Here is a 131,289-nt window from a genome sequence, read left to right as displayed (position 1 = left end):
TCTAAATCCATGTTCTTTACTGCTCTGCTGCTGCCCAAATGAACACTTGCTGTATATACTAATTAACTCACCTGACATCCAGCAACCACAGCCCAAGTATCACAGTGCCCAGTGGCAATTTTCTAGAGCTCCTCTGCATGCAATAATGGTGCCATGTAAATACAATAACTTGCATGCTATTTTATTCATTTCAGAGCCAAAGCCTGAATTAACAGGTAGAGAAACTATGGTGCTCTGAAGGCAGGGGCTGGGGCCCTAACATAAGGTTGGCGCATCCTCTTCTGCCCACAGTTGCTCCTCTCCTCAGCACAGGCCCTTTAGCTCCAGCAGGTGGCACTGCCCCTGGGATTGAAGCAGATGCTCTCTGCCATCCCAAGAGCTCAATTGGCCAGTAGATTCATTTCTTTCCATTTCATCTACCTGCTGTTTGGTGTTGCAGGCAGAGGAAAGAGGTAGCTTTGATGGGATAGAAAGACCATTTGATCATCCATTGGCTGGACCATTTTCTAGGAGGGGAATTTTGAGCAAATCACTTAGCAGCAATGTCCTAAGTTTCCTCATCTGTAAAATAGGATTGAGGCTGATACCTACCCCATGTGTAGGATTAAGTGTGAATGTGTATGAGATGCACAGAACAGGATGGACTGACACGGAGAACAGAATGGGAAGAAGAAAATTCACATTTAATTAACATCTATATCCTGTGTATATAAATATGCATGACACTTTGTACACATTGCTTCATTTATTTCTCACAACAGTTTGTCCAGATGGATATTGTCACCCCCTTTTCAGATGAGGAAACAGAACACAGCAAGATTAACTGACCCAGCCAAGGTTCATAGCCAATTCGCCACAGATGTGGATTTGAATTAAGGAGAGTTTCATTTGATTGGCACAGTCCCACACTGCCACTCCATAGAAGAGGAGGAGGTGCTGCTTTGTAAACTTGTGAGGAGGAACAGAAAGGAAGCTAGTGCAGCCAGAAGATGTGGAGCACAGGGGAGGAGGAGGCATATGAGGAGCTGGGAGAGGCAGGCAGTAACTGGACCACATGGGGCCTGCAGGCCTTGGTAAGAAGTCTGAATTTTGGCTGGATGTGGTGGCTCACACCTGTAATCCCAGCACTTTGGGAGGCTGAAGTGGGTAGATCAGGAGTTCAGGAGCAGCCTGGCCAACATGGTGAAACCCCATGTCTACTAAAAATACAAAAATCAGCCAGGTATGGTGGCATACACCTGTAATTCCAGCTACTCAAGAGGCTGAAGCAGGAGAATTGCTTGAACTCGGAGGCAAAGTTTGCAGTGAGCCAAGATTGCGCCACTGCACTCCAGTCTGGGTGACAGAGTGAGACTCCGTCTCAAAAAAAAAGGTCTGAATTTTATTGTAGTTTTCATGGGAATGTCTCAAAAGAATCTAAATGGAGACTCTTGCCTGTGCTATCCACACCAGATGATTCACACAAGCTCCCTGCATGTTGACATTTGCATTTTTTCAGTAGAATTAAGGAATTGCAGCACTACGAATTACCTAGGTCTTCATGGATAGTGACTCTATTTGCCATACTGTGTGTCTACCCATTTCCATTTGAGCAAGAATGTGAATTCTCCCTGGCAGGCACTAGCCATCATCACTGAGAAACCACTGGGCCAAAGTCCAGAAGGTTCCTTGTTTATCACAGGCTCAGATGGTTTTGCACAGAAGGCCCCTGACCCCAGGCTGTCCCCTCCACTCGGCAGAGGTTGGCACCCACAAGTACCCAAGCCCATGACAACACCCTGTGAGTTCTGATTTATACACAAGCATTTCCTCACCTCCTCCAAACCTTTCGCCCTCAGCAATGGGGAAGAGTGGGCTTCAGAAGCTTGCAGTTGTGACATAAACTGGATTTGGACTTAGATGGATGGATAATTTAGAATCCCACACTTTGCATCAAGGGAGTAAACCTGTTTGAGCTCAGTTTCCTTATCTACTGATGGTGGTAGAGAAAACAAATCTCACGGGATTGTTGTAGAATAAAAATGTGATGTCATATATGAAAGCGCTTTGTACGGCGCTTATCATGTATTAAGTGCTCAAAAATGTATATTTAAAAAAATTGGAATAGCTAAACCTTGCCACGTAAACCTAGGGTCAAATAAGAAACTCCACCTGGGAATTTCGTAAGCCATCTGCATCCTATAGATCTCTGGAACAAGAGAAGAAAAGAACAAGAAGATGTCCAAATCCAGAAGATTTCTTTGAAATACAAACATCTTCAGTATCTAAAAAATATAAAATTTAAATATTAGAATCAGCTAAACTTGGGAGATAGAAAAATGAATAATAAATGCAGGTGGAAATTTAGAGTTTTGTTTAATGCATAAAAGGGGAATAATTAACAAATCTCAAAACATGTAAATGAGGGTATAGGAGCATTTTCAAAACACTGCATCCAATTTCAGTTACATATGTGGAATTTGCTGCATTATAGTAATTAGGGTTTTTTTTTACAAAAGATTTATTTATTTTGAATAGAAGTATTAAATATTATACTAATTACTGGTTATTTTACTTTGTACCCAGGGAAAAGAAATGAATATTCATTAGCTTCTTAAGCTACTGATCCTCCACTGACTAGACAGATCCCAACATCACTACGAAGCTGCGGGTGGGTAGAAAATGCTCTCTGCAAAACTAGCCCCATGCTACAAATCACAGCCCAATCTATTCTGCTAATGTGCACATGCTATAACCCCCAAGTGAGTTCTGTTAACATTGTACCGACCAGAGCCTCTGGCTGAGCAGCCAGTAAGTGAGAATAACTGTTAAATTGATCACAATAGTATTTTTCTGTCTACACAATCCAATAATCTTGAACAAGACGACTCTTAAAATTTTAAACATAGTTTTATAAGATAAAACTAACATCTCCATCCATCTAAAACATGGCCTGTTCATTACAAAAGAATATTTCAACATATTTCCATCATTTTCTGACTTGGCTTTTGATCCTCCTTTAAGGGAAATATCCAGAACCAGGCTTACTATCTTTAATTTACGAGGTATTTTCACTATAGCTCAAAAGGCAAACACTGTGTTTTGTTTTTGTTTTTTTTTTCTCCAGTGAAAGGGAAAATGAATTAGGCAATGCATTTTCAAGACGCGAGTTCAGTTAACTTTTAATCCTTGTTCAGTTTAGGACACTTCTATGTTGGAATGCAAGAGCTGCTTGAATTTTTTTTTTGTTGTCGTTAAATTTTGTGAACCAATTTAGTGCTCAAGCAAGTCACTAACCCAGAGTGGGAAAGGAGCTGATGGCTCTGAGGAGAATGTGGTCTTGCAGGAGAGGCCACCATTTCCCCCCATGGCTTGGCCTGTGGTGCTGGTTTGCAGCCCCAGTGGGACATCTCTGTGAGCAGAAGCTGTTAAATCTGCCAGACTGTGCTGGGAAAGAGTAAGCAGAGCAGGGTGCACAGACTGATGTTTTCTACATGGAAAAACAGCCATGAGTTCTGCCTCCATGTGGCAGAATATCAGGAGGGGTGGAAATATGCAAAATACAATCGCTTGCTAGAGTTTGCTTTTCAGAAAGCTAGAAAGTTGTTTTTTTTTGTGTGTGTGTGGTTTTTGTTTTGTTTTTTAATTTCCAAGAAAGTAAAAGTTCCTGACAGTCTCACCTAGAGAAGAACAAAGAGGAAGGATGTGACTTCACAGGAGTTTTCCAATTTCTGGGGGTTAGGACAGAAGAGGACTCATTCAACAGATATTTATTAAGTACAAAGCATGTGCTGTACGCTCTTGCCACTTGGTGTGATTCCTGACCCAGCCACATCCACATAACCTGGGAGCTTCTTAGAAATGCAACTTCAAGGGTCTACCCCTGACCTACTGAATAGCATCTGGAGGTGACACTTCCATTGAAGTTTGAGAAGAGCTGCTAAACACTGTTAGGTGCTCACCATGTGTTACAAAAATAAAAATCCAGGACACATATTTACCAAAACATATTTATGATTTAACTTAAGATATAACTCTAACTCATTGCAAGGGACATGGCCTAGGCATGCACAGTGACATGAGGTCATCAGGAGCCATTTCCATAGAGACCTTGTACACCAAGCCAAGGAAGAGCCTGGCTTCAAGGCAGACAAGCATGCTTGATCTACCTGATGCAATTAAACCAACAGCTACTCTATTTCTTTTTTTTTTTTTTTTTTTTGAGACAGAGTCTTGCTCTGTCGCCCAGGCTGGAGTGCAGTGGCGCAATCTCGGCTCACTGCAAGCTCCGCCCTGCCGGGTTCACGCCATTCTCCTGCCTCAGCCTCTCCGAGTAGCTGGGACTACAGGCGCCCGCTACCACGCCCGGCTAATTTTTTTTGTATTTTTAGTAGAGACGGGGTTTCACCGGGTTAGCCAGGATGGTCTCGATCTCCTGACCTCGTGATCCGCCCGCCTCGGCCTCCCAAAGTGCTGGGATTACAAGCGTGAGCCACCGCGCCCGGCCTCAGCTACTCTATTTCTAAATTCAGGTCGGAAGGGCTTCCTATGCAACAACTCTAGACGCTAGAGAAACATAGGAAATACAGGCTGGTCTCTTCTGGTATCCAGCTGGCAATGAGAGAAGGATAGAAGGAAAATTATCCGATTCATTTAGCTAGCTAATTTATTTAGGTCCTTCACTAGTCCATGGCCCTTGCATAGCAGAAGTCATGAGAGATAGATAAACACTGGGGATGTGTCCACTGATTTCATTGGACAGTTGTGTTACATTTTATCTTCATTTTCTGCTCTAATAGATGCTGGTAATATTCCTTGACAGATTGTGTGGAGCCACAGATTTTCCAAAGCCAAATGGAAGTGACTTTAAAGATATTGTAGAAATTAGTGACCTGGGAGGATTTTCTAGGGACATATACCTACTCTCTCTGGAGCTTCCTCCAGGTCAATCTTTATCAACTTGTCTATTTCCCAGCACCTTATTTCTATGTTAAGAGAATTAAATTACAAAAGCAATGAATAAATTTGTGTCTTAGAAAAAATTCGCCAAATAATACAAAAACATATAGAGTTTAAAAAGTGAAAAATTGACTGGGCAGGGTGGCTCATGCCTGTAATCTCAGCAATTTGGGAGACTGAGGTGGGAGGATCACTTGAGACCAGGAGTTCAATATAGGGAGATCCTGTCTCTACAAAATAAAGAAATAAATCAGCTGGGTGTGGTGTCACATGCTCCTAGTCCTAGCTACTCAAGAGGCTGAGGTAGGAAGATCACTTGAGCCCAGGGGTTCAAGGCTGCAGTGAGCTGTGATCGCCACTGTATTCCAACAGCCTGGGTGACAGGGCAAAACCATGTCTCAAAAAAAAGAAGTGAAACTTCCCCTTTACTCTCGTATCCAAAGGTAATCACTGTTAACATTGGATTGCATTTCTTCAGGTTTTATCCTTTGAATTTACATTGTATATGCGCACATCAACCTGTAGTAGTTTTGTATACTTGAATTATACTATATTATTCTGCAACTTATTTTTTTAATTTTACTTCCATTTTCCCACTTAATCTATGTAATTTTAAAATAGCTGCATAATGTTCTATATAATAGATTTACCCTGATTGACTTAATCATTCTCTGTTGATGGCTATTTAGATTATGTCCAGTCTATTTTTAAGGAATTATAGTTAGAGTTCCAAGATGGCCAGATATGAGAGTGATATATGAAAACCAAGAGGTTCCCCATACATCATCAATAATTAATTTATATAGAAGATGTCATTTTCAAAAAGCTCATTCACAGTAACAAAAGAAGAAATGTGAAAGAAGAGTATGGGGAAAAAAATCTAACTTTATTGATTGACATGAAAGAAAACCAAATTATTTAGATATATCCCTTGTTCCTAGATGAGACTATTTAATATTGTAAACATATTAGTTATCTCAATTATCTTTATAAAAATCAAACCAATTCCAGAGAATTGCCAGTGGGATAGTTTATGCAACTTGAAAATCAGTATAGAATTCTTCTAGAGTAGTGTGAGGAATAGCCAAGTAAATTTGAGGAGGAGAAAGAAAACACGGCCAAGATACCATCAGTTTTGGTGAGTGGATTTGATTTATCTCCAATATCAACACAAATTAGGAGGCCAGGGTCACCAGTATAAGCCATGTTTTTGGAATGGACACCTGGGATTGGCAGGGGGCAGTGGGGGAGGACACAGGGAGAGAGAGATCAAAATTCAATTTAAGATAAATTTGCAAATCAAAAAACATTACCACTAAGAAAATCAATCAGTCAAGTCAACATATTCTTTGTGACCAATCGTCAGTTATGTAATAGTAAACTTTTAAGGGCTATCTGAAAGAAATGTGGATTCCCTCTTTGTTGGCTAATAAATGAGACCTATATATCTATAACCAGGCTTGTTGAGTTCACACATACACCAAAAAAATTCACTTTTTTTGCTTGGTTTACTTGAAGTGTTGACTCCTGAGGGATGTGAGCACTTGAGCTTTTCTTCAGTTTAGGAAAAATTTTCTTTTACTATAGCTTTGATTATTTCCTTGTCTCTCTCTCTCCTTTTCTCCCTCTACCTTGTCCTATTTTGTCCTTCTACTCCTTCTCTTTCTCTCCCTCTTTCTTTTTCATCTATTGTCCTGTGAAAGATCCAATATTGGGGATATGTCTGTTTACTTTCTTGTAGTGTCAATTGCCTGTTCATTCATCCCTCATATTTCCTCCACATAGAAGTTAGTTTTAAGGTTTAGATTCTGGTTTAACTATTTGACAATAATACTTTATAGATTTTAGCCAGTACTTTGTATCATGTCAGGAGGCACACAGTCTGATTCTAAGACTGGTCAGTGGCTTGAGAGATAATAGTCTGATGCCTCCTTTGTAAAGTTTCCCATTGAAATTTCATCTAATGGTATTATCCATTAATGATTACCTAATCTTATTAGAGGTTGAAAATGGTGACTTTCTAATTGCATTATTCCTTACACACTTATTATATGAAATTTTTACATAATGAAAAACTTTCATGCATCACCTAAGCTATTTGATAACCCCAATGTATACTTCATACAGGAAATACAAGTAAATCGTTAATCTTTCCTTATAATCGACAGCTGTTAAAGAGCTATGTCCTACTTCATTCCAATGGTGTCTAATGACGTGTTTTTGTTTGTTGGCTTTTGAGGGTTTTTTCATTTTTTGCGTATCACAGAATCATGGGTTTTTATATATTTAATGTACTTCAATAAACAGAATTCACTGGTATTTTTGGTGCTAAAACTTTCCCATCTCTAGCCAAGGAGTTTCCTTCATGTTGGCTCTTGTGTCCCTTTGATCGTGACTCATTAGTTTTTCATAGCTCCCTTGTTTTCAGGCACAAAACAGCCCAGAATTGTAGATTTCTTGTCCCCGACCTGGAATACGTTATTTCTCCAAGGAGTCTTGATTTCTTTTGATATTTAGAAAGCACAACTGTGGTGCTAGATAGGCTTGTTGTCATTGGACTTCCTGGACTTTTCATACTTTCAGTGGACAAAACTAGGAAAACGTGTAGTTTTTAAAAAGAAAAATAATGAGTTTATGCTGATATTTCTAATTCAAATCTAACATCACAAGATTTTAATGTAATTTTTGAGGCTCTATAATGATTTCTTATCTCCTACACTCAAAATCTTGGTTCTTAACAATGTTGATATACTTAAGTACATTATTCTATTCCCTATATATGTGCATATATGTATTGAAATAAAAATACACATATTACCACTAGCAATCTAACAGTAAAATTTACAATTTTACAGCACTTTTTGTCTTCAGACTATATTCCACTAAGAATGTACAGTCAAAACACTGTAACACTTGAAATAACTATGTTCTCCATGTGATCATATCACCAAATTGATGCGTTAGTTTCATTAATGTCCATTGGTTTTTTAGTTTCTTAAGCATTGATTTTTTCTTTTGTATTTGATTTTTTAATATTTAAAACATTATATGAAGCTATAATTGAAAGTTATTTATAATAAGGCATATTCAGAGAAATTTTCTTGCTTCTATTCCTATTTCCTTTACCTGTTAATGTCCCTTCCCCATAGATTAGTCAAAAACTAATAAAAATGGTTATTTTTCAGTGTTTTTTTGCAAATATATGTATGTTTTGTATTTTCTACATACACAATCACGTCATTTACAAATAATGACTTTTTTATTTCTTCTTTTCCAGCTCTATATTTATTTTTCTTTGTTTTATTGCCCTGGCTGCAACACCCAGTATAATGTTGAATAGAAGTGGTGACAGAGGTATTCTGTGGCTTATTTCTGCTGAGTGAAAGCTTTTAATATTTTGTGGTAATGTTTGCTGCAGGTGTTTCATAAATAATCTTTATCAAATTAAGGACATCTCCTTCCATTTCTACTTTGCTAAGGGTTTTTAATAAATGAATGAATGTTTAATTTTATCAAGCGTTTTTGCTGCATCTGTTAAGATGATCATGAGATTTTTCTCCTTAAGGGAATATAATGAATTATATTAATTTTTGAATGCTAAACCAATCTTACATTCTTGGAATAACCAAAGTTGGTGTGTAAGGATGGGGTTAAGTTGCAAATAGTCAATGGTAGCTAGTAAGTTCTAGGTTCTAGTCTTAGCCCTAGGGAAGACAAGAAATCTGGCACAACCCTTAACCAAGAAGTCGATGAAATGCACTAGCTTGTAATGTGTTGCTTAAAGTCCAAAATTTCCCAGAGGCACCCTCTACCAGCTTGTCTATATTGTTTATTGAAAATGTACATATTGATGCTTTACAACTGGTTTACCTCGTTACTCAGGCTGATTTTAACTATGTGACTTGTAGGATATAAAAGTCCCTCAAGTTAATTTGCATCTTGGAATTCCTGAGACCAAAGCATCCCACATGTATTGGTTGTTGATAAATCAAAGAGGTTCCGGATTCTGTAAGACTGAAAAAGGATATTGGAAGCTATGTCTAGAAATCTGAGACTTCTCTCATGTTTTGCCCATGCATTCTTTTTCCTGTTGTATCGTATCCTTCACCTTCATTAAAGCTTTACGTGTCGTGTATATACCTTTGGAATCTCATGTTTTTCAATTAGCCAACACTTTGTAATTGCTGCACTTGGTCATATTATACTTGTTATTTATCTTTGGATTTGGCTTGCTAATATTTTCATGAGGATTTTAAAATCTTTACTTATGGGAAAGATTTGTCTGTCATTTTCCTTTCTTATGTTTTTATCATGCCAGGTTTTGGTATCGGATCATTCTGACTTTATAAAAATATTTGGAATGTTCCTTTTTCTTATTCTTTGAAATATTTTGTGTAAGATTGGTTTTACTTCTTCCCTAAATATTAAGTAGACCCCACTATCGAAGACAGCTGGGCCTGGAGTTTTGTAGGTAGAAAGTTTTTCATTATAAATTTATTTAAATGTTTGGTATTATACAGGTTTTTCTATTTCTTCTTGTATACATTTTGGAAAGTTGTGTTTTTCTAGGAATTTTTCTACTTCATCTAAATTTTCTAACTTCTTAGCATAAAGTTGGTGGTAATATTCCACTATAATCTTTTTAATGGTCAAAGGATTTTTTGTAACTTATTTATTTGTATTCTTCATATTGTTTATTTAAGCAATCTTTATTTTTTCCTTGACCAGACTCACCATGGATTTATCCATTTTCATAGGTTTTCTAAAAGAAACTTCGGGCTGTGTTGATTTCCTCATGCATTTTGTTCTTATTAATTTTTGCTCTTATGAATAACTTCCTTCCTTTTATGCTATCTAGTTTTAGTTTCTGACTCTTTCTTACTTCTGGAGATAGGTGCTTAGATTATTGGCTTTCATCCTTCCTTCCTTTTTAACATCTGTTTTTAGGACTATACTTTCCCTCTAAGAAGGCTGTAGCTGCCTCTCACAAGTTTTGATATGTAGTGTTTTCATTATCATTCAGTTCAGAATATTCTCTAATTTCCTGTGTGATTTCTTCTTTAATTCCTATCATATTTGGATATGTATTGCTTAATTTCCAAACATATGATGATTAGCTCATTTTCTTTGTGGTTATTTCTTCCTAGCTTAGTACCACTAGGGTCAGAGAACATACTTTATATCATTTTAATACATTGAAATGTATTCATCTTTGCTTTATGGCCAAAAGTCGTCAATTTTGGGAAATTCTCACTTGCAATTAAAAAGAATGTCTAGTCTTCAGCATTGAGTTTTGTATAATATCTCTCAATTCAGTCAAGTTTGTTAATCATGTTACTCTAAACATCTACATTCTTAATGATTTTTGGTCTGCTTGTTCTTTCCGTTATGGAGAGAGGTGCGTTGAGGTCAGCCACCATGATGGTGGATTTATTGGTTTCTTAGACCTGCCAATGTTCTGACAGAGTTCATATTGTTATGTTTTCCAGGCGAGTTGAAGCTTTTATCATCATAAAATGCTCCTCTTCAGTTCAGGTTGGCATGCTATATTTTTTTCTCAGACTTTTCACTTTTAACTTTTCCATATCCTTATATTTGAGATATGCCTTGTTTCAGCAGCATGCAGTTGGGTTTGGTCTTTGTATTGAGTCTGAAAATTTTTGTATTTTAATTGGGATATTTGTTTCATTTTTCTATAATGCAATTTCTGATATATTTGGGATTAAATACACCACCTTTCTATTTTTTTTCTATTTGAACCTATTCATCTCTCTTTTTCCCTTTCTTCTTGCCTTCTATTGGATTGACTTGGTTATTATTATTCCATTTTCTCCTCCTTTAGCTTGGGAAAGTTATACATTCTATTACTATTCTTTGTAGTTATAAATTATTTTTATAAATTCTTTTACTGTTCTCTCAGTGGTTCCCCTGAGATTATAAAATGTATTCTTAATTTATCAAAGTCTAATATAAATCAGTATTTTTACCACTTCCTTGACTAGGCAAGGCTTTATAACTTGTATGGTATGGCTATTATGTATTTTACTTCTCTCTATACATAAATTTCATCCAATAGTACTATTGTTATAATTGTTTTATACTATCAATATCTATTTAGATTTAGTTACATGTTTACCATTTCTGTTCTTCATTCTTTGTCCATTTGCAGTCTCCTATTTGGTGTCATTGCTTCCTGCATGAAGAAGATCTTCTATTATTTCCTTTAGTATAGGCCTAAATTACCAGTTTATTTCCCGGCTGAAAATATTTTTGTTTCGCCTTCTTTTAGGAGGGTCTTTTTCCTGGGTATAAATGTCTAGGCACTTTCATAAGAATATTCATTTATCTTCCAGGTTCCAATTTTTTTTTCTTTTTTTGAGACAGAGTCTTGCTCTATTGCCCAGGCTGCAATGCAGTGGTACAATTTTGGCTCACTGCAACTCCGCCTTGTGGGTTCCAGTGATTCTCATGCTTCAGCCTCCGTGTAGCTGGGACTACAGGTGCATGACACCATGCCCTGCTAATTTTTACATTTTTCGTAGAGACAGGGTTTTGCCATGTTGGCCAGGCTGGTTTCAAACTCCTCACCTCAGGTGATCTGCCCACCTCGGCCTCCTAAAATGTTGGGATTACAGGCATAAGCCACCGCACCTGGCCTGATTTTGTTCTGTTGAGAGTCTGTCAGTGTTTTTGAAGATTATCTTTTCTTTTGCTCTTAAGTCTTTGTCTTTGATTTTATTTATTTATTTATTTTTATTTTTATTTTATTTTATTTTTTTTTGAGATGGAGTCTCGCTCTGTCACCCAGGCACCCAGGCTGGAGTGCAGTGGCGTGATCTCTGCTCACTGCCAGCTCTGCCTCCCGGGTTCACGCCATTCTCCTGCCTCAGCCTCTCCGAGCAGCTGGGACTACAGGCGCCCGCCACCACGCCTGGCTAATTTTTTGTATTTTTAGTAGAGACGGGGTTTCACCGTGGTCTCGATCTCCTGACCTCGTGATCCGCCCGCCTCGGCCTCCCAAAGTGCTGGGATTACAAGCGTGAGCCACCGCGCCCGGCGTATTTATTTATTTATTTTATGGAGTCTCACTCTGTCACCCAGGCTGGAGTGCAATGGCGCAATCTCGACTCACTGCAACCTCTACCTCCCAGGTTTAAGCGATTCTCCTGCCTCAGCCTCTCTAGTAGCTGGGACTACAGGTGCTCATCACAGTGCCTGGCTAATTTTTGTATTTTTAGTAGAGATGGGGTTTCACCATGTTGGCCAGGCTGTTCTTGAACTCCTGACCTCAAGTGATCCACCGACCTCGGCCTCCCAAAGTGCTGGGATTACAGGTGTGCACCAAGCCCTAATTTTTGTCTTTTTAGTAGAGGCAGGGTTTTGCCATGTTGGCCAGACTGGTCTCAAATTCCTGACCCTCAGGTGATCCACCTGCCTTGACCTCCCAAAATGGTGGGATTACAGGCATGACCCACCATCCCTGGCCCTTTCCAAATTTTTTAATCTTGCTTTTTAATTTCCTTGAATATTCTGAGCACAGTTATTTTAAAGTCCTTGTTTTATATTCTGTTGTCTAGAGCTTCTGTTTCTATTTTCTGTTATTTCTCTTGGTTTCAGTCTTGTTATCTTGCCTCCTTATGTGTCTGGTTACTTTTTAATCAAGTGTCAGATATTGGATGTTAAAAATTATAACGGTAACTTGAGATATGTGGAGACATTATCTTCCTCCAGAGAGAATTTTCATTTGCTTCTTGCAGGCATTTAGGCTAAGGGCACTTGCATTTGTAGATCACGTTAGTTGGGGATTGAGATGCTTCAAAGCAGGGCTTCCATTCTTGTCTGGTCTATTTTTACGTTATAGTCCATTATGATCCTAACTACATGCTTGGAAGTTTTAAAAGTCTGGTCTCTCTTTCTCAAATCCTAAAATCTAGTTCTTGTCCTGTGGACCCTTAAACCTCTCAAGACTTTGTTCAGTTTCCCCCTTGTCACTTGTCTCTTCTAGGCAGGACCAAAGCCTTTTAAAGGAAAGCAGGCCCCAAATTACAGGCCCCATGATTCTTCAGTGCCTTTGTGGCTTCTGGATTTTTATTTTGTCATTTTTATATGACTTAAGGATGCAAAAGAATTTGGCTTCCTGTAATATATTTAGTTGACTCTGCAGAATCAGAAGCCAGTTCTAATTTGTTCCTACCTAAAACAATATTATTTCAGAAATGTAAACAAATTTATGACTGTGGACAAATGATTCTTTTCCATTAAACATATATATGTCTATCTGTGTATATACACATTTTCTTTTTACAAGCATGTGTAAAGAGAGAGGGACTGGGATGTGTGAACTAAGTTTTATAAGTTAGTATTTCTCTAAAAGTTTCCTGGTGGTCCTCTGTAGCTATTGTGGGACTGATTCCTTATTTAAAAGTAGTAAGAGAAGAAAATTGAGTAAAGAGAATCAAGAGATCTCTCCATTCCTGCTGAGACTAGCTGTGCTGCAGGTGAGCTGCTACTCCGTTTTAAGTTCAGGTGAAAGTAGAGGCTAGAGACTTAGTGCCAAGAACTGACATTATGCTTCAAGACCAAGACTTTAGTTCAGGTCTTGAATGCTTCCTTGACCTTCCAGTGACCGTGGTTGAAATAGCAAACAGCTTTGTTTAGAATTTGAAAGACGTTTCCAGCCTTGGTGTTCCAGACACATTCTAATATTTTACAGCTTTTTCTTTTTCCTTCACTGACTCTCTTCCTATAACTTTGTGTAAAGAGCAGAATACCAACTGTCTAAGAGAGTATCTATTCCAGATTCTCAAATTGGGTATTATTTTGTGTGAAATGGGACAATTCCAAAAGAATGAGATAAACTCAAATCATAGTTGACAAAATCTACATGTGAATTTGCCATACTTAAAATGCAATACTTCCTCAAATCTGAAAAAGGACAATCCAAATCGTTTAGTGTTTATTCATTCAACAAACGTTTTATTGAGCTCCTACTCTGTGCTAAGTACTCAGCATACAATGTTAAATAAGACATACTTTTGTCCCCAAGGAGTTCTATCTAGTAAAGTAGAAGGATATGAGAACACTAACTATAACAAAATGTAATAAATACATGATGAAGATGAGTATATATTATTCTAGGGAAAGAGATGAAGGAAGATTAACTCCACCCTGCGGGAGTTAGGAAATACTTACTTAAGCTAGCCTTATTCAAATGTAACTTCCTGTTTCTTACTTTCCTTGATGCTTTCAGAATGGATTAATTACTATTTTATCCGTGTTTTCACTTTATATGTTCATCAAAATTCATCAACCGTATCAGTTATCACACTTTGCTATAGTTATTTAGCATTCTGTCCATCAAGTTGTAACTTTCTTGAGAACATGATACAGCTCTTATTCATCTTTGTATTTCCAGTACCCAAGAATACAATATAAACTCACTGAATATTTTTTGATACATAAATGTATACATATATGAATGAAAGAGGTAAGGCATACATTAAGATTAGAGAATAAAGCTATATTATTAACATAATAATTTGTATGGATATTAGTTATAAGTATGAAAAAAGTCTTAATTGAACACATAAATGAACATCAATAAGGTATTAAGATTAACCTTTAAATAACACATTTTAGATACTCACTTTTCTGCACATCTTATAGACACATTTGCCCCTATTCAATCAACTATTTTCATTATTTCCAATAACATTTGAAAATGTTGTTTTATACTAAAATTCGTACATAATTCCTTTTGTCTCCTGCCTGAAGTTGGAGGATTGCTTGGTTATCTTTGAGGTAACACAGTCAGTCAAGGTGGCCATTATATCCCAGGAAGATGAGTTCAGGTATGTTTAGAATGACTGCTTTTAGGAATTGTCCCGAGGTGTGCTTAACTGTAAATTGGAGGGAAACTGAGCAAAGGCTCAAGGGTAAAACACCAAACTCAGACATTTTAGTATTATACTACATAAAATGTGTCTCTAAGTATCTTAGTTGTAGCTGTAAGACCTTATTCATAAAACACATCATTTCTATGCTTCTCTTTGGATCTGAAATTAACATTCTTATACTAGTGGAAATGGTAAACGATAAGTTCTTAAATTGTTAATAGCTTCCCCAGGTTTCTGCTCTCTTGCCATGCAATTGCTTTGGCTCCAAAATATAAAAATATTGTGATATGTGCTCATCAGCCTGCAATCCTAGGCTCTTCCTATCCTTGTAAACAACTTTTAGACTGGGGAGTAAATGACAGGGGTCCACTTCTGGGAAGGAAGTATTTTAACATGGGAATCCATAGCACATTTTGTATCCATTTTCTTGGATATTGACAGATAATGCATCCAGATTTTGGCTGTATAAAACTTATTTTGCTAAACACAACGTCATACTTAACATACAGTAAATTCTGCCAATTGTCCTGCATTCAACGCTTGTGGGGGTGGGGATGGGGAGGGAGGGGAAAAAGGCTGTGGCAGGTGGCACCTGCTGGTAACTAGTAAACATCTGGAAGAGGCATTGAATGGGGGAGATAAAGATGGAGCTCAAAAAAATAGCAAAAAAGGATCTTATTACAAGAATGTAAAGGTAACAAGCTTCAAGAAATTAAATGATGAAATGCATGCAAAGTGAAAATAAGCTAACAGACTATTCTAATGAAATAAAATAAAAAGTCCTTGCAAGGTTCTACAATTAATGAAGGTAGGTGACAAATTGGAGTCCACATTCCCAACCACCACTGCACAGAGAAGTACACCATTTGTATGTTCCATAGTGTCCATGAGAAAAATGAATTAGATGCTCAATATAAGATCCAATAAAAGTTTCTCATATCTTCATAAAGAGCCCACTGTGTGTGAAAGGAGATGCACTGTGTGATTCTCATGTAAACCTTTGACAACCTTCAAAGCAATATTACATGTTGTTTGTAAACACTTGGGCATGCACTAATATTATACAAAATGCGGACAGGAAAGATAACATATCAACTCTAGAATAGTGGTTGCCTCTAGGGAGTGGGAATTGATTGGGGAGGGGCATTAAACTACATAACATCTTCTTTCCTTTTCAAAATAAGGCAGATACAGCAAAAAGTAAACTTTTCACAACTACTTGGGATCTGTTATTTTTTCTTTTTTTTTTTTCGATGGATTCTCACTCTGTCGCCCAGGCTAGAACGTAGTGGTGCAATCTCAGCTCACTGCAATGTCTACCTAGTGGGTTCAAGCAATTCTCGTGCCTCAGCCTCCCCAGTAGCTACGACTACAGGCACGTGCCACGACACCCAGCTAATTTTTGTATTTTTTGTAGAGATGGAGTTTCAACATATTGCCCAGGGTGGTCTTGAACTCCTGAGCTCAAATGATCTGCCTGCCTCAGCCTTCCAAAGTGCTGGGATTATAAGGTGTGAGCCACTGCACCCAGTCATGGTTTATTATTTTCTGTAAGTTTGAAATTTTTCATAGAGAAAAATATTTAAACATTTACATATTGAATGTAATGAGCAATGGATTTCAACATCCTTAAAGTAAATACGAGGTCTTTCAGCCCTCTTTCATTTAAGCACTGCTCAATGAAAGCCATTGGTGAATTCTGGCTGAAAGAAACGTAATTCACTGTAAGCAATTCAGCAAGACAGGGAGGTTGTCAAAATGACACCAAAGGGGTAGCTGGCTCTCCTGTGGTCTGTCCAGCTCCTGGGGTGGATTGGACCATGTTGAATGAGGGGATGAAGATCCTTTGCTTCAGGAAACCCTCCACAGATACGTGTCTCTCCAGTTGGCATTTGATAAGCAGAAGCCCTGGGTTCAAAGTTCTATTCCCTGACAGGTACTTACGTCTTCTGTTAAGTTCAGTAGCTTGAATATTCAACCAAGCAGACTTAGAACAGATGCCCTCAAGGGATGTGGAACTTGACAAATACAAGTGCCTGAATATAAGGCACCCCCAGCAAGCAACGCTGAGGGTCCCAGTGGGCAGATCTTGCCTGAACTCCAGGCAGGTATGTGGCAAAGCACCAGATTTCAATGCAGAGTCAGATCGCTACTCTTTCATTTTTATTTCAAATGAACAATTCATTCAATCATAATTGTTTGATTAGTATTTTGTGTATGAAGTTTAATAAATGCATAAAAGAAGGGAGCAGTTTGGGCAACTATATTAAATATTAAACACCAGAGCGTAATAGAGCAAAGTCCTACTGTATTCTTTATTGCTGGGTTTTTTCATCACAGCCCATCAGCAAGTGAGTAAACGAGTTCACCACAGTCTGGGTTTTGGGGTTTTTTTCCTTTTTTTTGGAGACAGAGTCTCTGTTGCCCAAGCTGGAGTATAGTGGCATGATCATGACTCACTGCAGCCTGGACCTCCCCAGGCTCAGGTGATTCTCCCACCTCAGCCTCCCGAGTAGCTGGGACTACAGGCGTAAGCCATTACACTCGGCTAGTTTTTATATTTTTTTGTAGAGACAAAGTTTCACCATGTTGCCCAGGCTGGTCTCAAACTCCTGGCCTCAAGTGAGCTGCCCACGTCTGCCTCCGAAAGTGCTGGGATTACAGGCGTGAGCCACTGCGCTCGGCAGTCTGGGCATTTTTAAGCAGATATGACCAAACTGCTGCCTTGGTCATTAAAATATACTAATGTTGCTAAAAATTCCAGGAAAGCAGCTATACTTCTGGAGATCTGAACGCATACAATGCTCCCAGAGGCCATACTCCCATCTCACAAGAAGGCAAAGGGTTGATACTTCCCCCCAACCATCTTCTCCTCCCAATTCATTTCCAGATATAATCACTTTAGCTGGTTGCACACGTATATTAACGGAGCGGGGAATACTGTCCATGGGGATTTTCCTGTCTCCTTATTCTCACCCACAATCCCCGAGAATGGCCTTCACTGAATAAACTGGTTTTTCTAGAGAAGTCTTTTATAAGCATTCAAACAAGTGGCTTCACTTGGGCACATTGTGGATCCTAGAGGAGTCTTGAGGAAGGAGCCTACTCAGGAGCCCTAGGGTTTCTTTGTTTACCAAGTCAGATAACTACGAACCCTCTTTCATAGGGGAAGAATCCTGAGGTGAACGGTGTGTCTGCACCATCAAAATCATGTGCCTCTGGTCTAGACCATCAGTTTTCAAACTGTGGCCTCCAGGTTATCAGCATCAGCCTGAGAACCTGTTAGGAGTGCAAATTCTCAGCTTCACTCCAGGCCTACTAAATCGAAAGCTCTGCGGCTATGTCCAGCTATCTGTGGTCTATCTAGCTTACCAGGTGATTGTGATGCTTGCTAAGGTTTGAAAAGTATAGATTATTCTCAATTCTGGTCCTTCCAGAAGTGGTAGAGAACCACGTAGAGTGTGGATCCTGCAGACAGGCTTTCTAACTTCTCACCCTAGGTTTCCCACTAACTGGGTGATGTTCCACAAGTTACTTCACCCTTCTGTGCCTCAGTTTACTTATCTGTAAATGAAGTTAATGGTAGTGTACCTACCCATTGGATGGTTGTGAGGATTAAATGGATTGTTTTAATTTTTGTTAGCTATTTTTATTGGGTTAAACTACTCGTTGAGGTGACTTCTCCTAAGGGAAGGAAGACCTGATCCGAGTTCTGCCTTGTGCAAACACCTTTACCCCTCTGAGCCTCAACAACTCCATCTGTAAAATGGGAGGATTACATCTGAGCTACTTGCATCACTGAGCTGGCATGAAGACAAAGTGAGAAAATGCGGCAGTGCCTTGTAAACCGAAAGAGCTATTCGAGGCAAAGTAAATATATGCCACACCCACCAACTTGGCTACATGACCTTCCCCCTCAACAGCTACAGTGTGAATCCAGTGACCTATCTTTCTCAGTTTCTTTCCACCAGCTGATCCCCCTACTCTCTTTTTAGGGCAATTCATATTGAGAACAGCTGCCACAGTCTGCAAGTTCTTTTTCTACTGTCTTGTGTTGTGTTTCTTTAGATATCAGACATTCTGCCCCCTTTTCAGTGACATTATTAACTCCATCTGAGTTGAAAATATGCCATAGGTAGGCCGGGCACGGTGGCTCACACCTGTAATCTCAGCACTTTGGGAGACCGAGGCGGGTGGATCACGATGTCAAGAGATCGAGACCATCTTGGCCAACACGGTGAAACCCCATCTCTACTAAAAATACAAAATTTAGCTGGGTGTGGTGGCACACACCTGTAGTCCCAGCTACTCAGGAGCCTGAGGCAGAAGAATTGCTTGAATCCAGGAGGCGGAGGTTGCAGTGAGCTGAGATCATGCCACTGCACTCCAGCCTACAAATAGAGTAAGACTCCATCTCAAAAAAAAAAAAAAAAGAAAGAAAGAAAATATGCCATAGGTAGCAGAATGACTTATTTGTTGATATCACTACAGAACAACTATGGTGACGATGCATTACTAATATATCCTAATGATTGAATAACTATTAGGAACAAGGTACTGTACCAAGGCTCCACATACCTCATTTCACTTAGTTATCAGAACAACCAAGAAAGCAAGAACTCCAAATATTTCTGTTTTACAAATAAGAAAACCAAGGCTGAGAGGTTAAGTAACTTGACCAATGTTTTCCAGCTAGGAAGATCTCTTCGATTCCAAGAGTTCTTTCAACGGATACACCCTGTAGAATAAAATCATCTTTTTCTGGAATGCTTTTGGCACTTTGAAAATTCAGCATGCACTATTCACAATAGCAAAGACTTGGAAACAACCCAAATGTCCAACAACGATAGACTGGATTAAGAAAATGTGGCACATATACACCATGGAATACTATGCAGCCATAAAAAATGATGAGTTCATGTCCTTTGTAGGGACATGGATGAAACTGGAAACCATCATTCTCAGTAAACTATTGCAAGGACAAAAAAACCAAACACCACATGTTCTCACTCATAGGTGGGAATTGAACAATGAGAACACATGGACACAGGAAGGGGAACATCACACTCTGGGGACTGTTGTGGGATGGGGGGAGGGGGGAGGGACAGCATTAGAAGATATACCTAATGCTAAATGATGAGTTAATGGGTGCAGCACACCAACATGGCACATGTATACATATGTAACAAACCTGCACACTGTGCACATGTACTCTAAAACTTAAAGTATAATAATAATAATAAAATAAAATAAAATAAAATTTTATGCCTGTTATGTACCTATAATTAAAAATAAAATTTTTTAAAGCTTAAAAAAAAAAAAAGAAAATTCAGCATGCTAAGGTGGGAACAAAGACAAATGAACCAGCTCTTATCACAGGCCTCTCAATAAGAAAACCTGCATTTGGGTAGAGTTCAGGTGGCATTTCAGAAATGAATGCTCAATAAGCATTTCATCCTTCTCCAGGCACTACCTTTTGTCACCACGAAGATTAAGGCTGTGCTTTGGACGGGCACCTAACATTCCCTAAGTAAGCCAAAATCAAATTACTGCTCGAATCACATTTTACAATTATTAAACTTACCCTGTAAGGTTTACCTGTTTGCCTCCTCCTAGGGTACATCGTTTTTTAGCCAATAATCAAAATGACACGTGACAATATCTTTTATTGACTTTATGTTTTATATACTTTTCATCAAAGAGGCCAATATGTAGAGAGTCGCTTGGAAAAGCCCAAATATCTATAAAATCTAAAGTTTATTTAAAAATGTGAGCTACATAACAGGATTCTGTTTACCCATATTATATTAGGATTTGAGATAAAAATGTTCAAAGATCACCAAATAGGTATATAAAAACCTAGGACTGCAGAAATTTAAATAGAGCCAGACCTTTCAATCAACCTCTTTACTTGAGATGTGATGTCTGACAGCTTCAGTAGACTCACCCATGCTTCTGCAACTAGTGGAAGCAGGGCTCAAAACTTAGGTTTTTAAGTGGAGTTTTAAGCCTAGCATTGTTACAATGCCTTGAAAAAAAAATCTATGTAGTCTCCCAAGCATACAGACCTGAGAATTGCCCTCCAGATATATTTGAATAAATTAATTTGCTAACTCAATTGCAAATGAAATGTAATTCAGTGGATCTTTTCATCTCATGCATGAGTTCTGCTGAGGTTCAGAGTGCATTTGCTTCAACTTTTGAAGTAGATTTTGTAAAGTTCCTTAGCTGTCACCCATGGATGGTGTGAATTTATAGAGTGCTAGTCTGGATGAAAACAGCATTATAACATAAAATGCATCATTAATACTTTAAAACCCAGTATGATTTATATTTATATAAATAACATAAAGGAAGCCAATTAAACCAAAGTCACTGGAGTGTAAGTAACATAAAAACGTATTGTTCTGTAAGCTACAGAAAATAAACTAATAATGAAAGTATTTATCATATGTCTAAAAACTATGCAGGTACTAGTGGGTTAAGCTGACTGCAAGGGGAAAACGTTTTTATTTTCCCAACATCTTCTAATGCAGGCCCAACACTTTATCCAATTCAGATCCATTTAAAACTTGACATTATATCTGCAAGTTACCTTTTGTCCATTCAAGTAATTAATAATTTAAGTTAACAAGGATGTCTTGATTCAAACACTGTAATCTGACTAGGAGGATATTTAAAATTCATTACAGTACATTAAACTTGCAGTGAACAGTTAGCTTCATTGCAAAATAAATAAATAGCCAATTTGCTTTGATCAGCAGAAATTCTGATAAAATCAGCAAAACACCAATTAAAATGTGAAAAATGTCACCTACCATAGTTAGTCTAATGGAACATGGACTTAGAGGAAGGAACTGATTCAATGTTTATTTTCATACCAGCTGTGGCTTCCAAATGTAAATCATTTCACTTCTTGCTAGTGTATGTCGGTCCTCCATGGCCCCTGCATTGATCCTACGGTTGAATAATTTGTATGCAGTATTACATAACAAGGCAGCTCTACTGGGGCTGAAGTTGGATTCCCTTAATTGTCTGGCAAATCATTGCTTTCTTTATGTGTTTTAGTAGTATTCTTATTTCGGGGATTACTATTAACTGATGGAGGGCAAAAGCTGTCACCAAATAGCCACAGTTCTTCCTAACACATGTGACAACTGTCCTAGGTTGAGACAATCTCTTTTCAAAGAATCTGACACTTTGCTATTTCTTGTCACATGAGTCACTTTAGTCTGTTAGTACAACGCTATGTATCCACATAATTCAGACTTCTGTCGCAGCACAAGTTCAAGTTCAGTATGGGTTTGCTCATTTCTAGGATTTAACCCAGTACCAGGAGCCTGGCAATGCTAGTAAATGAGTTCTGGATGGACTGAGGAGTCTCTCTTGAATCTCAGAATCCAGCAATCAGTTTTCAGGTCCTCAGTGCCTTTGAAGTGAAAGAATAATTAAGGTAAAAGCAGAAAAGGCTACTTAACACTTCTCTGCATGCCCCATTTATGGAATTTTTGTTAAAGAACAAAAATAGAATTGCTTCAAACTGCAAGATGGATTTTCTTTCCTCATCTGCCTTTTCTTCTATGTAGGCAGTTTCTTCTTGACAGAAACCATGAATTCATTTCTAACAAGCACTGTGGAATCTCTGTCAGTTCAGCCACTTCAGAAATCAGTAACAGGAAAGGAATGTGCAAAAATGAAAACAGTTGTGCTGTGTCGTGGGCGCTGTTTTCTTCTTTTGAATTTTCTCAAAATGTTGCTTCATCATCTTTTCAATAATTAGATGCAATAGATATCAAGTAAGAAATGTTTATCATGAGACCCTCATTGTGGCCCATTTGCAGATACACTTGCTCATTATCTAGGAAGGAGATGGAGCCTGAGTTTAAGCAAATCCATCATTCAAAAACTCCAAAGTTAGATTTTAAAACCTTAGGGCAATCCATAATGAGTTTACAATGAAATGAAATAGCAGTTTTATGAAGTTTAAAACAACTAATTGTTCGGGAGCTGCTTTCATTCATTTGAAGTTTTGTCCAATTATTGCCATTGCATTTCATTCCTTGAATTTATATTTTTCCCAGAGTTAGGGGGTTCTTTTGAATAGTAAGAGGATGCGCCAGCTCATTTGCCAATAAGATGAGTCCTACATGTTTGCCTTAATCTATACTATAGCTGCAAAACTCAACCTTGAACCTACCCGTATGAATTTAAGACTGTATTGTATCCTTTAAAAAAAGTAGAGAGACCCATGATCCTACCCGCAACTGGTCATTTCCATGTAATTAGAAAAGCATAATGGTGATACCTAATGTAAATGACGAGTTAACAGGTGCAGCACACCAACACGGCACATGTATACATATGTAACAAACCTGCACATTGTGCACATGTACCCTAGAACTTAAAGTATAATAATAAAAATAAATAAAAAAGAAAAGCATAATAGTGTAGGGGTGAAATCAGAATGGTATTTGTACAGACCCCAGCCACCACCACGTTTGTGTGATCTTAGGCAAACACCATAACCTCTCCAAGCCTCATTTTCCAGTATTTCTACAGTGGGATAACAATATGCTTAATTGACTGGATTGTTGTGAAGACTGGATGATCACAAATGTAAAGTATGTAGGATAATTCAACAAGGCATTCTATACCTTATCTGGCAACTCTGTGCTTAAGTTCTGGTATTTACAGACCTTAAAATTTCATGCTTTTCTTCAATTATTTGGGAATCAAGCAAAGAGAAGGTTAGAAGTAAAATATTTAGATGATTGCCCTAATTCTTCACTTTACGCACAGAGGCAGAAAGTTTCCACTGTCACTCTGGATGTCCTTGGGACACCGTGACATGCAATCAACATCAGCTGTGTTGGCTGATAATTCAGAGGCTATGATACCCTTGTTTATGGCACCTTCAGTTCCACAGACATTTTTACTTGACTGATTCACTGTTTCATACCAAGTAGGGGATGAAGAAGAAATCATTCAAACTAAATGCTACTATGAAGTTCAGTTACTTGGCTGGAAAACAGCAGATAAATTGATAATTGCAAATGGTCTGAAATTTGAATAATTTCTTTTCCACTTCAACTAAATCTGTTGAGCACACCCAAATAATTTAAAAGTGCTGAAAATAAGCAGTATTGGGGATTAATGAAGGCAATACATTCACTGTTGCATTTATTATTTCTAAATTATAGCACTACCCACTTGAAGGAATGCAATGAAGTTGAAATGAAGCAATTTTATTGTTAAATATTGTCATTTAGAATAAAACGCATGTGACTGTAGAACAGAAATCACACAGGCTGTTGCTGTTTACTTTTTATACTTAGTTATTTTCAAGTGAATTTTTAGAAAAAGTAATAACAAGAAAGTCCTGTGGTTCAATGACACCACAATTAACCAGACTTTGCTTAGAATGGGAGGCCCGGCCAGGCGCAGTGGTTCACACCTGTAATCCCAGCACTTTGGGAGGCCGAGGTGGGCAGATCACAAGGTCAGAAGATCGAGACCATCCTGGCCAACATGGTGAAACCCTGTCTCTACTAAAATACAAAAAATTAGCCAGGCATGGTGGTGTGCACTTGTAGTTGCAGCTACTCAGGAGACTGAGGCAGGGAATCGTTTGAACCCGGGAGGCAGAGATTACAGTGAGCTAAGATCGCACCACTGCACTCCAGCCTGGCAACAGAGCAAGACTCCATCTCAAAAACAAAAGAAAACAACAACAACAACAAAAAAAAAAAACAATGGGAGGCCAAAGGAGGTAGAGATGGGTACTCAGACCCTGGCAGCTCATTTGGGGGTTCAGGTAGAAGTGGCTCTTTTAGATTGGCTCTAACATTGTACCTGAAAGAACATAGTGGGGTCATGGGAAACTTTGGTTTTGAAGTCAGAGGGACCCAGGCATCAGGAGGTTATTTAGGGGCACAGACCTACCCTCATAGAGCTTATTTTCTATTGGGGGAGATTAAGAATTAAAATATTTTACGTCAGACGATGACGGGTGTTATGGGAGGAAAATGGGCTTTTGGCTGTGTGGCTTTGGGCAAATTAATTATCCTCTCTGAGCTTCAAGGCTCTTGTAAGTACAGATAACTTATGCAAGGGCACACAGTTCCTGAGGAGCAGACGTGGTAACTGCAATTGTTTTTATTACTCGTATTTTCAATATTATTTTTCCTCCATTTTGTTAGAAATGAAAACCAACAAAATTAGGGGTGCCAGATAAAACACAGGATGCCCAGTTAAATTTAAATTGCAGAAAAACAATGAATAATTTCTTAGCATACATATGTCCCATACAATATGTGGAACATACTTAAACTAAAAAAAAAAAAAATTTGTTATTTATCTGAAATTCAAATTTAACCAGGCATTCTGTATCCTCTCCCCTCCCCGAAATATGGCAACCCTAAGGGGAAAAGTCCCCTCCAGGAAATCTGTTGAAATTATGATCCTTCTGAGTCAAGTTCTCCTTCCCTGCTAATTTCTCCACAACTTTGATGTTTTATCTTTTAAAACAAATTATGCATGGCCAGGTGCGGTGGCTCACGCCTGTAATCCCAGCACTTTGGGAGGCCGAGGTAGGTGGATCACTTGAGGCCAATAGTTTGAGACCAGCCTGGCCAACATGGTGAAATACTCTCTCTACTACAAAAAAATAAATAAATAAATACAAAAATTAGCCAGGTGTGGTGGTGTGCACCTGTAATCCCAGCTACTGGGGAAGCTGAGACATGAGAACCGCTTGAACGCAGGAAGCGGAGGTTGCGGTGCACCAGGATCACATCACTGCACTGCAGCCTAGGTGATGGAGTGAGACTCTGTCTCAAAGGAAAAAAAAAAGAAAAGAAAAAAGAAAAAAAACAAATTGTGTGTGATAAATTCTTTATTAAGGAGAAACGTGCATAGTGCTAATATCTTCAGGGCAGCCTGTATGCCTTAGAGCAGAGTTCTGTGCATGTGGGGCCACCAGGAATACAACTTTATCTGTGAAACAGGATGCAAAGTAACAACAGTGATCTACCTGTAGGGCATCATGGATGGCATGTGCTCAAGTGCGTGGAAACTCAGTGTGGAGCTTGGCTCAAGGCAAGTGCACAAAATAGCAAAATAATTGTTATTATTCACTCATCCATTCCACAAACATTGACTGAGTTCCTTCTATATCATGGATACTATTCGAGGCACAGTGAACAACTTCCATTGTCATGAGGTTCCACATGGCACAGACCCTACTGTCATAGAACTTACTTTCTAATGGCAGAGACAAATAAAAACGTTTTATATCAGATGATGTTAATGCTATGGAAGGAAAAAAGGGAAGGTGGGGACAGAGAGTGACAGGGAGTTATTCTCAGTAGGGTGGTTGGAGAAGAAAGGCAGCACCGATGAATGACATTTCAGCAGAATCCTCAATGAAGGTAGACAGCAAACCACACAGATATCTGGGAGAGGAACATTCAAGGAGGCAACAGCAAGGGCAAAGGCCCTAATACAGGTAAGTGTTGATATGCTGGAGGGAAATCATTATTGATGAGACGGATTAGGAAATCCATCTCAACAAGCCAGTTTACCTGGAAAGACTAGTCTTATATAGACCTCAGGCTCTCATCTTCAGCCCATTTGCAACCCCTGCTTGCAAAGCTTGATGAATCCTTGGTATGTGTCTGAAAAAGTGCCACACTTTTGAAGCCTATGCTTAGGGGGAGCAAACACTGTCCCAGCTGCTGCCACTATCTATACAGTAGGCAATGTTCCCACAGCCACCTGGAAGTGGTACTATACGTAGAACCTTGCAATGGGAAGACAGCTTCCAGCTCATCACACCCACTTCCATTTTTGCTTTCTATTCAGCTATTTTTCTTTTCTTAGCTTTCTAAGCCTTGTTATATTGAATAATCACCACAAAATGCTGTCCCTTCAAGTGGCTAGTATAGAAGCCGACCTCCGGCACCTCTTTTGTCCTAGTCATCATGCAGGGCATGTAAGTTGGTGAGATCACCTTCAGGAGAAGACTAGATTATTTAAAATCTTTGAAAAATGCAGCTTGACTAGTTTTTTAGTACCTTCAAACTGTCCTATCTTTAGAGCTCTTGAAAGTGCTTTCAAGAATAGGCCAGAATTATTTAAAATAATCAAATTCCTTTTAACATGCCAGTCCTATATTAAAGAGGTTCTTGGATTTAGTAATTGTCTCTCACTCTTAAGTAGAATAAACATTTCTTTAATTTACATTTCTTTCTTCTACTTTCCTTCTATATAAAATATAAAGATACCCAGTAAATTAATGTGTTAGGATCTATACATTCAACATTGTATAGAACATCTTATTTGTAAAGCTCTTTTTATTCCTCTCAGTAAATACGTTATCGCTGTGGTGGTGGGTAGAACCACCTAGTACCTAGTACCTAGGTACTAGGACACTGTTCCTGCTGCTGCTCCTACCAGAATGAACTCTGCTAGGTCGAGGATACTGAGGCATAAAAAATTGCCTCTGATAGAGCTTCTGAAAATTTGGTAGGTGCAGTTGAAGACCTCGGAACAATGGTTCCTTGAACTTTCTGCACAGGACAAGTGTATCCCTTTTCAACTTTTTTTTTTTGGAGACAAAATCTCACTTGATGCCCAGGCTGGGTGTAGTGCAGTGGAGTAATCACAGCTCACTGCAGCCTCAACCTCCCAGGCTCAGGTGATCCTCCCACCTCAGCCTCCTGAGTAACTGGGACTACAGGCGCACACCAGCATGACCGGCTAATTTTTCGTATTTTTTGTAGGGATGAGGTTTCGCCATATTGTCCAGCCCAGCCTTTTTGACGTTTATCAAAATGTGTGAGCAATTTCCAGTGCTACTGACAACACAGGAGCCTATGAAGGGGAAAAAGCCATTCAGGCTAGAAGTTCACTACACTGAATCCTTTAACCTATTAAGAAGTATGTATTATAAGACAAAGAATGTACTGTAAGTTATGGTAACTAGCTAAGTCATCCTTTAGGAAGGTGAAACCATTTGCTAAGATCCCTACCCCACGTGCTGACCAAGGATTTCCATTTCCATGACAAATGGCCACCCTCTCTTATCTCCTTGGATGAAGATCCCTGGCTACAGCTTCTATCACCCTTGGATCTGGTTATAACCCTCAAAACGAAAGTCTTTTAAAAAAGGAAAAGATTCTCGGCCTGATCACGCTGGTTTTGTCTGAGAGATTTGGCTTACAAAAATAGTGCTATATACTGCATGCCCACTTTATAGAAGTGACTATTGTTAATTAAGCACCAACTTCTCATTGTAATCATCTACCTTAAAAAGAATTCTGCCTAAAGGCAGAAGTGCTCCTGAACATTTTACTTTGTGACATTGAAGATAAATCCCAACCTCCCAGAAGTTCTTTCCTTCCCACAACAAAAAATAGGATGTGGAGCATCAAAATGACAACAATAACAATCCCCTTCCACTCCCCAAAATAACCTGGAGAGGAAAACAGTAGCTTCCTATAAACAAACACCATGAAAACTTAATGTATTTATTAGTAAAGAAAAATAAACTTTCCTCTCCATGCTGTTCAGTTATCCTGTTCATTTCTTAATAGTCCTATATTCATAAAAGGCCAAAGGACTCTGCCCTTGACAAGCTAACTGAGCAGGAAAAGGCAATCGTGTGTACAAGGCTGTCACCCACCCCACAAATTATGATAAAATATACCTCAGGATTGCAAAAAAGAGTTGCATATCTCCAGTGACATGCACAGTAGTACGTTTCAGGATTTGAATAGAACAGCAATTTATTTTTCACTAACATGTTTTATGGTTATCATCAAGCATTATGTCTTCAGAGAGTGAAAGGTGATGTTTTTATGGACTCTGGCTCCTTGTTGCATTATCTTCACAGCTCAGAAATGATCTCTTGCTCTTTTTTTAATTCCTCCTTCTCACCCACTACCTCTGCCCCTCATTTAACAAAGCAGCTGTTTTTGCAAAGAAAAGGGGAAAAACAAAATGAATCCGCATTAGACAAAGGGCACAAATGAACAGATTTCCAACCCTGAATAGTTTCAGAATGAATGATTATCTGGCTAATTAGTGAAATAAATAATAATAATTGCCTGTCCCTCCTCATTAGAGCCCTTAATAGCAAATGGAACCCCAGTGCAGAGTGCCAGCAAGCTGGTTTCACAGCTCAGTTCTGAGCTGAGAAAAATAGCCTGTATTGCAGATGTTCACATGCCAACCCTAAAACCAGAAAAGCCAGAAAAACTGGGGACTTCAGGATCTGTAAGGGAGATGGCTTGGGGCATAGAGGGAATATTTCTGGCTTCCTTCCATGCTTAAGAATTATGCCACGTTCTGGGCATCTAAGAAGTGAGAGCTAAGATCTATGAACATAGACCATGGATGCCAGAACACAGAAGAAATGATTCTTATTGTTCAAAGCTTATTCAGTAGCAGCTAGGTTCTTAAAGTCTGATCCAATCCATCTGCAGCATTATTTATCTTGCTGCTTTTTAAACCTATGGGTTCTGGGCTCTCTCTCAGACAAACGACTCAGAAGCTCTGGGATTGGGCCCAGGGTCTACATGCTCATCAGGATTACTGGGTGCTTCTTATGCACCTGAAATTAGAGAACCTTTACAAGTCAATGGCTGGTGAAACTGGACAATGCTGTGAAATAAAGCATGTTTCGCCTGATAGAGAAGATGCTGTAGCAGGAAATCTCATGAGATCTGACCATCTTCTTGAAGAGATTTTTACCCTGGGGTTGACCCACAACATCCTTATTGCCAGGGCAACTCTCAGTACCAGCATTGCCACAACATCTGAAATTAACATAAGACCTCCTTGCTGTTTTGCTCCCTGCAGCCAGCCCAGCCAAACATATTACTCAACACTGAAGGCATTTGATTGGCTTCTAATGAGGCAGCAGATCAGCTTTTAGGGGTCTGTTCTCACTGTGATGTATGAGTTAAGCTCCCGGTAATGTTAATCAGTTGGGAGTTCTCAGTGCTCAGGCAACTGTCTTGTAAAGCTCTTACTACTTGACCCTCAACTCACCTTAGTCTATTCTTTCTGTTTTGAAGTCCACCAGTGTTCAGATACCAGCAAGAATGTGAATAAAAAGACTGCCTTTAAAATTCTCTCACATTCTGAATAAACCTTCTTTCAAGATGTCCTGAGGCCCCATCCACACTGCTCCCCGCACCATGATACTAGTTACTCACTTTGGCTAGACAAATGTAATTGATTCAACTATAATGCACTTAGCACTGAGGAGACATGGGGAGTTTCTTGAGCTTGAAGAACTCAGAGTCCAGCCTGGGAAACAGTAAATAGGCAATTATAATACCCCCAGACCCAGAGAACAGATTGGGTAGAGTCTCAAAGAAGAGGAGGCACTCAAGAGTCAGAGGAATGATGCTGAGCCAAGATGCTTGGGAGAAGAGCATTTCATCAAGGGAAGTACAGGCTTACACCTGGGGCCAACTTACCCAACAGGCTCCAACTTGCCTGAGCCTCCACCAATAAGTGCCATGCCCAGGGGCCATGATTCTCTTAGGAGACCACAGAAATACTGTAGTTCTGATTTAAAGTCAGAAAAAAAAAAGAATATATAATAATGAATCTAGACTCATCTTTAAACCAACACAGTCATAAAATAAAATGTATGGGATAGTCCTTTTTTAATAGATGACGAGATCCATGAAGGCAAAAGTGCCTAGGGCCCTCAACGATCCTAATGCATCTGCATTCCCATGCTTACTGCAGCACTATTCACAACAGCCAAGATTTGGAGAGCGACCTAAGTGTCCATCAACAGGTGACTGAATAAAGAAAATCTGGTACACATGCATAATGGAGTACTATTCAGCCATAAAAAAGAATGAGATCCTGTCATTTGCAACAACATGGATAGAACTGGAGGACATTATGTTAAGTGAAATAAGCCAGACACAGAAAGATAAACTTTACATGTTCTCACCCATTTGTGGGAACTAAAAATTAAAGCAATTAAACTCATGGAAACAGTAGAATGATGACTACCAGAGGCTGGGAAGGATAGTTGGGGGAAGGGAGAAGGTGAGGATGGTTAATGGATATAAAAACATAGTTAGATAGAAGGAATAAGATCTAGCATTTGATAGCACAACAGGGTGATTGCAGTCAACAATAATTTATCATACATGTTAAAATAACCAAAAGTATAATTAGAATGTTTATAACACAATAAATGATAAATGCTTGAGGTGACGGATACCCCACTTACCCTGATGTTGATTATGCATTGTATGCCTGTAACAAAATATCTCACATACCCCATAAATACATACGCCTACTATGTACACATAAAAATAAAAAACAAAAATAAAGTAAAACATGTAATTCCCAATATAAGTTGAAAAAACATATCTTAGATGTCTTTTGCTGCCATGAATAAAAGTCCATTTTCCTCCTACAATTAAATATTTATATTTTAAAAAATCATAGTGCAGCCCCAGTGTATGCAAAGATACAAGTGAGTGTCTGGAAGTGCAAGTGACAATACTGAAAACATATGGAGCCTCACTCCATAAGAGGTACTTTTCTATAAGTCCTGCAGGTATAACCTCTTGACTCCTCACAACCCAGTGCAGTAGGTACAATTACCACCACCCCAACTTTACAGATAAATGAAGGCAGAAGAGGATAAAGCTCCCCAAAGCCATTCAGTTCTAAAGATAACCAGGCCACATATCTGAGTACTGTGGCTCTAAAATCTGCACACTTATACTCCATGTGTGTGTTCCCCAAATTGTCTAATTATTTGTGATGAGAGCCCATTTTCTTTATTTCCTATCAAGCACAGACCAATATCTTTGTAAAACAAATAATAATAAATTCCCAGAAAAATGAAATGCAAAAAAAGTACAAAAAAGGCAAGCCCAATTTTAAAAAATCAATTCAACAGACATAAAATTACATTCCAATAACTGCACTTGACAGTTGCAGCCATGTCAATTTTTTATAAAATGTTCTCAGGGCTTATTCTCGACATCTATTTTTACCTCATATCAGACAGGTAACAGCCCGCAGACCAGCCGGGGTCCTGGCCCACATGCTAGCACACTGCCCTGGCCAAAGGGGCTGCAGTTGGCTTTTGCAGTAGCGGAAGCAAGGAAGGGGGAACTGGAAGAAAAATGCCACTTTGCCAAAATGTCAGTGAGAAGAACAAAGAAGGTGAGGATGGGAACTGAGTAAATTAGGATGTGTGCCTTTTGAACCAACTTGAGGTTGTGCTTTTGTGCCAAGCATCTGCCTATCACAGGCAGAGCTGGGGGTCGTGGTGTCAGAGCCTCTATCCATGAAAGCCTCAAATTTTAGACTTTTGAGATGATACATAGGAGCACTGAGGCAGACTCACAGGATCAAAAGTAGATGTTCAACAACGAATGTAAAACAGTGACCCATGAACTGTCCACACTCCCTATTGTACTCTATAAACTAATATTTTTTAATTGAATCCTTCATTTGTCTTATAATTCATATAATGGCTACATTACAAAATTTTGTATAAAAAATTATGTATTGAATGTAAAAATAACGTATACCACAATTTTGCATTTTCTTTCTGTACCTTTCTTTATATCATAAGTATATTCCTGAACATGTAGGGAAAAGTAGGATTTTGGTAAGCACAATCATATTTTAGACATCCCAGGAGACACACTGTATTAGATTGAAAAAAAAAAAAAAAACAGACTTCATGGTGAATTCTATTTCCTTGTCTGTAAAAGGAGAGTAATAACCTATAATAACCTGTAAAAGACTCTGAAAACCTTACAGTGATTTTTTTAAACCAGCGGTTGTTAGTAGTATTCTCTTTTGTTAATCCAAGCTTTCACACCAAGGTTTGTGAAAGATGCACCTCTATTTCTTGGTATAGCGTTATAGTAACCATCTTAGGCCATGCACTGTCTTCCATGTACATCTCAGTCGGGAGATTGTAGGCTGGTAATTGTCCTAATATGAAAAGTGATCACTTCAAGGGCCTAAGGAAAAGAGTTTTGGGGTATTATTTAATTCAATCCCCTGCCTAGAAAATCTTAATATCTGGCTGGGTGCAGTGGCTCAAGCCTGTAATCCCAGCACTTTGGGAGGCTGAGGCGGGCGGATCATGAGGTCAGGAGATCGAGACCATCCTGGCTAATATGGTGAAACCCTGACTCTACTAAAAATACAAAAAATTAGCCGGGCGTGGTGGCAGGCACCTGTAGTCCCAGCTACTCGGGAGGCTGAGGCAGGAGAATGGCGTGAACCTGGGAGGCAGAGCTTCCAGTGAGCCAAGATGGCGCCACTGCACTCTAGCCTGGGTGACAGAGTGAGACTCTGTCTCAAAAAACAAAAAAAAAACAAAAACAAAAACAAAAACAAAAACACAGAAAATCTTAATATCTGATCTTAATTCTACCACGTTTTCATTCGTTCACTTACTTTCCATCAGAAATTTCCCCATTTGGTAATGGGGAAAGGAAATGAATCTTGCTCTTTTCCCACTGAAGGAGACATGACCCCTGAGATATAGAGGTTTAGAATTTCTTGTTAATGGCAAAATCTTGAACAGTGTTGTAACTCAGGCAGCTAGTCCACGATATTCACTGTCCTGAGAGAAGAACAGCCTGCTCATAAAGAAGACAGAGCACATGAGCATCCTCCCAGAAATGGACCAACACAACCATTTTGATAATGCCAATGTGGCGCCCTTAAGAAAGGAATGGACCCTGCCCCTGGGAAGAACAGTGGCACCTCCTAAGAAGACAGAAACACGTGTGTTCTCATCCTATCACCATGGAACCTGTGGAGCTTCCCAGGAGGCTTGGAGACCTGTTATGCTGAGATAATAACTTCACAGTGCTCTTCTAAGAGCTTTGCAGGTAACTACTACCTTACCTGATTCTCACAACAACCCTGAAATAGGTACTGTTGGTTGACAGAGAAACTGACGCGTTGTACTGGTAAGTAACTTTCTTGGAGTCACACAGCTAGTTATTGGTGCTGCTGTGGTTTCAATACGGCTGTACAAATAAGTGTTGAATATAATGTATTATATTGATTTGACCCATATTCTTCCATGTAGAGGCTTTATTCAGCCCATTGGAGGGCTCTCTTTTTCAAGACTATCATCAGAAGTTGAAATATAACAGACAGGCAAGCCAGTATTAGTAGTATTAAAAAAAATAGTTATAAAAAGCATGTACACAGTAAGAACATTTTGCTATTTTATTTACTTCTCTAACTGCAGTATTTTATTATACCTATATTAAAGATGAGCAAAGGATCGCTCTGAGAGATTATATAGTTCTTATAGCACACAATTGATTTGGACTTGATTGGAGATCTTAACCCACCACTTACAAAGCAATATTGGGTGCTATTTCTAAGTCTCTGTTTCCTAACCACCATTCTTGTGGGTTGTCAGGGCAATCTATTTCTACCTGGTGCACACACTCTCTATTCCACCCCCTCATGAATAAATACAGTTTCTGTAGGTTTTCTTTACCCATCTCTTCTTTGTAACGCCTGAGGTCTAACATGCAAAATATTTAGATAGTTTAAAGCTTAGTTGCGGCACGGCACGGTGGTTCACGACTGTAATCCCAGCACTTTGGGAGGCTGAGGCGGGCGGATCACTTGAGGTCAGGAGACCAGCCTGGCCAGCATGGTGAAACCCCATCTCTACTAAAAACACAAAAAAATTAGCTGGGCATGGTGCTGGGCACCTGTAATCCCAGCTACTTGGGGGGCTGAGGCAGGAGAATTGCTTGAACTCGGGAGGTGAAGGTTGCAGTGAGCCAAGATCACACTATTGTACTCTAGCCTGGGCAACAAGACCGAGACTCCTTCTCAAAAAAAGAAAAAAAAAAAGCTTAGTTGGACATTTTAGGGTTGGGAAATACCCCCCTATCCCATGCAGCTCATTTCTCTGTGAATCAGGTAGTGAGAGGAGCTTCCCAAAAGGCACAGATGATTTGTATACGTTAAGCTTAAACCGAGGAACCCAACTCCTAGCACTAATAATTATTGCAATTTGTTGAGAATAACAATAGCTTGGTAAAGCCCAGTGTTTCCCTAAAGGGCAAGCATAATAGGCCTATAACTTCAAACGTGTAAGAATAATTTGTTATTCATGTTAATCCCCTCGCCATTGCCAGCCACATCAATCTTTTTCAAAAGGGGAGCACTGGAAAAACCATTGAAGTTTGAAGGGAAAAAATAGACATGTAAGGTGAACAGCAGCAGACAGTAAAGCAACTCTGTGATTCTGCTGGTTGCTGCCAGGGACTCATAATGTTTCATCAATGTTCACCCACCACCCCATGCCCATTTGGCTCCAACTCTCAGTAAGGCAGGGATGTGAGCCAGGAGAAAAATACCACCATCAAGTCACTGCTGGCTATTCCTATGAGGATATTATTTTTCAAAATTTTTTGCCACCTGAGGCCCAGGCAAAATTACTGGCCCTTGTTTAAATCACTGCATTCTTTACTCATGTATAGGTCAGTTTCAACTCAGAGACAGTGCCTACTTTAAAAAATGTACACACACCCAAAGAGCCACACTTGCTTCCGAGACTTAGATTTCAAAGCTACAGAAGTATTTCAAGTAAAAAGGATGCTTAGGAATAAGCAGTAGCTGACAATAAAAGAAAAGAAGATGCAATATGGATGGAGGTGACTGAAAACCAGGAATTCAAATGAATTGAAGGTACAGCCTGTGGGCCAACATCCTCCTGGAATAGAAATAAACAGCATTGGTAGTTTCAATTGCATCCCCTCCCCACTTTCACTTAAATCATGAATCTAGATTTACAGACGATTTATCCACTTTCAACCACAAATGGGCCTCCACATACCTCCATTTTCTGGTGCTATGCACATGAAAGAGAAGGGAAAGAAAGATTTTTTTCCCCCTTTGGTTTGCCTTGACATGGCACGAGGAAACAGGAGCATCAGTGATGTCTAGCTTTCTCAGCTCTTGGCCATTGAGGGCAAACAAGGCTCCTTCCCAGGTAGACACTGACCAAAGGCCTTAAAGCATGAGTGTCTCAGTTTGTTTTGGCTGCTGTGACAAAATACCTTAAACCGGGTAATTTCCAAATAATAGAAATTAATTGTCAAGTTCTGGAGCCTGGAAAGTCCAAGATCAGCATGCTGGCAGATTCAATGTCTGATGAGTCCTTCTCCTTTGCTCCATAGATAGCACCATATCGCTGCATCCTCACATGGCAGAAAGCATGAACAGCTCCCTGGCACCTCTTTTATAAGGTCACTAATCCCATTTATGTGGGCTCTGACCTCATGACTTAATCACCCCCTAAAGGTCCACCTCTTAATACTATCACATTGGCAAGTAAATTTCAACATATGAATTTTGGGGTCACACTCAGAACACAGCAATGGGAAAATTAATATTTGTTTTCATAAAACAGGGCATTTGATTCTCCTCTCTGCCATTAGCACGCAACAAGCCATGTAACCTTCCAGGTTTACAGAAGGCAAACCTCAACCACTGACTCCTCCTGGGTGCTTTTTGATCCAGTAGTCTATATGGCCTACAGGTAGACCGCTTCCTTCAATCACTGCTTGAGAAATCACTGGAGGAGGAGTCTTGTTGGGATGAGAGACTGTCTGGGTCCCATGTTGTCAGGGGCAGGCCCAAGAGACAGAGAGTTGTATGATGGGCATATAGAAGTAGGGCAGGCGCCAATAATTGTCTTAATAAGTTACTCTGGATTTGCCAGGCCTGTACCTCAGCAGTTGCAAGCCACTTTTACTTCTGGGGTATATTTTTTCTTTTAAATTACTTTTATAGTTTCTTAAACTAAAAAATTATAAGCTCATTATAAAATAGCAACTGAAGCACACAAATTAAAAGAATTTTTTTGATTTTTGAGGCAGGGTCTCACTCTTTCACCCAAGATGGAGTGTGCAGTGGCACATTCACAGCTCACTGCAGCCTTGACCTCCCAGGCTCAAGCAACCCTCCCACCTCAGTCTCCTGCATAGCTGGGACTACAGGTATGTGCCATGCCTGGCTATTTTTATTTATCTTTTGGAGAGACAGGGTCTCCCTATGTTGTCCAGGCTGGTCTTGAACTGGGCTTAAGCAATCCTCTGGCCTCAGCCTTCCAAAGTGCTGGGATTATAGCATGAGCCACCATGCCCAGCCTAAAAGTAAGAATGTCTAAGTTTCTTTCCCCAATCATCCCATTCCTTCACAGTTAATACTTTTGCTCCCAGCATTCTTTACAAATTCTGCTTCTGAAACCTGTGTTACTCTGAATTTGTCCATCGTCTTTTACTGACCTGGCCTCTAACTTCGGATACACCCTTAACTTGATATCTGCCACAGGACCTTGAGTTAGGTTCCCATTCACAACAGCTTGGCCTTGACAGCTTCAGTTCAGCCACTTGCCATGTTTAAGCTACGTTTTCTCCAATTTAAACACTTTCATTTTTTAAAGAGCTACCTGGCCTTCCTCTCATCAGCTATAGAAGAGATTTGGTGGTGGTGTTTTTATAAGCTAAAATACAATCAAGAAGTTGTGAATAAGACATTCTAGCCTAGAAGGAATGAATGGAATTTCCTAAACTCTAAGAAAATATTGATTACAATATTTAATCATGGAAAGTATGGAAGAAAATAACAAAACACTATATTAAGCATATTTATGAACTGTAACATGATGTTATGAACTATTAAACATTAACATCATTTTCTTAATGTACACTTTTGAGTCAAGAAGATATGATACTTTCACTCATTCGCTTTTTACATTGTGAACTGAGATCCCTACATGCCTCTCCCCCTTCTTTTGACATCGTCTGCCCTAATATGTTATCTTAGATAACTGTGATGTTAAAAGATAAATAGCCTCAAATACTGGATGTCTAATGTGAACATGAGTTGGGACATAAATTAGTCTAAATCATCTTGACATTTTGCACTGGCACACCCACCTTTGCTAAGAAAAGGTTGTCTGGGATGATTTTGCCATTAGGAATCCTGCCCATGGCCCTTTAAAAATAAATCATACCTGTAGAGGATCCTTCTTTTCAAGGTTATGGCAGAAAGCATGGGTCTTAGTTGCAAGTTTAGAGTTTGATGACATGGATAGAATCTAGAAATACCAAGGTTGGGGAAAGAACATAAAACTGAGAGTGATCTCTTGTTTCAGGATGAGGTTCCCAAATGAGGTTATGTGATGAGATAACTGCTCATATAGCAACAGGCATCACACAGACCACTTCTTAATATCTCTTCACCAGTCAACAGACAATTCCTCCAACAGAGTTGGAAGGGCTGATCTATATGAGATGGTCAAACAACAAGGCAGGTCAGATGAATGAGTACAATTTGAGACCTTCCAGATATCATGAACCCACCCCCTCCATTATGACGTCTAAAATTCTCCCACTATAAATTAATTTATTTGCATTTACGAGTCTCCCTTGAGTCACTAGGAAAAGCAGTAACTTAAGCTATTGTCATTTAACTAAAGCATGCTTTGAAAGCTACCGGTACCCAAGGTTGAGGAATATAAAGGAAATACCAAGTAGGTGAAAATGGACATTTAAAGGGAAGTTAAGGAGTCAAAACCAAATTGCAGTCTCTTCTTTATTTTGCTTATGGTTTGCCCTCTTTTGGAAAATTTTCTTCCAAGCAGCGGAAAACCCTCAGAATGAAAAATGATGCACTCTAAGGAACCTGAAAGAGGATTAATTCTAAGCAGATACTTACATACTTTTGAACCAAAAGGAGAAGTATTTATGGATTCTAACCGTCCTGACCCTCTTTTCAACATAGCTGTGAATATCAATGGCAGTGGTTAATACAGATACATAAAGAAGGTCTATGTAGGGAAACGAGAGTTTGGATGGAATTCAACCAAAAGACACCCCCACACTTGGTTTCAGGACCATCCCTTCTAAGGAGCCAATTTCCAATAGAAAACAACCAAACTTTAAAAAAAAATCATGGAGTAACCCATTAAATATTTCACAGAACCTCATTAAAACATTTTACTATTTGCACTGATTATCATGTGGCTGCTTATACAGATGCCCATAAATCTGACTGCATTAGGTTCTCAGGCCTTTATTTCAGTTAATTTCTTCTCCCTATGTGGACTTGCCCAGGAAATGAGATTTAATGAGTCACCGTCCTCCCTGATAATCACAGGAGAGCTCATTAGCTTTTTGTCAGATTTGTACCAACTATCTGCCCCCAATATGCCTATGACTTCTTTTGAGTTAAATACGATATTACCAAAAGGGAGAACTCAAAAGAGCATTTCTGTACTGAATGCTGCAGACTTGAAACACTATATAAATATTTTTACATATGTTAAAAGGCATCTGAGAGCAAAAGGTAAGAAAATAACAAAAATACAACATTCCCTATTGATGGCATCACTATTTAGATGACACACATCATTAAAAAGAAATAAAGTTTGACATTTACATGTTTGCTAGTCTTTCTAAATCTGTTTAAATGCCTGATCTGAGTCAATGCAAATGCAAGTTAAAAGAATAGAAGAAAACAGTATAATGGTTCTTAAAATTCATGAAGTTTGAGGAGATCTCCATCATGTATGTTAGGATACTTCACCAAGTTCTCCCAATCTCCTGACCTTACGTTTTCACTGGAAATAACAAAAAGCTCTCATGTCACTTCATGGGAAAGGGGAAATTTTTAGACTTCCCCCAAAGAAAAGCTTGAAGTAAATCTTCCATACTTCCATGCACCACCTTAGTGATAAAGTTGACTTGGCTGGCACTAAAATTGCCCATAAAGGAAGATATGACAGGGATGGCAAAACCATCACAGTGATTTTCTGAATTCTCATTTGAGTCCCTCAAGAGGTTACCATTTCCCTTCTAGGTACAGAGTTACCTGGGCAAAGGTGTTGCTCCTGCATGGCTGAGTGACCACCACGGACCAGGGCCCAGCTCTCCATCAATATTTATTGAACTTTTGCAATATACTTATCTGACAAAGGGCTAATATCCAGAATCTACAATGAACTCAAACAAATTTACAAGAAAAAAACAACCCCATCAAAAAGTGGGCGAAGGATATGAACAGATACTTCTCAAAAGAAGACATTTATGCAGCCAACAGACACATGAAAAAATGCTCATCATCACTGGCCATCAGAGAAATGCAAATCAAAACCACAATGAGATACCACCTCACACCAGTTAGAATGGCGATCATTAAAAGGTCAGGAAACAACAGGTGCTGGAGAGGATGTGGAGAAATAGGAACACTTTTACACTGTTGGTGGGACTGTAAACTAGTTCAACCATTGTGGAAGACAGCGTGGCGATTCTTCAGGGATCTAGAACTAGAAATACCATTTGACCCAGCTATCCCATTACTGGGTATATACCCAAAGGATTATAAATCATGCTGCTATAAAGACACATGCACAAGTATGTTTATTGCGGCACTATTCACAATAGCAAAGACTTGGAGCCAACCCAAATGTCCACCAATGATAGACTGGATTAAGAAAATGTGGCACATATATACCATGGAATACTATGAAGCCATAAAAAATGATGAGTTCATGTCCTTTGTAGGGACATGGATGAAGCTGGAAACCATCATTCTCAGCAAACTATCGCAAGGACAAAAAAACCAAACACCACATGTTCTCACTCATAGGTGGGAATTGAACAACGAGAACACTTGGACACAGGAAGGGGAACATCACACACTGGGGCCTGTTGTGGAGTGGGGGGAAGGGGGAGGGATAGCAATAGGAGAAATACCTAATGTAAATGAGTTAATGGGTGCAGCACACCAACAGGGCACATGTATACATATGTAACAAACCTGCACATTGTGCACGTGTACCCTAGAACTTAAAGTATAATAAAAAATAAAAATAAAAATAAAAATATTTATTGAACTAACCAGGGGCCATAGAGCCTATTTGGAATGCATAAGATTATGCAGCTCTATAGTCCTTAGATTGAAACAAAGTCCTAGATTCAAACAACAGTGCTTCTGAACAATTTTGGGGTGGCATATCTTTTTCAGAATGTGATGATAAAAATGGACTTTTGCTCAAGAAAAATGCAACACTCCACTACAAATGCACATACACTCAAAATTTGGGGGACGGTTTCAGAGAGTTCTCAAACACTCCAATCTTATTTCTAGACTTGCTTGGGGTTCCTGGAGCTAAGATTAATCCTCTTATACAGATGATAATATCAAGGAATGTAATTAAAACTACTACTCATTGAGAACTTACTACATATCAGGCAATATTATCTCATTGCACTCCCACAACAACCCCAAGAGGTACATCTGTTATTATCCACATTTTACGTATGAGGAAACTAGGCAAAGATTTAAATTATAACAGCTTGTCAGAGGCAGAGCTGGAGCTTCAAACTCAGTGTGCCTCTGGAGTCTGTGCTCTGACTCTCTAGAGTCTGCTGCCTGTCCTATAAAACATGTTTTTATTCTAAAGCATGTTCACTTCTGCTTTCTCATTTAATCTTTGTAACTACCCTCTAGTTACAAAGATTAGATTATAATCTAATCTACCTAAGCTAACTCTAGGAGTTAGATTGAGTAGATATCTCCAGTTTAATAGGTGTTGAGGACGTTTCCAAAGTAGAGCGAGAGATTTGCTACCCACAGTCTTTTCAGACAACGAAGTCACAGTTGATGAAATTAAAAATTAAAAACTAAAATTCTGACTTGAGCCTTCTTTCTCCATTCACTACAGGTTGAAACACTCTAGGAACACCATCTAATTCCTTTATTCACAGCCATCCACTGCCTTGAGGACTAAGTCAGCACGGTAAGGTTTTGAAGCCATGTGGTGATTCCTACAAAAACCTGGCTTCCTGTGGTTCACAGAGCACAGTTTTGTTTCTACAAAGGCAAAGGCATAGAGAAGAACAGAAAAAGGAGAAAGTTGTCAATCTGCAGAATATAAAAATGTTTAATGTGCATATGATCATACTGGACATTAGATGCATAGCCTTGTCTTTATATAGAACCCCAAATCTAGTTGAAATGTAAAAATATTTTTAAAACATTTAACCCTTTCCTTACCTGAACTCTACCTAGTATTCTTCAGCGCTCAGCTGTTCCCATTCCTCAGTGAATTTCTCCCTCCTGAAAACCTCTATCAGCGTGTACTGCCCATTCTGCACAAACATTCAATGTCAGCCATTCGGTCCTGGCTTTCTGCTCCAGTGAAATGGCAGACTGCACAAACACAGCTTCAACCTACTTCTAAAAGTGCAGAGAAATACAGGGGGAAATGTAGGAAAAAGTTTTTGAAACAGAACCAAACCTGTAAGAAAAAATGAGAAAGAGAGAATAAAATAGAAATTCCCAGGTACAAGAAATGAAGAAGAACGATAGCCAGAGCTGCCGTGGTATCATTTGTGAACTCATGCTCTGGGGACTCAGCAAGGTGTGGGTCTAGATTTGGGCTATAAAGACCAGGGGCTGGGGTCGAAACACCCATTCAGCAACAGGAGAGGTGGAGAAGGCCTACGCAAGGTGGGGAGTTAGAGCTGACAACCGGCTATGAAATCAAGATCCTAGAAGGCACAGCAAAAAGGGAAGAGAAAGGAACTTTGTCTTTACCCAGATCCAAGCAGTAAACAAAGTCAGTTATGGGAAATCAAACCCTGTATAGTCTGTTTGACTATACAGGTGTAGGGTCTAAACTCACATTATCCACTTGTAAGGAAATCTCAGGGAAGAAATTAAAGTAAAAACTGGCTGCATACCAATAAGACCACTGATATGCCCATCATGAGAAATGTAAAACCACTCTGTAGAAACATCTTCACAACCCCAGGAGCATGGAACATCCCCAAGATGGAGAAAACTCCTGCTAACACTTAAAAGAAAAAAATTACAAATCACAAAAGAAAATAATTCTCTGTAAGAGAGAGTAAGCAGATATAACAAACAGGAAGGTAATACACTAATAAGATAATAGAACAATCTGAAACCAGCAATAAAAATAAGTATATTTAAAATAACTAGGCCAGGCATGGTGGCTCACACTCATAATCCCAGCATTCTGGGAGGCCAAGGTGTGAGGATCGCTTGAGTCTAGGAGTTTGAGACCAGCGTAGTCAACATAGTGAGACCCTGTCTCTAGAAAAAAATTTTAAAAATTAGTCTGGTGTGGTGACACATGCCTGCAGTCCCAGCTACTTGGGAGGATGAGATGGGAGGATCACTTGAGCCTGGGAGGTTGAGGCTGCAGTGGGCTGTGACTGAACCACTACACTCCAGCCCGGGTGAAAGACCAAGGTCCTATCTCCAAAAAATTAGAAATAAAGTAACTAAAGATATTAAAAAAACATTTGAAGCCACGATACAAGAACAAGACACCCTATAATAAAAAATATATTTGGAAACAAATCATGTCATACTTTTGGAAATTAATAAAACACAGTGAATTTAAAACTAAATAATGTATCAGTTTCTTAGGGCTGCCACGACAAAGTGCCACAAACTGGGTGACTTAGAACAAAAGAAATGTATTGCCAGAAATGTACTTTTAGATGCTTTTTGAAACCCAAAATCAAGCTGTTAGCAGGGCCATGCTCCCTCCCTCTGAAACCTGAAAGGGGAAGTTCCTTCCTTGTCTCTTGCAGCTTCTTCTAGCCCCAGGTGTTCCTTGGTTTGTTGCAGCAAAGCTCCAATCTTCACATGGCATTCTCCCTATGCCTCTTCACATAGTCCTCCCTCTGGGCATGCTTCTGTGTCCAAATTACCCCTTTTTATAAGGACACAAGTAGTAGTAGATTAGGGCCACCTTAACGACCTCATTTTAACTTGATTACCTCTGCAACAACCCTATTTCCAAATAAGGCCACATTCTGAGGTACTAACATTTGGACTTAAATGTAACTTTTTTGGAGGACACAATTCAATCCATAACATAACAGATACCACAGAAGAGAATCGATGAAAGGAAAGATAAATCAGGGAATTAACCAGAATGCAGCACAGAAAAATTGATAGGAAATATAAAAGCTAAAAGTTATGCAGGATAGAATAAAAAGATTCAATATACATTTCTTAGCAGTTCCAAAAGGAAGGAGTAAAAAGGATGAAAGAGAAGCAATATTCAGTGAGATCATGGGTGAGATTTTCCAGAATTTGTGAAAACAGATCCTTATATTTAGGAAACACAGAAAGTAAAGCAGGGCAAAGAAAAATCCACAGCTATATACATCCTAATGAAACTGCAGATCTCCACAAATAAAATCTTAAACAAAGATTAACTATAAAGATAAGGTTGGTGGCGGATTTTTCTTTTTTTCTTTTTTTTTTTTTTTTTTTGAGAGACAGAGTCTCACTTTGTTGCCCACGTTAGAGTGCAATGGCGCAATCTCGGCTCACTGCAACCTCTGCCTCCCAGGTTCAAGCGATTCTCCTGCCTCAGCCTCCCAAGTAGCTGGGATTACAGGTGCCTGCCACTACACCCAGCTAATTTTGTATTTTTAGTGGAGAGGGGGGTTTCACCGTGTTGGTCAGGCTGGTCTCGAACTCCTGACCTCAGGTAATCCGCCTGCCTTGGCCTCCCAAAGTGCTGGGATTACAGGTGCGAGCCACCGTGCCTGGCTGGCAGATTTTCATCACCAAAATTAGAAACTAAAACAAGAGTAATCGGTGCTGGTAGAAGTCTGGATAGTGTTTAACTGCTGGGGGACTAGCGGCTGGCAGGGGCCATGAGGGGGCTTCTAGGGTGCTGGCCATGTTTAATTTCTTGACCTAGTTCTGATTACATGTGCTTATTGATTACATGTGCTCATTACGTGTATCCATCATAGGTGTGCTTTTTCTATATGAATGCCATAATCCAATGAAGTTTTTTTAAAAAAGACCAGAAGACAAAGGAATAATGCCTTCAAAGTGCTGAAGAGAAAACAAGTCAGCAAAATTATCACTCAGGTAGAATGACAAGGTAAAGATATTACAATCAAATAGAGATTGTGAGACATTACTGTTCACCACCTTTGCTGAAAGAACCGCTAAAGGATGCATTGTAGGAGGAAGACAATTGAACCCAGAATGAATAGCATTACAAGGAGCAATAGTGAGGCAAGAAATTGTGAGGCAAATCTAAAAAAAATACTCACTGAAAAATAGTAAAGATGACAAAGTTTTAACCAAGGAAGAATAAAAATCCTAGTAGGGAAAAAGTATCCAAGATGGCGAGAGGGACCTTTGGGTACAAAGTTTCTTGTATTATTTGAGAGAATGGAAGAAGTATTGAATTTCAACTTTAAGTATATGTGTTAAAAATTGAACGGCCACTAAAAAGTAAGTAGATATATAACTTTCAAACCGGTATGAGAGGGGTGGGGCATAAAGAAAATTCAGTCTATCTAAGGGAAGCCAGTGAAGGAGGAAAAAAAAAAAAAAAAAGCCAAGACAAGTTGTTGAAAAAAAAGTCCAAAGAAATTATGGCTTAAATCATGAATGGACCAAGCTGGTCAATTAAGAACAGATATTCTTAACTTTTTCTTTTAGAGGCAGGGTCTTGCTCTGTCACCTGGGCTGCAGTGCAGTGGTACAATTATAGCTTGCTGCAGCCTTCAACTCTTGGGCTCAAGTGATGCTCCCACCTCAGCTTCACAAGTAGTTGGGACCACAGTCACAAGCGCCAGTGCCTGGTTAATTTTCTAAATAATTTTTTTTGGTAGAAATGAGATCTTACTATATTGCCCAGGCTGGCCATGCTAGCTTTCCTCCATCTGTCTCCCCACTCCTCAGGCCTTCCTATTTCCTGGCTTCAACCAATCCCCCTGCCTTGGACTCCCAAAATGCTAGGATTACAGGTGTGAGCCACATTTGGCCTCTTAAACTTATAATAATTTAGTTACATGCTGTTTGTAAGAGACAAGTATGAAATACAATGACACAAATAAGTTGAAAGGAAGTGACTGGAAAAAGATACATGAGTCAAATCTAATGCAAAGAAAGTTTTTAAAGACTAAGATTAGAAAAAAAAAGGGGGGGGGGAAATTCTTAGTAGAAGAAGGGTCATTAGTATATGAGAAAAAAAAAAGGACCAATTCACCAAGAAGATAAAACAATCATGAGATTGAATGAACCAAAGAACATTGCCTCAAACTATATGAAGCAAAAAATTTAGCTGAATTACAGGGAGAAATTGATCAATTCTCCACAGTGCTGGGAGATTTTAACATTGCTGCTTTAAATCTGATAGGTCTACATTTCATCCCCACAATCAAACTGTAAGGTTCTTGAGGTCAGAGTGGGTGTCTTATGCCATGTCCCACAATATATGAGATGCATTTCCCCTCCCTCCAAAAGTATCTGAACATATAAATGTACCTGCTCATATAAATGGATAAAAGACAGTGCTCTATAGGCAAGTGCAAAGCACAGAAAGTATGTACAAATAATTTATTACTGATAGTAGACACTTTTTGTAACAAGTAAAACCATTACAAGTAGAATAATTAATGAAGACATAAAATAATGGAGTCAAAAGAGAAAAAAGAAAATTGTCCCTATACTTCTTTTGAAGCATTTATGAGACACCAGGTTCATTTCTTAAATTATTCAAACTACTGTATAAACTAATTGGAAGATCATGTATATTCATTTTAAATGGGAAAAAAAATGGACCTAGAAAGAATTTTAAAACTGTAAACAGAATTTGCATTTGGTGGATACAAGACAGTAGCAATGATACTACCCCCTAGTGGCGGAGCACAGCAACCCCAACAGGACAGTGAAGGTGTGTGTTATATATCCCATGGATCATTTTCCTAACAAAAGTATTAAGCTGTAGAAAGTATTCTCCTGTAGATCATAAAGTTGATTGTAGTAAATGTTCAATCAATGTCTGCTGTTGTCACTGTCATCACTACAGTGTCATCAGCATTTTTGTTACGCTCAGCCTATAGCTAAGTGCCTTTGTGACAGGTATCAATATCCAGGACATCAGCTGTGGCCAGGGCTACAAGGTCCCACCACATAGAGAGGGCAATTTATATTAAGGGAACACTCTTCAGCCACTTTTTTTTTTTTTTTTTTTCAGAGAGGGGCAGTGTAACCATCAGACACTAGGAGGCTTCCTGGCCTTCTCAGTACATCATGCAATGGCAGCTTTTTGAAGATCAGTAATATGAAGTCTGTCCTAAAGAACATTGAAGGTATCCCTACTGGAAAACAATGCCATTTTCTTATGGTCCACAAGGAAAAGAAAGAAGGAATGTAAGTATTCCAGTTACAACTCACTAGGATCCATCCATGTGTAAATACGTCCCACAAGGTGGATTAGAAGTATATAAATTTGTGTTAAAAAGGTAAAATGGTTATTATATAAGATGTCGATATTAGGGGAAACAGTGAAGGATACATAAGAACTCTCTGTACTATCTCTGCAACTTTTCTGTAAGTCTAAAATTATTCCAAAATTAGAAGTTTCTATTTTAAAAAAATTGATGGTCAAAAAGAAAAGACAAAGGTAAAATTCTTATTGTATTTGTCAAGAGATTCACTGACAGTAAATGCCATAACCTATAGGTAGCAGACAGCAATTTTATTATTTTTTAGTTGGAAAAATGTGGGTCCAGAATGGAATTTCTTGAGAACGTACAGAATTTCTTGAGATGTCCATTAGGCATTCATCTAAACCAGTGCCGCAGTGCAGGCTTTGAGCAATCTACTTCTTCAACAGAAAGGCAGTTTTAGAATCCCTGCATAGCTTGTCCTACGCACAAAATAATACTCTTTATAATTTGAGTCATTTCCCATAAGGTTTGTGTTATTTTTGTTATGTGGCTTTTAGACCAGTCAGGTGGAACATTTAACTATGTTAAATCATTTTTTTCAAGAGTTACGACTAAACAGTGGGCAAAGGAGGTGCAGTTAGAGGTAAACACTGAAGGAATGTGGTCAAAGGCAATTTGAAGATGACCTGGTAGTCTCAAGTGCAATGAGCAAACTATGCAGCTCTCAATGATTGATGTGTGGACTTCACACAAAAGCGAATGTGGAAATTGTGATTCCAATCTAAACACAAATCCAGTCAGTTGCCAGTCTAACCTGTTTGGTTATTTTTAAGTTTTAAAACATTGCTGATAATTAAAACCACAATGGGCTGCCAGGTTAAACCCATGAGAATGGCCAAGATAAAAGAACTGTACAATACTAAGTGTTGGCAAGGGCATGAAATATCTGGAACGCTCACACACTGCTGGTGGGAGTATAAAACGGAGTAACACGCTGAAGAACCATTTGGCAGCTTCTTATACATCTACCACATGACCCAGTAATCCCACTTCTAGGTACTTACATAAAATAAATGAAAACACAGGTCCACAAAAGCACTTGTACACAAAGGGCAGACTTAATTTTTTTGAAGTACAATTTAAAAATTGTTTATTACAGTTCACGCTTTTGGTGTCTTATCTAAGAAATTTTGTTCATCCCTGGAGTTATGAAGACTTTTCTTCTAGAACTTTTGTAGTTTTAGCATTTATATCTAGTCTATAATCCATTCTGAGTTAATAAAAACAGACTGGTACCCAAAAGTTCATGGGAGCTTTATTCATAATGGCCTCAAACTGGAGACAACAAAATGTGCATCAACAAGAGAATATGGATAAATACAAAGTGGTATATCCAGACAGCAACAACAAGGAATGATACACATTGAAACAACAGCTGATACACACAATGACATGAATCTCAAAAATATTATGTTCAGCAAAAAAATGTAGACACACAAGAGTATTCTGTATGTTTCCATTTATTTGAAGTTCAACAACAAGCAAATCTAATCCATGGTGATAGCAGTCAGAAGAGTGGTTGCTGGGGCTGGAGAAGAAGGTGATAATAACAGGAATGAAGCACCAGGAGACTTTCTAGGGAGATGGCAATGTTCCAAAATTTGTGGGGTTTGTTTGTTTGTGACAGAGTCTCGCTCTGTCATCCAGGCTGGAGTGCAGTGGTGTGATCTTGGCTCACTGCAACCTCTGCCTCCGGGGTTCAAGCGATTCTCCCGCCTCAGCCTCCCAAGTAGTAGGGATTACAGCTGCCTGTCACCACACCCAGCTAATTTTTGTATTTTTAGTAGAGACAGGGTTTCAGCATGTTGGCCAGGCTGGTCTTGAACTCCTGACCTCAGATGATCCACCTGCCTCGGCCTCCCAAAGTGCTGGGATTACAAGCGTGAGCCACCATGCCCAGCCCCAAAACTTGTTTTGAGTGGTTCCACAGACATTTTGACAGTTACACAGAAATTCACTGGTCAAAAAATTTCCTACTATCTATACTTAGGAATTGCACATTTCATTGTATGCAAATTATACCTCAATAAAAAACAAGAAAACTGCTGACTTCAATGCTGATATTTGCTCTGCTAAATTTAATCCACTAGAAAACACCTTTCAAGGCACAGGGCCACTTTCCTAGTAAAAGTATTTTCAGCTTTTGGGGCCTTGTCCTTGTGCAGTATTGTTGCAGAGAGAAGCTACAAGGCAGAAAGGTAAAAATCAAAGTGGTACGGAGTTACATCCTGAGAAAGCAGCTAACTTTTCTGGTTCCTCTATTCACAAAATGACTAACAACAAGTTCTCGAATCTCTGCCACTTGCCCTCTCTAGGAATAGTTGAGTGACAATGAATGGAATTCATTTTTTATTAACTTACTACCAAATAGTTTTATTTTCGAAACAGGAACATCCAGCAGAGTCTCAGCTTTCATTTTGAATTCAGTGTTCCCGCTTCATCCATTATTCATCCACACTGCACTTTCCTGGTTTATGATTTTACTAAATTTCTTCATTTGAATTATGGCCTTGTGGTCAACAGCGGGCAATATATTATCCTTATATAATTTTTAAATACAAAGGCAAATGGCACGGAACAATTAGAATCGATGGCTTGGGAGTCTGGCACTCAGATGTCATAGGCAAATGCCGTGCTCTTGACTTTAACCTATGGGTTCTACTTCATGTGGGTTGTATTTTTCACACATCAGGAGTTTTTATAAATTTACTATTCAATCCAGCAGCCCTACTTCGTTCGCAAAATATAAGCAAAACAAATATGTCAGGGTAATGATGCCAGGACTCTCCCTTATTGAAAAAAGCAGTTTATTAATACCTTATTGCTACAAGCTAGATCTTATTATCATCTTGGGTCATTTAGAATCTTATTAGGTATTCTGCTGGTGGATGAATAATCCTGTGATAAATTCTTTGCCATGTCCTTCACAGTTGTCATAGCAGGATCATAAACAGCATTTATAACAATCTAGCCTAGAGGAAGCGGCTGACAATGGTCTGCTTAGCATGCAGGAAATATTCAGATCGGCAGTGTCTGCTTAGACACAAGCCCACAGGAGAGCTCCCAAAGTTCAATGTAGCATGGGTTTCTCTGAAGATTCCCCTTCAAAAAAGGCAGGAGGTCAGGGACATGGGGACCAAAAACATTTTGGAAGCCACAGATAGTTTCTTTCCGTCAGATCTGCCAGGCGGCAGAGGAAGGCCAAAGCACAAGCCATTTCATTCCTGATGGACTGTTCAGGTCTTGATTCCCAAACTCCAGATCAAGGTACAAAGTATTTTATGTCAACTGTTCTTTTAATCTCATTTTATTCTCACAGATGAAATTGTGATTTGCCTGTATTACTACTGTGTGTCTAATTAGTACATTTGATGAGAAGATGAATCTGAAGGTGAATGAGATTATGGGTGTAATTCCCAGCACAAACTAGGTGTTTTCACTCTATTCCAAAACTGTAGATCTCATCACTTATAAAAACCCATGATATATATATATACATACATATATATATATATTCCTATTCACATAACAAGAACCATGGCTGGAAATCCGCCATGACTCTTCCTAGAAAAACCCATTCAAGAGGCAAATGAGCCAGTCCAATATTTCTCCAGCTTCATCTCCTATCATTTCCTGCCACTCACAATTAGTTCACAATTAATCTCTTATTACTTGCTAAACAAGTCTGGGCTTTTTATAAAAGCTGTTGTCTTTGTACAGAATGCCCTTGCTGTTTGTCAGACATCCTAAGTTGGTTTCTCCCAAAAGAACCTGAAACAAGGATTTCAGGGAAAATAATTTATTTTGGAGGTGATCTCAGAAGCAGAGGTAGGGGGAGGGGATATGAGACAGGGAAGATAAGGAAACCAGTAATGTGAGCAATACTGAGGAGGTTGTCACTGTGGGCAACTGAGGCACAATCCCCTGGGGGACCTCCCAGTGGGAGGATGGGAGGTCAAGGGAGCTGGGGTATTTATTGACTTTCTCTCGTCAGTCATGGATTGTGGGCTGCTCTGATGGGATAACTTAACTCCCTAGCCCTGCCAGCCTGCCAGCAAGAGAGAGCCCTCAGACAAGTAGCAGAGTCTGAGAGCACCATTATGGTGGATGCCACAGCGGGGAGGGTAGGGCACCGACAGCATTCACTCCCCAGCCTAAGTCCTCCTTCCCCTTCAAGTTAACCTCAGTGTGACTTTCTCTGGGAAAGCTTCCTTGACTCCGCCACTCTGACTTAGGCAGCCCTTGACTGGATTCTCATAGCAATACTCTGAGTCATGGCACTTGCCTGATCACATTGTAACTTCCCCTCTAAATAATAAGTTCCTCTGGGGAAGGAGTCGTACCTAACTCACATCATATCACCAGTGTAGGCCCTGGCATATTAAAGAAACTCACTAGATTCATACATTCCACAAATATTCATTGAGGACTCACCATATGCCAGACACTATTCTAGAAGCCAGGGGCTAGAGCAGTGAGCAATATATTCTACTCAGGGACCATATAATGGACAGAGGTAGGAAAAACCCATATAGCCAAATTGACATGGTATGTTCAGGTATTAGTAAATGCTAGAGAGAAAATGAAAGAGGATACGGGGTAGAAAATGACTAGGGTGAAGAGAGGTTGCTATTTTAGCCATGCTGCTGAGGATAGGCTTTTCTGAGAAGGAAATATCTGAACAGAGATTAAAAAATTAATGGGCAGGGGCTGGGGAAAGGGAGGGATGATTAGGCAGAGCACAGAAGATCTAGAGTGCAGTGAAGCTGTTCTGTATGATACCATTATGGTGGATACATGTCATTATACATTGGTCAAACCCAGAGAACGTACAAAACCAAGAGTGAATTGTCATGTAAACTATGGAATTTGGGTGATGATGATGTGTCAGTGCAGGTTAACAGATGTACCACTTTTTAACAAATGTACCACTCTGTGCAGGATGTTGATAGTGGGGAGGCTCTGCGTGTCTGGGGGCAGAAGATGGATGGGAACTCTCTGTACTTTCCCTCAATTTTGCTGTGAACCTAAAACTTCTCTAAAACATCAAGTCTAAGCCACGTACAGTGACTCATGCCTATAATCTCAGCACTTTGGGAAGCTGAAGGGAGCAAATTGTTTGAGACCAGGAGTTCAAGACCATCCTGGGCAACATAGCAAGACCCCATCTCTAATAAAAATTAATAATAATAAAGTCTATTTAAAAAATTAATAATAATGAGAAAGACCTAGTCTTGTAACGATATGGAAGAAAGACAGTTCCTGGCAGAGGAAATAGCAAGTGCAAAGACCTGGAGGTGGGAACAATCACGGCATATTCAAGAGTCAGAAAAGCTACACTGTAGTGGAGGAGGAGGAAAAGGTCAGAAGAGCTCCGAGAGGCTGGCGAAATCCAGATCACGTAGGGACTTTTGGGTGTTATAAACTAACTCAATCTAATATCCTAAAATCAACTAGAAGAAAACTCAAGACTACATTAAAAACCATTTCCCTCAATTATCCGGATATTTAAGCTCACTTTCACTTCTAAACTTACTTATCATGACAGCTGCCTCATTTTGTGTGGTACACCAGAGGGGCTGCAATGTTGACTAGAGTGCTTTCCCAGCTATGTGTTCACTCACACATTTGAGATAACACCAAAGGTGCCATCCCTGAAATAGCCAGAGCCATAAAAAATTAAGTCCCTTACGGTGGTTGGCTTCTTGCATCAGCTCTGTTACAATTAACTTTTGGAAGTCCTTTACTATCATATCTTCAGTTTCCTCTTCAGCAGAGTACAAGGATAGGGACTAAATGGCCTTCACAGTATTTGGCAGCCCTACAAGTCTATGAATCAAATTGTTCAAGGTGAAAATAGAAGATATGTGACTGATTATTTTAAGTTTTTAATAGGAACATTTTTAAACATCCACAGACGTGGAGAGAATACATAATGAAACTGCATGTAGCCATTTTTGATCGTCGAAATTTATCAGCATTGTGCCATGGCTGGCTTATTTCACACATGTCAGAATTTATGCAACTAAATATTCATGCTCCCTTCAAGATGGGCATCCTGAGAATCCATCCATGGATAGAATGATGCAACACATTCTTGTGCATATTCCAGCAGGAACGGGCTGACTTGGGAACAACCTTATAATCAAGGCCAGAGAATAAGATAAAGTAGATGACCATTCATGTGACCAATATTAAACATTAAAAAAATAGGTTTTGAGCAGGGGTTTATTCACTACTGGAATACATGTCTTCATGTATTTATTCAGTAAATACAGCATACGAAGCCCAGGGATAGACACTATAAGGCAGGGGTCCCTAATCCCCCAGGCTACAGGCTGGTACTGGTCCATGACCTGTTAGGAACTGGACCACATAACAAGAGGTGAGTGGCTGGTGAGCAAGCAAAGCTTCATCTGTATTTATAGCTGCTCCCCATCCCTGACATTACCGCCTGAGCTCCACCACCTGTCAGAACAGTGGAGGCATTAGATTCATATAGGAACATGGACCCTATTGTAATCTGCACATGGGAGGGACCTAGGTTGTGCACTCCTTATGAGAATCTAATGCCTGATGATCTGTCACTGTCTCTCATCATCCCCAGATGGGACCATCTGGTTACAGGAAAATAAGCTCAGGGCCCCCACTGATTCTACATTATGGTGAGTTGTATCATTTCATTATATATTACAATGTAATAATAATAGAAATAAAGTGCAAATTAAATGTGCTTGAATCATCCTGAAACCATCCCCCACCGCCCACAGCCCCTCATCTGTGGAAAAATTGTCTTCCATGAAATAAGTCCCTGGAGCTAAAAAGTTTGGGGACTGCTGCTATAAGGGATACAAAAGTGAAGGACACACCGTTCTTTCCTCAAGGAACACACAGCCCCGTAGATTCAGAATTTGCAGGTCTACCCTGGCTTCGATGCCCACATCCCAGGATGCTTGATCCCACAGCAGTCTCATTGTCACACCTGGGTATTCTGACTTGCCCTTGACTCCCTTTCCAAGGTAGCCTTTGTTCTAGTTCACAGTCACTTCTGTCTCCATCTTGGTGAGCAACACGTTTAACATGTTTTCCTTCTATAGCACTGGGGACAGGGTGATCTGCTTTTCCTCAAACTCTACACACAGAAAAGGTTGAGCCTCCCATGCACTTGACCCTCCCTTGATGGACACCGGCTGCCAGGGCCCTTTGGGATGAGGGGAGGTTCTGCTCTGAGTGATTTCTCCCGCAGTATCTGGTGCCCCCTAGATCAATCGTTCCCACAATTCCCAGGGGGTGAATGTGCGACTCTTTAACTGATTAAGCTCTAATTGGCTGGTGGTAAGTCAAACTGTCTAATTAAGCCAGAGATGGAGCCATCAACTCACTGAATTCTGAGGCCTGTTAACTTTACCTAAACAATAGAATGAGGTCAGGTGTGTGTTATCATTGGGAATAACTAGTAAAATCAGAGTAAAGCACTTTGCAGATAGAAAACACTCTGGGAGTGTTGGTAAGAATAAACAAAAGATAGGTCTAGACTAAAAAAAAAAGTCAAAACCTGTGCAAAATTCATATACGACCTCTTTTTAAATAGCCTCTCCTCAAATGCATCAACTTCTGAATTCACTCTTTGCCTAAACAGCAGAGTAAAATATGCATCATTACATAGGACTCTACCATAAATGGTCTCCATTCTTATTTGTTTTTCATAATTACCTTTGACCAGTGTTGTTTACTACGTTATGACTATCAAGACAGCTCTATTACACTGGTTTAGCCACAATTCATATGTGCTGCTTCCTCAAATCTTACATCAATATCATAATTACTCCCCATTTTTCCCTCTTTTAAGACAATAAAACTGATCACTTCAGAAACAGGGAGATCATCATTCTCTTGGAGGGCGAGTAAGAAGTACTTACTAATTTGCTTTAAAATCAGAGAGCTCAATGTTCATGTCCTTTGTAGGGACATGGATGAAGCTGGAAACTATTCTGAGCAAACTATCGCAAAGACAGAAAACCAAACATCCCATGTTCTCACTCATAGGTGGGAATTGAACAATGAGAACACTTGGACACAGGGTGGGAATATCACACACTGGGGCCTGTCGTGGGGTGGGGGGAGGGAGGAGGGATAGCATTAGGAGATATACCTAATGTAAATGACGAGTTAACGGGTACAGCACACCAACATGGCACATGTATACATATGTAACAAACCTGCATGTTGTGCACATGTACCCTAGAACTTAAAGTATAATAAAAAAAATCAGACAGCTCATTTATGAAAAGATTAAAATTGTCCACTCAAAACACCTTTTTTCACTGTAAAACTAGCAACTGCAAAGAAAGGTAATATACACGGAGAGATTTTTGAACCTGATTTATTTAGCCAAGAACAAATGTTTTATAAACATCACCACACAGAGAGAACCCATTCTAGTCTGTTCCTAAAGCTATAGCTGCATTGGCCCCTGAGATCATATTTAGCAGAGACATTTTTAAGAAAGTCAGCATGAGAGAGAGAAAAAAATCTTCTCAGGTATGTGTATGTTATTAATCATAATTAAGGCAGGTTTGACAGCTTCCTGGCAATAGAGACGATAAGTTCCTTTTCTCTGACATCAAAATCCTAAAGGAATACTAGCTATTTCATTATCAACTTGACTGGTCTTTACACCTATGATATCCACTTTGAGAATATGAGGTCTTAGAGAAACCTGAGCTCTGACAATTATTGTTTGCCCACCACTGACACCGGGTAGGGTATAACACAAGCTGGGCTCTTACTGAGATCTTACTTTAGTACAGAGATCCACGCTGGGGTTAAAATGTGAGTTTCAGGAAAACACATGGCCTGCTCCATAATGCATTTCCACTGAAGGGTCATCCTTCAGAGTTGTTGGTTTTTGTCTGTGCAGGTGGCTCTGCACTTTTGATTTCCCATTAAATTGGAAAGGGAGCACTTGGTCCCCACTGCGGTGGCATCCTCTGACAAGATATTGAGAAATGGGAGATGGATCTATTTCAAGAGATAGATTCATTTTCATAAAACCAAACCAGAGAATTGCCTCCATTTAATCACACCCAATTTCATTAATGTGCTTTCTAAAATGCCGCTTTGGAAAGGTTCTTATGATGGCTACATCTTAAAGGAAGCATCATCAGGATATCAGTTTGGTGCCTTTGCAGGTGATTTCAAGGAATTTATTCTAACCATCTACTGACCATAAACTCCAGCCGAGTTTCTCAGGCCCAGCAGGGAAATGTGTCCTGTAGTGTAGAAATCCTCAGCTCACTTTCTACTTCTTCTTTCACAGAAAACACGAGCTTAACAGACCCTTGCCTATGCTGGCATCTACATAATGGTGTAGGTTGAGATTTGGATGGTTCTCAAGCATCCCATGTTCCTCTTTGTTCCTGTCTTTATGTCTTTCGGCACTGAAACATTTGTGCTTCCCAGGACTTAATCCAGGGAAGGAAGTGTTCACTAGGAGCTCTGCTCTTCAGTAATCTATAGATAGTTCCTCATTAAGGGAAGTAGTAGAAAATGTTTCACTAATTTGTTAGAAAACTATTTTATTGAAAAGAACAAAGAAGAGTCCTTCCCACACACTGATTAGGAAAAAGAGAAGCACGTTGGGGGGAGTTTTTCCAATGGCTTTCAACTCAAGATGATGTTTAAAACCAAAAACCACAACAAAACAAAATTTAGCAAGAATAGTGAGAACCAAAAGCAAGGAAAACATGAACTAGTATTACCATGAAAGAAACACTGCGAAGATATTCTTCATCCACAACATAACCAAAACCTAGATTTAAAATCAGGGAAACAGCCTGGACAAGATGGCAAGACCCCACCTCAACAAAAAATAATTGTTTAAAAATTAGCTAGGTGACATACCTAATGCTAAATGACGAGTTAATGGGTGCAGCACACCAACATGGCACATGTATACATATGTAACAAACCTGCACGTTGTGCACATGTACCCTAAAACTTAAATTAAAAAAAAAAAAATTAGCTAGGTGTGGTGGTGTGCGCCTGTAGTCCCAGCTACTTAAAAGCCTGAGGCAGGACGACTGCTTGAGCCTGGGAGTTCAAGATTACAGTGAACCATGGTTGCACCTCTGTACCCAGCCTGATGACAGAGCAAGATCCTGTCTCTAAAAAAATAAATTTTTAAAAAGTAAAGTCAGGGAAAAGTAGGATGAAAGGCCAAACGATTATTGTCTCAGAAGGAAGAACCCAGCACCTTCAAAGCTCAACCATGATGGAAACAGTTGTCTCCATCAGCAAAACCATCTAGAGGAGCCAACACATGCTGGGAGGGGTGGGGGTAGGCTAAAGACAAATAATTTCTATTATGTCATGAATAGAAAGAAAATACATTTTAAAATCTTAATTACTCAATTTTCAGCTTATTTTGCCCATAGCAATCTGGACATGAAATCTGTGATGTTCTGGAGTTAGAAGAGACCTCAAGGGAAAACAAACAAGTTAACTTCCCTCATCATGACAGGATTGCCCTCCCCACCCCCAAATCAGTTACTTATTAATGAAGGGTGTCTGCCTCTGCTAACTTAACATCATGGTTATGATATTAAGTTAACATCATAACGTACCTTTGAATATGGTCTTTAAGATGTTAAAATCACCACCTCTGCTGACTAGGGGTTTTATTGTCTATTCTTGGCTATATCTCATCTTAGTGAGATCCCATGGGATTTAGCAATTAGTATGGATACAGCGGTTTGGTAATCAAAAGTAATTAATGGCATCAAAACACAGTCTTGCCTGTTTCTGAGGACTTGTTACACACATTTAGGTCTTTCTTTTTAAATAAGCCACTTGATTCCTATTAGAATAAATGCCAATAGATAGAAAACACTTTAGTTTAATATACTGACGTGTTTGAAGCGACATTGAAAGGCTGACTCAATGTGCCCATTGGTGATAAGTTCTTAAGTCACTTATAATTCATGATTCTAAACACAAAAGAAACACCAATGTTGCTTTTTGCAATGATGTATACCATATATAGTACAGGCATTTACAATCTTCCTTTAAAAAAAAAGTAAAATTGTAAAATAGAGACTGTCAACTGTCAAATGGAAATTTAAGAAAAATTACGGTTATTTATTTCTTTCAGCACTCTGATTTAAATATTGCTGAGGGAAGTAAAAGGAGAGAGAGATACTTTATTGTAAGTGTTCAGTTTGCCATGAATCAAATGAAAAAAAATCCAAAGTTTCTCCTAGTAAAAGGGAAGCATATGTGGGTTCAGTTGAAACAGATAAATGAAATTCTTCTCCAAGAACTTGGTATTCCTTTTAACAGGCCACCACCACCCATCTTGTCACTGATGAAGTTGAATCTGTTTTTATATCAATAGGGTACGAGGAGTGAAGTTTTGGAAAGGGGAGCAGGTTTCCAAAGAGTCAAGCCTCCCTTTTCCCAGGAGAACAGAGTTTTAAAATTGATTTTCTTTTAAAATGTCCTCAGTTTCAGACAGACCGAAGCCCAACACACATGAGCCCTTTCAGTAGTCCACATCTGTAACTCATTTCCAGTTCTTAAAAAATTGATGATGTTTGATTTAATGCCAAAATCTCCCCAAGCACAAGGGACGCCACCTTCAGGCAGCTTGGTATCAATATGTATAAAGCTAACGCTTGAACCTTTACCGGGAACCCGAAGTGAGAAGACCGAGGTGGCTGGCAGCTGCAGAAGTGAGAAGCACTTTGGAGGCTCTTCTGGAAGACTCCATGCTTGGCATTTCTCTTTTTAATATCACTGAAGGTTGAGACAAACATCTAGTGTGGGCAATTTGAACAAACATTTAATATCATCTGCTGATCTTCAAGAGCAAATGGAGTAAATGTAAAGTGTCTTGTCAAGGATTAAAGTCTCTTTGGTGTAGTTTTATACAAATATGCTAACCTGAAACAATACTTATTTTTTAAGGGCATTTTATTTTAATCATATGTGCAACCTGTTCTGTGCTCAAAAAATATATGAGAATAATTTCTGAAACTTTAAACAACTAAGAGAGAGTAACATTGAAAGGCAAAGGGACTCAGATGCCCTTTCTCCAATACAGGGAAGGGGAAACATAGCAGATAACTTGCTGATCTCTTACAGGCAACTAGATAAATGTGCACCTTCTAGCTCACCCACATTACTTTCTACCAATAACAATATATTACATTTTGTTTAGGCTGAAGACAGTATACATAAGAAATATGGCATTTGTAGGCAAACTCATAACCTCATAACTATACCTCCCTTATAGCTGCAATCATATAAAATGAGCATTTCTTAAGTTCCTAAGAAATCTCAAAGGTTATTTTTATTATGAAATATCTAGATAGAAAAATCATTTAACAATCACACATGTAACTTATCACTTATTTTTATCATAGCTTAACATTTTGCTTCAGATAGCTTAACAGTTGTTTCAGATCTTTTGCTTAAGGAAATAAGACATTACAGATACAGTTGAGGCCCCTCAAGCATCCCAACCTAATTCAATGTCCATTTCCCCTGCCAAAAAGAAAAATTGAAAATCAACTCTGGTCAAGACAGCTGTGTTGTATAGATCACACTGGCCCCTAGAGTTGTGCCCCCAGCAGCCTCAATGCTGGGATTGAATCTTTTTTAGTTTTCCTCATTTTTTTTTTCCACCACAGGTTCATCTCCATTCAAGCAAGGAGATGGGAAACAAATTCTAGAAATGCCTAAACTTTCCTAAAGTGAAGTCATATTCTCAACAGAGGCCAATCTTTGATAAAACCAGAAGTTAGCTTTTGAAAGGAGGGACTCTAGGTAAAACTGTCCACAAAAAAAGTCTCTTCCTTTTCTGCTTTTTTCACTCTATTTTATTTTTTATTTTATTTCGAGGCAAGGTCTCACTCTGTCACCCAGGCTGAAATGCAGTGGCGTGATTACCGCTCACTGCAGTCTCAACCTTGCGGGTACAAGCAATCCTCCCACCTCAGCCCCCTGGAGTAGCTGGTACTACAGGTGTACACTTCCATGCCCAGCTATTTTTTGTAAAGACGGGGTTTCCCCATGTTGCCCAGGCTGGTCTCAAACTCCTGACTTCAAGCAATCCTCGCACCTCAGCCTCCCAAAGTGCCACGATTACAGGCATGCGCCACCGTGCCCAGCCAGAATTTCCTTTTTTGATTACAAAATATTTCCATATTTTCATCCTTACCATTGATATAAAGTTATATAATAGTTCTCTACAACACACATCTAATAAGTATTATTTTTGCAATATTTGCCTCAAATTCTTGTGTTTAAGAAAATCAGATATTACTAGTAGAGCTAGTAGAGATAAGGTCACAACAGATTCCTTCTACAGTGGTTGCACCATATGCTCTATTAGCAGCTTGAAAGAGGACCTAGTTCTTCATATTGTAATGCATAATAATGGTTGACCCCCTCCCTTGCATAACGCATTAGGGAATCTTTAATATTTCAAACCAAAAGAAGTAAGTTTTAAGCATCAGCAATAGGAAGATGTGGAAAGTTTAGGCAAGGGGCCTTTCAGTATTTCACATCGTGTTGTTACTTTCAGCACACTCCCATCACCTCTCTTGTTCTCCTTCTCTGCACCCCATACTTTAACCAGAGTGCTCTTGAAAACCAAATCTGATCATGCCACTCCCAGCTTTCAACTCTTGGGTGCCTTCCCATGATGTTAAGGAGAAAGTCTAAGCCCCTTTCCCACCATAGCCTACCTGAAGAGGCCCTGTGCCCTCTCCTCTTCTTGTCTGCATTTGCCACACTGACCTCCTTTCCACTTCTTAAAGGTGCCAAGCTCTTTCCCACTTCAGAGTCTTTGTATGTTTTCTTTGCCTGAAACACTCTTTTCCCTTCTCTGTGGTTGGCCAGTTCTAAGACATTTTTCACATCTCAGCTGACAAGTGCCTTTAATAACAAAAAATTTCCCTGGTTTCTCCTATATCTAAATCAGGTCTCCCTTATGTAATCTTATTATATCTGTTGTTTTTTAAATTATAATTTACAAATGCATATTTGTATGAGTATTTGTTTAACGCCCGTTTCTCTTTTTAGACTACAAACTTCATAAGGCTAAGCATCATGATTTTTTTTCACTTCTAAATTTACCAGCATAGTGCCTCTTATAGAATCAATCATTATTGCTTGACTAAATGACTGAAAATACCCTGCTCCAGACCTCGATATTTAAAGCTTCCTTTCCCAAACTTGCACAATTGCCCCAAGCTTTCCCTCTTCTTCTCTAACTTAATCTCCACTCCAATCTCTCCCCCTTCCTTTTCCCTTCCCACACACGTTTGCATGTCTCCACTCATTTGGAAAAAGGAACTAAGGGCTGGTCACAAAAAGTATGCCTTATGATGATTATATGCATTCTAGTCTATTTCTACTACATATTGCAACATAAAATATCATTATATGGTATACATGCAATGAAAGGTTTATTTCAAATTTTAGAAGAATGTCTTTAAAGACATCATGAGAACACCTCCATGGATTCAAGATGATTTTGGTAAGCACGAATGGTTAAATTAATAAGCCAAATAGCTATTTTGCAAGCATGGACTCAACCAAGAATTCTCAACTATAAGCTGGAAGACAATGCCACCCCATGAAGCAGCTACCAGGTTTTTAAAAGTGGTTTTGAACAGAATTGCAAGTATTATTAACTGCAACGGAATAGTTGTGTTCCCCCAGGTAGTTCTTAAAAATACTGCACATCATCTTGTCACTTAATATTCAGAGACAAATTTGGAGGTTCAAATTTGTATTTTGATCCTGTACATACACATTTTTCCAGTCATACTAACAAGGAGGAGGAGGAGGAAGACGAGGAGGAAGGGAAGGAGGAGCAGGCAACCAAAAAAGGTGGATCATCATGAAATTAAAGTCCCATGCTGAAAATTGAATACTCTGAAGAGCACTGTTTTTATTAACTGATAAATGTTCTTACATGTATTTTCAACCTTCTTTATTCACCATTACACGATTTCATCCAATGACTCCATGTTGCTTTTCCTTTAAAAACCCCAGGTATAACTTTGATGTAATTTTAGAGCTCATGCCTCTCTCCCTTCAAAACACGCTAGCAATGCCTAGCAATCCTCTAAAGATTGAAATAACTGTGCCAAGAAGAGGACACAGCAGAGGAAAATTGTCCCCATTCCAAAAGCAGCTAAAGCCGTAAACAGAAAACACAGTGTTGAATCCAAAATCCAAGAATTTGACCTGGGGATGTTGCTAGCTGTGTTCGTCTGGGACTTTTTTATTTTGTTGCTCAGCAACCCACAATCCCCATTCTTTGTTCAGAGAGATGCTCCAGACCTCCAGATCCAGAGATGAGCAGGCTTCTAATTTCCTTCTTGAACTTGCTTTCAAACTAGTGATTCAAGGTAGAAGGGAGAGAGGCATAAATGAAGCATCTTCCAATGAAATCTTTAAGACATTCATTTATTTACTCAACATGCATTTATTGAGCTCTTATCATGTACTTAGGAATTGTGGCCACAAGCGATATGGTGGTGAACAAAAGATTTCCCTTCTTCATGAAGCCTGCCTTGGGATGGGAAGCACCATGCATGAAACAATTACACAAATGAACATCAACTACTCATTGTGGTGAGTTAGTGGAAGGAAAAGTATAGGCTCCTGTTCATAATTATAAAAGAGGGAGCATGCTTTGTCTGGATTTTGAAGCTGATTTTTTTTTCTCTCCAAGCTAATTTTGCATATTTATTTAGGAAGGCTTTCAAAGATGGGCAAGGTTTAAAAATTTGTTTATTTAAACTTTTAGTATTTTAAGTTCAGGGTACATGTACAGGTTTTTTACATAGGTAAATGTGTGTCTTGGAGGTTTGTTGTACAGATTATTTCATCACCCAGGCATTAAGCCTAGTACCCATTAGTTATTTTTCCTGATCCTCTCCTTCCCACCCTTGAGCTGAATTATTAATGAAAGAGAGATGAATAGGAATAAAGGGAAGGAAGGAGGGAACCCTCCTGGCACAGGGAGTGGCAAGCACAAAGGACCTAAAGTAGGATGGCACACAGGGCAGCACACCTGCTGCCTAAAGGGAAGACGGCAGAAACTCAGCTGAGAGATAGTCCAGGGCCCAGTCACCAAGAGCCTTTTAGACCACTGTAAAGATTAGGGTCTTTGTCTAAAGAGAAACTTGAAGTCATTGAAAGGATGTCAATAGTGACATTCATAATCCAACTGAGTCTTCAGATCACTCTGACTGTCATGTTGACATGTACTAAAGGAGGTAAGGACAGCAGTAGGAAGCCGAGTGGCAACACGACTTGATGTGTAATTTTTAAGATCGTTGGCTACCACATGGAGAAGGAGATGGAGGGAAGCCATAGTGTACGTGGGGACATGTATGTGGATCACTTGAGGCTGGCGGGCAGTGGCACAATCTTGGCTCACTTCAATCTCCATCTTCCGGGTTCAAGCAACTCTCATGCCTCAGCTTCCTAAGTAGCTGGGATTACAGGCAGGTGTCACCATGCCTGGCTACTTTTTTTGTACTTTTAGTAGAGATGGGGTTTCACCATATTGACCAGGCTGGTCTTGAACTCCTGGCCTCAAGTGATCTGCCCACCTCAGCCTACCAAAGTGCTGGGATTACAGGCGTGAGTCACTGTGCCCCACCGTCAACAACACATTTGAGGCCCCACCTTCACCAAGTTACCACACTTCTCAGCCTGCCTCTTTATGGCTAAACTCAGCCTTCTCAGTTTACCTTTCCTATTCTTATTTTCTCTTTTTTTTTTGTTTTATTGAGTGGGTATATGTAATCTTGAACACATTGCTATTTCTCACTGAATAAGATTCTATAAGAAATTATTTTTAAAAATTATTCATTATATAGTAACTTATTCTCTTATTTAAAATATGATACACATTCATTGCAGAAACAAGAAGAAAGTAAGAATAATCTAGAATCCCACCCTGGGGAGATTGTATTAGTTAACATCTTGGTGTATAGTCTTCCAATCTTATTTCTATGCTTATCTATATACCTATATATCACCTTCCAATTTTTCCATAGAAACGAATGTGTGTATGTGTTTGTGTGTATGCATTTGTATAAGTCTCTTAGGTTCATTTTGGAATGAGAGAAATTGATATAAAGATAAAGAGAAAAAAATAAATAGAGCGATAGATAGACCAAAATTTTCTCTACATTTTGAGTACTAGATGATTTAAATCCTAGGCTGGTTTTTTGACATTATCAAAATTGTTTCTTCCCAACTACTTCTATCAATAAATAATACTCGTGCTTGCTCAATCAGAAACAATTGCTTGGCCAAGTGATGAATGATGACTTAGAGGTTATGTGATTCCAGTCTTTCCATCTTGAGTCCTAAGAGTATTCAGGTTGATGGAAGACTGACCACAGGTAAAAAGTAAACACTCCCTATGGTCATGTCACATGCTCCCAGACCATACAGCACATTATATTTTAAATTGTTTATATAGCAAAACTAGATTGCCAGCGGAAATGACAAATCTCTTAGCTTTCTTGTTTCTAGGGGCAATCTATGAAAAGGCAGAAAATTGCTCCCAAGTTTTATCAAGACTAGTTTTGTTTTGTTTCATTTTTAATTGCAAACCAACCTGAACCCAGTTCCCAAAAGGGAGGCATAATCAAGAACTACAGTCATCTGTACTAGTTGTCTTAGGCAAGCTGTAGCAGTAACACCTAGAATAGGCGCCACTTGGAACTCATGCAGTAGAAAACCATGAGCAATGTGCACTTTAATCAGATGTTCTACCTTGCCCAGCTCTCTCCTCTGATAATCAGTTGAGACTGTCCTAAAATGCAAATACCTAATAGCATAGTCTACATGGTTTCATTTGGGTCATATCTATGTGGCCATTTTGTACTGAAACTCATAGAAATTTGTGGCAGCTATATCATACCCCAACCCCAAACCAGAAGAGAATATTTAAGTGTTTAAACAAGTCTGAACTATATTGACCAGGAGGGACAAACTGTTCACTTCCAGGGCTTTTCCCACCTGAATTCTTCCTCCTCCTCTTCCTCTCATCCTCCCTTCCATCCTGCCTTTATTTATCAAATAAATAGGCTCAATACTTTAAATGTTTTCTATTGAGATGAATACAGTTTTTTAAATTAATTCAACAGCACATTTGTTTATATGTAAAAATCTTTACATTCTAGACTTACCACAAAATCCCCTTCCAGATGTCTATCCCTAATTAGTCAGGATGTGTTTCAAAAAGGTAACTTTATTGGAATATTAATTCAGTTCAATTTTAAAACTTTTATTGAGCATGAAACATATGCCAGACACTATTCTAGGCACTGGTGACTTCAAAAAAGAGACATAAACCCATCCTCATTAATTGTCCAGTTTAGTAGGTACCTCATAAACCCTAATTGAGTAAAATATCCTAACTTTAAAAAGACGATATACTTTGATTAACATTTTGAATGTTTACTTAGATTTTAATACATAAGTCCAATGGGTTCTCCTTTTTAAACTTCATCTTTCTGATTAGCCTAAAATACCTGTTGCTCTCTAATGATGAGTTAATAGAAGTTGAATGTATCTGTAAATGACTACTTTCAGGAATATCTGTATAGTTCACACACTCCTTTTCTACACAAACACACACACACACACACACACAGAAAGAGAGAGAGGGAGAGAGACAGAGATAGAACATGTTCCTTTAAAGGGACTAATATGTTTAAGAAATTAGATGGTATGATAGGGCATTTCAGCAGAGAACTAGAAAGCTAATTTGAAAAATAACAAATAGAAATTGCAAAACCAAAAATATAATAACTGAAATGAAAAATTCAATGAATTAAGAGCAGATTAGACATAGCTAAAGAGAAGATTAGAAAACTAGAAACTTGTCTTTAAAAATATATACCCAATCTAAAGTACAGATTAACAAACAAAGATGGAAAATACAAAAAAAAAAATGTGTGAGAATTTTGTGGATAAAAGTGTAAAACTATTAAAAGACAGAAAATAAAATCTAAATGAGTAAAAAGCTGTATAATAATTTGTATATATGATGTATAATGATTATGGAGGGAAAAGTCAATATCATAAATATGTCCGTTATCACTCAAATTTATCTCTAAATACAATAAAATGTCAAAGCTCCCAATAGGGATGTGGGTGGGTGTGTAATTTGACAAGCTGTCTCTAAAATCCATATGGAAGTAAAAGAGCATGAAATAGCTGAAACAGTTTTAAAGAATAAGGAGAAGGGGAACTCAGATTACCAGCTTGAAAGACTTTTATTATAAATTAAGGCTTTAAAGACTTAATATAAGTTAAGACTTTAAAGACTTATAAATCCATAGGAATTAAAAAGCATGCTATGGCTCAGGAATAAAGAGATCAGCAAAACAGAATAGCTAGCCAGAAATAGAGTACACCCTCCACCTCCCCACCCAAGTACATGGGAGCTTGGAGGCATAACCATGCAATGAGGGAAAGGAAGTCATCAAATAGCATGAGGACAACCAGCTGTCTACAAGGAAAAAGTAGTATTTATTTATACCATAATTTAATAGTATATACAAAATTCATTTTAAGAACATTAAAGACTAAATGTGAAAAAACAAAATTTTAAAACATTTAGTAAAAACACATAAGACAGAATATTTTTAGGACCTAATGGTATAGAAATAATTTTCAAAGACACAAAAGAACTAATTATATTGGAAGAGATTAATAAATTCTAGTACATTAAACTTAAAACTTTTAACAAAAAATCACAAACAAAATTTAAAGGGAAAACCGCAAACCAGAAGAAAAATCTTACAATGCATAGAACCAATAAGAAATTAATACCCAGAATATATAAAGAACTTTACAAATCACTAAGAAAAAGACAAACAATATAAAAGAAAAATAAGCCAAGTCTATGAACAAGTAATTCACAAAAGACAAACCTCAAATGGCCAAAAACATAGGAAAAGATGTTCAACTTCAGTAAAAATGAGGGAAATGCAAATTAAAACAACAATGAGATATCATTTCATACCATCAGAATGTCAAAAAACTTTAAAAGCCTGACAATACAAATGTAGAGAATGACACAAGATAACAGGAACTCTCATTCATTGTGAGTAGAAGCATAAAGATGTACAATTCTGGAGAGTAATTTGTCAACATCTAATAAAGTTTAATATGTGCATATTTTATAAACCAATGATGTCATTCCTTGGTAAATAAGAAAACAAACCCTCACGCAGGTTTATTATGTTCTAAGCCCTGTTCTAAATGTTTTATATATTAACTCATTTAATCCTTACAACAATTCCATGAGCAAGGTACTCACAGCACAGAGAGGTTAAGTGATTTAAGGTCACATAACTAGTTAATGGCACAGCTAACAAGGAAACCCAGCAAACTGATGCCAGAATTCATATTCTTAATTCTTATAATATGCGACCTCTCTAGACGTCTTTTTACATATGTGCAAAAGGGGACATGTACTGAGATATTTACTCAGTAAATTATTTGTAGTGGTAAAACACTGGAAATGGCCTAAGGCCGTCAAGAGGAAAATGAAAATGAAATGTGCTATCTTCATTAAATTAAATAGTGTATAATATTAAAATGAATAAACTAGAATTAACCTGTATCAATAAAGATGAATCTGAAAACCTCAATGCTGGGAGATAAAAGAAAGTTGCAGAAAGTTAAGTACAGTATCGTAAAACTGATCTAGAATTTGTCAACATCCTGTTGGAGCCAGAATTGCTCTAATCTAATCAAACATAAGCTTCAGGCCCCCTTTCAAGCCCCTGGGAGGGGCTCTGGCAACATGTTCACGTAGTCATATGTTTTGTAATTTTTATAAGTAAAATATTTTAGCCACATTTGGTTAAGACAATTGTCGCTTCTCACACCAACTTCAACATTTCCTGTCCGTTCATATCATGTAGCTTTGGAGTGACCAGGGGCATTTTTTGGATCTGATTGAGGAGAAGTTAAGTTACGGACACGTTTAGTTTAGGTTTTGTGGGACACATCCATGTGCTTTATAACCCATCTAATGCAAGAATTGCCCCCAGAAATATTCCTGCTACCCATCAAAGGTGCATTTCCTAAGGCATGATCAAGACATAAATGTGTTCTACAGCACCAGGAACCCGAAGTGTGGAGACAGTCCAAAAGAGGCCATATTTGAAATGGATGGAATCAGAAGAAGCTGGTCTTTGAGAAACTCAGTCATCAGACATGTAAAATTTCAAATGGGAGATTCAGTTTTCACTGATGCTAACTGAAAATGAAGCTCTCTTGTTAGGAATGGACTCACAATATAGCATATACAATTATAAACACACTGCTTTTATTTTGTTTTGGGGAAAACTTTCCAAAATAGAATTTCTCATTATTCCTATGTTTGTAGGGCAAAAACTCATAGCAGCACTACAAAACAAATGAGTATTTCTGTGTACAGACTCATCCTTTACAAATTTCTACTATTAAGAACAACAACAACAAAAAAGCCTGATGCTGCATTGTACACCTATAATCCCAGCTACTCAGGAAGCTGAGGCAGGAGGAATGCTTGAGCTCACGAGTTTGAGGTCAGCTTGGCCAACATAGTAAGACCACATTTCAAAAATAAAATAAAAGAATATGAATGTTCGATCAACAATGCTAAAGGGAAAAAATTGTCTTTGTATTTATATTGTTGTTACTTAGGTAACGATATTTTTCTAAACATTCAGGAAACAATATCTATTTAGAAAAAAATAATTAAGAAAACTATATAGAAAATATTAAATCATTTCATATAAAATAAAGTATGCAGCCAAAAACCTGGAGAAAAAAATATAACAGGGGTATGTCAAATAGTTAATTAACACAAATACTATTATTTTTCTAAATTTTTGTGATATTTGTGAGTTTTTAAAATTTGTAATTTATTTTTCTTATTATTTCTCATATTTTTCACCTTAAAATATTGCAAAAATTTTATAAGTTTCTGTGTGTAAAACTGAAATCTGCCCAAATCACAGTATATTATTTCCTTATAACTTATAAACAGTAAAAGGTGAAAATACACGTGGGAAGAACATGCAGCAACTTTGGGATCCTGTTTACCTTAGGACTGGAAAGAGGGGTCTGAGTGATGGGCACTGGCATCCCCCCACTGTGTTCAGTGCATTTTACACACTCCGTAATTGCAATCCCTGAAATCTGGTGTGGATAAGCATCAAGCTAAATCTGAGATATGGTCTCATTCATGGAATTGTTTTGTTAAGTGACTGGGTGGGATGAGATTTGCCTCATTCTATAAAATTGGATATCTGACCTCTATTTTTACAAAATAGATGCAGTTAAATTAAGTGAAATCATAGTAAGAGAGATTTGTACATTATAAAATAGTGTATAACGTTAGGTAGTTTGCAAAATGGCAATCTACATTATATGCGAGTATTAGTAATGTCAATATTATCTGACATTTATTGAATGCTCAATATGTGTCAGGTATACTTCTATGTGTCTTATCTATATTTATCTCATTTAATAATCCCAATAAGACTGAGAGAGATATTACCATTTTACATATCAGATCAAATATGTAACTCCTGATGGAAATGAAAAGTGTATTTGATAAACTAAACAATGCTTACCTATACTTAATTAATACCTATAAAATATTTAAGTAGTAAGACAGTTGCCTTTCTCAATTCACTCAAAAACTAGTAGTCCAGGTATATGATGTAATGTTAAGAGTTGGGGAATGGTCAGTCAAGAATGCTACAAACAATTATTGAATCCATTGTTAGTTTTTCAGTAGTTATTGAATGATACATATCTAATACATGTCATGAAAGATCTCAGTTTGAATCTTGAGGAATAATGTGAAGTAATGTATATAGGCTTTCAGTTTCTCACTCACATTTTAATTCAGATTCCACACTATTTCTTCTAAAATCAAAACTCAGCAAATGCAGATTACTCTCCTATCAAACTCAGAAATTCTGTTTTGGTATTTATCTGTGGACTCTCTTAAAATGCCACAACTTATAACAGGAGTTTGCAGCATTATGGAATCGAGAGTCCCATTAAATATCACGCGTTCAACAACTACATTTGCATAAAGTAGAACCCATGTACCACAAACGGGATGGGAGAGGGGAAAAAAATCCCCTGCCCTCGCCGAGTTCGCAGATCCCATCTGAACCAATCAATAACATCATCAATTGTAGACAGAGGCACTTACAGAGAACTCTAAAATAAAACCCCATGTGCAGATGCATAGATGGGGGCCTGAGGACACAAAAACTGAAAGGAAAAAAGAAACCCAGCAGACCAGATTCTTCGTAAACCTCACTGCTTCACTCCTAAACAGATCCAAAGTCCAATAGCTTCGTTACAATGGCCTGAGTCAGGAGCAGGATCTTTGAAATATCGCATCATGGTCGCAAATGGAGGGGTGAAGGGGATCTTTGGTGAAGCTAATGAAAAAAAAAAAAAGTTGGACAGAACATTTCCTGCTGGAACGTGTTGAGAGTGTGTGGTGTTTCAGCCACGGGCTCCTGATGATGGAACTTTAGTTGCTGAACATGAAGATAATTTCAGTACCCTACAATTATGTGCCTAATTAAAATTAAGAAATTAGAACACAGTTAAAAGGAATAATATTTTGCTCACAGCTAATTTCATTAAAGTATTAATGAACAGGACTCTTTTTATGGCCAGAGGGCAACCACTTTCTACAGAGTACTTCCATGCTAGCTAATTTATTCATGCATGAAAAACAATCCAATGAGAAATGAGGGAGCTGAGAACTGCTGGTCCTAATTAAAATATTTAAAACACCATGTCTATTTTCTTCCATCTAGCCAAATACCTAAGCTTGAGCCAGCATGGTGCCAATTAACATGGAAAAAGCAAACACAAACACCCACGGTTTCTGATTAAAGTGCACATTATTGTACCATGCAATATATTGTTCGGCACATATATGTAAATGTTTAATTAACCCATGTCTAAATCTCAGCAACATTCAGAAATCGATACTTTAATACCTAAACAAGTGGCAATCTGTGTAGGGAGACACTGACTTATTTATCACTGTGTTTTATTCAAACCTAATTTGTAGCAGTCGTGTGCTAGCCATGCTAAAGCGTTTCTTAAGGGATAGAGGAGGGAGGAGATTCTTTGCTTGGCAGACTTCTTTTCAGATGGCAGCGAGATTGTTAGTCGCCAAAGACTCGTGAAAGGAACTAGGCTAGCCTCAGGTGATATGAAATTTTTCATTAATAATGCAGGGGAAGTCTGGACCTAAACCCATTTGTCAGCCTGGATAGCAATAACAATAACAACGCCTGCACATGTACACGCACACACACACACACACACACACACACACCCCTCTTCTCTTTGTTAACTAAAGACCTATCTGTTGGAACAAACTCCAAAACATCCCTACCACGGCAGCATGTTGGAGAAAAATGTCTAAAACCCAGAAGTCGAAGATTTGAAAATCTTACAAGTAACCTGAATTTTATCATTATGTTAAAAGCAATCATAAAAGGAGATTTAACATTTTAGCAGCTGCCAGAGTTAACAAGCACTTTCAGTTCAGTTATTTCTACTTCACAATCCTGGGAGGCAGGCTGAGCAAGGGACACCAAGGCTGAGGGCAGTAAAACGATTTGGGGAAGCCACACACAGCACAAGCCAGAGCCAGAACTTGAACCCGCATCCGTGAATTCTATAATAATTCCACTCCACACCACATTGATTAAAACAGCTCTTAATTTTTTATGTAGAAGAGACCGAATCTTCAGAAACCCAATTACTACCCATTTAGTTATGAAAAGTCATTTATCGTTTTTTTTTTAGCATTTCTTAGGAGGTAGGGAAGGTGAGGATATATTAAACACAGTTTCTTCTTTCTGAGGTTTCTCATTGTTTTTAGGAACTAAAACCATGGGATTTTAGACTAAGATCTTAGACATCATTTGCCCAGAGCATTTCAAACTGTTTGTGGCAGCAAAATCCCTTTTTTCCCCCAAATACAATCTTTGTATATACAACCAATATATTGACACAGATAAAAGCAGACCCTTCTGATGGAGGAGGCTGAGGCACTGCCACAGAACCCGTTTTCTGAAAACCACTGTGTTCATCAAAGCCTTTATTAAACAGCTGGAGGAACTGAGGTCCAGAGAGGTGAAGACACAAGGGAAGTACTCATGCAACATAATAGCAGACCTGGAATACACCTACAGTAACCTTGACCCTCTGCCCCGTGCTCTTTCCACAGCATCATGGTCCCTAATGAAATCAACCTAGACTATGATGCAGTTAAAGAGCCAAATAGAGGCGAGAGTGTTTGTGCAAAATTACCGGCAACAATACAGGAATGTATGGTCATGAGGCAGGACAGCCTGGTGTACAAAGCAAGAGGTGAGATTCAGAGGCAAGAGACTTAAGAAAAAGATTTGTCTCTGTCCTACAGGCTCTTCATTTCCATTCCCTGGGGCCCAGATTCCTCATTTGAAAATGGTATTGATATCTCACAGAATTGTATTAAGAACCAAACAAGAATCAAGGAATGTGCCCTTTCAAAAATATTTTATCACACTGCATTGTAATTCCTTGTCTGTTTCTGTCACTGGATTCTCAGCAGTATTCCGAGACAATGTCAATGTTTTACTATCTATTCATCCTCAGTCTAGAGTTGGTGCTCAAATAGCATTGCATGATGTTGAACTCATAATTTTAATGACTAACATATATTGTGCATTTACTATGTGTTAAATATAAAGCTAAGCATGTGACATTGATCATATATTTCATCTTGACACCCTCATAAGACATACTGTCATTGTCCCCATTGCACAACTGAGAAACAGAGACACAGAAAACTGACTTACCTGCCCAGTGTTCCAGAACTATTATAATAAGCTGTGGAGCAAAAAACCCACACTGAGATGGTCAAACTTCAGAGCCTAAGCTCTTAGTCACTGTGTTATACAAAAGCAGCAAAATAACGTAATAAACCAAAAGTTATCAGCTAGGGCATGAGGCAAATGTCTTAGGTGGGAAAGCATGTGAAACACACTGGGCATCCACTGAGAAACATGAAATGCAAATTCCAAGAAGAGTTTTGTTCTCGATGACTGTTCTAACAAGCAGAAATTAGACTGTTTAACAAGCAGAATGAGAGAACATTTCTAACCTCTACGAATGATATTGGGAAAGAGATATTTCCACTGTTAAAGTCTCAGAAAACGGTCTGATTCAATGTGTCTAAAAGAGAAAGACTGTCAAATATGCTATCCTTGTGATCAACAGCCTCATCATTCTCATTTATAATTATACATACACACCCCAAAAAAACCATGCTGTACCGTGACATAGATGTTTATGGTCACAGTGCAGGTTGAGAGTCAACAGAAAGATGGCACTGGTCCTCTCATATGTAAGCATGGAATTATTGCTTACAAATGTAAGCAGACTCAGCAAGTGGTCATGGAAACTCATCAGTGATGTAGCCATATTTGCTCCTGAAGGAAAGTTGTGCACACCTGAGACACATCCCAGACATTTTCAGGTGTAATCATAATTAGCATCATGGTCAAAAATTGAATAATGGGCCTGAATGGATCACTGGTCTAACCCTATGTAATAGTCTTCATGAGATCTTGACATTAATTGGTAATTAGTAACTACAATCGTGTATGTAAATTCTCTCTTTGATGATGAGATGGGTTGCATTTCCTGGGTTCCTAATTTTCAGCGGGCATTGACTAAACCCTTGCTGATTATAGTTTTCCAATTATTGAGAAGACTTCAAGGAGACAGCTCATATTCCATCATTTTACACCTTACAGCCTATCTGCATTCTACTAAATTTCTCAGTTCCTTGGAATCTGAAGTAATCTAATTAAATATATTTTCTTATAACATACCAACATGTAAGTTAATATTTCAAACATTTGATATTTTCTCCAAAACAGCCAGTATGAGATAACTAGATTTTTCAAAAGGTTTGTTTGTTTTTAATTCTCTTCCCATAAGCAAGTTTGGTTTTTGAAATTTTCCCTTTCAAGAAAGAAAAAATAAGCAACTAAGCAGATCTCGAAAATAGAGCCTGCATTTTTATGCATCTTTAGCCAGACAAACATTAGTCCTCCCCCAGAACTAGAGCAGCTATTCTGAAGAATGTGAACTTGCTGTTTTCTCAATATGCAGATAGCCTGTTGTCATAGATCCTCATAGTAAGGAACAACTTCTCAATATTTAATAAGCCTGGCATTCCTGTCCCCAGGCGGAAAGCACAGACAGTTGGTAGCCAGCTACTAACTGACCATTAAAACACAGAATGTCTCTTTAAAATGTGCTTCACAAACAGGTTCCATCACCTGCAGTGGAGAGCAAGTGCTGTCCTCTGCGGTGAGGTGGCCTATTCTGCCTGGAAGAGAAGTGGCAGGAGCAAGCCAAGTTAGCCTGCTCAGTATTCAAACAGGGGCCAGCAACAACAGAATCCTGTTTACGAAGGGGAGGAAAGCCCATCCACAGCCCTTCTCTTTGCAGCGTTGTTAGCTCCAAGAACTGCCAAGCAAGTAGAAACTAGGAAAGCTCACCCTGATAGTTTTGTCAATGTAGAACAACAAAACCATTCTGGAACTCTGTTTTTTTTGTGTTTTTTTTTTTCATTCTTTTCATGCTTGCTTATACACAGGAGCGTTTTCTGCTGTCTCTGGTGTGCTGTATGAGTATATATTGCAACAATAATGCTCACTAATTGGACCAAGATGCCATTGATTCCAAACAATATTTGAGTATTTCAGCATTGCTTTTTTTAAAATCCAAGGAGCAAAAACTAATGTTAATATGATTATATGGAAATTCAGGAAATCATTAATACAATTAGATCATTTTCTGAATAATAGAAAAGCTAACATAATGAGTTCTCTTTGCTCTTATTGACCATTAAGAGAAGATGCTTGGCTGTAACTATAATTTCAGGTTAACACAAATATTCCCATGATTGCATTAAGTACCGGGTTTAAAAATTCTTGAGTAGGCCTACCACAACTCTTGTTACCAACACTTCGTAAAACATGATTGTCTTTTCTTCTCTTTCATCAACAGTGATAGGAATTACTGTGGCTTTTTTGGCCTATTTTTCACAGGGAAACAAGGGAATTTTCTTTCTTAACCATTTCAGGAGAATGGTTGCATGCGTACTGATGCAGGAAAAATAAGAAAGTTGTGGACGGTGGGTGGTTGACTTTCTAGCAGATGACTGGCTCTCATCACCATCCTCCAACAGTGTATAACCCAAATCCATGCCCCAGCAATGCTAAAAATGACAACTTCATGGCCCTTTTGGACACTTTCCAGGAGCATTCATTCTGTAAGCATTGACAGTCATATACTGCCAAGCAGCAGCAGGAGGAAACCTGCTCTATGTTGCTGCATGAGGAGACAATACTAGGATAAGGGGTAAAAAATACAATAGAGCAGATTTAGAACCTTCATGAGAACTTTCTAGCAGAATTGTTCAGTAATATAATGAATAGGGTAACTTTCATGATAGAGGCACTCAAAGGCTGAAAGACTACCTATTATAGATGCTACTAACAATATTTTTAAATTAGCGTATTTTTCTCAAAAGTTTATGTAAAATCCCAGAATAGAACACAAATAAAAATAGCACTGCTCTAGTTCAAGTGGAAGACAGAAGACCTGTGACCTGCAGCTCCGTTCACTCCCATTGTTTTATCCTCCAAGGCTCCTCAGGCAATCCTAGAGGACTCCAGGGAACACAGTTTAAAAACCCCTGCTGGCTGGGCACAGTGGCTCACATCTGTAATCACAACACTTTGGGAGGCTGAGGCGGACAGATCGCTTGAGGTCAGGAATTCGAGACCAGTCTGCCCATGGCGAAACCCCACTCTACTAAAATACAAACATTAGCTGGGTGTGGCGGCGTGCACCTGTAATCCCAGCTACTCGGGAGGCTAAGGCAGGAGAATCGCTTGAACTCAGGAGGCAGAGGTTGCAGTGAGCCGAGATCATGCCACTGCATTCCAGCCTGGGTGACAGAATGAGACTGTCTCAAAACAACAACAACAACAACAACAAAACACTGCTGCAGAAAATATTCCTAAATGACATGGGAGATCATACTAAGCAATTCTCAAGCTTTTCTACACTGGGAAACACATGGCAAGTGTTACCATAATTACTATATAATTACCATATACAATTTGATCTAATGTTCATACCCAGATTCAAATATCCCCAAAAAGTTAGTGAGGAAGTAAAGCACCACAAAAATTCTCAGGCTCTCCAAGTGTTAAAAGTACACACAGGTTTTGGCTATTGTGAATGCTGCTGCAGTAAACAATGGGGGTGCAGATAGATCTTTGAGCTCTGTCCTGATGATTAGTGATGTTGAGCACCTTTTCATATACCTGGTGGCCATTTGTATGTCTTTGCTGGAGAAATGTCTAGTCAAGTTCTTTGCTCATTTTTTAATCAGGTTATTTGGGTTTTTCTTTTTTGCTATTGAGTTATACAAGATCCTTATATATTTTGGATATTAGCCTCTTATCAGATAGATGGTTTTCAAATATTTTTTCCTATTCTGTAGGTTACTGATTTGTCTTTTTGATTGTTTCCTTTGCTATGCAAAAGCTGTTTAGTTGGTAAAGCCCCACTTGTCCATATTGAGGTTTGTTTTCTGTTCTTTTGGTGTCAAATCCAAGGAATCATTACCAAGATCAATGTCAAGAAGCTTTTCCTCTATGCTTTTTTTCAAGGGGCTTTACCATTTCATGTCTTACGATTAAGACTTTAATCCATTTTGAGCTGATTTTTGACCATGGTATAAGATACGAAAACAAAGAAAATTTCCATTGACAGACGAATAAAAATGTGATATAGACATATAATGAAATATTATTCACCTTTTATAAAGAAAATTCTACCATTTGGAACAACATAGATGAACTTAAAGAACATTATGCCAAGTGAAATAAGCCACACACAAAATGACAAACACTGCATGATTCCACTTATATGAGGTATCTAAAATAGCAAGACTCACAGAAGCAGAGAATAGAATGGTGGTTGAAAGGGTCTGGGGAAAGGGGGGAATGAGGGATTGTTGTTCAGTGGGTATAAAGTTTCAGTTATGCAAGACGATTAAGTTCTAGAGATCTCCTCCATAACATAGTACCTATAGTTCACAACATGATGTTGCATACTTTAAAATGTGATAAAAGGACAGATCTCAGATCTCATATTAAGTGTTCTTACCACAAAAGATACTCTCAAAAAGAATACAAGGACATTTTTGTAGGTAATGAATATAGTACCTTGGTTGTGGTGATGGTATCATGGCTGTATGTATATATCTAAACTCATCAAAATGTGTACATTAATTATGTGCAATTTTTTTTTGAGATAGACTCACTCTGTCACCCAGCTTAGAGTGTAGTGGCATGATCTTGGCTCACTGCAACCTCCACCTCCCAGGTTCAAGAGATTCTCCTGCCTCAGCCTCTTCAGTAGCTGGGATTACAGGTGCCTACCACTACGCTGGGCTAATTTTTTATTTTTAGTAGAGATGGGGTTTCAGCCATGTTGACCAGGCTAGTCTTGAACTCCTGGCCTCAAATGATCTGCCTGCCTCGGTCTCCCAAATTGCTAGGATTACAGGAGTGAGCCACCGTGCCTGGTACAATATGTGCAATTTTTGTGTATTAGTTATACCTCAATATAGGTTTTTAAAAGTTTAAAAAATAATACTTGTACATCTTGGGTAACTAACTATAATTCAGCATACCGCATTCACTCAAGAAACCTTCCAGAATACAAGAGAGTTAGAAAGACATTGTTACCTATATAGCCTTCAATCTGCTTTAATTCATAAAAGCAACAATTTTTTAAAAAAATTCTCAACTCTGAGTGTCTTATCAATAATGATAAGTTCTTCATGACATACCTCACAACTGACCACAAAACATCAGGAGGTTGTAACCCTGGGTTTAAGAATCTGGATGACCGGATGAAGTGACAACCACGCCCAAACCAATGCACTGGAACTGCTTCTGCATTCTAGCTAACATTGAAGTCAGGTAGACATTGTGATGTAATTATATAACCATTTTGAAGTAACCAAACGCTTAGAATTTTATGTATGAAAGCAAATTGGTCAATTTCTGTCTATTCAGCCAGAGGTTTCACATCATAGAAAAATTACCCTGATGAAATTTTACTGCTCCTGGTAATTTTTTCAAGGTACTCAACATCACCATGATCAGCAGCTTAGACCTATCTGTGTAGCAGAGCTTAATACACTGGTATGACTTTTAAATAATAACTTTTTTGAGTATTTATGAAGGGCCAAGCATGGTTCTGAATGTTTTACATGTGTTTCATAAGAATCTCATGATATAGGTATTATGGCTACGCCTTCCCCTCTTTTCATTGTGTAAACTGAGACTTAAGAGGAGCTAAGTAGCTTAACCAAGCTCCACCCAAACAGCTACATTGTGGAGCTGGGATTTGAACCAAGGCAAATCTGACCCCAAAGCTCACAAGCTTAACCTCTACACCCTGCAAGAAGCCAGAAAAGTCCTACTATCCAGAAAGAAGCAGTAGAGTTTGATCACCAAAGACCTGATTCTCCAATTATTATATGAGCTTCTCATCTCTGCTCTATATTGTTCATGAGCCAAGAAGAAAAAAACAAAATGAAATAAGGGACAGAGTTGAGGAATTGGTGCAAAGGGTATGGCTAAGCTACTTCCACTGCAAAAGACAAGATATGCCAAGAATTCAGATTAGTTCATGAAAAGGTCAAAACATGATTTTTTTTTTTTTTTTTTTGAGAAGATGAAGATGAACTGTGTTGGCTAGCCACGAGGCTGAAGAATAATTAGAAACACCCCTCCACGGCTCATTGATGAGTCCAGGGGGTGCTGGCTTCATGCTAGATTCAGTGCAGCGCCAGGAGTCTCTTGGCCAGCCAGCCCCAAGCCGGCACACAAAAGGCCTGTTGCTCCCAAGCAAGGAGTGTTGTCAGCAATGTGACAACCACAGCAGTGACATCATTGACCAAGGATCTAGAGAATTCTTTAGAATTCCAAAAGCTCCACTATAAAGACACGCACACACGTATGTTTACTGCAGCACTATTTACAATAATAAAGACTTGGAACCAACCCAAATGCTCATCAATGATAGACTGGATAAAGAAAATGTGGCACATATACAACATGGAATACTATGCAACCATAAAAAGAATGAGTTCATGTCCTTTGCAGGAACATGGATGAAGCTGGAAACTGTCATTCTCAGCAAACTAACACAGGAACAGAAAACCAAACACCACGTGTTCTTACTCATAAGAGGGAGTTGAGCAATGAGAACACATGGACACAGGGAGGGGAACATCAAACACCGGGGCCTGTCGGGGGTGGAGGGCAAGGGGAGGGAAAGCATTAAGACAAATACCTAATGCAAGTGGGGCTTAAAACCTAGATGACGGGTTGATGGGTACAATAAACCACCATGGCACATGTATACCTGTGTAACAAACCTGCAGGTTCTGTATATTTATCCTAGAACTTAAAGTAAAATTAAAAGAAAAAAGAATTCCAAAAGCTCCTAGCCACTGTAGAATTTAATCTTTACAACCAGCTATGTAGCACACATTAGCACCTGTGTCACAGAGGAGTAAATTGAGATGCAGAGAAGCTGAGTGACTACTCAAAGCTTCTCGGCTGATTAGGAGCAGAGTTGAGACACAGGTCTTCTGATGCCCAGGCACTCTCCTCCCCTTGGCACAGACATAACTCATTCACTAGACTGACCATAGAGCCTCAGGGTTAGAGTGAGCAGGCTCCGATCTGAGCTCATGTCCTGGCTCCAATTTTGAATGGCTGCCAGAGGACTCTTACTTACCCTTTCTAAGCCTCTGTTTTCCAAGCTGTAAAATGGGAATCAAAATAGCATGTGCCTCATAGGGCTTTTGTGGTGATTAACTGAAATGAGATGAGTTAATACATAGAAAGAGTAATAGCAAGCATTCACAAATGGTAGTTTTTATTATTAATCATTCACTCACTGAACAAACTTTGATTAGACAGTTATTCCATGCCAAGCCTGTGGGTTTGGACCTGATGATATTAACAAACCCTGCCCTGAGGTTACTCAAAGTCCTTCTTGGGCGACCAATACAAAGAGAGACTTATAAGGCAAGGGGGGGAAGTATAACGATATGGTAAGTTAAGATGCAGGATAGTATAACAGGCACATAGAATGGCTTTCTCTAGAGCAGCAGCCCCCAAACTTTTTGGCACTGGGGACTAGTTTCATGGAAGACAATTTTCCCATGGACCTGGGGGTTGGGGGATGGTTTCGGGATGATTCAAGCACATTACATTTATTGTGCACTTTATTTCTATTATTATGTTGTAATATGTAATGAAATAATTATAAAACTCGCCATAATGTAGAATCAGTGGGAGCCCTGAGCTTGTTTTCCTCAACTAGATGGTCCCATCTGGGGGTGATGGGAGACAATGATAGATCATCAGGCGCTAGATTATCATAAGGAAGCACAACCTAGATCCTTCACATGCGCAGTTCATGATAGGGTTCACACTCCTATGAGAATCTGATGCTTCCACTGATCTGACAGGAGGTGGAGCTAAGGTGCTCATGCTCACTCACCTCCTGCTGTGCAGCCCAGTTCCTAACAGGCCATGGACTGGTACTGGTCTGTGGCCTGGGGGTTGGGGACCCCTGATCTAGAGCAGCAGATGCTCTAAGAGAGTTTATAAAACAAAATCTTTTAGTAACAAAGAAGATACTACAATGTAAATATTGTTCCAAATTCAGTTTCAATGTCACAAAACTTTATTTAAAAAAAACAAAACCCTGAGATTTAGAGTTGAAGACCCTTCGTTGAAATCTCAATTCCATAAACTACCAACTACATGACTTTGAATTAAATAACCTAACTTCTGTGGACCTCAATGTACTCATCTCTAAAACCGGGATACAGTAGCAACACACCTCATGTGCTTGTCAGGAAGATGAAATGATGTAACATATGTGAAAGGGCTTTGTAAATGAGGAGAAATTTCATTAGAATTATTACTAATTACAAGGAAAGGGGAGAATGATGAAGAAATAGAGGAAAAGTAAGAGAGAAGGAGGAAGGAGAAAGAGGAGCAAGTGCCCAGCATCTGCTGAGAGGACTGGGCAGCCATGCAGGCAGAAGTTCTGTCTTTCTCCCACAGTCTCAGGTGTACACAAGGAGGATGTTTGTAGCTGAATAAGGCAGACAAGGATTTTGCCAAAATTTTACATTTACCCGATTAGCCCCCTCCCATGTGGTCAGCTTGCTCTTGATTCTCAGGCTCTATGGCTCTTCTGAGACTTGGGCATCTTTACTTGGGGAAAGCACGCTACCTGTCTGTGAGCATGGAACTAGAGGCTGCCATCTGCCTCCAGCTTGGAGTCTTTGTGTCCCCCTGTGATTCACTCCCTAGTTGCAGAGAATGCCACTACAAGACTTGGGGTCGTTGGTGGGCAATCCTTCCCAGCTATGTGCAGAAATGTTTCCCTTTATCACAATCTCTCAGAGGCCCAGCCAACACTGAATTGGGCCTCCAGGGGGTACTCTCAGTTTGCCAGCGGACAAGGACAGTGCATTGCATCTGCAGGCGGCTTGGCATGGAGAAAAATGCAGTATCATAACAGAGCCTGTAGGGGGCGAGTGGGAGAGTAACAAGCAGGGCACAGGGTGTGCAGAGGAGGTGGAGGTGGAAAATGAAGGACCCCAGGTGTCAACCAAGGAACTTCTAGTCTTTATCATGGGGAGTGTGGAGACCCAAGGGGGTGTAAACAGAGGAGACATGTGGTGCGTCTAAAGAGGTCACCCTCGCCATAGAGTAGTAGAGAACAGACCAGAAACTGGGGGCACGCGTGGCAGAGAGGTCATTATCTAAAAGGCTCATATGGAGGGCATGGACTCCATCCCAGTGTGCCTGACGAAAAAGGCGGATTCAAGAGCTACTTAAAGGCAAAATCAACGAGACTCGAAGACTGATTTGACATAGGGGAGTGAAGCAAAGAGCAAAAGCAACTGATTCTACTGTGGGTGGCTGGATTAATGAACTATGGTTTTACTAAACAATAGTCCATTTCAGTAAAAATAGTATCTCTTTAGATTGAAAATGAGGCTTATTTTTATTATATAAATCTGATTTTATATGCATATGAATTTGGTCTAGCTCATGGGTTAGGTAATACCTCTTAATAGATGATGGTTGAGGCTCAGAGAGACTAATGCCTGCCTAAGTTCACACAGACAGCTACAACAGAGAAGAGTTAGTGTTAGTCCATTAACCCAGGCTTGACAAACAGGTCCCAAATTGTATGCCAACTCTGATGAATCGGTAATAACCACCTGAAGCACAAAGTTTAGACTCTGGTATTGAGTCTGGCCTTGGAAAGCTACAAACTGTAACAAATTGGCAGTGTCTGCCCTGACACCCGGAAAGAAGAATGGCAATACAACAGCTTTTTGCCAGCCCTGCACCAGAAACAGTGATTCATTAGAAATTGATAGAACAAGAAGACAGATTTGATTGGATCTAGCATATGGCTCCTAAAAATATCACTGGATGAAACTTTGTGTCAATTAACAAAATAAATAGCAAGATCGTGAAGTGACCAAAACATGCCTAAGTGCCCTTGACCTCAGTCTTCATTTCACTACTTCCAAATGGGAGGTTCCATTTCTTCCAGATGACTAGAGTCCTGTTGCAGTTCTTCAAGTGTCAAAGTGCCCCACCCACCACCACACCTTCCCTAAATTTTCAGGTAATGCAACATTATATTTTTGCCCCATTGGAGACCCTTTTCCTGGAAAGCAGTAAAGAAGAGAAAAAAGAACAAGACTGGGTTTGAGAACTTCTATTCTTTATCTATAAAAGAGAGACTAATACCCCTGTCTCAGTTGTCATGTAGCAAGCATTCTATAAATACTTTAAATATTTTATTTTTATTTATACAATAAACTGAAGAGTCGAAGGGAGGGGATATTTTAGACAAGATTTGGACAGGATCTTAAAGTCCTGCCTCTTCCTGCCTCAAATGACAAGTATTTCCATAATCTGATTTCTGCAAGATTTATTTAAGACAAAAAGAATCCACATCTATTTTTACTGATATTTAATGTTCAAAGTCAAAGATAAAAATAAAAATTGCTCATAAGTCCAACTGTCATACCCTAAGGCAACTCAATCAACTCAACAAAATTGATGATAAAAGTTCTTCTAAGCTGAAATTCGTGAGTTTATGAGCTGGAATTTTTGTTCTCTCAAAGAAGCAAATCCTTCTCTTGAGCAACGTGCAGAAGTAGGAGACTGAGTCTAACAATGGTTTAGAGTGCACACTTTGGAATCAAACAGGCATGAGTTTGAATTCCAGCTCTGCCATTTACTAGCTACGTGGACTTGAGAAAGAGACTCATTTGCTCCCAGCCTCAGTTGTGTGTAAATTGAGCACACTAATACCTACTTCAGAGGGTTTGATCAAGCTAAAATGAAATAATGTGTATAAAACCCTTAGCAAAGTGCCTGGCACATAGTAAATGTACTTCTTATTATGTAGATAGATTACAAGTTGCACTTCTTATTATGTAGACAAAGCAATATGAAAATAACATTGAAACGTTTGAACACATCGTCTATATGGTCTTGCCTCCCCAAAGCAGTTGCCTAATTATAACAGTCTGTCTTCCCAGGATGGAGAATATCAACTACAGACTTCTCAGGAATAAATTCTATCTAGCCAATCTATATGTTTCATAATATATATAATAAACCTTAAAGTGATGGGCAGAAATTTGGACTGTGTTGGTGCAAACATCTTGGTATCATGTAATCATCATTAAGGGTGCTTCATAATTATTTTAAAAATTGCTTTATAGGACCAACATTTTCTGTATAACACAGTAAATTTAAGTTCTCATTTGACACTGAAAAACCCACTCAGTCACAGGGTTAAGAAACTAATGAAATTACTATTTTTCAAGTCCTTAGTACATATTTAGCATGATTCTAGGCATGGCATGGGCAGAAGAAAAGTATAAAATATGGCTCCTACATATAACTTATGGTTTTACTAAGGAGATGATTGGGTAAAGACAGTCCATTCAAATGCCATAATCAACAGTGCGTAGTCAATGGCCAGCCACCAAGCAGCTGGGAGAGAGAACATTGAGCTAATATTTGGAAAAAACCAGGTTTGCCAGTCAATTTTCAGAAGTACCCAGTTGGTAAGGAGTCCTGCAGAGGAGAGAAGTTGTTTTCTGACAGCCTTGAGCAGTTGCTCATGCCTAAAGAGAACATTATCAATGTCCGCTAGGCTCTTTATCTTTACTGGCGCCATTTTTACAGACTTTTTTTTTAATGGGAGGAAATATTTATTCTCATATAGAACCCCATTATAAAAACTTTCAGAAACTCCTTTCCTCCCACTACTGCAGTCACCACACAAAAAAAAGAAAAAAATTGCAGACCTGGGATTCTTTTTAATTAATGTTGATTTTTTACTGCTCAGTAGTACCATATGTGGAATTCTTGTTACAACTTGGACCAACTTTTTCTTGAGAGTCTATTGCTCAACTCCTAAGTAGGCAGCGTTTTCCCTTACCCCACTCCATTCAGCTCTCACAAAATCCATGAGACAACTTTCTCCCTCAGAACAAAAGGGCTTCCAGAATGTTTCACATGCTCTTCTTTGTGGGTTTGAAATTACACACAGCAGTGCCAAAGGTAAGGCATTTCTAGAGTTGTTTTTTTTTTTTTTTTAACCTTTTCTATTTTTTTATTACAGTTCTGGGTGTTTTGTTGTTTTCGTTGTTTTCTCTTTTTTTTTCCCCCAGCTCCCTCTGCCTCTTGTGGTATATATTTGTGGCCTACAGCAATTACTTTAGACTTTTTAGACACGTCCAGATAGAGATAGATGACACAAGTGATCTACTTATCTTCCTTTCCCATCACCAATAAAAGTGACAGCCTGCCTAATTAGGCCTAATAAAGCAGCCACAGAAAGAGTGGCGCAGCAGCGATCTAAAGCGAGATGGCATTGACCCGAAGATACAGGTGCTGCCTTAAGGCGTTGCTGCTATTACTTTCTCTCCAATACATTACATCTCTGCTCATGCCATATTCAAATGCAAGTAGCATGTTTTTCTCCTCAATTCTTAGATCAAGAACAAAAAAAAAACCCCATCTAATCAAAAAAGGCACTGACAATTTTTCAGCCCCACATTAAAAGCAAAGAGTCATTCAGAACAGTGCACTCCATATTCTATTTTATAATATCACTTTAAGCTATTGCTTTGAATCTCAGACATTTCTTTGTTAAGAAGGAAAATCAAAAATTCATCAGAAGAAGTTCTTTCTTCCCCCCTCTCTTTTTTTTTTCTTCCAGGGCTAGCATGGGGTTTGGAGCTGGAACCAACATTTGTAGAAGTTAGGGGTCCTTAAGCAATTATTAGCGATGAGAGCTTGACACGCTTGAGAGTTGTCAACAACTGACTTTAAACAAAGTGGAAGGAAAGAGAAATAAATGGTGCTCTCAGCAAAATTAATATACAGGCCTGCAAATTAATGATGTCATGTATTTTTTAAACAAGGGAAAAAAATCTGAACTTTGCATGAAATAGCATTTTAAGTACATCTTTGCAAAAATTATCAGATTGTCAAAGGGCATGAAAGCGAATTGAGTCCGCAACTATTCATAATATTTCCACATATGCTAAATACAAAATTTATCTTACTTTATTCGCCTGTTCTGTAGCAATTATTTAAAGCTATTAGAAAGGGGGACATGTCCTTGATCTGAAGTGCCAGTGACTGCTCCACAGGATTTATTATAAGAAACATAACCTTCCCAGCCTTGCCTGCATACACACACACACACACACACACACACACACACACACACACACACACACACACAAATATGCATTCTTCGCTCCTTACTACTGGCCAAATACTACTTAGCCCTGTGCATCCTATCTCACATTTTTTAAACTTATTTCTGCAAATAATCCCTCCATTCACATTGTTTTAATTGCTACCTGTATCCAATTAAGTTTCTAAAATATTACTTCTAACCCTCTTCTTCTGTGTCCAAAATGAAACCTATTATCTTCTTCTCACCATTGCCCAATCTGGACCCTCTTAAAACATTCCTCCTCTGCAATGTTCCCCCATGACCAACAGTAGTTACAGTTCCCTTACTGAGAACCATTAATCCATCCCAACTTCCTCTCTCTCTCTCTGCTGGTCTTTCCAGGATGAGAATGATTTACATAATAGTCATAGCTATCATCTATGGAAAACCTCCCTGGTGTTACACATGATGATACGTATGTCACATACAGTAGTTAAGTGCCATAACAATATGGAATAGGCCATTTTTGGGTCCACATGTTTTAACCAGTAAGGGAACTTTAAGATTTGTGCAAGGCTACACAGCCAGTAAGTAGCAGAATTGGAAATCTGTGCTGACTATTCTAACAAATCTGTAAATAATAAAAATTTTAAAAGAGCAGGGCTTTGGAATTAGCGAACAAGTTGTCTTATTTCATCATGTGCATCCTCACAATTATAATTATGTCCCCTAATCACTTCTCCTTGAATAATGGAATAAGTCGTTCGCTGAGTTTTCCCTCTCTGGTACCCACCCTAATCCATTATGTCACAAGACCAATCCCCATTTCCTTCCACACAAAATTTCCAGCTCTGCCCTCTATCATCTAGGTCGTACTGGGAGACTTACCTACCTTCCCTGAGTCACAGTTTCCTCTTACTGCCACTTACTGTCTAACTTCACCTTTCTGAGTCTCAGGGTTGCCCTTGGAAAAATGGAGGTGATGATACCTGCCTCTTAAAAGGCTATTGAGAAGATTCAGTGAGATAATGTTTCTGAAAGTCATAGCAGTGCCTGTCACATAGTAAGTGTTCAACAATATAAACTACTGTTATTAACAGCTGAATAACAGTTCGAGATAAAGGAGCCAGCACACAATGGGGATGGACTTCAGTTTCACATAAAATAGAAATGGCAACAACATTGGAGTTATCACTCCTACTGCTTTATTTGTGCCATCTTACGTAAGACCGATAGGAAAATTTCCATTTCTTATCGTGAGAGCTGGTTTATCTCACGTTCTAACTGTAGGAAATTCTACCTACGATATTTCTAAATTTACCAGAATTCGTATCCATAATGATAGCTTCGTGCCTTAGAAAATTCTCATGTGCCTGATTCTGAACAGAATTTCCTACAGTATATCTTGTTGTAATCTTATTATTATTTGTGAATTGGCCATACATTTTGGTATAAAAATAATGAGAACCCCATTCCTTGATCATTCAACATAACTCAGTTCACCACCTTATGGAGCAAACACAAGCCCAAATGGTTTAAACTTTCAGCGTTAGTTGATAACTATTCTAATATGAATTGGTTCTTCATCAGCTCTCATTTCTTTCTACTAAAAGATTCTGAGGAAGATGGAAAGCCAAGATTGGGTATACAGAATACAATAACTTTGTTTTACTTGGGGTGATGTTGTTTCAGGTGGTCCATTCCCAAAATATATCCATGAACTCCAGATTAGACACTGGTGACCACTCAGTCCTTCTTAATAGCAATGAATGGAAATGGGTTTTACCAAGAGATTTCAACATTTTCTTGCTTCCACATAAAGACCTTTTGGTGTATTTTCTAACATTTCACAACTAGATTAAAACATAAGAAGTAAGGGGTCTGTTGTCTCTCCTAAGTCCTTCTCCATTAAGAAACAATATATGTATTAAAAAAAAAAAGAAATGTCAGGCTACACAACAAAGGGACCCCCTTACATGAATGTACAAAGCTGTGCATGTTGCCTTCTCTCATACACTCATGGTAGCTAATGCTCTGCACACAAGAGGGGCTCTATAAAAGTGATCCAGTGGACCAGGCATGGTGGCTCGTGCCTGTAATCCCAGCACTTTGGAAAGTTGAGGTAGGCGGATCACCTGAGGTCAGAAGTTTGAGACCAGCCTGGTCAACATGGCAATTACCCTGTCTCCACTAAAAATACAAAAATTAGCCGGGTGTAGTGGCACATGCCTGTAATCCCAGCTACTCAGGAAGCTGAGGCAGGAGAGAATTGCTTGAATCTGGGAAGCAGAAGTTGCAGTAAGCCAAGACTGTGCCACTGCACTCCAACCTGGGCAACAGAGTGAGACTCTGTTTCAAAAAAACAAAAAGTGGTCAAATGACAAAAATAGTAGATTGTATAACAAAAGCAGCACACACTAAAATGATAATTCTCAAATTCACAAAAGCAGAGGCAGGCCTTCTCTTGTGACTATTAGAAGTCCTGTATGGATAGATGCTAGGTCAATATCAGAACTGTTTTCCCATCTGTTTTGCCACCAACTCCCTGCTATTGGTTTAGCGTGTTTTCAATACCTCAGTGATTCAAAGGTCCAATGTTTCCTTCCCAGGTACATTTCCAGCCTCCATAGTAAAGTTTTTAAGCTCACATGTCTCATGAGGAGTTTAATAAATTCATTGTTTTGTTTAGTCTGATGATGTTAGCCAGAAGCAACTAGGGAGCTGTATTAGTATTTGCTTTGTTTCAAAATTAGTGGGCATGCTTTGCATTTTGAAAATCCCTATGTGATAATTCTTAGGAAGAGCCCTTCTGGCCACTCAGAGGCTTATCTGTAAATGGGTGGGTGTCCTCCTATAGCCTTGGCTACTAGAGCAATGGCCTGACCCACAGTTATGTTAAATACATGACCAATCTTTTTGAAGGACTCTGTATAGTAAATAGTACTGCCTTTCTTTTCTCCATCATTCACTGTAATCTGTTGTAATTGGCAACTGGCTTTTGCATTTCCCGCCCTTGGCTTTCTGCTGTCTTTTGAATGCACCTATTTAAGTAACTGATCAGCAAACTAAATGCAAAGAAATACTCTTGCTCAAAACACTTATGGACATTGCTGACTCAGCACGGCTCAGTATTAACTGGTAATAAACTAAAGCTCTTAACCCTCAACAAAATTAAATACAGTTAATGTGCTTTTCTCTATAGGCCTGTATCTGTACTTCCAAGGAAGGAACACCTAAACACACACACACACACACACACACACACACACACACACACACACACACACACGGAGAGAGAGAAAGAGAGAGAGAGAGAAATTACATTTATCATCATCCTTTTTCAGTTAAAGAGAGAAATTACATTTATCATCATCCCTTTTCAGTTAAAGAGAAATAATGAAAGCTATTAGATGAAAACAAAACAAAAACAACCTCACCTGTAAAGCAGCACAAGATATTCCATGGTAAGGCTGAGTCTTTCCCATTGATGAAGGCCACGTGTTCAGAAATCCCAAGTTCCAGAGCTGTCAGTGAGCTCCAGAGCAAAATCAGAAATAGGCGGTCGTGGGGTTTAATCACGAAACCATCGAGCGGTTTCACATTGAGAACATCTCACATATCACAAAAGCAGGTTCCATCCAGCCTGTCCTGCCTCCCTCCTTCCAACACTGACATCACTTCTTGCCAGAGGGGAAAAAAATTGCTTTTTAAATATTGACTTTCTCAGTCACTGCCAAGGCCAACCGGTCAGCCGTGAACCACATTTGTTGCTGCCATCTTATACAGATCTTGAGCACTGCTGCTTGCCAAGAAGCATCTCCAGGGCAATGGCAAAGCCGCAATAACTATCCCAAGCTGAGATTCCAGCCATCGAGCCAGGAATGCGAGGGATAATTCCCGTACTTCAGTTTAGGAGTCACCATTCAACCTCCTAGTGACACCCCCTAATGACCCTCAACCCTCTGCATTCTGGGTCCTTTTCACTGCAAGGCTCCTAATCTAACCTTCCTAAAGAGCTAATAATAATCACTAGCGTTTATTTAACAGTTACTACAGTATGTGCCAGGCACTGTTCTAAATTATTTTAAATGTATTATTACTACCACCACTACTAATAGTAATAGCTAACACTTGTAGAGTATGTAGTATTTGTCAGGCACTGTTTCAAGAATTTTACATATTCAATCCTCACAACACCCCTAGGAGGTAGGTACCATTATTATACCTGTTTTATAGAAGAGGAAACTGCAGCAGAGTGCTTACCTGAGGATACATCTAGTATGTGGAGGAGTTGAACTTCCAACACAAGCTGCCCGACTCTAGAGGCTGCTGTCTACACATCCTCTCTATAGGAGAGGCACGCCTGTAACAAGCAATCATAATTCCAGGTTCCTTTAGAGAGGGATCTCAGAAGAAGTTTCTGAGATCTGGGCCAGATCTGGTCTCCACTTCCTGGAGAAAGTGACTATTAAGTTTTGAAGAACCAGGAAGAATAAGCAAGGGAGCAAAGAAAAAGTTTCCTAACATGTCTGTGCAGACACAGACCCAGTGGGGAGATGGGTGAGGGTGTGTACAGAAGGGTTTACTCAGAAGATTCCAGGGAGTTCTATAAAGTTAGAGCAAAGGATGCAGAGGGAAAGGACTGAGAGAAAACAGTGAAGGGATCCTGAAGCCAATCCATGAGGGGCCTTGATTGTTCTAAAGAGTTAGATTGTGCCCTGAGAGTAAAGGTGAGCCTTTAAAGGACATGAAGCCAAGAGACTATCTGTCATACATGTATTTCCTTTCCAGAAGTACCCCTCAGCAGCCCTGTAATCATCCCACTACACACAAAAAAAACTAGTGAGGAAGCTATGAGCATAATCTAGATGGCAAATTATGACAGTCTAAACTAACACAATGGCAATCATTATAAGCATAGGAGAAAATACCCAGTGCTGAACATTTTGATATTAATAAAGAATGCTTGTCTAGAAATGGGATCCTCAAAATTATTTCCCCTAGAGGACTTGACTATAGCCGACCTATTCTCCACAGACATCCTAGGTGTGTAGCACCATATCTTGTAATCAAACATGAGTGAACTCACCCTTTCAAGTTGAATTCAAGTATGCTAGAACTCATTTTCATTGCATAATAAACGATTTAATTAGCCAAAATGTTAAAAGCCCACGTCTAATTAAAAAAAAATCTTTCCCTTCATCATCCTCCTCCTTTTTTATATTAAGCCATTTTACCATAGTAACTTAAAGAACATCTCTACTATGTCTCCTCTTGGGCCATGGTGCCTAAAGTAATGTCCGTAACCCACCAGGAACCCACAGGTTAGCTGGCCTCTTGTAACATATGTGCAGATAAGTGACACCACATCTGGCTCACAATAGATGCTCAAAAAGCTTTATGTTAAAAAAACTCAATGAGTCTGTGAAACCTATGATTTGAACTTGGGCACAAACAATTTTCATTTAGTATTTCACAAATGTATGTCTTATCACATTCTCATGAAACTCTATGCCATTTTGCTTTTTTTCTCTGGCAAGGTCTTTTATGGGATATCTTGCTATAGAAACAGCAGTGTAGGTGATTCTATGGATTGTCATCCATTGACCAAAACAGTTTGAGAATCACTGCCAAGGGACTTATGGAGACTTATGGAGATTTCACAGAAACCAATCCTAGTTAGCCTTATAATCACAAGGAGCGGAACTGGGAGTCATCTAAAACAGTAGCTAACTAAAAATATTCTATGGCTCACTAGGATTTTAGAGCTGGAGGGAACAAGCATCCAAAAGAGAAGTGATTACCTGAAAGTCACATAACCAATCAGTGCCAAGTTCAGACCAGGACGTATGACTCTTAATTCCTAGATCTGTATTCTTTTCACTATCCCATGCTGCTGCTTGCTCATTTAGTTTTCAAATATTACAAAAATATACTTGAAGTTTAATGGTCTACAAGCCAACCATGAGCATGTAACGTTAAGATGGAAAACAAGCTTCAGAAATCCTAGTGTTTAGTCCCAATGTGCCACTTGCTAGCTGGGCAGTTGCTTAATTTCTTTGAATCTCAGCTTTCTTGTTGGTCAATGGCAGTAAACTCACCAGTCCTCCTTCTCACTGTCCATGAAGATCAGCGTTCCTTCTCCACGATTGCTCCCCCTCTTCTTAGAAGCCTATTTATGGCATCTTGGTCTCAAGGGCCTGTTTCCACCTCAACCTACTACCTGGTTTCCTCTTCTTTTATAACCAAAAAGAATCACACTGACAGCCACCACACACTCTGGATCAGAAGTGGCCCCACCAATTGTTAGCTGTGTGACTTGTGTCAAGTCACTGAATCCCTCCAAGCCTTGATTTTCTCATGTGTAAAATGGAGCTATTATTAGTTCCCATTTCCAGATTGCTGCAAGACTTAAATGAGATATTTGCAGTAAAGCACCGTAAGTATTCATTCAACAAATATTTATTCAGCACCTGTTATTCACCAGTGAACCCAAAGCAATTCAAGCTCTCGTTCTCCACAAGGCCTGGGTATTTCACCTCTGAGAGTTTTCCTGTATCTCCTTAATTCACTTTGGAGGCTCACAATAAAGCCTGTTACTTTGAGGTCAACAGGGATGTCTCTTTCCCTTAAAACTTGCAGAAGCAAAGCATGATAACATTGGTGAAACTACTACAAAAACTTAAAAACACAATTAGAAAGGGATTTTTATGAGTACTTCCAAGCATAAGGAAAGATTTGGCAAGTGAAGCCCAACATTGCCTTTCCTTCCTAGAGAAGTTGTAAACTGAAGAATTGGAATCTTCCTCAGGTGTCTCACTAAGAAACCCAGGTGCTATCCCAGTCAATTATTTGCACTTCCTTGAGAACAAATTTGAATTTGCATTCTGTTGGGAATGAAGTCTGTCTCAGTGGAATTTCCTTAACACTCTTTCGATCTGTCTTTTCACACTTACCTTTTCCCATTCCGTGCTGTTTTTATACATATCTCATCACTCCCGGGAGGCTAAAAGCCCCTGGAAGGCAAGATTAGTGGGTGGTTACCCATGCCATCATATTTCTCGCCCAGAAACCCAGCCTTGTGCCTGACACAGAGTAGACCCTCAATAAGGTTTATTGCAAACTGTTGAAATAGACACTGGGAGCAACCCAAGGGGCTAAGCCCTCCAGAGAGCGGTGCATTTTGGTGGCCATTCCTTCTGCAATACTCCCTACATTTTTCTTTTAAGTCCACCAGTGTGCTTTATAAATAAATAGAAAATGCTAACCTTAGCATATTCAGAAGAACGTTTAAGCATGCAGCAATTAGGTTATCTCTTGGTTATTTATTTCTTCGGCTTGTTATTAGCTGTGTGCGGAATATTATTCTAATTATGTCAGCCCAATCAGCAGTATTGCATGTCCAGGCTCATTTCCATTAGTTTGAGCTTTGTCTTTCACACTGTGATACTAATTCAATGAGACATCAAACATTTAAATCGACCCGGGATGCCGAGGTCAGGCAGTTTTGCCCTTCCACTCTATTAGCACTCGGGTGTAATTGTGTTTGTCACTCCCCACATGACGAATAGTATCAGGGTGACTATTGAAGCACAAATGAGCAATGCACTAATATATTATTTTGTTCTATAATATCAATATGTGTTTATTCAGTTCTCATGTTAGTCAACTTGAAACAGTCATTTTAATACAGTCGTATAAAGTGCTCTATTCTCACCGAAGCATTTCTTTAGAACATTTGCTGGACTTGCAATGCAAATGGGCCAAAGGGAGGAAAGTAAAAATGGTTGCTGGAGGTAAAAGGAACCATGAAGTTCTTAAAAATCAGAGCTTCCAGTCACACCAGCAACAACTTAGAAACCACAAAAACAAAAGGTAGAATGCAACTACCAGCTCTTCTGTGTGCTTTGCAAAACTCTTCAACTCTCTGGTGAACAGTTTAAAAATCAAGGTGCAACCTATAGTATTTAAACAAATATAAATCTACCTTGCAGTTAGCTGAAGTTTCTCCTTCTGACTGTTTTTGAGAGCAAATAAATTGGTAAGCAGAGACAATAAAAGACTTTGGGTGTTCTTCCCTTTGTTTGCTTGATTTTGTTTCCACAATAGCGTAGATACAGGACAATAAATTTTACCCAAGATTTCAACAAACCCCATCTCTGCTACTGTCATATGATTTACCCTTGTTATAAGACTTAAATTTGAATATTAGTATAATAGAGTGTTACCTGTAGTCTTTTAGTTTTTTATTTCACATTTTAACTTCCAAAAAATCACTACAAGAACTGATTCAGTGAGAAGCCTAAGCTAAGATGGTTTACTCTGTTAAGTAGGCGCTGTCGGTTCTAATAGGAGTTCTATTTCTAGGTCTCATTGCCTTCTCACAATTTCCATAACACAGGCTTTGTGATTCCCATGGTGCAAATGAAAAACTCACCCTGGAGAAGTGGATGTCCTAGCTCAAGATCCCACAGCTCATCAATAATAAAGCCAGAATCAGAGTCTGGGTTTCTAGATTCCTGCATGGTCATGACCTGCTCCAAAACCTCAAAGTACCTGCCCACATCTTTAAACCGCTGGCCTGGAGTTTGGGTCACTCCTACTGTGGTATCATCCCTTATCCAGGCTCTACTTCAATCTTGGCTCCCAGAACATTCCATATAGCCTGTGCTTGGCAATCTGCCCAGGTTGTCTTATCTATGTTCTCCAAATCATAAACTCAACTAATGCTTGCATGTGCAAAGATATGCATTGGAAGAAAGTAGGAGGATAAATCATCCCTAACCGCTGCCGACAGGTTCAACGAATTAAACCAATGTATGTTAATTGAAAAATCATTCTTTATAAATATAGATAAACTTAAAAAGACACGATTAAGTACTTTTTAATAGCTTTTTTAAAAAATCGCCTTTACTTTAAATGACCTTTAGATGTATTTTTTGTTCTATTGATTTTACTATTTTAACTGCAGATACGTCTTTTAATTTACTCCAAGGGAATTAACCGAGAATCTTCCATTTTCTGTTTGGGTCTCATTTTAAATGCCAGAACTACCCTTAATGTAGGTATCATCAAAACTTAAAACTCCACAGTTTAAGAAACAAAGTTCTGACAACTGGTTCCACTGTGGGGGGATATGGAACTCTTTATTCTGATACTATGATTAGACCAAGAAACTGAAAGCACACTCCAAAATAAGAATTTGCTGCTATGACTAGTCAATGGCATTTATGTTCAGGGAAGAGAAAGAGATGTAATATACTTTGGCAACTTATTTGCAACATTTTATATTTAACATCATTATATCTGCATTTTGAAAGCAGCTAAGCAGAATTGCAAGTAGAAATAAGCGACAAACTCCAAGGCTGAGGACCAGCCCCTGTGATGTGGATGTAACCCTTTGAGGGCACAGCATTCTGGAAAGGTGACAGGCATGATGTAGGGAAGCCAGAGATCACCTCCAATCCTCCTTTTAGCTCTTGGTGGGATATTCAGCTGGATCTAAATATTGACACTAGGAAGATGAATGCACAAGAGAGAAGTACACACATTTCATTCATGTTGCATGTCCATGGGGATCTGGATAAGAGAGTAGAGTCTGAATAAGTGGCCAAAGCAAGACAGTTCTATACTTTTAGACAAAGAGCAATAAATTTGAGAAAAAAGATGACAGGACAAAAAAAAAACCTGACTAAGGATAGTAAATTTTCTAGGGGGATCACTAGGAGATACAGCAGGGGTGAAATAGGTGGAAGATAGGGTTGCGTCAGGTAGTATGTTAATTCAGGTCCGTTGCAGCCTCCAGTTACCAGTCTGTGGGTGATAGGAGTATTTTCTCACCTTGGTATAGTGAGGATTCCCCTCCTAGAGGAATCTTTATCCCTTGCTGCATGCAGGAAGAGACAGCTCAGCTCACCCTTTCTGAAACAACAATTTCTCCAATGTTTTCAACTTGAAATAATCAATATACTAATCTGGCATATTTGGGATGGCATGTCCTTCACTCCTTCAGTGGTAAATAAACCACTGGATGAAATCAGGGCTGGCAACCTTCTGAAAGGGGTGTACTGAAGAGCCGACTCCTCTCCTCTCCTGCCGGCATGCTGTTCCCTTTCCGACCACATCTTTGCGAAGTACAAGAGGCCTATATCCACCTGCCAATTGTCACGTGGGAAGGGCCACTGACCCTCATGGGCACGGTGGCCCAGCCACCCAAGTGTGTGTTGAAGAGCCATGGCTTATGCACCACCTCAGGCAGTGACCAGACAGGCTCACTCTCACCAACTCTGCAACCATCGATCGAAGAAATGGGATTCATCAGGTATCCTCCAAGATAATTCTGATGACATAGAAAGTATTGATAGAGCAAAATAATGAGACCAAAAGAAAGAGAAAAGTCTAACAGACCAGAAACCAGAGAAATTAATGATTATGTCTTTCCCTTTCTTCCCCTCCTATTAGGAAAAAAAAAAATTTAAAAACCAGACAGGGGAAATAGTGAGCAAATTTTCTAATTGGGAGTGGAGGTGAGGAGGTGGGGGAGACATGGAATCATCATAGCAGACTAGGAAAGAAAGGGAAGAAAAAGAGAAACCACATTTAATGTAATGTGCAGAAGTAGCCATTTATTTACACACCCTTTCCATTTATAAAAGATGTGTTTCGGCCTCTGGCTGAATGTACATAATAATTAGCGCTAATGAATATTAATGATACTCACAACTCAACCTGTTTACAAAGTCCCCCCATGTCATTCAGGGAAGAATTGAGTTTGGAAATGAGATGTATGTTGTGTTCTTGGGCTTGACGATGACCTAGAGGTTACCGAAGCTAAGGACAATGAATCAATTAGCAATTAACAAGGCAAGAAAGAGTCAAACCCGCAGAATTCAGTACCTCCAGCGGTAGGCACTGTTACAGAGGAAGACACTCTTCCCATAGAGTAACATGTTTAGCTCGGCACAACCAGCAGCTGTTGAGGATGGGAGTTCAGGGAACAAATTTAAAATCATGAGAGGTCTACCGAAAGAAAAAAAAAAAAAAAAGAAAGTAAAGTAAGATGAAAAGAATTATGCTTTCTTAGCTTAGGGGGACATTACCCTATAGGAAAAGGAATAAACTACAGGGCTGTTTGGTGTTCATATGCCAAGCTGAAGAAGTATCACCCATATTGAGGTCATATCACTCTTCAGAGAGGGCGTGGAAGCTCTGCACCCTGCCGCCCCAGCCCCCATGCATCTCTTCCATTTGGCTGCTCCTGAGTCGTTGCCTTTATAAGAAACTAGCAATAGTAAGTAAAGTGCATTTCTGGAGTTTTCTGAATTGTTCTAGTGAGTTATCAAACTTGAGAAGGGGGACCTGAGAAGTCTCAAAAGTGCAGTGGCTCGGCAGAAGTGTGGTAGCCTGGACACCTCATTTTCAGCTGACATCTGACATGGGGCAGCCTTCTGGGACTAAGCCCTTAACCTGTGGGGTCTGCATTAACTCCAGGAGTTAGTGTCAAAAATGAACTGAATTCCTGAACACCCAGTTGGTGTCAGACAGTTGGAGAAATATCAAGGGGCCATGTAGTACAAAGGAAAGCATCTTTATATAAGCTCAATAAATGTACCGAGAATTTTACAAGACAAAAATGGGCTGGATTATAAATGAAAAGATGATAACTGGTATGCTCTGTTTAATAAGATAAGAAAGAAAAAGTGCAACATGTTAGTAAGATCTCTGTTTTTAGTTCTATGAAATAAAATGTGAGGGTTTCAAAAGGCAAGCCTCAGATATTTGGAAAATTCACTTACAGGATACCTCATTATCCTGTGGGCCCAGGATCCGATGCCTGGTGTTCTGACATTCTTGGAAAACATTATTCCCTTACCATTAGATACAGCTCCTGCCTTTGAAGATACTGCAGTCTAGTATATTTTACAAGCACCAGAGTTCTAAAAGAGCAGCGACTTTCTCCATCTGCAGAGGCAAAAACTGAGCCGAGGCAAGGAAAGTGACCTTCTCAAGGTCTCACAATAATCGGGGGCAGAGATAGGCCCCACCGACAGCCCCTGATTCTAGGCCTCCTGTCGTTTCTGGGAAATTAAGCCCAGTCCCAGAGAAGAATAATAAATTTGGCCCCTGCAAACTGCTTGCCTGCCTAGGTCATCCTGAATAGAGGAGAAAAGCCAAGTCCCTTGGCAAAAAGGACCTAGGGAATTTGGGAGTGTGCCTAATAAGAGGAAGCTGAACTCACTTTGCTTGCTAGATCCCACAGCCTTCTTCTCTTTCACTAAAAACATGCTTGCCTCATCCAGGAAGCCCACCAGGCTAGTTTCACCTACTTCTGACCACTCACAGCATCCCAATTCTTCCATTGACTAGCCAGGTGATATTTCCCTGATAACTCTAGCCTCAGTCTCCTCGTCGGAAAAAATCGAGATACTGAGACCTACTTCCTTGGATGGTAGTGAACATTCAATGAGATCATGTGTATAAAGGGGCCACCCACAACATCTGGCAAATAATAAGTATTTAAAGGAAGGTCTTAGCACATTATTACAACAGTAACCTTGAGGCCTTGAGCAAATAAATCTCAGCGAGCCAAGTTGCTGGGTGCCTCTCTGTGGTCACTTTAGTATATATTATATTTAATTGTGTGACATTGGTGCCACTGCAGCCTTACCCACCATGAGCTCCTGGAGTTCAGGGCTTATGCATACACATGCATACAAGTGCTCCCTTCTTTTGCCTCCCTTCTCTTGCTAGATTGGAACCTTCTTCAGAACAGGGACATCTATGGTCTCTCAGGAGTGTGGTTGGCACAGACCAGCTCCCCTGCAGCTGACTATGTCTGAGCTGATAAATACTAACTAACACTTTAAAGGTTGTTAGAATCGTTTAAAGGCAATTTCACATGTAGAATTTCATTTGATCCCTGCAATTACCCTGGAAGGTGAGCAGGACACTTATTTTTATCCCCATCTTAGAGGAGAAAACAGTGGCTCAGAGAGGTAAAATGACTTGCCTCTCACCTCAAGTGGAGCTGATCCATTTTTGGAATCAACAGCATCCTTGTCTGGTTCATCAGCTTTCAACAGAGGATATCAACCCTTCCCCCAGATGACCATTAAAACATGAACATTGCTGTACAGTGTCCACTCAATGAAGACTCGCTAAACATATTTTTCTATGATTTTAGCATCTACGGCTTTTGTGTCTCCCTAAAGCAACTTGTTTTTAACTTATTGAAAGTGAACATCTATCCAACACAGGTCAGTAAGCTATGGTCAAATCTAGCCCATAACTTGTTTTTGTATGGTCCACAAGCTAAGAATTTTAAGGAGCTGTGAAAAACAAAATAAAGCAAAACAAGCAAAAAAGAAAATGCAGTGGAGATGGATATGGCCTGCAAAGCCTAAGTTATCTATGGGCTGGGTGCAGTGGCTCATGCCTATAATCCTAGCACTTTGGGAGGCCGAGGCGGGTGGATCGCCTATGCTAAGGAGTTCGAGACAAGCCTGGGCAACATGGTGAAACCCCATCTCTATTATACAAAAGAAATTAGCCAGGTGTGGTAGCGGGAACCTGTAATCCCAGCTACTGGGGAGGCTGAGGCAGGAGAATTGCTTGAACTCCAGAGGCGGAGGTTACAGTGAGCTGAGATCACACCACTGCACTCCAGCACTCTAGCCAGGGCGACAGAGCAAGACTCCATCTCTACCAAAAAAAAAAAAAAAATTATCTATGATCTGGTCTATTAAAGAAAAGGTTTACTGGTGCCCAAATTAGATTGTGGTTCCCTTTTGCATTGTCAGCTCAGAAGCTGACAGCCCAATATGTGACCCTTCTTCAGCAACTGGATAGGACTTCATGCAGTATATTTCAGGAACCCCACTCTGAGCTCCATTTTGCTTTCAAAATAAATATTTGGCTGGGTGCAGTGGCTCACGCCTGTAATCCCAACACTTTGTGAGGCTGAAGCAGGTGGATCATTTGAGGTCAGCAGTTCCAGACCAGCTTGGCCTACATGGTGAGACCCCATCTCTACTAAAAATGCAAAAATTAGCTGGGCTTGGTGGTGTATGCCTGTAATCCCAGCTACTTAGGAAGCTGAGGTAGGAGAATCGCTTGAACCTGGGAGGCAGAGGTTGCAATGAGCTGAGATCGTACCATCGCACTCCTGCCTGGGCAACAGAGGGACACTGTCTCAGAAAAAAAAAATAAAAAAGAAAGAAATATTTGATGTGACTCTTTTGATGCTGAAGAAATTGGGACTACCACTGATGACCCTAAAATACAAACCATTAAATACTTTGGTTCCTTTATTACCAAGCAGTATGTGTAACTGACATCCACACTTTATCCTTTACCCAAAAGTCCTTGAACCTTTCCCTTTCATGATTCTTTCTTAAGGTTGCCTCAAAATGTCCTAACTAACGTTTTCTTTAATTTTTAAATTTATTTTTAGTGTTTTGTCTTGCATGGCAATAGTTTATCTTTCACCATAATAATCATTTTTGAAAATTATTGAACCTTTTTGGGAACAAGAATTTGTGGACCATGCATTAAATAACTTCCTTAATGTTAGCTAGGTACACAAAGCTGGCTTGAAGCCAGTTCACCTTATTCCACATCCAAGGCTTTCCCCCTCTACTATGCCTAAAAGTCAAAATTCATGTTTCTAAATGGAAACAGTTGTAGGTGAAACCCTGTGACTTTGCGACACTCCCCAGCTGTATCTCATTCTCCCAGAAGAACCATCCTGAGGCAGCCACCAGGGCTTTCTCTCGTATTACCATAGGAGGCATACACACAGATCAGGAATATTCGTGATTGTTTTGAATCCAGCTACCTACCATTCCAAAGGAAGAGGTGTGGGCCAAAAATCCTGTCCCAATAATGTAGAAGGAATCACTGGGAATCATGTGGGACCAAATGGCAGGGTTTGGGTCCTGCCCTCCCCAACCACTAGCTATGTAACTTTGAACCAGTTGTCTAGTCTCTCTGAATCTGTTTCTGTATCTGTAGAAGGGGGCCCATACCTGACTTAACATCCTCCTGGGGTTGTCAGGAATTGCACAGGCAAGAGTGAATGATAAAGCACCTAGCGACTTCTGGAAGCCGTGTACAACTCTATGATGATTATAGTGGCAGCTCTTCTACAAACCAGGCTAAGAGGCTCTGAGTTGGAGTCATCAGTCCCCTCCCCACCCCCACCATCAACTCAGCTGCTCTAAGAATTTGGGCAAATGGATTTTTGGAGGAAAGCGATTGAGTTTTGCTTTTTCCGTCACTTAATCCCATAAGCTACGTGGCCCTCCAGAGGCTAGAAGGACCCCTTATTTACAGAGGAAACAAGACAATGCATGCACCCCCAACACGCTTTAAACGACACTCTACACTTCCATGGAGAATCTTCAACTTATAAAATAAATGGCAAAAGAACCCTAACCCATGCTGCCAATTAGACGAGACAGAGGAGTCTGGAATACAAAGTGATAGTGACCCCAGTCTGGCTCCAGGGAATGGCTAGGCTAACCTTACACATTACCCATTTCAAATTTTCATGATTCTGTCATGCATATATTATACAACCCCACACAAAATAAACATATTATTTTCGTGTTTTATTTTCCCTCCCCAAGCTGAGTAATTAAGCCCTTGTGTATTGCGTCTATTCACTTGAGAACATGCTTTTCATTTGACAGATCAAAAGATTAAGCATATATTTTTCCTCTTGTTTCAAACCAGCCACTGCCTCTGAGAAACACTGGATTCCTTCCTTCCTTGAAAATGCTGTTCTTTCAAGTGGTTTTCACCTTGAGACTAAGGAAGACCTTTCACCCTCAGTCTTGATCATAGCATAGGCTGGTCCAGGAGAGATGTGGGTTGAAACCAGCAGGGCCAACATTTTTTGCAAGTAGAAGAGGCCACACGAATCCATTTCAAGACTGCTCATGGGATTAGAGGGGAAACCTTCTAGCTACCAGCAAAGGCTTTTCCAAGACCTCTACCGGCTCCATGCACTCTTGCGTTTTTTGGAAGCCTTACCTTACCCACATTATATCAAATATCCTACATCCCCCTTTACAGGAGATGCATATAAAATCATATGAGTTGAAATGAGTTGCAGTTGGTTGGTAAACATGTTTTATTTTGTAAAAGCTTAAACATTTATTAATATGAATTTGATCATTTCAGATTTTTCATTAGTAATTTCCTTCCAGGATCCCGACATTTTATTAAGCTCTCGCAAATTCCAAGCCCCAGGCTCTGTGTTTATGGATCCAGTGGTTAAATGGCCCTGTTGCCAACTATCGCCCCTTAGGCTCTAAGAGAAAAGTTACACTGAGAGTGTCTGGCATTCTTACCTGGGGCAGTTCCTGTCCCTTCCACACCACAGTTCTGTGAGCAGTAAGGTATTACCAGGGCCGAGTTAGCCACGAGAACCAGCAGATTGCTGTCAGCAGGTGGGGTTTAGAAGTTCAGGAAGTAGCTGGATTTGAAAAGGAAGTAGAAAATCTACTCAAGGCAGTGAGACAGAGCACGGACCTCCTCTTAGGGCCTGCGGAGCCCCCCTGCAAGCCTGGAAATAAAGGAAAATCTTGAGTTCCTGCAAGGGAAATTCTAGAGACAAAGCTATCCCCGAGAAGTAAATTCTCAACTTGCTAATCAAGAAGATAATAGCCTCAAACAACAGCCAAGGAAACTGGAATCACCGGATGTTTACTTCTATAGAAACTAAAGATAATATCTTAACATATGTCTCCGAGTTGTTTTCAGGAACCTGGATTCCAACTCAACAGACTCACCATAGGCCTCAGAGAAGGGGGAACTGGAGACTGACCTCTGACCACGGTTCTTTATTTTAAATATTTTCCTGAGGGGCCTGGAGAAAGTCATACCCATCAGCCAAAGCTAACACTATTTCCTGCTAACCCTAGTTAAGGAAGCTTCTCTTCCTTAATCAACTGCAAATCAGAAAATCTTTGAATTTGCCTATGTTCTATAAGCCCCCACTTACAGAACATCCTGCCCTCTTAGGCCAAAATCAATGTGTAATCTCTATGTATTGATTTACAATTTTGCCTGTAACTTCTGCTTTTCCAAAATTTACTTCTGTCTTTAAAAACCATTACCTGTAAGCCATCAGGGAGGTCAGGATTTCAGTGTTAGCCACCTGTTTCTCCTTGCTTGGTAGTCTGAAAAATTAACAACTTCCTTTCTCCTGCAGCACGCTTGGTATAGACATCTGGTCTCACTGCACCAGGCAAGCAGACTCCAGTTCGATTCCATAGCAGCAGTGAATGGGGAATGCTAGCATCTCTCCTAGTCTGAGGTTATGGTCCCATTTGGAGAAAGCAGCAAACTACAGGAAGGGACAGAAATGTAACAGAGAGATCCTTGATAAGCTTCCCACACAGCCTAGGCTGGCTGACTGGCTGTGCTCCATGCAAGGAAGTCCACACGAGGCCTGAAAAAGAGTGAACACTGGGGCCACTTCCAAGATGGACGAATAGGAAGAACTCCGGTCTGCAGCTCCCCGCAAGATTTACACAGAAGACGGGTGATTTCTGCATTTCCAGCTGAGGTACCTAGTTCATCTCACTGGAACCGGTTGGACAGTGGGTATAGCCCATGGAGGTCGAGCTGAAGCAGGGCAGGGCGTCTCCTCACCCAGGAAGCGGAAGGGGTTGGGGGATTTCCCTTTCCTAGCCAAGGGAAGCCGTGACAGACTCTATCTGGAGAAATGGTACACTCCTGACCAAATACTGCACTATTCCCACAGTCTTAGCAACCGGCAGACCAGGAGATACCCTCCCGTGACTGGCTCGGCAGGTCCCACACCCACGGAGCCTTGCTCACTGCTAGCTCAGCAGTGTGAGATCGACCTGTGATGCTGCAGCTGGATGGGGATGGGATGTCCCACCATTGCTGAGGCTTGAGTAGCTCATAGTATAAACAAAGGCCTGGAAGCATGAAATGGGCGGAGCCCACCGCAGCTCAGCAAGGCCTACTGCCTCTATAGATTACACCTCTTCCGGCAGGGCATAGTAGAACAAAAGGCAGCAGACAGCTTCTGCAGACTTAAACGTCCCTGTCTGACAGCCCTGAAGAGAGCAGTGGTTCTCTCAGCATGGCATTCAAGCTCCAAGAACAGACAGCCTCCTGAAGTGGGTCCCTGACCCTCATGTAGAGGGACTGGGAAACACCTCCCAGTAGGGGCCAACAGACACATCAAACAGGTGGATGCCTCTCTGGGAGGAAGCTTCCAGTAGAAGGATCAGGTAGCAATATTTGCTGCTCTGCAGCCTCTGCTGCTGATACCCAGGCAAACAGGGTCTGGGCTGGACCTCTAGCAAACTCCAACAGACCTGCAGCTGAGGGGTCTGACTGTTAGAAGGAAAACTAACCAACAGAAAGGAATAGCATCAACATCAACAAAAAGGACATCCACACAAAAACCCCATCTGTAAGTCACAAACATCAAAGACCAAAGATAGATAAAACCACAAAATGGGGAGAAACCAGAGCAGAAAAGCTGAAGATTCCAAAAAACACAGAACCTCTTCTCCTCCAAAGGATTGCAGCTCCTCGCCAGCAAGGAACAAAACTGGATGGAGAATGAGTTTGACGAGTTGACAGAAGTAGGCTTCAGAAGGTCGGTAATAGCAAACTTCTCCAAGCTAAAGGAACATGTTCTGACCCATCGCAAGGAAGCTAAAAACCTTGAAAAAAGATTAGACAAATCACAAACTAGGATAAATAGTGTAGAGAAGACCTTAAAAGACCTGATGGAGCTGAAAACCATGGCAGAAGAACTTCGTGACCTATGCACAAGCTTCAGTAACTGATTTGATCAAGTGGAAGAAAGGATATCAGTGATTGAAGATCAAACTAATGAAATAAAGTGAGAAGACAAGATTAGAGAAGAAAGAGTGAAAGGAAATGAACAAAGTCTCCAAGAAATATGGGACTATGTGAAAAGACCAAATATACATTTGATTGGTGTACCTGAAAGTGACGGACAGAATGCAACCAAGTTAGGAAACACTCTTCAGGATATTATCCAGGAGAACTTCCCCAACCTACCAAGGCAGCCCAACATTCAAATTCAGGAAATACAGAGAACACCACAAAGACACTCCTCAAGAAGAGCAACCCCAAGACACATAATTGTCAGATTCACCAAGGTTAAAATGAAGGAAAAAAATATTAAGGGCAGCCAGAGAGAAAGATCGGGTTACCCACAAAGGGAAGCCCATCAGACTAACAGCAGATCTCTCAGCAGAAACCCTACCAGCCAGAAGAGAGTGGGGACCAATATTCAACATTCTTAAAGAATTTTCAACCCAGAATATCATATCTAGCCAAACTAAGCTTCATAAGTGAAGAAGAAATGAAATCCTTTACAGACAAGAAAATGCTGAGAGATTTTGTCATCACCAGGCTTGCCTTACAAGAGCTCCTGAAGGAAGCACTGAACATGGAAAGGAACAACCGGTACCAGCTATGGCAAAAATATGCCAAATGGTAAAGACCATCAATGCTATGAAGAAACTGCATCAATTAACGGGCAAAATAACCAGCTAACATCATAATGACAGGATCAAATTCACACATAACAATATTAACCTTAAATGTAAATAGGCTAAATATCCCAATTAAAAGACACAGACTGGCATATTGGATAGAGTCAAGACCCATCTGTGTGGTGTATTCAGGAGACCCATTTCACATGCAAAGACACACATAGGCTCAAAATAAAGGGATGGAGAAAGACCTACCAAGCAAATGGAAAGCAAAAATAAAAGCAGGGGTTGCAATCCTAGTCTCTGATAAAACAGACTTTAAACCAACAAAGATCAAAAGAGAAAAAGAAGGCCACTATATAATGGTAAAGGGATCAATTCAACAAGAGCTAACTATCCAAAATATACATGCACCCAATACAGGAGCACCCAGATTTATAAAGCAAGTCCTTAGAAACCTACAAAGAGACTTAGACTCCCACACAATAATAATGGGAGATTTTAACACCCCACTGTCACTATTAAACAGATAAATGAGACAGAAGGTTAACAAGGATATCCAGGACTTGAACTCAGCTCTGGACCAAGTGGACCTAATAGACATCTACAGAACTCTCCACCCCAAATCAACAGAATATACATTCTCTCAGCACCACATCGTATTTATTCTAAAATAGACTACATAATTGGCAGTAAAACACTCCTCAGCAAAAGAACAGAAATCACAACAAACTGTCTCTCAGACCACAGCGCAATCAAATTAGAACTCAGGATTAAGAAACTCACTCAAAACTGCACAACTACATGGAAACCGAATGACTTGCTCCTGAATGACTGCTGGGTAAATAACAAAATGAAGGCAGAAATAAAGATGTTCTTTGAAACCAATGAGAACAAAGACACAGCATACCAGAATCTCTGGGACACATTTAAAGCAGTGTGTAGAGATAAATTTATAGCACTAAATACCCAAAGAGAGAGGCAGGAAAGATCTAAAATTGACACCCTAACATCACAATTAAAAGAAGTAGAGAAGAGCAAACAAATTCAAAAGCTAGCAGAAGGCAAGAAATAACTAAGATCAGAGCAGAACTGAAGGAGATAGAGACACAAAACACCCTTCAAAAACAAAAAAAAAAATCAATGAATCAAGGAGCTGTTTTTTTTTTAAAAGATCAACAAAATAGACTAGCAAGACTAATAAGTTAGAAAAGAGAAGAATCAAATAGACGCAATACAAAATGATAAAGGGGGTATCACCACCAATCCCACAGAATACAAACTACCATCAGAGAATACGATAAACATCTCTATGCAAATAAACTAGAAAAACATAGAAGAAATGGATAAATTCCTGGACACATACACCCTCCCAAGACTAAACCAGGAAGAAGTTGAATCTCTGAATAGACCAAAAACAGGTTCTGAAATTGAGGCAATAATTAATAGCCTAACAACCAAAAAAAAGTCCAGGACCAGATGGATTCACAGCTGAATTCTACCAGAGGTAGAAAGAGAAGCTGGTATCATTCCTTCTGAAATTATTTCAATCAATAGAAAAAGAGGGAATCCTCCCTAACTCATTTTATGAGGCTAGCATCATCCTGATACCAAAGCCTGGCCAAGACACAACAAAAAAAGAATTTTAGACCAATATCCCTGATGAACATCAATGCAAAAATCCTCAATAAAATACCGGCAGACCAAATCTAGCAGCACATCAGAAAGCTTATCTACCACGATCAAGTTGGCTTCACCTCTGGTATGCAAGGCTGGTTCAACATATGTAAATCAGCAAACATAATCCATCACATAAACAGAACCAATGACAAAAACCACATGATTATCTCAATAGATGCAGAAAAGGCCTTCAACAAAATTCAACAGCCCTTCATGCTAAAAACTCTCAATAAACTAGATATTGATGGAATGTATCTCAAAATAATAAGAACTATTTATGACAAACCCACAGCCACCATCATACTGAATGGGCAAAAACTGGATGCATTCCCTTTGAAAACCAGCACAAGACAGGGATGCCCTCCCTCACCACTCCTATTCAACATAGTGTTGGAAGTTCTGGCCAGGGCAATCAGGCAAGAGAAAGAAATAAAGGGTATTCAAGTAGGAAAAGAGGAAGTTAAATTGTCTGTTTGCAGATGACATGATTGTATGTTTAGAAAACCCCATCATCTCAGCCCAAAATCTCCTGAAGCTGATAAGCAACTTCAGCTAAGTCTCAGGATACAAAATCAATGTGCAAAAATCACAAGCATTCCTATACACCAATAATAGACAAACAGAGAGCCAGATCATGAGTCAACTCCCACTCACAATTACTACAAAGAAAATAAAATACCTAGGAATCCAACTTACAAGGGATGTGAAGGACCTCTTCAAGCAGAACTACAAACCACTGCTCAATGAAATAAAAGAGGACAAAAACAAATAGAAGAACATTCCAGGCTCATGGATAGGAAGAATCAATATCGTGAAAATGGCCATACTGCCCAAAGTAATTTATAGATTCAATGCTATCCCCTTCAAGCCACCAATGACTTTCTTCACAGAATTGGAAAAAACTACTTTAAAGTTCATATGGGACCCAAAAAGAGCCTGCATGGCCAAGACAATCCTAAGCAAAAAGAGCAAACCTGGAGGTATCACACTACTTGACTTCAAACTATACTACAAGGCTACAGTAACCAAAACAGCATGGTACTAATACCAAAACAGATATATAGACCAATGGAATAGAACAGAGGCCTCAGAAATAACACCACACATCTACAACCATCTGATCTTTGACAAACCTGACAAAAACAAGCAATAGGGAAAGGATTCCCTATTTAATAAATGGTGCTGGGAAAACTGGCTAACCATATGTAGAAAGCTGAAACTGGATCCCTTCCTTACACCTTACACAAAAATTAACTCAAGATGGATTAAAGACTTATGTGTTAGACCTAAAACCGTGAAAACCCTAGAAGAAAACCTAGGCAATACCATTCAGGACATAGGCATGGGCAAAGACTTCATGACTAAAACACCAAAAGCAATGGCAACAAAAGCCAAAATTGACAAATGGAACCTAATTAAACTAAAGAGCCTCAGTACAGCAAAAGAAACTATCATCAGAGTGAACAGGCAACATACAGAATGGGAGAAAAATTTTGTAATCTACCCATCTGACAAAGGGCTAATATCCAGAATCTACAAAGAACTTAAACAAATTTACAAGAAAAAAAAACCCATGAAAAAGTGGGGAAAAGATATGAACAGACACTTCTCAAAAGAAGACATTTATGCAGCCAACGGACACATGAAAAAATGCTCATCATCACTGGTCAGAGAAATGCAAATCAAAACCACAATAAGATACCATCTCACACCAGTTAGAATGGCAATCATTAAAAAGTTTGGAAACACCGGATGCTGGTGAGGAGGTGGAGAAATAGGAACACTTTTACACTGTTGGTGAGAGTGTAAATTAGTTCAACCATTGTGGAAGACAGTGTGGTGATTCCTCAAGGATCTAGAACTAGAAATACCATTTAACCCAGCAATCCCATTACTGGGCATATACCCAAAGGATTATAAATCATTCTACAATAAAGACACATGCACACATATATTTATTGTGGCACTATTTACAATAGCAAAGACTTGGAACCAACCCAAATGTCCATCAATGATAGACTGGATTCAGAAAATGTGGAACATATACACCATGGAATACTATGCAGCCATAAAAGAGGATGAGTTCATGTCTTTTGCAGGGACATGGATGAAGCTGGAAACCATCATTCTAAGCAAACTGTCACAAGGACAGAAAACCAAATGCTGCATGTTCTCACTCACAGGTGGGAGTTGAACAGTGAGAACACATGGACACAAGGTGGGGAACATCACACACCAGGGCTAGTTGTGGGGTGGGGGGCTGGGGGAGGCATAGCATTAAGTGAAATACCTAATGTAAATGACAAGTTGATGGGTGCAGGAAACCAACATGGCACATGTATACCTATGTAACAAACCTGCACTTTGTGCACATGTACCCTAGAACTTAAAGTATAGAAAAAAAAAAGAGTGAACACTGAGGCCAACCTGGAAACAGCATTAACACTGAATGTGCTCCCCACCCCACACAGGGATCAACTGGCAGGGAGAGGAAGCCTAGGTTTTGCACAAATTTTCTGACCAATCACTGGTTAGTCATATACAGACCCATAGGCACCCTCTAGGAGGCCAGAATTAAAAATAAAAAGGATTGAAAGAAGTCAAAGCATAGATATCACTGGCAGCATGCACACCACAAGGAGAGAGATTCCACAGATAAGTCCAGGAAAGGTGGTTTCTGGTTTTTTGTTTTTTGGGTTTTGTCGTTGTTGCTGTTTTCTCGAAAGACAGTTTTCCACTCCAACATATAAAGAGCTCAGAAATCATCACTCTGTCCTCACAAGAGAAAAGCCAGACACTCTGAATATCAAAACTCTTTTGATCCATCACAGAATTGAGCAAATAGGGCAAACCACCATCCCCAAATACAGGGAACCACAGATGACCAGAAACAGAGGTCACAGGAAGTAGTAACTGGGAAGAACAGTTGGATGGTAACAGATGAATTGCTGGAGGTGGAGCAAGGTCTGGCTTGAGAGTTAAAAATTCCTGGGGGCCCACTCATAGGGAGACTCCAACACTTTCATGAGTTTCACCTCCAGAAATCCCATCAGATTCTCACACTGAAGATGGGAGAACAATGTCTGGCATCGAGCAGGGAGATGAGGAAAGTAACAATTTTGAAATAAACCTGGGGTTGGAGGAGTAACCATTATAATATGTTAACTGAGCATTCCATTCTCTGTAATAAAGTCCTGCCCTCAAGAGAAATTTATTTACAAGACTCTTATCTGACCTAGGAGAATGGCAATTAGACAACTTGAGCCCTTTCTGTCCTGTTTCACATCAGGGGACCAAAAAAAAGACTAAGACACTGTCCTGAAGAGACTCAGACCCACTTTTAAAAACCCTGAAATTTAGTCATATTATAGAATGCTTCAACTCCCCAATACTTATCACCACATCAACAGGGCTCTAGTATAGTGACAGTGGATTACAACTGAGAGAGCTGCAAGATACAGACTCCATCTAAGAAAGAGTAGATAAACATAAAACCTCGCCTTAATAGCCTATTTACCTCAGTTCCCATTAACTGATACATCACTTCTGGCTTTCAACAAAAAAATTATAAGGCATGCTAATGACTGGAAAAAACAGTCTGAAAAGACAAAGCAAGTGTCAGAACCATACTCAGGTATGACAGGTATTAGAATTATCAGATGGGAATTTAAAATAATTGATTAATACACCAAGAGCTCTAATGAAAAAAGCAGACAACATGCAAGAACAGATGGGTAATAATAAGCAGAGAGATGGGAACACTAAGAAAGAATCAAAGGAAGTACTAGAAATCAAAAACACTAAACCAGAAATGAAGGATGCCTTTGATGGACTCATCCTTGCTTGGTGCCCAGACCCATAGACTGGGTCAGGCTGAGAAAGAAGCAGTAAGCTTAAAGATATTTCCATAGAAATTTCCCAAACTGAAAACCAAAGAGAAAAAAGAATAGGGGGAGAAATGAACAGAACACCCAAGAACTGTGGAAAAATTGAAAAAGGTATAAATATGCATAATGAGAATGCTAGAAGGAAAAGGAAGACAGAAAAGGATTTGATATATTTGAATTATAATGGCTGAGACTATTCTGAAATTAATGACAGACATGAAACCACAGATCCAAGAAGCCCAAAGAATGCCAATGATATTTAATATCAAAAAATTTACAAACCACATATAACCAAACACAAACAGAAAATCTTGAAAGCCAGAGGAAAAGCATTACCTTATCTATAGAGGAACAAGGAGAATAATTACAATGAACTTTAGAAACCATGTAAACAAGAAAAGAGTGAAATATTTAAACTGTTGAAAAAAACCCCACCAATCTAGAATTCCATACCCAGTGAAATAATCCATTGAAGGTGAAGAAGAAATCAAGACTTTCTCAGAACAAAAACAGAGGGAATTTGTTGCCAGTAGACCTGCAAGAAGTGTTAAAAGGAATTATTTAGAAAGAAGGCAAATTATATAGATCAGAAGTTTGAATCTACATAAAGCAAGAGAAAGAACATTAGAAAAGGAACAAATGAAGGTAAAATAGAATGTGTTTTTCTTATTCTTAACTGGCCTGTCTGTTCAAATAATAGCAATAATGTATTTAATGATTATAGGCTATGGATAAGTAAAATGAATGACATTAATGGTATAAGAGATGGGAGGAAGAAATTGGGAATATTTTGTTATATGGCACTTACACTACTTGTGAAATGGTATAGTATTATTTGAAAGTAGACTTAGATTATGTAAATATACATCACAAACGCTAGAGCAACCACTAAGAAATGTTAAGACTTATAATCAATATGCTAAAAAAGGAGAGCAATGGAATAATAAAATGCTCAATTAAAACCAAGGCAATAAGATAAAAAAGCAAAGAACAAATATAAAGCAATTACAAAAATGGTAGATACTAACCCAACCATATCAATAATTTTAAACATGAATGGTCTAAATAAACCAGTTAAAAGACAGAGACTGTCAATGTGGCTGAAAAACAAGACCCAACTATATGCTATCTATGAGAAATCCACTGTAAATATAAAGACACAGATAGGGTAAAAGTAAAGAGTAAAAGTAAAGGGATGGAAAGAGATATGCCATGCTAGCACTAATCAAAAGAAGCTATAGTAGCTATATTAATTTCAGACAAAGCAGACTTCAGAGCAAGAAAATTATCAGGATGAAGGGTATTTCATAATGTCAAAGGGATCAATTCTGCAACAAGATATAAGATGCTTATATGCACCTAACAAGAAAATGTCAAAATAGTCGAGACAAAAACTGATAAAACTGCAGGAAAAAATAGGCAAACCCATTATTATAATTGAAGACTTCATCACACCTGTCTCAATAATTGACAGATCCAGCACGTAGAAAATTAGTAAAGACAGAGTGAACAGAATAGCACCATCAATATGAATTGACATTTAGAGGATAGTTTATCTAACAACAGAATATATAGTCTCAAGTTAACCTAGAGCATACAAAAAGATGACCACATTTTGGATCATAAAATATACCTGTTTCAAAGCTGGCCTTTGGGATTGGATCCACTCTAGGACAAGACCAAGGATCACATCCTTCTCAGGCGGCCAGTGTGACAATTCTACAGAGCATTTTAAACAAAGCAAACTAAATTCATCATTAAGTAAGGTATAGGAAAACTCCAATTAAACAAAGTGCTTCAGAAATAGGTTGTCCTTAGATGTCCAAGACTACAGGATTAAATAAATGATGGGACATCCACATAGTGCAATACACATGAGTTATTAAAAATCATGTTCAAGAATGTAATTAACATTAGAAATGCTGTTATGTAAAATCTTATATGAAAAACAGATCACAAAAAGGATCAATTTTTTAACATATAATACAGACTAGAAAAAGACATCAAAAGGCTATCAAAGATTATTTTTGTATAATTTTTTCTTCTTTTCTAAATTTTCTCAACTTTGTACAATAAACATTACTTCGATGTGGGAAAAATATTGTGATTGGAAATTGATTAACCTGTTTAATTATATTTTTAATGAATGAAAAAGTAAGTAAAATACTTTTGGATGGTTTAAGTATTTTAGTGCATACTACGAACTAAAACACAACACAAACCCAGTGGTCTGATTACATTTAGTGAAATCAGTCAACCAATCAACAAATCCAGAATAGCACCCCTGGCATATTTAAGCCTATTAAATAAAAAAAAAAAAACACTTGATGTAAATTCAAGACAAATGAAAAAAATTGCATCTTTTCTTCTTACATAAGCATCTCATGGGGCCTACAGCTTATAAAGCAAAACACCATTATCATCACCGTAGAACCACGAATGCAGGTACAGGGGGTTTAAAATCCACTGATTCAGGTGTCATAGCTTGGAACAGCATTTAGTGACTAAACTCCTGGATTACATATCTTGCCTATATGGTATTTTTTTCAAAAGTTAAGTGCAACACAAATTCCAAAGAGCTGAGCTCTTTGGATTCCTGTTATAATCCTGTTGTAGTAATTTTTGGAGGGCCATTTCAAACATGCAAGTTTTACTTAAGTTCTTACACTGATTTTTAGATTTTAAAAATTATTCATTTATTGGTTTTAGTAGGTAAAATACTCAGGTGGTTCAAACATCAAAAAGCACTAAAGTGCATACTCCGAAAAGCCTCCCTGCCATCCATATACCCATCTACACAGTTCTCATCCTTCTCCAACAAACAACCACTATTGTTAGTTTCTGGTTTATCCTTCCAGAGACTTTAAAAATATATACACAAGCACAGTATATGATTTTCTTCCTCTACTTTATCCAAAATATTATGCTATTATTCACCTTCCTTTTATTACTTAACAATGTAACATACCTTAGAGAGCTTTTAAAATCCTAATATAAATGACATTCTCATTCTTTTTTACAGTTGCACAGTACTCTTCTGTAGGAACGTATCATAATTCAGCAGTCCCCTATGGATAGATGTCCAAGTTTTCCAATCTTCCGACAAACAACTCTGCAATAAGTTATCTATTACATAAATTATACAAATGCATAGGTATATCTGTAAGGTAAATTGCTAGATGTTGAAGTGCTGAGTAAAAGGGAATATTTATAACTGTCATTCCATTGCCAAATTGCCCTCCAGAGGATTTTCACCAATTTATACTCCCACCAGCAATTTATGAAAGTGATCATTTCTCTACATCCTTGCCCAGGATGTGTTAGCAAACTTTTAGCCTTTGCCAAACTGGTAAAAAAATGATTACGACAGTGTAGTTTTAATTTATCTGTCTCTTCTATTATGTGCAAGGTGGAGCATCTTTGCATGTATTTAAGGTTTATTTGTGGCTCCTTTTGGTAAACTTTCTAATAAGTATTTTCTTATTGAAATTTAGGATCTCTTTATATTCTAAAGAAGTTATTTGCAATAGGAGCTTAAAATATTTTTCCCAATTTATCATCTTTCTTTTGATATTGCCTTTTTTGTGAGGGTGGGAGTGGGAGGAGACGGAGTCTTGCTCTGTGACCTAGGCTGGAGTACAATGGCACAATCTCGGCTCACTGCAACTTCTGCCTCCCAGATTCAAGTGATTATTGTGCCTCAGCCTCTTGAGTAGCTGGGACTGTAGGTGCATGCTACCACACCGGCTAATTTCTGTATTTTTAGTAGAGGCAGGGTTTCACCATGTTGGCCAGGCTGGTCTTGAACTCCTGACTTCAGGTAATCTGCCCATGTCAGCCTCCCAAAGTGCCAGAATCACATACCTGGCTGTGTTTGATGATTTTTACTATGTAGAAAAAACATACAGATATGCATATAATATAAACACACATACTTGAATCTATTCATCTTTTAAGACTTCTAGATTTTAAGTCATAGTTTACAAACCCTTTCTTATTTTGAGATTTAAAAGCATTCTTTCATGCTTTCTTCTTTAACTCAATGTATTCATTTATTTATATTAAAATTTTTCTCCATTTGGATTTTTCTTTGTATACAGTGTGAAGTATGGATTCAACTTAATTTTTTCCAGGCTGCCCTTTGTGTCACATCACCAGTTTTTAAATAGTTTGTTTTTCCCACTGATTTGCATTGCCACCCTTTCATATATCAAAATTGTGCATATTTTAGATTTCTAGACTTTTTGTTCTTTCATTGCTCTGACCACATGTACTAACAATATACCAACTTAATAACTGATGCTGTATAACATACAATAGCTGCAACATCTATTTCTAATTTTTGTTCTTCTTCAAAGATCTTTCTAGCTCTTAGAGAAAAAAATGTTCCTATATGTTGCATATAACTACATACAACTAATTTTGCCTGGTTTTGAAGAGAAATAAAAAATCTTTCTGGTATTTTTGAGGTCTTGTCTTAAATGTATAAATTAACTTAGAGAAGACTGACATCTTTATGATGTCGAGTCATTTTTGTCAAGAACAGGATAGGCCTTTTCCCATTTTTTTCAATTATTTTAAGTTATTCAGGAATGTTTTCAAGTTTTCTTTATATATGGACTTTTACATTTATTAAATTTATTCCCATGTATTTTATCTTTTGGTTGCTACTGCAGATAGTTTTTCCTTTCTTTTGTCTTCTGTTTTCCTTTTACCCTTTTATCTGATTCCAGATCAGTGGGAAAAATGAACTGTTCAAAAACTCGTGATGAGAAAACAGGGCAGCCTGGAAAAAATTAAGTTGAATCTATACTTCACATTGTACCAAAGAAAAATCCAAATGGAGAAAAAAAAATTTTATTTTATTTATTTATTTTTTTTTTTGAGACCGTCTCACTCTGTTACCAGGCTGGAGTGCAGTGGCGTGATCTCGTCTCAATGCAACCTCCGCCTCCCAGGTTTGAGTGATTCTCCTGCCTCAGCTCCCCAAGTAGCTGGGGCTACAGGCACACGCCACCATACCTGGCTAATTTTTGTATTTTTAGTAGAGACAGGGTTTCACCATGTTGGCCAGGATGGTCTCAATCTCTTGACCTTGTGATCCGCCCACCTCAGCCTCCCAAAGTGCTGGGATTACAGGCGTGAGCCACCATGCCTGGCCCTAAATGGAGAAAATTTTAAAGGCTGTTTAAGTAGTAGTTAGACTCCCAGATCCAGGATGGCACAACCCCTACTCCAACACAGAATTGAAAGGTTTGTTTGTTTTTTTGTCTCATGAAGGTAAAGCAAAGAGTATGTCAACTAAAAACTACTAGGTACAGATGACGGTGGAGGTACCATTAACAAATAGGGAGAACATGTGAAACTGAGTCTCTCCCCCTAGTCTTGCCCCACTTAGCTTAGAGAACCCTAGCAGCCAGGCAGTCTTACCTATGCAGAAAACTGAAAGATTCTTTCATGGAGGTCTTATCAGTCCAAGAGCAAAAACCAATGCACACTGTATTGAGGGGTTCCTCACTGAAGTCTCAGCCTAATTACTGTAAAATAAAACACTCAACAAGTCCCATTCATGTGCTCCCATATTCCAAACAGATTTTTAGTCTGTCTGCTCAAGTTGTCATAACAAAATACTACAGATTGGGTGGCTTAAACAGATATTTATTTTCTCACAGCTCTGGAAGCTGGGAAGTTCATGATCAAAGTGCCAGGAAATTCAGTTTCTGGCTTGCAGATGGTCGCCATCTCACCATGGGTACACATGGCCTTTCCTTGGTGCTTGTGGGTAGTGAGGGGGAGAGAGAGTGACAGCATGCATGAGCTCTGATATCTCTTCTTATAAGGATGATCCCCCTCCCCTTGACCTTATTTAACCTTAACTACTTCCTTTTAGGCTCCATCTCCAAACACAGTCACATTATGGGGTTAGGGCTTCAACATGTGAATTTGGGGTTGATAGCAGCTTTCAGTCCCACTGACATTGTCAAACAAAACTCTTGTCTACAGGATTTCAACATATGGACAGTGATTAACAAGCATCAGCTCTCCCCTTCTCATTTGACTGTTGCGCCTCTGGGTGTGCCCACTGACTTTCCATGCCAAGGTATAACTAAATGGGAAAGTACTTCCTGTTTCAGAATCAAGATATTTAGATCCATTGGGTCTACAGTAGCTAGGATCTGGTGTTACCTTCTGTGGACACTACTACACCTTTCTAAGTCTGTTAGAGTCTTGTAAAACTGGTAGAGATGGAGAACTGAAGAATCCTGACTTTTTCTTTCATTGACTTTAAATACGTTCCATTATAAGGCCATGTTTGAAAATATCTATTGACTGGCATATGGAAATGTACATATCTGTAATAATTGTGCTTTTTTGACATATAAACTCTTCACCCCCTAATAATCCTTAAGCAAACACAGGTGGGATTCGCATCACCAGCAGAGGCTGATAGCAGCTTCTTATTGGAATGGGTGAGCATTGCAAATGAGCATTGCAAAACAGCCCAGACTGGGACATCCACATACCACTCTGTCACCAAGATATCCCTTCCAAGCACCGTCACCTCTACTTCTGTGAGCTCTTTGCCTCCCTCCCATCTGCCTATAGGGCCTTGAAGGAAACTCTTATCCTTCATCAAACCCAGCTCTGAACAGTGAGTTTATGTGATATGTTGTCCCTTTGTTTGCTCCTGACAAGCGTAAAGAAACACTTTCACTGCTGATAATAATGGTTAATTTATCACATCCAGCTGAGGCTGACCTCTGGGCGTCCCAGCCCCTCCATCACCTTCACACCTGCTCAAGCTAATTGTTAGAGCCAAGTGTAAATGAAAATCAACTGGGCTAATAATGAATGGAGCCCATTACTTCCAACAGCACATTGCTTTACGAAGGTTTATCAAGAAACATTATAACCAGTTCCCCCCACCCCCCATGCCCCACGCTCCCCCATCCCCCGTCACAGTTCCCTGTTTTATAGATGAGAAAAAAGTGAGCAAACAAGCAGGGACCAACCTATGAAAACAGGCACAAGCACAGAGACTGGAAATACATTTGACTTTAGCTTCCTGAGCTCTACACAACAGCTATTCCTATGTGTTACCAAAATTCACTCAACGTATCGGAAGAGTGAGGTTTACAATATTTATCCCAATGTTGTTGTCATCTGTTTATATAAGTAAATGAGATCATTACTGGATGTGAAGACCGTAATTAATATGCTAATCTCATTCCTCCACCAAAACCATTTTTTAAGGTGGCCATCTTCATGTCTTCCCCAGTCACTGTCACCTACCCTTGAACTGCCTTGCCATTCTCATCTGAAAGCACCAACCCAGTTCCCAAATGACTGATATGACATAACCAGAACTCCTGTTAAAGACAACTGAGTGTCTTCAAGGGGCAGCTATTAGATTGTCAGGAATTATCAGCTGTAGTTAGAAGATACAGCCCTAACGGGGTTTGAGAAATCCCTTCCCATCACCAAACTGGGGGTTTAATATGTTTGGGAACATTTTTAAATTTTTGTATTGTAATATATTTGTTCATTTTTAATGTATTTACAGTATAAGCAGTTCACATCCCCATCTCAAGCCATAAATCAAAAGGATTATTGATCCCCCAGCACATTCAGTGATAACAGGAAATACCAGCAACTCCATGCATCTGAGCATACAATTTATATGGACTTACAGCAAGTGATCCCCTGGACTTAAAAACATGTAAGACCTCCAGATCACCAGTTTGAACTTAATTTGGACCAAATATTGAGTCATTCTGTGTTAGATTTGAATCAATTGTTCATAGGATGCAAATAACCAGTTTACAATATGAACAAGCGCGACTGATTACCCCAAATTTTTACTTCCTTGCCTGACTATCCAGAAAATTACTCTCAAACCCAGTAGAGGATTCTATAGCCTTGCATTGACAAGGCCTTTCTTTATTAACTACCTTAATCTGGGCATCTTGCTTACCTAGGTTTTCTAATACTTCCTAGAGACACACACTAATCAGTGACTTCTGCAGTATCTGCCGAATAGCCTTAGATTTTGAGAGCGCCAATCCAAACGTACGCTGCACAGCATCTGCTTGTAATGTGGAAAGGTCAGTTAGGTGAGCACAAAGCCTCTGAATAGCAGTATCAACTTGCTTCAGAGGAACAACATATGAATTAGTATTCTACAAGAAAAGGGGATAGGATTTATGGTTGCAGTAGTCCTTTTTCATACTGCTGTAAAGAACTTCCCAAGATTGAGTAATTTATAAAGGAGAGGTTTAACTGACTCACAGTTCAGCAGGGCTGGGGAAGGCCTCAGAAAACTTACAATCATGGAGGGAGGCGAAGGGGAAGCAAAGCACCTTCTTCAAAAGCTGGCAGAAAGAAGTGCTGAGTGAAGAGGGGAAGAGCTCCTTATAAAACCATCAGATCTCGTGAGAACTCACTGTCACGAGAACAGCATGGGGAAACTGTCCCCATGATTCAATTACCTCCACCTGGTCTCTCCCTTGACAAGTGGGGATTAAGGGGGTTGTGGATATTACAACTCAAGATGTGATTTCGGTGGGGACACGAAGCCTAACCATATCAATGGTCAAATAAGACTGGAAAAAATATTGGGTTTAATTACATTCAATAGAAGCCCTTTCTTTCAAGGCAGGGATTCTTAGAACTAATACATATGTCAGTCTACTTTTCATTGACATGAATATAAAAATCCTCATTTCACAGAACACCTGTGAATATATTGAATAACATTAGTATTCAATAGAACAGGATCAGGAAACTTCCTCTAGAAGGTGCTTTCCAAATAAAGACCAAATACACTGCTGCAGGAGAGAAAAATAAATTCATTTACATATACTTCTGTGGTAAGGGAAAAAATCTTAAATCTTTGCTGGCTTCACTTCTATGAAAGAATTCAATGATTTGGGATTTTGTGTTAGTTAGCTCTTGTTGCAATAAGTCTACATAACAAACAATTTCCATATCTCAGACATTTATAACATTAACTACTCATTCACAGGTCTGAAGCCTGGCTGGGACAGTTTGGCTTTAAGTAGTAGGTCAAATTCAGGTGTGTTCCATGTGTTTTTCATTCAGGAATCCAGGCTAAAAAGCTGTGGCTACCTCAGTGTGCTTTTCTCGTGGTGTAGAACAGGTGCACAAAATTGCTGGCAGACATTTACCAAACCTCTTAAGCCTCAGCCTAGAACTGATCACCTATCACTTTACCACATTCCATTGGTCAAAGAAAGTCATATGGCCACACCCAAAACTAGTGGGGCAGGGTGGTATATTCTACCCTCAGAGAAGACAGGCAAGGGCAGGGAAAGAAGGAATAATGGTAAGTAAATAATAATATTCACCACATTGACCATAAATTCAAGATTTAACCATGTGTGGGAATTCAATCATACTTTTATTTCCTTTAAACACAAATGTCCTGGTCAATAATTCAAACGTGCACATTATTAGACTTAACAATAGGAATATAGAGTCCACTTCTTTTCTTTCTTTTTGTTCTTCCTTGCTTTGAAAAAGTCAGCATTCAATGTGTATGCGTGCTAATCCAGGGAAGTCAGAAGACTATGGCATCTTCCATCCAGATTCCTGGGTTGATGTCCTGAACACCAACACCACAGTCAAATATTTATTTTATACCAGTGTATGCTTTTTAAATACAGTGTAACAAGTTACCACAAATTTAGCATCTTAGAACAATACACATTTATTGTCTCCTGGTTTCTGTGAGTCAGGAATCCAGACACAGCTTTGGCTGAGTCCTGTGCAAGGCTGCAGTCAAGATCAGCCAGGACTGACTTCTCATCTGAAAGCTCATCTGGGGAAAGATTCACTTCCAGGCTCACTGGGGTGTTGGCAAAATTCATCTTCTTGCAGGCATAGGACTCATGGCATCTTGTGTCTTCAAAGCCAGCAAGGAGAGAAAAACTGTAGAGCAATTCTGCTAGCAAGGCAGAGTCTTCTAAAATGAAATATAATCACAAGAGTAGTATTGCATCACTGTCTCCATACTCTGTGGCCTAGAAATAAGTCAGAGGTCCTGCCCACACCCAAGGGGCGTGAATATACAAAAGCATAAACATCAAGGGGCAGGGATCATGGAGACCACCTTAAAGTTTGTCCACCACAACTAGAAACCTAAAAATTATGTTTATGTCTATTAAGAACACATGAGGCCGGGCGCGGTGGCTCACGCTTGTAATCCTAGCACTTTGGGAGGCCGAGGCGGGCGGATCACGAGGTCAGGAGATCGAGACCACAGTGAAACCCCATCTCTACTAAAAATACAAAAAATTAGCCGGGCGTGGTGGCGGGCGCCTGTAGTCCCAGCTACTCGGAGAGGCTGAGGCAGGAGAATGGCGTGAACCCAGGAGGCGGAGCTTGCAGTGAGCCAAGATCATGCCACTGCACTCCAGCCTGGGTGACAGGGCGAGACTCCGTCTCAAAAAAAAAGAACACATGGGCACAGGGAGGGGACATCACACACCAGAGCCTGTCGGGGGGGGGGGGGGCAAGGGGTGGGATAGCATTAGGAGAAGTACCTAACATAGATGACACGTTGATAGGTACAGCAAACCACCATGGCACATGTATACCTATGTAACAAACCTACACATTCTGCACATGTATCCCAGAACTTAAAGTATAATTTATATATATATATATATATATATATATATATCCTGCTTTTCCCAAGTTTTACCAGTGGAGAATCACTCTCCATCATGTTCTAGAATTGCATTCACACTTAGGAGAACTCACATTTACTGGCTAATTCTATATTCCATGCTATTTTAAGATCTTTTCAGGAAGGAAACTTCTCCCATCAGTTGGCCAGTGCTGTTCCATCAGTGAGTATTCAGTGTCACTAACCAACAGAATGGCCAAGAAATCATTCTGGTCAGAAAAGGCCCAAGTACCAATTATTGGACAGTCGTGATTTATATTTGTGCCTGATGTGACCAACATAAGTCACACTGGTTATGCATGGAAATGCAACCATCAGCTGACAAGAACTGAAACTTATGACTCATGCTGTGTCAACTCTGAGCCAAAGCAGTCAGTCAACGCAAAGGGAGTAAACATCAGTCAAACAGATGATTTGGCAGCCTAACTATTTAACAACTGATGATGACTGGAATTTTCACTTTTCAATCAGTCACATAGACATGGTCTCAGGAAGAGAAATAACAACGTTTAGAGTAGTTTTCTTTTGCTTTTTCATAAAAGTCATTCATCCCAAAACATTTGCTGAATGCCTGCTGTGTTCTAGGTACTCAGTTAGTGCTTGGAATACAGAGATGAAAGACTGAAGTAGTGTTGGAAATGAAAAATCATTGTTTAAATTCTTTCTCTTTTAATACGATTATCTATGCTGCTAAGCAATTTTCTCAGTGATCATCAGCCATCAGCCATCAAAACCCGGGATCTTCCCCACAGTTCCTCTTTTAACCCTAATATTTTACCAAAAATTGCTCTGCTGTGGCAAAACCTCAATACATATACATTGCCTCGGTTCCAAAGAGTAATTGGAATGGGCTTACTGCTTTCTAGTGGATTTATAGAAAAAGCCATCTGATAAAAATGTATTTACTATGATGCCCATTATAACATCTGAGGTTAAGAATACTTTGTATTCTACAAACATTTGAAAGCCAGAGATCACTTAAAACAAACGCAGGTTTAATACAAAATTCACAAAGTTACACGTAAACAGAGAATGCCAGAGAGAGAGAGATAACCTTGGATAACTTGGCTCTTTCCTTCCCTATTCTCTTTCTGGAGGTAATCGTATACATTCCCATGGCTTTTATATACTAAAGCTTTTAGACAGCAAGTAGATGACAAACCCACTTTAATAATCATTTATCATAAGCTTAGTATTGGGGTTAAAAATAAACTCTTGACAAATACCAAGGACTCCTTTATTCTTAAGTCTCTTTTATTGTCAAGGACTCCTTTATTCTAATGCAGTGGCTCCTGAAAAACTTTCCTTTTCAAGGGTAGTTTTTCAAACACAATCAATAATCTACAATCAACTTTGTAATCTCTTTAGAAGCCAGGACCTTCTCAGCTTTGGAGTTTTGATGATAAACTGCACAGCTGGATTTCTACAAGCCCAAGATTTTAAAATTGTATTTGTTGGTTATTAATCAGATTATTAATAATCTGGTGTTTGAGACATACTGTGAAGTCAACAGTTATAAAAATTATTAATTTTAGAAATTCAGAGTTATAATGGGTCTAAAAATATAGTTAGAATGAATGAATAAGGCCTAGCATTTGATGGCATAAAAGGGTGACTGTAGTCAATAACAATTCAATTGTACATTTTAAAATAACTGGAAGAGTATAGCTGGATTGTTTGTAACACAAAGGATAAATGCTTGACAGGATGGATACTTTGTCTTCCATGATGCGATTATTACACACTGCAGAACGTCTCATGTAACCCATAAATACGTACACCTACTATGTACCCACAAAAATTAAAAATTAAAAAAAGAAATTCAGAGTTGAAATGAGGTTTTTTTTGTTTTGTTTTGGTTTTGTTTTGTTTTGTTTTGGCTGAGACAGAATCTCACTCTGTTGTCCAGGCTGGAGTGCAGTGGCGTTATCTCGGCTCACTGCAACCTCCGCCTCCTGGGCTCAAGGGATTCTCCTTCCTTAGCCTCCTCAGTAATTGGGATTATGTGTGTACATCACCATGCCCAGCTAATTTTTGTATTTGTAGTAGAGATGGAGTTTCACCAGGTTGGCCAGGATGGTCTCAAACTCCTGACCTCAAGTGATCTTCCAGCCTCAGCCTCCCAAAGTGCTGGGATTACAGGCATGGGCCACTGCACCTGGCCTGAATTGAGTTGTGGCCTGAAAACCAGACGTGTTTCACATCTGGTCTAGCCCCTCTCCAGAGCTCAATTCTCCACAGCAACATCTGTAGCAATAGTTTGTCCAGCTCTTACTCAAACAGCCCCAGCCAAATTACCCCAGCTTTCCAGTGGGGAGCTCACACCTTCCGAGAGTTTATTTCATCTTCTCACATCACCTTAGCATATATTCCTTATTTTAGTCAGTGTTTTTGTCATGTAGCTTTAATCCACGATCTTGGCTATGCCCTTTTGGAAACAAATCTTTGAAAAAAACTAATGCCGGCCAGGTGCGGTGGCTCACGCTTGTAATCCCAGCACTTTGGGAGGCCGAGGCAGGCGGATCACGAGGTCAGGAGATCGAGACCACGATGAAACCCCGTCTCTACTAAAAATACAAAAAATTAGCGGGCGTGGTGGCGGGCGCCTGTAGTCCCAGCTACTCACAGAGGCTGAGGCAGGAGAATGGCGTGAACCCGGGAGGCGGAGCTTGCAGTGAGCCGAGATTGCGCCGCTGCACTCCAGCCTGGGCAACAGAGCGAGACTCTGTCTCAAAAAAAAAGAAAAAAAAAAAAGAAAAAAACTAATGCCTTCATACAATGGTTCTCCAAATATTGGAAATCCCCTGCCACGTCCTGAATACTCTCTTCCAAAAATGCCTTGAGTCATTCCTCATTGAACATTGTAAAATCAAATTTAGCCCAAAGCTGCCTTCTTACGTATTTTAAGTTCAGCCTAAAGGTTTCTCTGTACATAGTGAACTATAACCTAAATGGAGGTGTAAACAGACTGTAACCTACTCTTTTGCAATCACCAAGTTTAAGCCAATCAGGGAGGCCAACTGTTCACAAAAACAAACTCCGAGCTGTCATCAATCTAGCTGTTTCTCTACCTCACTTCCATTTTACGTACATCACTTTTCTTTCTTTCTTTTTTTCTTTTTTTTTGGGGGGGACAGTTTTGTCCTGTCACCCAGGCTGGAGTGCAGTGGTGTGATCTCGGCTCATTGCAACCTCTACCTCCTGTGTAAAGTGATTCTCCTGCCTCAGCCTCCCTGAGTACCTGAGTAGCTGAGACTACAGGCATATGCCACCACACCCAGCTAATTTTTTGTATTTTAGTAGAGATGGGATTTTACCATGTTGCCCAGGCCGGTCTCGAGCTCCCTAGGCAATCCACCCACCTCGGCCTCCCAAAGTGTTAGGATTACAGGCGTGAGCCACCACCCCTAGCCTTTCTTTTCCTGTCTATAAATCTTCTTCCACAACATGGTTGTGCTGGAGTCTCTGAGCCTACTCTGGCTAGGAGGCTGCCTGATTCACGAATCGTTCTTTGCTCAATTAAACTCTGTTAAATTTAATTCGACTAAGGTTTTTCTTTTTTAACAACATGATTTTGGTTTTACTACCATCCTGGTTTCTAATCTCGTATCTGTAGATTTTATCCATGATTTTGTAACACAATCATTCTTTTGATCGACAAAGGGTAAATTACTACAGCAACTGCACCTAGAATTAAGGATAACTTACTTTCTGCATTATTTTATGCCATACTCTGAAAAGCAATACAAAGTTCCCAGGTGAAGACATTGCTCTGGAAATGTAATCAATCACAGGATTTGGTGGATTAAAGGCTGAGAACCATTGCTTTAAATAATCCCCAGTTTGTTTATATTCTTTGAAAAGTGTAGTAGCCAGAATTGAATGCAAAAACCAAGAGGTGGGTTAGCCAAGGCAATCCAGACTTGTTTACTAAGTCAAAACTTTCTTCTCTTCCCACTCCTACCTGCCCTTCAGGGTTCAGCTAAAGCTTTGCCTCATATATGAAACCCTTCAACTGGAAGAACAAAATTTTTAATTCCCAAAGCGTTCCCATTGGATGCAGACCTAGGGTGGACTCTGAGATCCTCCACTTCCAGCCATGTGTCCTTGGGCAGCCTTCCTGATCCTCCCTGAACTCAGCTTCCTGAGGTGTAAAATAGGCGTTGTTTGACCTCACCAGATAGCTTGGAATTTCTAGCACCATACTTTGTGATGTTATTTCATTGCCTTTCTTCTATTCCACTCTAAACTGTGCTCAGAACATTGAGCTGCTAAGCTTCAAATACAGGGCATATCCAGAATTATCAGACCAGGAAAGAAGATAGAGTGCTAAGAAATTGAAATTAATAAAAGTCAACACAGAATCATTGCATTGGCCATCAATGGAAATCATCCTAGAATGCTACCCACAATTAGAGATGACTTGTAACATAAGAATAAGGTGCCACCCAAAAATGTTCTCTGCAATGGGTCAATCTAAAGAAGAACTCTTGCCAGATGATCTATAAACTAACCACAACAAATTGCCTTACATAAATGTAACAACACTTCTGCTAATCTGCACAAGTCTAGAAAAAGAGGAGTTTACAGTAATTTGATTGTCCATAAGACTGTTACTCTAGGTCTAGGTAATCAGTGCTGACTCCTACCACAGACACTAAAGAAGGGTGATTCATCAAGTTATCACTCAATAATATTAAACTCCTCCACTGGAACGTGGGACTCACTGGGAACCTTTGAACCTATGACATAATCTCCTGAGTGTACAAACATAAAGGAGAGTGTGTCTGGTGTGGAGAATTGACACCAGTCACATTCTCCCATTGCCAATTAATACATCATCACTCCAGCTTATGCACTGCTCCCTTGGGGGATTTCTGCATGTCAGTTGATTTCTCAGCCTAATCCCCCCTGGGGAAATAAACTGAGTTCTCTTCTTAAGCTGCGCAATACAAGCTGCACTATGAAGAAGATTCTCACGCTGGTGCTGACTCTAACATGACCTGGGTTCCTCTAACAGCAACACATACATATTCGTGCCTCATCAAACATGTGAGGGTTAGAGACTCTACAGCCCCTTTTCCCTCATAAGATCTTCCTCTGCCCGACTTACCAGCCCTGCTCCCTCCAAGAAAGAAGGAGTTGCAGCTCTGGTCAGATTGAAAGACATTCATAAGGCCACAAACAGGAAAGGACAGGATAGCTGTTGTTAGAGGCCCAGTCGATGCTGTCTTTCCTCCATGGTCTGGATCTCAGCTGTGGCCTTCTCCTCTTCACCTCTTCTGAGATAGGAATATAGCTGAGACTACAGGCACGGTTGCCTTCCTCTCTCCTCCCACAGGCTCAACTGAACATACTGTTTTCAATATTCAATTTGGTGGCAAGATAGAAGGTTTCCAGTGGAATAAGATGTACCATTGGACCCCAAGCCTAAGCCACATTCTTCTTTCTAATTTTTGCCATAGAGCTCTAGCAAAAGCCCCACCCACTTAAGCCCTACAAATGCCAACTGGTTTTCTTTATTAGTCTAATTTTCTCAAATAGAATGCAAGCACCCGGAAAGTATGATTGATATTCTAGATTCTTCCTGTACCGTTTTCTCCCCTAGCACCTAGTACTAAATATTTGCGAAGTGAGGTTATTTGCCCTTCACTTGGTATGGATTTACTATTTACATCTTAAGCCTCTGAGCTTTTCTTATTAACCCAAACCAATCAACATAGTTGTATTCTTTGTGCCGACACAATTATAAATATTAAGATCTTCTAAGATTTTCTTAAAATCAAAATAAACGAGAAATTTAAATTTCTGGAGAAAGGGCATAGCTCCCCTAAAATTTATTTGAAAATTCTAGTCTGAAAAACATTGACTACTACACAGAGTAACTCGCAGAGACAATGAGTAGTACAGACAATGGAAAAGGGGTGTCAGATGTCCACACGCTCAAAACACATGCACTATTTGACCTTGAAGGACCAAAGTGTGTTAACTTTAATGATGTAGAGATAGCCAGCTTGGGGAGGGGGCCAGAAGGGGCAAGAAAGGAGCCCTGAGTCAGACTTCTTGCCATAGCTTCCTGAAGCTTCCTAGTTCTCATCTCAGTCACTAGCCTTGCCTCCCTGATGCAGCAGAGGGTGTGGGTGAGAGAGCAGGTGCTGCAGCGTGGCTTTCTGTGTTCGAATCCCAGCCCTGTCACTGCCAGCTGTGGCTTTGGGAAACTTACTTGGCATCTTTAAGCCTCCCTTTCCTCATCTGCAGTATCAGGATTGCAACATTTTGTCTATGTATTTGAATAGCCATGCCTGGCACCTACTTAGCACACAGCGAATCATCCTGGGGTCTTGATTCTTGCTTCCCATCCTGTTCTTGAGCCATTCTTCAGTCTTCCCTCCCAGCCAAAAGGGAAGAGGATTCATCCTCTTACTTGGGCTGATCCTTTCATCTCTGCCCTGGACTATGCCACTCCTGCCTTGCCTTGGAGACTTGCTCAGCTGAATGCTGCCTCCCTTTCTAGTGGACACACCCAATCAGCATCCTAATGCCCTCTTAAACCTTAAAACCTCCTCCCTCAACCCCAAGTCCCTATCCAACTACTTCCCTACATCCATCCTCTTCTTCAGAAAAAGTCAGCTATTTTTCAAAGGCCAGCTCCTAAAAGGTGATCTATACCTCTTACCCTTTCATTCACTTCATGACCCCTGCAGTTGAGAATCTGACCACACCCTAACAAGGCTGATAATGCTTCCTCCATGCTAAATCCAATAGACAAGCATCACTGAAACTTATATGCTTAACAGCAACATTAGACCACATTGTGCTCTCTTTCCTTCTTGAAATGTTCTGCTCCCTAGGGTTTCAGGACACCACATTCCCCTTATTTTTCCCCTGCCTCTTTGGCGAGTCTTTTTTAGGTTGTTTGTGTGTTTTTTTTAGACAGTCTCTCTCTGTCACCCAGATTGAAATATAATGGCATGATCTCAGCTCACTGCAACTCTGCCTCCCAGGTTCAAGAGATCCTCATGCCTCAGCCTCCTGAATAGCTGGTATTATAGGCGTGCGCCACCACACCTGGCTAATTTTTGTGTTTTTAGTAGAGACGGGGTTTCACCATGTTGTTCAGGCTAGTCTTGAACTCCTAGACTCAAGCAATCCACCTACCACAGCCTCCCAAAATGCTGGGATTACAGGCGTGAACCACCATCCCAGGCTCTGAGTCTTATTTGAGAATGACTTCTTTCTGCTGGTCACCCAAATATTGGTATTTTTCAGGGCTCAAATTTTGGCCCTCATCTCTTCTATCACTTTACATGCTGCCTTCACTCTCCTGGATGCTGATGATTCCAGCCCAGGCTTCTCTCCCAAACTCCAGACCACCAGCACCCCACCCCACTCTAGCCAAATGCCTACTATATATTTCCATTCCAACTTCCCGTAAACATCTCAATTCAATAACACAAAACTAAATGCGTAAGAGCCCTCCTCAAATCTCCTACTCCCGCTGTCTTCCCTATGCTCACATCTGGTAAAACAGAAGTGTGTTTTTGCACAAAATTGGATAATACGGACTTTTGAACCCTAAGCACACACAAATACACATTCATCAAAGTCTTTGGCAGGCTTACTCAAAAGTATTTGAAGTGTTTTTTCAAGGGCCTAGAAAAGGAAAAAAAACCTCTTTCTCCCTTTCCCTTTGCCCAAAAGCAGGCATTCAGCTCCTTGTCAGTGAGACCCACCTTTTTTTGTTGTTTTGTTTTGTTTTTTTGAGACAGGGTCTCCCTCGCCCAGGCTGGAGTGCTCACTGTACCTTGACCTCCCAGACTCAGGTGATTCTCCCACCTCAGCCTCCTGAGTACTAGGACTACAGCCAAATGCCACCATACCCAGCTAAACTTTTTTTATTATTTGTAGAGATAAGGTCTCACTATGTTGCCGAGGCTGGCCTCAAACTCTTAGACTCAAACAATTCTTTTGCCTCAGCCTCTCAAAGTGCTAGGATTACAGGTGCGAGTCACCACACAGAGACCCACTTTTTCATCATGGCTAACTCAAGGCTCATCCCCTCATATGACTTCTTCCCAGAAGCTTTCCTCATGTTACTTTTTTCCCAGAAGCCTTCCCTAAGTCCTTGAAAGCAAGTTAAATGTCTCTTCTCCGTACCCTCAAAGTTTCCTGTTTCAACCCTTGCACTGAATACTTAATACCACCACCATCAGGGCTGGGTTGAAAGCAGGGCTTTCTCCTCCACCAGGATCTGAGCTCCTTAGAACTCTGCTTTAGTTACCTTCGTAATCTCAGTGTATGACACAAAATAAATGCTCAATAATGTTGGTGGAATGAAAATGGCAAATATTGCTAATAAACATCAACTAGGTGGGAGAGTAAATGGCTTGAATTAGAAACCCACCATTTTAGCCCAGATTCTAACCCTGACTTCATCATGTGACCCTGGGCAAGTTCCTTCACTTCTTGAGTCTAGATTTTTGTATCTTTCAAGGAAATCAGAGCAGCAATATCATCTTCTTCATAAGACTATTGAGACATTTAAATGAGATGAGGTTCATCAAATGTCTTAGCATGTAAAAGGTTTTATAACACTATTCTGCAAATCTATTGGGAATGGATAGAAGATAATGGAGCTGGTGAGAGGGAAGGCAGAGGAAATTTGCAAAGTTTTACTCAAGTGCTATAAATTCAAGTTTGGATGTATCCCCATTTTGAAAATGGAAATAGTGTCAAGACAACATAAATAATCTAAAGAGGACAGTTTGCTAATAATATGACCAGGGATTAGTGGGATGCAGGTGGGGTCAGCTGTGTCATTAGCAGACGTATGGAATACTGGTATCTTTTCAAACGTGTGGAGACTGGGCTCTCTCAAGAGTTGGGAAGAAGGGTACTACCATTTGCTTTCCCCTTGAAAAACATCATGATGCTATAAGTAATCCAAATGGAACTAAAATGGTTAAAGTCACAAAGCAGCTCAGCATTCATTAGCAATTCAGGCTAAGGCAACGCACAAGCACTAATATTAACTATGGATCTTAGCCTTTGGAGTTGGAGAGCTGAACCCAGCTTCCTACAGGCCAAACACTTATGCTAATAGAAGAGAAACTTTCTGAAAAAAAGGCAGCCAAATCTAAGAGACCTGTCAACACCAGGGTCATCAGCGTAGAGCTAACCAGGAAAGAGCTGAAATCAAAGGCTGTCTCTGCCTCCTCTACACACCCTGTTCAGTGGGAGCCCATGGTGGCCACAGCTCCTTTAACAATATTTATAATGAAG

The 131,289-nt window shown here is 39.4% G+C and overlaps 1 long non-coding RNA gene across 1 annotated transcript; it reads right to left on the bottom strand.

Annotated features, from left to right (window-relative positions):
- Nucleotides 1–28,702: 28,702 nt before the first annotated feature.
- On the bottom strand, nucleotides 28,703–78,317 carry LOC131381087 (uncharacterized). Its single transcript, XR_009209537.1, has 3 exons — nucleotides 78,231–78,317; nucleotides 30,323–30,413; nucleotides 28,703–28,804 (listed from the first exon to the last, which is right to left on the bottom strand). It is a non-coding gene; the product is annotated as an uncharacterized LOC131381087 (long non-coding RNA).
- Between the last annotated feature and the right edge of the window lie 52,972 nt (nucleotides 78,318–131,289).

Source organism: Hylobates moloch, unplaced genomic scaffold (assembly GCF_009828535.3).
Source record: "Hylobates moloch isolate HMO894 unplaced genomic scaffold, HMol_V3 SCAFFOLD_14, whole genome shotgun sequence".
In the NCBI taxonomy this organism is placed as follows: domain Eukaryota; kingdom Metazoa; phylum Chordata; class Mammalia; order Primates; family Hylobatidae; genus Hylobates; species Hylobates moloch.
The sequence above is the reverse complement of the archived record's forward strand: the minus strand, read 5'-3'. Positions and strand labels throughout refer to the sequence as shown.